The 102,353-nt window shown below is 39.7% G+C and overlaps 4 protein-coding genes and 2 non-coding genes across 7 annotated transcripts in view; 2 read left to right on the top strand and 4 right to left on the bottom strand.

Moving 5' to 3' along the window:
- Positions 1–5,923: 5,923 nt before the first annotated feature.
- LOC117996173 (uncharacterized) lies at positions 5,924–10,661 on the bottom strand. The gene is made up of 3 exons (XM_034984184.2): positions 10,646–10,661; positions 6,915–7,070; positions 5,924–6,537 (listed from the first exon to the last, which is right to left on the bottom strand). Exons 2-3 carry the CDS (start codon positions 7,053–7,055, stop codon positions 6,394–6,396), a joined length of 285 nt encoding a protein of 94 aa, XP_034840075.1. The 5' UTR covers positions 7,056–7,070; positions 10,646–10,661; the 3' UTR covers positions 5,924–6,393.
- A 4,328-nt stretch (positions 10,662–14,989) lies between these two features.
- LOC117996172 (uncharacterized) lies at positions 14,990–78,269 on the bottom strand. The gene is made up of 6 exons (XM_034984183.2): positions 78,113–78,269; positions 41,701–41,774; positions 21,287–21,334; positions 20,229–20,408; positions 19,558–19,749; positions 14,990–19,124 (listed from the first exon to the last, which is right to left on the bottom strand). The coding sequence occupies exons 1-6, from the start codon at positions 78,118–78,120 to the stop codon at positions 16,954–16,956; spliced, it is 2,673 nt and encodes an 890-aa protein (XP_034840074.1). The 5' UTR covers positions 78,121–78,269; the 3' UTR covers positions 14,990–16,953.
- Positions 55,870–55,951, top strand: TRNAS-UGA (transfer RNA serine (anticodon UGA)). The gene has a single exon. It is a non-coding gene; the product is annotated as a tRNA-Ser (tRNA).
- Positions 78,270–87,026: 8,757 nt separating the features above from the next.
- On the bottom strand, positions 87,027–87,108 carry TRNAS-UGA (transfer RNA serine (anticodon UGA)). Its single transcript has one exon. It is a non-coding gene; the product is annotated as a tRNA-Ser (tRNA).
- Positions 87,109–88,918: 1,810 nt separating this feature from the next.
- LOC117996736 (E3 ubiquitin-protein ligase rififylin) lies at positions 88,919–102,143 on the top strand. Its single transcript, XM_034984887.2, has 7 exons — positions 88,919–89,396; positions 90,166–90,357; positions 90,882–90,968; positions 95,175–95,351; positions 95,526–95,711; positions 96,385–96,570; positions 97,007–102,143. The coding sequence occupies exons 1-7, from the start codon at positions 89,132–89,134 to the stop codon at positions 97,180–97,182; spliced, it is 1,269 nt and encodes a 422-aa protein (XP_034840778.1). The 5' UTR covers positions 88,919–89,131; the 3' UTR covers positions 97,183–102,143.
- A 56-nt stretch (positions 102,144–102,199) lies between these two features.
- The window catches only part of LOC117996737 (ester hydrolase C11orf54 homolog), a 12,182-nt gene continuing 12,028 nt past the window's right edge, over positions 102,200–102,353 (bottom strand). For both annotated transcript variants that reach the window (XM_069509503.1, XM_034984888.2), the window contains exon 8: positions 102,200–102,353. This exon is cut by the window's right edge and continues 6,602 nt beyond it. The gene's annotated coding sequence lies outside the window, so the exon portion shown is untranslated.

Below are 102,353 nucleotides of genomic sequence, written 5' to 3'. Positions count from 1 at the left end.
TCTTGTACTACGGGTACTGCGAGGGCAATAAAGTTAACTACACACTTTACTTGTAATTTAGACAACAAAAATGTCGCATGCAACCACGCAACCATTCTCTTTTAGGGTTCCTTAGCGACAAAACAAAATATTAATAGATAGAAATCTTGTCATTAGCCTCAATTTCTTCTGTTCTTATCTATTTTTTTTAAATAAAAAAACAAATAATTTAAAGACTTAGGTATTTCGGTGCTAATAACTTTTTTATGCTTTGTAAATACTTAAGTAAATTGTAGGTAGGTAAATATAAATATAGTAACTTTAGTGATGTTCTACTACTTAGATACTTGAACCGACTCTAGCTTGGCCGAGTGGTGTTCTCCGAAGTTGACATAAGAAGTAGCGATTATATAAGCTATTAGCACTATTTGGCGGCGCGCGGCGCTGTGAACATTAATTACTACGTAATGGGCGTGTAAGGGTGATAAAAATATGTACGTAATTATAGCTAAGTATTCTTAGTTCTTACGTGGATACTGACAGTAGGCCTTGTCCATAAGTTCAAAGTCGCTCAGCGAGCTATGTTGGGTGTCTATCTGAGAGACGAAATCCGTAGGAGAACCAGGGTGTAGCCGACATACAGTGCGACAAGGCCCTCTTGGCACTTGAGTGACATTGACAGGGGGCGCTGTTGGAGAACAAAGGCTTAGAATATTCAAACAAGAACAAAGGGGACACTTGTCGGCAACGTTAGTTCCGATTTTCGCCACGCGCCCAGATAGCCTTGTAGCACTGTAGCTCCACGAATAGGGTCTTGGATAGTAGAAATAAAATGACGTGTTTTTTTGTACAACTGTAGTTTATGGGGCTAGAATTCATTATTAAAGAGTCTAATTTTAAAAAATTATATAATTTTCCTTTTACTTTTTTAGAAAGTCAAGTAACACCATCTCTGAAAATGCTTATGAACTACATTACCACAAATCAATAAAATTGTAGGCATGGTCAACTCACATCTACTTACATTATAATTGTAGATGTGGGTTGTATTTATTTATATGTATTACGTAGTTCTAGACGACGTTCACAGATGTCGCCTACACAGCATGTTTCTACCTCTCAATGCAGAATAAGCAAGCGACCAGACACATTTCGGAGAAGAGACAGTGCTCCATTCCAAGTTCATTTCATGCGAAGACTAACTAGCTCTTTATTTCATACCTATGTATACCTATGTATGTGTGTGTGGTTGCTCTCTCTACGTAATCTGCATATGAATTTCCAGCGATTAAAAAGATTGCAGTGAGAAAGTACCTACCTATCTACTGAAAATTACACTAAGAATGGTAATTTTTTAAAGAACGGTGACTGACTGACTGACTGATATGTCAACGCATTTCTCAAACCAGTGGCCGGATCGGGTTGAAATTCGGCACACCTAGAGAGAGTTGTATTTTGATAAAAATCACTTTGTTTGACCACTTTAATCACCTCTGAACTACCTTCTATGACGATCACTTACGAAATGAGAAAATTGCGTCTTGTTGCGTGACGGGCGCATCAAGCGCGCCTCAAACAGCTTGATCAAGCAAAACAAATCTTAGTACGGATTGACGAGAAGCACACTATACGCGGCCCACACCACCTTGTTCAGAAGGTCTGAAGAGTGAGGCAGATCACGTTTCTCCAAGAAAGCACCAGAGGAACCACTAATACGTTTATCTATACGGCAAAGCCGTGCCGCCAAGCGATTTAGCGTTCCGGTACGATGCCGTGTAGAAACCAAAGGGGTATGGGTTTAATAAAAACTGCCATACCCCTTCCAGGTTAGCCCGCTATCATCTTAGACTGCATCATCACTTACTACTAGGTGAGATTGCAGTCAAGGGCTAACTTGTATCTAAATTTTAAAAAAAAAAAAAATCTTTTAAGCAAACTAAGGAACAACGGACTATAGACGGCTTCCTCGAAAGTCGAACCACTGTGTGTAATATCCTCTGCGTTAGTAGCTCTGCCGCGTACTGCTAACAACTTTTACTCGGTTGCATCATTGAGAGACGTTAACTGATAGTGACTCGAACAAGTTTTGTTCCAGTACCCACTACTTCCTTTCATTGTTCACGATATCTTTGGTAAATCGATATATAGGTACTAAGACTCTAAATAAATTAGTTTTGATCTATTGTCCAGTCCCCAGTCCCCACTCAACTGTCTTCTTAAAAGTGTTAGGCGTAATACCTACCTTTGTTTGCATATTATGAAGAAGCGCATAAAAAGTGTAGCTAACTTTAATTAGGCTTGGGTTGAAGTTTTCATTTTCCTTTTTTTAATGTTTGTTTTTGACTTTTTTGAACTGTCCTCTTAAATTTTACGAGAGATGCCATAGTAGGTATGCGCTCACACATATACTTTCTCCTTATCGCCGCACGACGCAACGATATTATAGATTTATTATTATTCGATCGGCGCAAGATGTCGCAATTGAGGCAATAAATAGTACGTAATCCTCGACGTATGCGCACGCGCAGCCGAAAACGAGCTCATCGTGACAATGAAAAGTTCAACCTATTCTTAGAAAAAGCCAGCCAGGTTGGCTTTTCCTGGCCCCAGAGAAACTAACTAAGCACATGATGCCGACTTCGGTGAGGATTTAGGTTTTTTATTAATTCCCGTGGGAATGGGATAAAATCCGCGTTCATTAATTACTTAGTAAGCTCACTATGTTATTATTTTGAAGTTAGTATGTGTGCTTACTTAATAATAATATACCGTAGACACGTCTTACTATTTACACAATTAATGATGAAACCTTTTAAAATAATTGATAGCCTTCACATAACTATTTATTGACATCGTTTAGCATGTACTGTACGTATATCGAAGGTGAAAATATTTATTTCGTAACGATAGGTAGGTAGGTATAGTTCAACAATTCATCTTTTATAGTGCTAAGTAGAAGTCTAGCTGATGCCCACGCCTTCGTCCGCGTGGATTTAGGTTTTTTAAAAATCCCATGGAAACTCTTTGATTTTCCGGGATAAAAAGTAGCCTATGTCACTCTCCATTATCTATACCCATGCAAAAAATCACGTCAATCCGTTGCACCGTTGCGACTTGATTGAAAGACATACCAACAAACAAACACACTTTCGCATTTATAATAAAGGTACTGATTATTTTTTAAAGAATAGTTTATAGTGGTCATAGACCAGTTGTTAAATCGGCGGTTTTCTATATAGCTATACGTTTAAAGCATTTAAATATCACTTGCTGAAACGGTGAAGGAAAGCATAATTAGTGTTTTTTTTTTTTTTTTTTAATATTACAATAAAACTTAAAGCTAGCCTTATCTAATTACTATATAAATCATGACCGCGTGGAATGGTGCCAAGAATACTGGCTGCATTTCCGCGCTGGACAGCCAGGCTGATCCGTTGCGCAAAAAATGAGCCAGCCCTTCTGTCACCAGATGAGGCTATTAATCGCGGTGAAATGTCTCGTAAAAAATTTTTAGCACTAAGACTCCATGGCCCCAGGGTCTCCACGGCAAACGGCACAAAAATGTATCTCTCTATAAGTGTTTTTGTAGGTAAATAATTCGTAAGTTTATTTTGCATACTATGTATAAGTAGGTTTGTGATGTGATGTGCCAAGTTTACATGCTCGATACTTCTGAAGGTGGCACTTCACTAAAAAGCTGTAGGCATTGCTCAAGGTAGGCTCAAGGAGTCAAGGTTGTACATAATAGTGGCGTATTCTTTTGCAACTTTGTCATTTTATCTCAGACACAGAATATTAATAAAATCAATACCGCGTTGTCGGTGTGGAGTACATAAATTCCAAACCCCTATTTCGCCCCCATAGTGGTTGAATTTTCAAAAATCCTTTCTTAGTGGATGCCTACGACATGATAGCTATCTGCATACCAAATTTCAGCCTGATCCGTTCAGTAGTTTGAGAATATGTGCGTTGATAGATCAGTCAATCATTCACCTTTTCCTTTTATACATAAGTATATATTAGAGATTACTGCATTTTTTAATGTTACAGATTAAGACTAGTACAAACAAATTGCTCAAGCTTTTTTGTATAAATAAATAATATAATGTTTGTGTGATTTTATTGAGTTAATAATTTACCTAACTAGGTACCTAGCGTGTTACCCATCTATCTGCGGGGCGATTCTCTAACTCAGTGTCTAACACTAAATGATAGCCACCGAGCTTATTATAATCGGTGGATAAGTTACTTCTCGACGTTGTTAATTGTCAAAAAGGTTCTATTACAATTCTAAAAGTACTAAAACGTTTCGAAGTACCTAACCTATCGACAGATTACAGATAGGATTGATTATTATTAATTTCGGCTTTTACCAAAATAAAAATACTGTACCTTCAAGTCCACTCACTGCCTTGACTTACATAATGACATTACATAATTCCAAAAAACAAGCATTGATTTCGACCATTTATTATTAAACTCTTTATCTACAAACATATAAAAGATGTTACATTATCACATACTCTGCTTACTGCGACACCAATAAATTAAACATTAATCAACAGGTCGGGCCCACGGCACCACGGCCCTAACAATTCGATACCAGTAACAAAAATTTAAGTGCTTTCAGTTTCCTACGCATTAAGAAGACTCTCTCTTAAAATTGAGCTTTTTAATATAGGTATTACTAAATTATACTATCGGATATATATTTTATTTTTCCGATATACCTACCTACTTAGCGAAAAGCGCTGAGCGCAGCGTTGGAAGACCTCCCACTAGGCGGACAGAGGACATCAAACGATTCACAGGGAGCCGCTGGATGGCGGCGTGGCGAGTGGTAGTCCCTACAAGAGACAGCTATGTCCAGCAGTGGACGATGATGATGATGACTAAGTTATACATTCCAAACAAAAGCAAATGCAAAAAACTTAGTTCATTTCAAAGTTGCTGGTCAGCAATCCAGAGGAAGAAGCCAAGGAGATATGTCAAGGCCAATGGATTGAGGGAATGGGGAAGGATGAGGATATGAGGGTTGTGGGAGTTTGGAGCTGGAAGGAAGATGCTTTTGATTTACTTCTATAGAGAAGTGAGAAGGATAAGGATATGAGGGTTTCGGGAGTTCGGAGCAGGGGAAGTTTTGCTTGACCAAGTCTAGGGCCAAGGATGTAGGGCATTGATGATGATGATGACATTGTTAATAAAATCGTCGTAACAATATCGTTATTTCCATAGGTATTATTTAAGGTCCATCTTCATAAAAATGTTTTGTTTGAGTTCCAAGTGTACAACTTTTGCTAACAGTTTGAGGAGAGTCGAACCACACAAACATCAGTCAACCTTCTTTCCTTCGTGCTGTTGAACTATTTTTATAATTTATAGACTAGCCCTTGGCTGCAATCAGACCTGCTTGCAAGTGCTGATGCAGCATTAGATGGAGCGCGCTTGCCTAGAAGATGTCTAGGTATTCACTCTTGACTTGAAGGTACCCATATTAAAAGTTGACAAGAAAACTGATGCTGGAAGGGCGTTCCATATCCTAGCAGTTTGAATTAGAGCAATAGCAAATCGCTTCGTACGTGTTCATGGAATTTTGACTACGTACGGGTGCAGACCTTGATCTTCTTAGTTATTTAACTAGCTTATGCTCGCGACTTTGTCCGCGTGGGCTCCACAAATTTCAAACCCCTATTTCACCTTCTTAGGCGTTGAATTTTCAAAAATCCGTCCAGTAGTTTGAGCTGTGCGTTGATAGATCAGTCCCTTCCCTTTTATAAATTTAGATAACATTTTGATCTTCTTAGAATCTCCATAGATCTGGTGGTTCTTCTTCTCATGAGTTTTTATTTCCATCCTTGATTTTATCTTTAGTATATGAACACCTATAAGTTATATTGTCTCATGTTTCGGTTACTGGTATCCAACGATGAGTATCTTCTTTGATCTTCTTAGAATTTCCATAGATCTGGTAATTCTTCTTCTCATGAGTTTTTATTTCCATCCTTGATTTTATCTTTAGTATATGAACACCTATAAGTTATATTGTCTCATGTTTCGGTTACTGGTATCCAACGATGAGTATCTTCTTTGATCTTCTTAGAATTTCCATAGATCTGGTAGTTCCTCAATAGCTCAACGGGTAAAGGAGTGGACTGAAAACCGAAAGGTCGACGGTTCAAACTCCGCCCGTTGCACTATTGTCGTACCTACTCTTAGCACAAGCTGATGCTAGTTGGAGAGGAAAGGGGAATATTAGTCATTTAACATGGCTAATATATTTTTTTTAAAGTTGTTCTTCTCACGAGTTCTTCTTGATTTTGTCTTTAGCATATTAACACGTGTAGGTAAGTTATGTCTCATGTTTCGGTTACTGGTATCCAACTATGTGTTTCTACTCGTATCTCCTACAGCGTCCTAGTGCTGGCCAACGTTGTCGATCTGGAATTGGAGTTTGTTGATCACTTCCGACGGCAGCGTGTCGCCCAGGATCTCCTGGAGGCTGATCTTCTGGTTGCCGGGGATGGACTCGTATGCTGCAAGTTCTATGCCTTCTTGTACCTGGGCGATGACAAAAATATTCATTAGCACTTTAAGAGGAAAACATTCGTGAATGACGTTTAGCTAGCAATTTTTGTTTTGACATTTAATAAGTTACTAATAATGCGCAGACTTTTAGTATTTTTACGTACTAGGGTTTTTAAAGACTCCAGTAAATGAACGAATCAGGACTAGCCTGACTTAGGATACAAAGATGTTTTGCATTCAAGAGAAGGACATATGCTACTTTTTATAGCCCACTAGGTCAACGGACGACATCAAGCAAGTCGCAGGGAGCCGCTGGATAGCGGCGGCGCAAGACCGTATGGGGTGTGGAAGTCCCTACAAGAGACCTATGTGCAGCTGTGGACGTCTATCAGTCGATGATGATGATATACCTTGTGTATGACAGCATCCTTGGGGAGAAGGTCTGTGTTCCGGGCCTGCTGTATAGCCTCGTTGCTGTAGGCGGCGCCCTCGCGCTGCGGCGCCGCCGCCACCGCCGCCACCAGCACCAAGCACAGCACCACGGATCTCATTGTCTCACAAGATACCTGCATAAGTAGAAACCAGATGAAATGCCGATTACGGGGGCTCGATTTAGGTACAATAATAGCTATAATGTCACGATCGCAATCACCTCTGTTTGGTTGACGCTCGCTTACAATTGACTGCATGCATTGTTGCAACAAGATTGCCATGAATTCAGCCAATCAAAACAATTCGCCGGCTCACTACAGAGTACGGGTCTCCTCTCAGAGTGAGAAGGGTTTTGGCCATAGTCTACCAGCCTGGTCAATTGCGGATTGGCAGACTTTACAACACCTTTGAGAACATTATGAAGAACTCTCAGGCATGCAGGTTTTCTCACAATGTTTTCCTTCACCGTAAAAAGCAAGTTATATTTAATTATTAAAGGTCGAACCCCCGACCTCCGATTAGGAGGCAGAAGTCCTAGCCACTAAGCTATCACAGCTTGCTCCAGATCATCAATGACCCGGAAAAATATTGCATAAAAATAATAAATATATATGAAGTCATCTCGCGTAACATATTATGTTATAATGACGCGACTATAGTAACATCAAGTTAGAAAGATAGAACGCAACGAGAGCGCGACAGCGACTTGCGTAACTACGAGGAAACGTGAACACAAACTGATAAATTATTTAAATAAAGAAGCCCGAGAGAAAGCGCAGTCACGATCCTGGCGGTGCATTCAAAATGTTTCATTTGCCATTCTCTTATCAATATGTATCAGTACCCTTATTATAAATTCGAAAGTGTGTTGGTTTGTTGGTTTGTCCTTCAATCACTTCGCAACGGAGCAACGGATCAACGTGATTTTTTGCATGTGTACTAATAGTCTAAGACCTGGAGAGTGACATCTTACTTTGTATCCCGGAAAATCAAAGTTCCCACGGGTTTTTTAAAAAACCTAATTCCACGCGGATGCAGTCGCGGGAATCAGCTATCAGCTAGTAGACTATAAAGTGGGAAAGAAAGCTTCGAATGGGCTAAATATTCTAAATAATATATAAAAGGAAAAGGTGACTGACTGACTAACTGTATCAACGCACAGCTCAAACTACTGGACGGATCGGGCTGAAATTTGGCATGCAGATAGCTATTATGACGTAGGCTAAGAAAGGATTTTTGATACTTCAACCCCTTAAGGAGGTAAAATAGGGGTTGGAAATTTGTGTAGTCCACGCGGACGAAGTCGCGAGCATAAGCTAGTGGCAATATAAAGTGGAACCTTGTCTTCCAGATTTTTTTTCTTAAAAAATATTAGCCATGTTAATCATGTTTAATATTCCTCTTTCCCCTCCAACTAAGCGTAAATCTTGTGGTAGGAGTAGGTACGACAATACGTAGTGAATGGGTGGAGTTTGAACTTTGAACCGCTGACCTTTCGAAATTCAGTCAGCTCCTTTAATCGTTGAGCTATTGAGGCTTTTAGTCATAAACTTTTTTATTTGCTTTTAGTATCAAAAATGTTATATAACCGTTGACAGCATAGTGATTAAGGCCTTGACCTCCTATTTGGGATCTGGGATTCGATATCGTTGACCAATGATAGTCTATAGGCATAGAGACAGATGTTAAGTAATCTGTCTCTAGACACATCCTATCTATCTATCCTACAAGCCTATCCATCATGGCTATTTTTATAAAGAATATCAGCCATGTTAATCATGACTAATACTCTCCTTTCCCCTCCAACTAAGTGTTTAGCTTGTGCTAGGAGTAGGTACGACAATAGAGCAACGGGTGGGATTTGAACCGGCCACCTTTCAGAATTCAGTGCGCTCCTTAACCGCTGAGCTATTTAGGCTCGCTAAATTTGCTTATGCATAAGATAGCTGCATTAAATTCATCGGAATTCGGCATGCCGGAGAGTTCTCCATAATGTTCTCAAAGGTGTGTGAAATCTGGCAATCCGCATTGGGCCAGCGTGGTGGAATATGGCCTAGATATTATGTTGATAAAGTTCTACCTAAGCCGCTCTTATTTGAATGAACGCAAGAACACACACACTAGATAATTACTGCCTTATAAAGCCTTAAGCGGTTTAATCTATATTAAGAATCAGAACATCTGCATTTATGTAGTCTCTATAAAAAACCAGCCAAGTGCATGTCGGACTCGCGCACTAAGGGTTCCGTACCATCGTATAAGAAATAACACTGCTTATTTTTTTGGTAGTGTAACCACGAATTCACGGTTTTCGGATTTTTCCCGTTAAGTACTTGTGTAATAAGACATTGCTTCCTGCCAAATTTCTTGATTCTAGGGAAATATCCCATTTCAAAGGGAAATATCACATAGGTATAATTCCTTTGATGGTCTTGACAGACAGACAAAATATAACGTAGTGATCCTATAAGAGTTCCTTCTTTTCGCCGGAAATACGGAACCCTAAAAACTATTTAACTTAGATAGACTCTAGGCCGGTTTAGAGAAAAAAATCTATAGACCATAACCTCTCACTGAACCTGTCTTGACGTTTCGGAGGCCTAAATAAATTAATAAATGACTATTGAGTGAACGACATTCTAAACGTTACTTGCAAGTTGTAACTTATTGATTCAATCTTCAAATCCATTTCCATACTAGGATGTAACTTATTCAGAGCACATAAAAATTATTATAAACATCATTAAAGTTTATACATATATAAATTTTTATTTCCGTTTTGTTTTGTTAAAAAATATAAATTATTATTTCCGTTTTGTTTAGAAATTTACTCCAGGTTGTGTCAAACGATCAAAATCACGAATTTTGAAATTAATTTAGAACAGTGTTAGACCATTTTGCTTGAAAATGAATTCAGATTTGTACGCAGTGGGCCAAAAGGTCCAGATTAAAAGAAATAAAGTTTTTTGATCAGAAGTGTAATTATTGTAATCACTTTCATCGATATGTTTGCTAGCTCCTCAACAACACTCGATATTTTGCTCTACACTCACATGAGCTTAAAATGGTCCCTTTACGAGCATGTAAACACGCCTTTACTGTTACGTTAACTATAGGAACTAATTAAAACTGAGATGTTAATTATCAAGTTTAAATGAGTGTAGTCATAATTAAAGAACAAGTCTTGTTAAGAATCTTTAAAAAAGGAAACTTAAGGAAGTAATTTAATAAAAATAAAAAAGTTTAGATAAGTACTTTCAAAATTACTTCATGCAAATAAAATGGCAAATTGCCTGCAGATTTTATAATTTAGTTTGGAGACTATTATGTAAGTAATAATAGATAAAAGTCCAAGAATTCAGTTTCACAAAAAAAAAATCCAAATCTTTTCTTTCCTCTTTTCATTTCAGATGATTTTTTTTCATACAAATCTTTAAGTTCGTTCAACTTTATGGCTACTTAAGTACTTACATTATTTTGTGTAAATACGACAAAACTAAGATATGTAATTAATTTGTAGGACGTGTCTTTTTATTGACTTCGATGGGTTAATATTCAAATTGAAATCAAACTCCGATTCTATTTAATTTCTTATTTGAATCTGAATGTTTGAAAGATAATCTGTCTTAGAATTTCACTAAACTGGAAACTGAATAAATAATGGATAGGTGCTTATCAAGTATCATAGATCACAAAATAATATAATTACCTTCTCAATAACAAGAACTCACGATGAACCACAGTACCACACTTCACTGATTTCGGGTGCGTAAGGTGCCTAGTGTACCAAGTGCGGCCCGCGCGCCATAGCCCTGCTCATATAGACGCCCCTCTTGGGCGAAGCTCCCCACGGGGCACTTTCACCTTCCCCCGCCCGCCCCGCGCCGCCCGCCGCCAGTGCCACTCCTGCGCAACTCCTCCGTGGAGCGACGAACTATGACGTGTGGACACTCATCATAGGCTTCACTTTGTGATCAAAACATTTTTATGATCACACTAGCTTATGCTCGCGACTTCGTCCGCGTGGACTACAAAATTTCAAAACCCTATTTCACCCCCTTAGGAGTTGAATTTTCAAAAATCCTTTCTTAGCGGATGCCTACGTCATAATTGTTATCTGCATGCCAAATTTCAGCCCGATCCGTCCAGTAGTTTGAGCTGTGCGTTGATAGATCAGTCAGTCAGTCAGTCAGTCATTCAGTCAGTCAGTCAGTCAGTCAGTCACCTTTTCCTTTTATATATATAGATTAATTAATCATCTATTAGTAGGTATACCTTAGGTTCCCTAGGTAACCTAATAAATATAGACCAATTTGTCTGATCAATGTCCTATTTCTGGTCTGGTCTGGTGGGAGGCTTCGGCCGTGGCTAGTTACCACCCTACAGGCAAAGCCGTGCCGCCAAACGATTTAGTGTTCCGGTACGATGCCAATGTAGAAACCAAAGGGGCATGGGTGCATTAAAAACTGCCATACCCCATTCAGGTTAGCCTGTTTCCATCTTAGACAGCATCGTCACTTACCACCAGGTGAGATTGCAGTCAAGGGCTAACTTGTATCTGAATAAATAAATAAATACTCTTCATTACCATCAACCAATCGCCCAAGCACGGGTCTCCTCTCAGAAATCATTAAGGGTTTTGGAGAACTCTCCATAATGATTTCAAAGGTGTATGAAGGTTTTTTACATTCACACGTTCTATCCGTTCACATTTCATATTCCGCACGATGTTTTTCTTCAGTGTTAAAACAAGTGATATTTTTTAAACGCACATAACTTTAGGTGGTCGGGATCGAACCCCGCACCTCATAACACGAGGCCGACGGCTGTGCTGGCCGTTCAATATACCATTCCACCCAAGTTACAACAATCCATGTCACCAATGCTTTTCCCAGAACCGGATACATTCGAGTGGCGCCTCGAGACGAGTGTGACGTCACTACTCCCAAATACTTTCATATTGTGTCCGATAGCATTCTAATGCGCACAGCAAGCATTAGGAAACCTGCACGCTTACACACTATAACACTAACCATAAACATTAGTCAAGTACGAGTCGGAGTCATCATCATCATCATCATCAACCAATAGACGTCCACTGCTGGACATAGGTCTCTTGTAGGAACTTGCACACGCCACGGTCTTGTGCCTCCTGGATCCAGCGGCTCCCTGCGACTCGTCTGATGTCGTCCGTCCACCTAGTGGGGGGTCTTCCAACGCTGCGTCTTCCGGTGCGAGGTCGCCGTTCCAGCACCTTGGGACCCCAACGTCTATCGGTTGTACGAACTATGTGCCCTGCCCATTGCCACTTCAGCTTCGCAACCCGTTGAGCTATGTCGGTTACTCTAGTTCTCCTACTGATCTCCTCATTCCTGATTTGATCACGTAGAGAAACTCCGCACATAGCTCTCTCCATCGCCCGCTGAGTGACTCTGACCTTTCTTATGAGGCCCATAGTTAGCGACCATGTCTCGGATCCATATGTCACCACTGGCAACACGCACTGTTCGAAGACTTTGGTCTTCAAGCACTGAGGAATTTTGGACAAGAAATAAGTAAGACTTTTGAATTGATTTAATTTTCATAGCGGTCATTTTGAAATTCTTTTTATTTGTTATTGTTATAGCGGCAATAGAAACACAAATTGTGAAAATTTCAACTCTCTACCTATCACGAGATACAGCACGCTGACCACTGACAGACAGACCGACGGATGAACAGACGGATGGACAGCGGAGGCTTAGTAATTGAGCAACTCCGTTTGCAACCTTCGTATACGGAGCTCAAAAGAAGAACTTGTAGAATCTGGGAATCCTAACCATCGATCGGACTAAAAGATTAACCTACAGCCATTGACTTATATATAATGTTACTTCGTATGGACAGGGCCATTGAACAAACAAAATGGCACCGACTCAGTGGTGCTTTAGCACCAATGCAACCTCAGTGACGTCTGGATTTCAAACGGGTCGTTCATTAGTATCTAAGAGGTGGCGCTGATTTATTTGGTTCCGAAACCGTGAAAAATTTTGTTCGCTTGGGCATATCTTGTCATTTATATGGATGCCTACAGCAACAAAGTTAGAAAGGCAAAGTGCATAACTTGAGTGTATAATTGGTGATGTTCTCGGGTGAAGGTAGGTCTGCTGCCTGTTGCAACCGACCTGCCCGCAGCCGGCGCCAACTGCCGCCGATTGTTTCCGCAATCGCGGTTACTTCACAGCTATAGGTACCTACCGAGCTTTTACTGTAGCTATCTAGTACATCTTTATCATTAAAAGTTCATTATCCCTCCGAATCACTACCCATAATATCATAAAACGCGAAAGCGTGTTTGTTTGTTGGTTTGTCCTTCAATTACGTCGTAACGGAGCAACGGATCAACGTGATTTTTTTATATGACCTGGAAAGTGACATAGGCTCCTTTTTATCCCGCAAAATCAAAAAGTTGCCAAGGGATTTTTAAAAACCTAAATCCACGCGTATGAAGTCGAAGGCATCAGCTAGTATTATATATATATGCGAAAGTGAGTCTGTCTGTCTGCTAGATTTTCACGGCCCAACAGTTCAACCAATTTTGATGAAATTTGGTACAGAGTTAGCTTACATCCCGGTGAAGGATAGGCTACTTTTTATCCCAGAAAATCAAAGAGTTCCTATGGCATTTTTAAAGACCTAAATCCACGCGTATGAAGTCGTGGGCATCAGGGCCGGCTTAAGCATATTTGGCGCCAGAGTGCGAAAGTAAGCCTGCGTCCCCTACGGCACCCCTAAAATTAAATCTAGGCACTCAGAGGCACCCCCTGGGCCCCCGATTTCGGCCCCCGGCCCTCGAGGGCTGTGGGTACGTTGGGTCATTTCGCCCGGCTTGTCACTCTATTGTTACGCCGCTGGTTGTGCCCGCGGCTCCACTCGCGTGGTGTCAGTGTGGTAGATAGTAGATACTCATCGAAATTTCTGGCGATCGCCTTGCGCCCCCTAGGACTCTGCTCCTGGGTGCACCACACCCCTTGAATCCTCGGGTAAAGACGGCCCCGGTGGACATCGTCTAGAGTTATTGGTGTGTAGAAATGACCAGGCGCTTTTTGATCACAGTAAAAATTATGATAAACTAGAGTAACTCGTACCTACTTCGAAATACTTACCATCGTTTACAAATCTGTTTTTGTGTTTAGAAGCCACGATAGTGAGCGCGCGTGCACAGTTAATCATCCCATACTAGGTCAACGTTCTAGAACCTAATGGCTACATAAGAGGACAATGTTGCGAGGCGAGGTCAAAGGTCACCTGCGTCGACACTCACTTGTCAGTCACTCCGTCTGCGATTGGGTAACAGTTCCGTTATTAGACCATCATTTATTCTTTTTTAGGGTTCCTTACCTCAAAATATCCGGCTGAGTTTGTTGTGGGCTCTTCTCATTTGGCAGGTAGGTAGGTCTTACAACACACGTAAGGGAGAAAATCCGAAAACCCTGAATGTGTGGTTACATCACAAAAAAAATTAAAATGTGTTCATCTAATCCAAAATGTACTAAGTGGGGTATTATATGAAAGGTCTTCACTTGTGCATTCTAAAACAGATTTTTATACATCTTAGTTTTTGAATCATCGTGGAAAATGTCAAAAAAATACGACTGTAGTACAGAACCCTCGTTGCGCGAGCCTGACTCGCACTTTTTTTAAATTCCATTACAAATTAGTCCCTGACTACGATCTCACCTGGTGACAAGTGATGCTGCAGTGTAACATGGTAGCGGGCTAGCTTGAAAGGGGTGTGCCGTGTGGCAGTTTTTATTACACCCATACCTCTCTTTTTAGTTTCTACACGTCATCGTACCGGAACGCTCAACAACTACTACAGTCCTCCGCCAGATCTCTCTCTGCTCGTGTAGGATTTCCGTCCCATCGGGCTCTGAGAGTGAGGGAATAGAGTGCTCCTGTTTGCGCATGTACCTTGTTGTGTACTATAATATCTCCCGAGCAGTTATCTAATCTCTATGTAGATCGACAAGTAGACTTTAAGGATTTAGGTATAGGACTAAGAAACAAACAATTTTCAGTCTAATTTGTTTTATTTTGTAAAAAAAACAATACTTTTAAATAAAACATAAATGAGCGCATGCGCTTATTGCCCGGGAAAAGATAAGGTCTTCCGGAGCAAGAAGGAGCATCCAGGGTCTCAACTTAGTGAAGCGGACCGAACCGACCTGGCTGATCCGAACTGAACCCACAACGGAAACACATGGAACGCTAGCAAAAACGAAGACAGGTGATAGTACTGATGATTGCTGATAACTGATACCACAAAAACCCGAAAAAACTAACAAAACCTGTACTTTTTAAAAGTTCGCAATGTATAGCAAATAAAACATCTGACTGTCGCTAGAGGTCAACGAACACACGTAGTTGGGTGCCGCGGGGTAGGCGAGGCATTGACCCCGATTTTGCAGGCTACACGCTATACATTGCCGGTTTGAAAAATACTAAATCACTAAAACTAATCACTAATACTACCTATAAGGTTATTGGTATTGGATTGTCTTTAGATACTATAATAATAGCCATAAGTTTTTGCTAGAGTTCTGATTACAGTACGCGGCAGAAAGTAATGTACATCAGCTTTTAGAATGACATTTCGGCCATGTAGAGCGCTGTCTCTATCACTCATACTTATATGACATTTTGTCAGTCTCAACGACAGAGACAATGCTCTACAAATCTGCTATCTCCTTCTAAAGGTCGATGTACGCTACTTTCTGCCGCGTTCTGTACATTCTGTATAGCTAACACAGTATAGAAGAGTTAAGAAAATGTCCACAAAATATTTTCATGATTTTAAACACTCTTACAACATATTTGAGCCTGTCAGGAATAAAAAGCTTTCCTTCACAAATTTTCTTTCATCTCGGTATATCATCAAAAGTGCAGAAAATAAAGGCTATGTGCAATCACATGTGTACTAATTGAAGTAAGACTATTCATAGGGTTGAATATGTTATATCAAATTCGTTTTGTACCAATCGACTTAGTTAGATTCGTTCGAAGGGGCCGACCGCTCCCGTGTCGGAGTCGACAGGATATGATCTCACTTCATCCTAAAGGAACTAGTTCTCTGCGGAGTGATCGTCGCCATTAATAGTTGCTCCAAGATCCCAATGCCGCCAGACGTTCCTTATTTTCAGAGAAACAAAATGTGTATGTGGAGTAGTGTGTGTATTTTTTTATACTCATATTTTGCTACTTGTGTTAAATATGTTCGTTTTTGCGAGCTTTAAAGTGTTTGGCGGAAATTACCACCGAAGGGAAGTATCTGACAGTATTGAATATCAATTCTTAAACGTACGTAACAATAAACACTAGAGTTTAAGAAAAAGTATGTTTTTTTGAGTAATTTTCCTTTCAGATTTAATTTTCAGATACCTTTGAGTGCTTCGATTTTGATATTGGCTGTCGGCACATGTTAGCAGATATGCATTTGTTAATATTACACACTAACACTACACATTTCGTTTGTCAGAAAATAATTAAGTCTGGCGGTTCTAGGATCTTGCTCTTTTACGAGCGGCTAGTGGAAATGGCAACGTGGCGTCGAGAGGGCGGGCGCCGCCCGCCTTGTCTCAGGATGACTAGCTTAGTTGCTTACTTATCAATCGTTCTACTCACGTTACTGTCACTAAAATAAATAACTTATGCTAACACGGAAAGCTGTTACTTCTAATTTGACGTCGCATCGCGATCGACATCGACCTGCGGTACACTATCATCTAAAATGTTATAAATAATTTGTCCAGCTAATAAAATTAATAAATTCAACCGATCGTCTGGCGTCTACTTACATTATAAATATGAATCCGACTGCGCTACGCTGCAGGGATACCAATTGACAATTAAACTAACTGACAGGGTCTTCGTAATGATAAACCTAATAGTCTCTACGTAACTTATAGTTTCAAGAACGAAACTTTATAACTACAAATGCTGAAGCTGAGGTTCCGTCGACAGTATCTCCCGTGCGCCTCACTGAGTGGTGTTCGGCAACTCTGTTGTATCTTCTGTCATTTTATCCGCAGCGTCTGAATTGGTTGCACTGTCTGAAACGCTGGTGGCATCGCTGAAAGAGCCGGCATTGCTTTCAGGAGCTACCTCTGTTGAAGTAGCGATATCTTCACTGGAAGAATTCTCAGATATTGGTTTCTCATCGCTCTTTTTCATTACAACTTTAGTTGGCCGCCTGTTGATCGTTGGCACGTAAGATTTTGTTATTATTTCAAAGTCTTTTCTGTCGGTCGATACCGTCTTATTTTCCGATGAATCATCTGAAACGTTATCGATTATGGGAGATTTTGTCGTCGGTTCGACCTTGTCGTACGGTGGAGGAGCATCGGTGATGGTATCGGAGTCCTCCTCGATCTCTACCACTTTCTGTTTCATCATAGGAACCGCCACTTTATTCTTTACTGGCACTTCGGTGATAGAATTCAAGTTCCAGTTTTTGTTTTTACTCTTGTAGCCCACGTTGACTGGAATTAATTCCTCAGAGTCAGAGATAGTAGTCGGGCTCGCAGTTTGACGTTCGATATTAGGCCCTGTTGTATGATCGCTGATGGATGCGACATCACCTACCAAGTTTTTTAGGTCTATTAGAACATTATTGTTTCTTGCCCGAGGAGGTTCAACTATAGCTGAGCTTTTGTCAGTGTCTGATGAAACTTTAATCAACTCGACGTCTTCTGTCGTACTTTCTTGTGAATCAAAAGATGTCAATATGAATTCCGTGGTCTCATCGTTTTCAAACGATTGGTTATCTATTTCAGTTAGTATAACTTTAGATTCAGTATTATCTTCACCGCCGAATGGTGATACATTAGTTGATTCCTCCAGAGAATTAGGGGTAGAAACAGTAATTTTCTCCTTATTATCTTTGTCTGAAGTTTCACGTGGATTTTGATCACTAGTTTCAATAGGTATAGAGCTGAATTCAGTTCGTGATATTATTTCTGTAGATTTAGACAAAGTACTAGTCATCTGATCGGGTTCGTCTATCGATTGTATGTTTTCTGATGTTTTTTGTATAGGGTCCGAGGTTGTTGAAATATTAAAATTGGATTCAGAAATATTATCTTCAATATTAAACTGGCTTTCATTACTTAAATATTTCGGTGCTATGTCAGTATCAGTCATCTCTGTTGGCGACGATTCGTCACCAACAGTTCCTGTTGTAACTGAGCTTTCGGTAACGTCAAGCATGTCACCTGTGACGTCATCGGAGATAAGTGAAGGAGCATTTAAAATGTCTGTAGGGATCACTGATCTCATGTTCAACATAGAGTTTTCTCTTGAAGTGGCTGATGGCTGTACGGTGCTGACAGAATCCTTGAAAGTACTGGACTCTGAGGACATCTCTTGTAAATTATTTTTTGTAAATAAGACCGCTTCTGAAATATAACCGACCGTTGATCCACTGGTTTCCTTAAAAATTGGCTCCTCCGTAGAAATTGGCACACTCGATACACTTATGACCTCATGGTCTATTGGCACATGTTCATTATCCAAATTTTGATCAGAAATCGTTTCCTCCTCATGATTGCCTAGAACTAAAAATAAATCATCAGGGATCGGCGGAAACGCTGGATTGTGATCCAAGTCCTCTTCTTCAAGTATTGGAGCTTTAGTGGTCGAGGGTTCTGGATGTACGACCACAGATGGACCTCCCATCATTGGAATAATGCTAGGAATTTTAGGTTCGAAAATATTTTTTGAATCTTGTTGAGTGGAAAGACTTATTTTTGACGGGGACGGATCATCATTGCTTTTAATTTCAGCAGATTTGTCGTTAGACGTTGTGGATAATTCTGGTGAAAGTGACGATGCGTCTTTAGTATCGGATTTCTCGACATTTTCGTTAGACTCAACACTCGAAGGACTCTTCTCAGATGTGGCCTCTCTCGGAATAGGTGGTGATTTCGATGACGAATATTCAGCGACTTCCATGCTAGGGGATGGCAATATTTCCTTTATCTTTACGTTTGTAATTACAGGGATTTCGGAGACGGGCGTGATCTCTTTGATGGTGATCTTTGATTCTGGCATCGCCGGTTCAGCAGGCTGCATCGGCGCATCGCTCGCTTCGACATCAGCCACTGATGGATTCGGCATCGATGGAGTCATGCTGGGCAATGATGTCACACCTGGAAACACATTACAATGTAAAACATAATGTATTCAAATTAGATTAATAAGGACGGGCCATTGCCATAATATGGCGCTCTTTGGGACAGGATTATATTCAGCAGTGGATGTCCGCAGGCCCTTACCTAAAGTAACAGTGATGAGTGATGACATTTTACGGATCCGAGACATTGGTATCGAAACCACCCCTTTTGTTCTGTGATCCGAGACATGGTCGCTCTGGGCCACATAAAAAAGCTCAGATACACTCAGCGAGTAATGGAGAACCCAACGGAGAGACTCCACTAAGTGGACAGACAACATCAAACGAGTCGCAAGGAGTCGCAAGACCATTACGTGTGGACGCCCCTACAACGGGCAATAGCACATGCGGCACGGATCCATAGGGTCCACCAGTTTCTCCCTATTGCAGTAGATGATGGTGACGTATACCTCTGACGGGACAGTTGTCGTACTCGGGGCAGCAGCGGCCCGGCACGAGGCGCGGGCGGCAGTCGTCGCGCACGAAGCACGCGATGCGGCGGCACACCACCTCGCCGCCCTGGCAGTAGCACACGCGGCACGGGTCCATGGGGTCCACCAGCTTCTCCCCGTTGCCGTAAATGCGACCTTCTTGCTCGCATTCTGGAACATGACAACAGAAAACATTAATGAAACATACGGCCGAGTAGACAGTCTAAGACGACTATTTTAATTCAGCGAAAGTGCGTGATTGTTCATCATCCATGTCTTCATGATTACGAGATGCTAATATGGTCACTAACATGGCCTCATAAAAAGCTCAGAGTCAGTCAGCAAGCGATGGGAAGAGCTACACTTGGAGCTACGTGATCAAATCAGAAATGAGGAGATCCGTAGGAGAATCAGAGTAACCGACATAGCCATCGGTTTGCGAAGCTGTAGTGGCAACGGGTAGGGCACATAGCTTGAAAAACCGATACACGTTGCGGTCCCAAGGTGCTAGAATGGCACTGGGAAGCGCAGCGTTGAGTCGCAGGGAGCCACTGGACGGCGGCGGCACACGACCGTGGCGAGCGGCAGTTCCGTCAAGAAACCTATGTCCAGCCGTGAACGTTTATCGGTTGATGATGTTGATGACTCACCACACTGGTACGTGGGGCAGCAGTGGTCGGGCCGGTGCACCGCCTTGCAGCCCGGCCGCGGCTCGCAGCGCTGCTTCGCGCACTGCACGTCGCCGTGGGCGCAGCTGCACTTCTCGCACGGGCTGCTCCCCGGGAACTCGTCCCCTGGCATGTACACCACGTCGCCTAGAGCGCAGCTTCCTGGAAAAATGTACAAAAATATTGGTGAAACTGGCCGACATCTTCTAAAACGGCTTTGGGTCAGATCTGACCCAAATTTTTCATGCAGATGCGGTCGCATTTTGGGCGATTTTAAGCTTTATCCCTATAGAAATAGAGTTTAATATTCTTTGCGTATGAATCTGAATGAACCAATTAACCACAAACAACATTCACTCAAACCTAAGTTCATACTAAAAAAATCATTCAAACTCATAGCGTGCGGTTCTGTGACAAGACGGGTGGTACCTTGGTGGTACGTACGACGCGTCCGATCGTAAATTTATTGGGCATACAATCGGCTATTTTTGCCGTCCTAAAATATAGCTCAACGAATTAGCAAGCTGAAGTGGCAGTGGGCAGGCCATGTCTGCCGCAAAAGCTATGGCCGCTAGGGCAGATGTTTCCCAACCCGCCGGACTGACGTCTTTAATGAGGTAGCGGGAAGTGAGTGGATGAGGCAAGTGGAGGACCGTGTGTGATTCTCAGCAGTTACGTCAACAGGTGATTGATTTCAGGGCAGACAAGACCAAAAGTCAACAAAAAGTCAACACCTGAAACAATCTTTGGATACGTTCAAACTCGCAATATATAGCGTGCAAAACTTGGGGTCAACGCCCCGCCTACAACGTGACATTGACCCCCCGGCACATATCTATGCAATGTTCGTTGGCTTTTAGCGCCAGTCAGATGTTTTATTTGCAATACATTGCGAACTTTTATAAATACGGGATTATTTTATTTTCGCGTTTTTTGTGGTAACTTATCAGTAATCATGTAGGTATTATGACCTGTCTTCGTTTTAGCTGGCGTTCTCATAGCACCCTGTATAAGTACTTATTGTAAAAATGTATATTTACCTTCTTTTAACCCCAAGTCGACACTCGTGATATTCGCCGGCAAGGGACCTGAAATAATTAAAAAAACACAATTAGATATTAATGATTGTAGCGGCAATTTTAAATTTTTTAATATGTGTAGTGTAGTCTGGCACGCACTGGCTCTTAGTCCATTAGTATATCCATCAGTACCTATTAGTATACATAGAAATAGCTGATCAGTAACACGGATGCGGACGGGCGGTCAAGCGTGAGCGGTGTGCAATAATATGAACTCTGCTGTCCGTCTGTTACGCAGGCGAGTCACGTAACTGGCCGTTATTGTATTTTGGAATTATCAACTATTTTAGATTGTTTCTTCTAGGACGTGTCTACACAATTTCATTGATTTTGATTATTTAATATACTATAAGGCCCTAAGGGGTACCAACGCGCGGTAGCGTTATCCGAGAATACCTGGAGAATACCTATGCCAACAATAAAACAAAAAAATAATCCGCTATTCGTTCAGTGTGGAAATTCTAAAAATTGTTTCAAAAAGAAATAAAAGGCGGAAAAATAAGGAGAAACGAGCAACGTCGGCGTCTGGGATGAAAATTAAGCGCGGGAAAATAACATTACCGAGGCAACGGCGCTCTAGATTATCACGAGATGAGAAAAATATCTGTGAGCTCTAAAGCTACGGTCACACCTGGGATGCGATGCGGGAGCGATGCGAAATCATTTCCCTTATTATAAATGCGAAAGTGTGTTTGTTTGTTGGTTTGTTGGTTTGTCCTTCAATCACGTCGCAACGGTGCAAAGGCTTGACGTGATTTTTTGCACGAGATAAAGACCTGGAGAATGACATAGGCTACTTTTATCCTGGAAAATGAAAGAGTCTCACGGGATTTTTAAATAATCTAATTCCACGCGGACGAAGTCGCGGGCAACAGCTAGTGCGAATATATACGTTTGCACACCTATGTGATGCAGAATTTGCACGACGCCATTAAATACTCGTGGGAGGCGCTCCTGATGTTCCCCGCGGGGTCATTTCGTATCTCGCGACAGGCTTGTGACAGGCGTCAATGTCGCGATCATAGCTGTCAAACGTTACACGTAACAGCGGCTAGAGAGAGACAGCAATAGCCACCAAGCAAAATAAGAAGAAGAGAGACAGCAAATGAAACTGTCGTATTCCTAATGCTGTCGTTTTAGGTAATCTTCCCGCCGCCGGTTTGCAGTCGCTTAGTTGCGCAGGTTGGATGACGCTTGCCTGCGGGCAGTGTCCGTGAATTAGGCATCCATGCAGGCCAAATGGCGAGGGAAAACATCGAGAGGAAACCGTGGTGTGTGTCCATAAAGGTATCAAGGTGTGTAAAGTCTGCAATCTGGCACTGCTACTGCTGCACTACCACCGTGGCGGACTCGGCCTAACGCCCCTTCTTATTCCAACACAAGACCTGTGTCAGTATCTGGGCTGGCGATGTGTTGATCATGATGAGTAGGTACTAACACCTGTCTTCGTTTTAGTAGCGTTCGTAATCAATCCTGTATATCTTTATAATAACAATCAAAGTCCTGACTGAATGACTGACTGGACTGACTTACATATCAACGCACAGCCTAAACGTACCCCTGTGGGTTAAATGGGGGATGGAAATAGTCTGTATGAAAGTCCGTCATTTTTGAAGTTACATGATGAAAATTGGTATTTAGATTTCGGTTAGAAATAAAATAAAAATATTAAAAAACGGCCAAGTGCGAGTCAGACTCGCGCACTGAGGGTTCCGTAGTACAATCGTATTTTATCGTCATTTTGCAGGATAAATCACAAACTACTTACTAGATCTCGTTCAAACCAATTTCGGTATAAGTTTGCATGGTACATGTACATCATTATATTTTTTAGTTTTATCATTCTGTTATTTTAGAAGTTACAGGGGGGGGTGGGCGCAACACACACTTTACAACTTTGGAAGTGTCTCTCGAGCAAACTATTCAGTTAGAAAAAAAATGATATTAGAAACCTCAATATCATTTTTGAAGACCTATCCATAGATACCCCCACACGTATGGCTTTGATGGAAATACAATTTTTGAGTTTCAGTTCTAAGTAATAATATAAAATATACCAACTTGGTTGTTGGAACTTACCAAGTTTCAACAGTATAGCTTTTATTTGTTGCCGGAAAAAAAGTGGCTGTGACATACGGACAGACAGACATGACGAATCTATAAGGGTTTCCGTTCCGTAAAAACCGACTTTTAAAAGAAACGAGCCCCATAAACTACCGCTCAACAAAAAATCACGTTATTTTATTTCTACAGTCCAAGACCATATTATTATGACAACTTCGATTAAAAAACCTGAGCCTCAGATACATAGGTAGTTAGGTACTACGAAGCGGGTTATATAAATTTCAATATATTTGAGAATTTTCATATGATGCCCACCTTTTATTAGATGTAGGTACATTGCGTGAAGAGCAATAGAGGTCCATTATTACGTTATAGTAGGCTGTGTAGAGGTATATGTGGGACCTTTGTTACGAGGGCCTCTTCGCAAGTTATTGAAGAGGTCGGTACTCGCCCGCCGACCTCCCTCGAGGGCTAGGACTCGCAGAGGTCGAGTCAATGTCGACACTCGATCCTCGGTAGTAACGCTTCGGGAAGCGCAGCATTGACCACAGCTGTGCGATTGCGGTAGAATGACAGCTACAATGTCACGATCGCAATCACCTCTGATTGGTTAACGCTCGCTCACTATTGGCTACAATGCATTGTTGCAACAAGAATCGCACAAAATTCAGCCAATCACAACAATTGAGATTGTTATAATGATTGATGCAGGTTTTAGACAATCGCCCTACAGATTGTGTTCGAGTTGTAAGGGATCTTTCACATGCCTGTAGTACACTGACTAGCTGACCCGCCCCGGCTTCGCTCGAATGGAATTTAGAAAATCGAGGTGGGGGTCGAATTTCCAAAAACCCTGAAACACGTATTTATTTATATGTGACCGAAAACCCAAATACCAATTTTCATGCAAATAACTTGAAAAATGACGGACTTTCATACAAAATTTCATCCCTTATTTAATCCCCATTGGTAGTAGAATTTTCAAAAAACCGGCCAAGTGCGAGTCAAGCTCGCGCACCGGAGGTTCCGTAGTACAGTCGTATTTTTCGACATTTTGCACGATAATTTTAAATACACATCAAAAATTGCGAACCGGCAGGAATCGAACCCGCGTCTCCTGGGATCGCGCCCGACGCTCTAACCACTAAGCTACAGCCCGCTTACTGCCAGTGACGAAATTTGTAATGTGTATGCTCACTCAGTACTGAAGCAAGTAGAAAATTAAAAAATAGAAAAGTGTAGGTGAAACACTATAAAAAATTATAAAAATATTTTGCACGATAATTCAAAAACTATGATGCATAAAATCTGTTTTAGAATGCACAAGTGAAGACCTTTCATATGATACCCCACTTGATACAATTAGAAATCTAAGTGACCTAGCCTAAACCTAATAGACTGGCTAAGTGACTATCCACAAGACGCTATCACTGGAGGAGGCAATCATTTAGCAGAATTAGATCACTCCCATCCTCCCCCTCTCTCTCCCTCCTCATCACTCCCGGTGAAATGGGAGTAGGTGAGTGAACGCTCTTCCATAATTGATCAGTTTTGAGGTTAATGGATCCAGAACGAAGGTTTTAACAATAGTTCAATTACTGTATTCTTGTATTATATTCATATGACATGTAGCCGTATACTGCCTTGCGTGATTGAATGCCGTTTGATTTCCCCTGATCATCGATCATTATTGTAAACTAAAAACTATACCAAAGTAGCAGGTACTAGACAACATGCGGTAAAAATCTAAATATATAAACTTGCTGATGCTTCGTCCGTGAGGAATTAAGTTTTTTTTAAATCCCATGGGAACTCTTTGATTTTCCGGGATTAAAAATTAGCCTGTGTCACTCTCTAGGTCTTTATCAATACCCATGCAAAAAATCACGAAAATACGTTGCACCGTTGCAACGCGATTGAAGGACAAACCAACAAACCAACACACTTTCGCACTTATAATAAGGGTACTGATGAAAAGCTGACTGACTCACTGACTGATCTATCAACGTACAGCTCAAACTACTGGACGGATCGTGCTGAAATTTGGGATGCAGATAGCTATTAATATCTGTGATGAATCCTAAGAAAGATTTTTTTAGGGTTCCGTACCTCAAAAGGAAAAACGGAACCCTTATAGGATCTGTCTGTCAGTCAAGAAACCGACAGGGAACTTCCCGTTCACCTAGAATCATAAAATTTGGCAGGTAGGTAGATCTTATAGCTGACATTTGGGGAAAAATCTGAAAACCGTGAATTTAGGGTTAGATCACACAAAAAAAATTAAATTGTGGTCATGAACTAATAATTATTCTATTAATAGCAGGCGGGTCACCTGATATTAAGTGATTACCGCCGCCCATGAACATTTGCAGTACCAGAGGAATCACCAATGCGTTTTCAGGAATTGTTGGTCCGCCCATTGAATAACCCCATGTTGTAATCTAAAGGGAACACCGCCGAAGGGAGTTATCCTTTAGGGGTTGATTTTTTTTAAATTCAACCCCTAAAGGGTAAAATATAGATTTCTTATGTGGTCTATGCGGACGAAGTTAGTTCAAGATATAATATGAAAGAATGACGCTGGCATAAGCTAATTCAAGGTATATGAAATACTATCGCGTCTTGTATCGATGCTTCGTATCACATCGAGGAATGAAAACATCGAGTGATTCACTCTAAGTACCTTATTGTCTCTGGTATGACGCCAGCAAAGCGCAGGCGATGCAGAGGGCATGTTTACTTGCACCGAAAGGTCACGTATGCGGTCCTGTCATCTCGATTCTCGACCTTTGCTTATCGATATGGTAATATTATCTCATGGAAATAATGAAATTTAAGTTAATAATTAAAATTAAGTTAATCCTACGGAGGGAGGGGCAGTGGGTTATTCATCGGCTGAAGGAGCTTCAAGGAATGAAGTTTTTAGACATTCGAAAACGTTATTACTTGGCATAGATAAAAGAAACTCCCTGACGCATTAGAGAAAGTGATAGTGATTAAAAATCTAGCGTCATAACCCTTATCCCTCCTATCTAATGCATTATTTGTAACTTATCAATATTATCTTCTATAACAAAGTCAGATTTATCCGCTTTCTGAAAAAAAGAAGATAGGTAAAGTGCTCTATTTCTTAGTATTTTTAGATTTACTTCTGCAACTTTTTTCATATTGCAAGATAATATTATCACTACCCATATTATAAATACGAAAGTGTGTTTGTTTGTTGGTTTATTGATTTGTTGGTTTGTCCTTCAAACACGTCGCAGTGGAGCAACGGATTGACGTGATTTTTTCCATGAATGTAGTTTAAGCAGGTCTTAAACTACATGAGAGTCGAATACGCTACTTTTTCGGGGATTTTTAAAAACCTAAATCCACGCGAACGAAATCGCGTGCATCAGCTAGTGCTCAATAGCGCGCTTGCCTGAAAGATACGTGGTAAGATCTGTGGTAGAACGGTGAAGCAGTACTACGAATAAATAGTTATACGGTCTATTTATGCTTAGGTTCTTAGTATAGATACTAGGTTGAATAATACAACAAAGTCATGTTTTCTGAAACATTCAATATTTCACAGAACCATCCTCGAATGCACAAAGACCAGTCATGCAAAAGTTCGCAAATGTAGGCGTAGTGGAACAAAAAGCTACCGAAACAAAACAAGTATAAATTCGACGACACGAGGGGCGGGCGGTATCGATCGCGCCCGTGACACCCTGTATCAGACCTGCACCCTCAGGGACCCTGGATGTATCGGCCTATATCACGTACATTGCTGATCAGGCACAAGGCTTGATCAAAGTTTTATATTGGGGTGATGACCATGCATGCGTAAAAAGTTTTTCAGTACGAATAGCGGTTCTACGCGGTTACTATCTATGTCTACGGGAACACTTGACTGACAAACGGTAGGACGGAAATTATTGAACATTGATTTGTATTTCGAAGTGCATAACTAGAAAGTTGTCGGATCAAAAAATTGAGAAAACTTTTTGAAGCTAAATATTAAATCTATTAATTATGGAGATACTATTAATGCTAAAAATCACGTCGATACATTATACGAAATTCCTAGATTTTTATTGAGTTCACTGATATTTGATTTATGGGAGCATTTTTTCTCGTAAGTATTATCCCAATCAACCTTCTTCCTTGGTTTCAACTTTCAACCCTCAGCAATAGGGCAACTTTTCGACTGCCAAATTTATATAGATATTAGAAATATCCGCTAAGAAAGGATTTTTGAAAATTCAACCCCTAAGGGGGTAAAATAGGGGGGTTGAAAGTCATATTTGTGCACAATAAGAAAAGTCACATTAGCATCTCAGAATCACACTACAAGCTCTTCACGTCGATACACCCTCCAATATGTCAAAGCTTCCCACAATTTCCCAACACTCTCAACATACAAGAATCCTACATATACCTACCTACTCTGTGACCGGGTAAAGACCGCATCGCTTTGTGAACGCGCAAGAAAAACGACTAAACGATTCCTCCGATGAGATTTCCCCTCTAGAGCGTATTTTCCTCTCGTCTGTGAAGTGTGTCAAGAGGGCCGAGTGGGTCTAATGGGCGGGACGTGCCGCCGTTCTGTCCGTCTTATCGTCCTGCCCTACACAGTGGTCGAGAATGGCATCTTGGCGCGTTCCCTGCGGTTAATAACACCATGATGTGTGAAAACCTTCTTGCAGTTTTCTCTCTGGATAGGATTCCTGATTACTGGGGGTCATGTATTTCCTATTACTTATTCATAACTCGGTGATGCTTGTAACTTCGTCCGCGTGAGTTTCTATTCTTAAAATTCCCGTGGGAACTCTTTGATTTTCCTGAATAAAAAGTTAGCTAGCTTAACTCCATCCCCGGGATGCAAGCTGTCTCTGTACCAAATTTGGTCAAAATCGGTTAAACGGATCAGCCGAAAGCTAGCAGACAGATAGACACACTTCGTATTTATAATATTAGTATTGATGTGATGAGTTTTACTTAAATTTTTACGTACTTCGGTTTTTCGGTAACTTTAGTTTTTAAACGACGACTTCCGCATTACTGGACGTTGTCTAGTAATTGTATCTTCCGACCACGAATTGTGTGCTTTCCGACCACTCTGTTTAATTTGGCCGAATTAGGTTAATGACTCGCCGAGGAAATACGGCGACGTAGACTAATTCATCTAAGTACGGCTATCAGGCATCAGCGGCCGAAATAGTTTGCCTAATTTTGTAAAATCTACTAAATTATTACAGTAGATAAGAATTGAATGTAGGTATTTTGAACTACTTTTTGAACGTAGGAGCACCACCATACACGATCTCCTCCGCCTTCCTTATCCACCCACTTCCCACCACCTTAAAGTTGACATTACAGAGGGCTGCGACAGAACGAGATGCAATCGGGGTGGGGACGCCCCGCATTGTCTCTGTCGTTGAGACCGACAAAACGTCATATAGGTATGAGTGACAGAGACAACGCTCTACAAAGCCGAAATGTCATTCTAAAGCTCGAGGTACATTACTTTCTGTCGCGTACTGTATTTCTATTGCTGCTATAACAACTAATAACATACAAATACTTAACAACAAACAAAATAAAGTATTTCAAAATGGCCACGGTGAACAAAAATTGTCATTTCTTGTAGGATGGAATGGATCAGGGAAGGAACCCTTCATGTGCGAGTCCGATTCGCACTTAACCAATGTTTACGTAATATTATGTACAGACCTATAAAGTAACAGCTTTGTTGCGGATTTTTATTGTATATAGGCCATCGATATAAATGCCAAGATATGCTCAAGCGAACAAAATTTTTCACGGTGTTGGAACCAAATAAATCAGCGCCACCTCTAAATACTAATGAACGACCCGTTTGAAATTCAGACGTCACTGAGGTTGCATTGGTGCTAAAGCACCACTGAATCGGTGCCATTTTATTTGTTCAATAGCCCTGTCCATACGAAGTAATATATAAGTCAATGATAGTAGGTACCTATTATAGGTACTTAAGTAAAGTAAACACCATCGTAGATAAATAAATCGGTTTCTTACGTGGTTGTATAAATAGTAGTGATAAATGATTTCATGTTTTTACAATTTTCACAACTATTGTAAAGAGTAACTTCCCAGTATGATCAAATAATAATAAATTCTACTGTTTATGTATGTATCATTGTAACTCGTACTATATTACATAGATTATTGATATACATTCCAATTTATGTACATTTACCTACTCGTTTACATGATACACGTTTATCACTGGAATTTTTTAATTTCGGTCAAGATATTTTGTTCATAGCAGTGTTTTAAATCATATCCAATCTAATAATATTTTAAATGCTCCACGGACTCTCTTGCCAAGGAGCTCCGGTAGGCTGTTTAGGCATGACTCTCTTAACGATACAATTAAAAGAGCTTTTGCCACCATAAATATTCCTGCGCTCATTGAGCCGGCAGGGATTAGTCGGGATGATGGCAAGAGACCTGATGGATTGACGCTGGTTCCCTGGGAACGGGGACGGGGCGCTAATGTGGGACGCAACTTGCGTTGACACATTGGCCCGTGTCATACAGGAAGACAGCATCAAGCCGGGAGCCGCAGCAGAAACAGCTGAAAACGGCAAGCGGCGCAAGTATGCCTCTCTTATAGAGAGTTACCATTTTTGTGCCGTTTGGCCGTGGAGGACCCTTGGGGCCATGGACGTCTTAGTGCTAAAATTTTTTTACGAGACAATTTCACCGCGATTATAGCCCTCAACTGGTGACCGAAGGGCTGGCTCATTTTTGCGCAGCGAATCAGCCTGGCTGTCCAGCGCCCGGAAATGCAGCAGATTCTTGGCACCATTCCACGCGGTCATGATTTCATATGTAATTAGATAAGGATAGCTTTAAGTTTTCTTGTATTTAAAAAAAAAAAAAAACCAATAAATTTAAAAAAAAAAAAAAAATTAAATGCGAATGTCCGCCTACCTATCTGTCAGTCCTGTCTGCTAGATTTTTCAAGCCCATCCCCGTTTAGCCGATTTCATTTTGACCGTAGCTGACGTCCCGGGGCAGGACATAGGCTACTTTTGATCCAGGCAATATTCCAAAGAGTTTCTGTTAAACACTATTATAACCTCCATATACTATCTACATTAATATTAACTATGTAGTTAAGCTGCTCCTAGACGTAACAATGTAATACAGACGGTCATGTTGTAGTAAGTACCCTAGTTACCCGCTAAGTGCCCCTAGGTCCATAAATAAGTTATTTCTTGACCCCACTCAATCTTAATGAAAATAGAGTCGCAAGTGCCTCTCTATGTACAATGTATGTACCTACCTACTAACTTATTTGTCCTTGGTATTTATTAATAGCCGTAATAGCACTAGTGGTTCAGACGTCCGCCTTCTATTCGGGAGGGCGGGGATTCGATCCCGACCACGTACCCTACCTCTAAATTTTCCATGATTTATCTCTAAATTTAAATATCGCGATGCTTGAGTGCCATAATAATGTTCTTCATAATGTTCTCAAAGGTGTTTGAAGTCTGCCATCCGCACTTGGAAAGCGTGGTGGACCGTGGACTATTTCCAAACCCTTCCAAAACTGATGTTGATAATGAGCTATTTATTTGCTGGTGTCTTCATTGATACCAACACGTCCCGGGTTCGATTCCCGGTTCTCTATATGGAACACTCACTGTTTTTATTTTGCTTCAACTATGGTTCTATAATTTCCATTATATTGGCAAACCCGGAAAAGCTGCAATAACTGCTATTATAAGTATAACCGAACAAGACAGCCTGATGGTGAGGTTAATTAAATGTATGGTTTTCCCCAGCGCGAATTTCTGGGGAGGATAACTTATTTTTCGAAACAAAATAAGGAATTATGTGATGGACAAAATGGACTCAGCTTTAGTTGCCCACAGGGGTTATTGATTGTTACATAGGACTATACTTTTTATGATGGGTTCCCAAAGAGTCACACCCAATCGTGTACAGTGTGATACGTTGGGAATCCATCAGAAAAAAATCCCATCGAGTCACACCCAAGTTACAGTGTGACTCTTTGGAATAAAAACGTTGCAACTAGGAAGTAACAGTGTGAGTCGATGCGAAAAGATTAGATATCTATAATATAAAAAGAATCACTAAATGTGTTGCTCATCGCAAATCTCGAGAACCGCTGAACCGATTTCACTAAATCTTTTTTTTAATAATATTTCTTGAAGTACGAGGATGACTCTTACGGAGAGAAAAATTTAAAAGATTTGAATCGACTGTTAGGCGGAACGAAGTTCGCCAGGGCAGCTGTTTGAAATGAAAAAAGCAACTGCTAGAGTTTCTTGCCGGTCCTCTCAGCACAATCTTCAGTTTGAACCGGTCGTTGGTAGAGTCACAGACATCAGAGCAGTAAATATTAATTTTTTAACTAGATAATGCCCCGCGACTTTGTCCACGTGGATTTAGGTTTTTAAGATCCTGTGGGGAACTCTTTGATTTTCCGGGATCAAAAGTAGCCTATGTCTTTTTCCCGGGACGCCAGCTACGTCAAAATCAGCTAAACGGATGGGCCGTGAAAAGCTAGCAGCAGACAGACGGAGAGACAACCAAGCAGAGTGCACTTTCGCATATCTAGTTATACGATATTAGTATGAATTTTAATGAGGATTACGAGTCTGAGAGACTGGTGCGATTCTCTTGTACACAATCTCTAAACTAAACTAAAATGTCACGTCTAGTATCTTGCTATCCCTGTCATAATGTTGCTTGGTGAAAAGGATAGCACTAGATTTAGACCTGTTAATTCAGTTTCGTTTTAGAGATTGTGTACAAGAGATTCGGCCCCAATTGTGTATTTTGGAGATATTGTGTAGGTACAATCAAAGTACCACCATTGATTGTATTCGAACTGGTGAGCTCTAAACTAGGCTTCCACTTAACCACGGGGCCACCACGACCCATGAGTCATCTAATGTAGCGTCGTTGGCACATATTATTTGATCGCAACACATTCTTCGAGACAGCGAGATGTGCGCGGTCATTACGAACCCGAGACCCACCCGTGGTATGTAATGTCTAAACGTAAATGACTGCTTCTATACTCTATCTACAGAAAGAAGTTTGGGGCTCTCTCTGTTACGTAATCCACACAACAACGTGATTTATCTGCCGTTTTTATAGATAATGGTACGGAACCTTTCGTGCACGAGTCCGGCTCGCACTTGGGCAGTTTTTTATAATAAGATCTCGGAAGACAAGTTTTTATAAAACGTAAGCTTACTGAAAAATCGTAATAAATACAATGTAAATAACGATTCAAAATATCTAGTATCTTTGTTTATGCATGTGTGTATGTGTGGACTATAAAGTATTCAAACAAACAAACAAACGAACGACCATTAAATCGATATCGTTATTATGTAACTTATTTAACTATTCACAAACTCAAGTCTCATAACTGACAAACTTATGCACACAAATAATAGTAAGTAATGATAATTACCGAGGATATTAAAGCATATTGAATGCAACACGTGCAACGCAATTAGTTTGCCTAAATTACCCGATAAATCTCGCATTAGTAGACAATGAACCAATTATTTACATCAGTTCTACACTATTATCGTTTATCACGTGTAAGTATACGATTTAAGAGTATGTTATAGTAATGCATGCCTGATTTTATGACGTAATATATATGACACACTAGCGGGTTAATTTAACTAAAGTTTTAAATGTTTTTACTACCTATGACCCAGCTGTATTCACAATGTTAACATGATTTAGGTGTAGGCTGCAAACATGATTTTAAATCCTTACTATAATACTATAACTGCGAAACTGTGTCTGTCTGCCTGTCTGCTAGCTTTCACGGCCCATCCGATTTTGATGAAATTTGGTACAGAGATATCTTGCATCCGGGGAAGGACATAAACTACTTTTTTATCCCCGGAAAATCAAAGAGTCCTACGGGATTTTTAAAAACCTAAGTCCACGCGGACGAAGTCGCGGGCTATCTAGTAAATAAATAATAAATCATCTATTGCAAGAACATTGGTACAAAAAATGAAAGTACAAATGAAGTACAATTGGTGCAAATGAAGTTATTAAACATTTGTAAAAAAATGGAATTATTAGCCTTATACAGCTTACATTCGTATGGATATGGCCAAGTAACATACCACAGCGCTTGTCCGGCTGGATCGGAATGCACCCGGGCCGGCCCGCGTCCCGCGCTCTACCAACGATCCCCATCACCATAACCATAACCTAACCATAACCATAACCATGGAATCGCATACCTCCACACGAGCCACCATATCATATCGACTATCCGATTACAATGAGCAGACTATGTTAGACTATACAGGATGCTAGGCAAAAACGGTGACAGGTGATAGAACTATTTAATGATTACTGATATGATATCATTTAATTTATTTCATTTATTATCATGCAATCCAATATTGATTAATTAATTAATTAAACAATTATTTTTATAATTACAATCAGTCAGTCAGCTTTTCCCTTTATATATTTAGTGTTGTCGCACTTGTGCTTGCCGCTTTTTAAAGCGAAGCTACGTGACAACTATCGGAAAAGTTTTATGAACGCCACAGAAGTGACATCTCGGCAAAGGAATGACATTCGAGAGTTCTACACTTCGTTCCCTCCCTGCGAGCTGTCAACTGTCAAGGGACCGTCACAGTTTTGGTTCGTGGGACCTTAACGTGTATTTAAGGTTATATTCAGAATATATTCTCAAATTAGTATTGTAAATGTAAAAGATCGTTCCAGGGTAAGGTGTTGCAATAATGTATATACTTATGTGATTATAATATCCTGGTTTGCTTTTATCAGAAGTGTTCGAACTACGCCTACGAAATGCCACGGGAACGCAAACGAAGATCGAGAAAGTCTCCCACGAGCTCGAGTTCATCGGATTCCAGCTCTAGTAGCAGTGAAAGTGAGCGGAAACGACGCAAAAAACAAGCGAAGGCGTAAAGGATCGCAACCGTGAGTCAGAGTGTTGTGTTGTCATCAGTGATTCCCGAATTTGACCCACTCGTAGATAGTATAGATATGTGGATTAACGTTGTTGAGTCCAACGCCAACTCGTTTGGCTGGTCTGATAATATGATAAAGTATCAGGCCCTCCAGAAATTGCGTAATACCGCCAAAATGTGGCTAGATTCGTTGCAAAAAAATGAAACCAGGTGGACCAAGTGGAAGTGGAGGCAATGGCGTGATACACTGTCTGACACGTTTCAAGTTAGAAGGAATATGTTTAGCTCCCTTAAAGAATTGATAGATACAAAGCCTTCACCAAATCAGTCATTATATGAATTCTATTTTGAACAAAAAGCGAAAATAGATCGGTTACAATTAGGGTTCCATGAGCGTGATATTATTTCAATAATTAATAATAGGATCTATTGGCGATGTAAATATTAGTGTAGCAGCCGAAGCAGGCAATTTCCGATTCTGTGATGACCTAGCATCCTTTTTACACGGCAAAACCCACACTCCTAGTGGAAAAGAAGCCCCTCAAAGGAATTTAGTAACACATAGGCTTCCTTTTCGACTTCTTCAACCAGGGGGCCCGATTAAATCTGAAACTTTTGCAAGTACTAGCAATGCCCTTAATACTCCAAATATGGGTCTAATTTGTTACTGTTGCGGGGTAACTGGGCACAAGAAGATTACCTGCCCAGTTAAGGACAATGCTAGGTGTGTCTTATGTAACAGAATAGGACATTTAGAGGTAGCCTGCAAATCGACACTAAAACGGAAGGCTGAAAAGGACGTTGAGGTGAAAATGATTCTAATATAAAAACAAAAGAAAATTTTTCAAGAAAGTGTTGGTAAATGATGTCGATAGTGAAGCCTTCTTTGATATGGGCAGCGATTGTTCTTTAATTACAACTGCCTTAGCGATTCAACTAAACTTACAACCTTTTCCCTTGAGTAGTCCAATAAATTTGGTAGGGTTTACGAATGATTCATCGGTTCAAGTGACAGAGGCTGTAGCTGCTACACTTCATGTAGATTCCGTAGAGTTAATCATTACACTTTATGTAATTAACGCGCTTTCTGGTTGTGACATTCTAATCGGAAGAAACTTTACTGAAGATAGAAGTTTAATGTATGTGCGTGTGGGAGATACATTAACCTTTCAATCAGTGCAAGCTTTAAACATTTGTAGGGTTAACACCACTAGTAATGTACCCAGTGAACACGAAACGATTTTAAGCAATATTTTATCGAAGTACACCCAATCTTTTTCGGAAGATCTCTCATGCCTGGGTAAAACTTCCTGTGTCGAATTAGAAATACAGTTGACTACGAATAAACCCATTTGTCAACGACCGTATAGAATGTCAGAATCAGAAAGAGCAATTACGCGAGAAATAACTGACGATCTCTTGAAAAACGGAATCATTCGTAACAGTAACTCAGCGTATGCAAGTCCAGGCCTCTTAGTGAACAAAGCGTCTGGAGCTAAAAGGTTATGTGTCGACTATAGACAACTGAATAAAATAACCGTCAAAGAAAAATACCCTATGCCTCGAATAGAAGACCTCATTGACAGACTGCAGGGATGTAAATTTTATACTTCTTTAGACTTGAAAAGTGGGTACCACCAAATTTGTATAAAAGATGAGGATGTGCACAAAACTGCGTTCATTACAAACGATGGGCATTATGAGTATTTGCGAATGCCTTTTGGCTTTTGCAACGGGCCAGCGGTTTTTCAAAGGCTTATGAATACCGTTTTAGGTAACCTACGTTTTGGGAGAGTGATATGCTACATGGATGATTTACTAATCGCCACTAACAGTTTCGAAGAAAATGTAGTTTGTTTAGAAATGGTCCTAAAATTACTCATTAAGAACGGACTGACAATTAATTTAGATAAATGTTCATTTTTCAAAGAGCAAGTGACCTTTTTAGGTTATGATATTTCAGAAAAAGGTATTCGTCCAACTGCTCATAAACTCGATGCTATTGAAAGGTACCCCACTCCAAAGAACATCCATCAACTAAGACAGTTTTTAGGACTGATAAATTATTTTCGAAAATTTATTCGAAACTGTGCGCTTCTCTGCAATCCCTTAACTAATTTGCTAAAGAAAGAGGCTGTCTGGCAATGGGGCCCTTACCAAGATCAGGCTTTAAAAAACATAAAAGACGCATTAATTAATAATGCAGTGTTAAATGTATTCGATCCAAACTTACCCATTACACTGTATACTGATGCTAGTCGTGATGGAATAGGATGTATACTAATGCAGTCTACTGAAAATGGAGAAAAACCAGTGCATTTTTATAGCCGGCAAACTACTAATGACGAAAAGAAATTTCATTCGTTTGAACTAGAGCTTTTAGCTATTGTAGCAGGGTTACAAAAATTTCGCCACTACCTGTTAGGAACTAATTTCAAAATTACCACCGATTGCAACGCTGTGCGCCACGCGTTAAGTAAAAAAGAAATAATACCGCGAATAAGTAGGTGGGTATTGTATACTCAAGAATTTACGTTCGAAATTGTTCATAGAGCCGGGTCGCAAATGCAGCACGTGGACGCGCTAAGCAGAAACCCTGTTAGCGACGTCGATAACGTGTCGGCAGTAGTTGAAAACGTGAACACTATAACCGAAGGTGACTGGTTGTTGTCAGTTCAATTACAGGACCCCAGTATCTGTAGCATTCGTGACATTATATTGTCAGGTGAGGCCGAATCAAATAAACAAATATTTAATCAATATGAAGTATTAGGTAACAAAGTTTATCGTAAAACAGAATTTGGGCGACGTTGGTTAGTACCAAAGTCATGTGTATGGTATGTCATTCGAGCTAATCACGATGATGTGGGACACTTTGCGGTAGACAAAACTGTAGAAAGAATTAAATCAAAATATTGGTTTCCGCGCTTGAAGAAAACTGTTACAAAATATATTAAAAACTGTTTAAACTGCATATATTACAAAAATATTCATGGAAAAAAACCAGGTAAATTATATCCAATTCCGAAACACGCTAGGCCCTTCCACACGCTTCACATTGATCACCTTGGTCCATTTGTCAAAACCACACAGGGTAACTGTTATCTACTGGTACTGGTCGATTCATTCACCAAATTTGTTTTTATCTCCGCCGTCAAAACCACCAAAAGTAAGGCTGTTGTTAATGAGTTAAATAAGATATTTAAAGTATTTGGTAATCCAAAGCGGTTGGTATGTGACGCCGGTACGGCATTCACATCAAGATTATTTAATAAATATTGCAAAGAGCGAAACATTAGGGCTCATATTATCGCTACAGCTGTACCGCGCTCGAATGGTCAGGTAGAACGGTATAATCAGACCATTTTAGAAGCATTACGTAGTATGGGTGCTGATACTGAGAATAATAAATGGGATCAACATATAACTAACATACAGCAAGGCATAAATAGTACAATTAATAAAACCACATCTGCTGTACTGAGTGAAGTATTTTTTGGGTATAGAATTCGGATGAATAATGATATGATCACTGATGATAATAACGTGGAACATTCTGTTGACGTCACTGCTCTGAGAAATACGGTCGATGCTAACATTAGGAGAGAGGCTGAAAAACAAAAAGCTTTTTTTGACGCCAAAAGAAAAGACGCACCTAACTATTCTGTTGGAGATTTGGTGGTGCTGAAAATTCCTAGTCACTCCAGTGACGGTCAAAGCCGCAAACTGCTACCTCTCTATAAAGGCCCATTTCAAGTGGTGAAGGTTCTAGGTAACGACAGATACCAAGTAGCGGATATGAGGGGAGCTGAAAGATCATCAAAGCATTACGATGGTACTGCATGTGTAGAAAATATGAAACCGTGGGTCCACGTGGCTGATTTAAACCCGGATGTTGTCAAGCATAAAAGTCATTTTTAAACAAAATATTTCGGTAACTATAAGAGTATTTACTATTTACATTAAAATAAAGTTTTAATTTGCAAAAGTTTAAAGTTGAATGTCTGAAATGAATGAGTATATCTCTTGTTAGTTCTTTTTTCTTGGTCTAATGTAATCGCTTCAACATGGCAGATAGCATTAGAGGAGTTGGTTACCGATGACCAAATTGCAACAGGTATCCATGCTGTTAGTGAACGCTGTTGTAGTGTTGGGATCGATTCTGCAGACTGCCGCAGGCATTCATTGTGAATGCTGTCGTAGTGTGAGAATTGGTTATGCAAACTGCAACAGGTATCCATGCTGTTAGTGAACGCTGTTTGTAGTGGGTGGTGATACACGGCTAGGATGATCCTGAACATCATCTAGCTCAAACCACAGGTGATACAAGCCAACCCCTCCTTTGCAATCCAATGAAGAAGTAAAACTGTAACAGGCATCCATGCTGTAAGTGAACGCTGTTGTAGTGTTGGGATTGATTCTGCAAACTGCCGCAGGCATTCATTGTGAATGCTGTCGTAGTATGAGAATTGGTTACGCAAACTGCAACAGGTATCCATGCTATGAATTCTGTTGTAGTGAGTGCTGATCCACGGGTAGATGATCCTGTATGAACATCATCTAGAACTCGTGTATCAACGTCATGTTGTGTCACTTGATTCCTTGAATCTGATTCGTGTTAATGTTTTCAGCTCTTCATTAGACCAGTACGCTGTCCGAGGGCGAACGCGTCACCAGGACGGCCGGATGTTGTCGCACTTGTGCTTGCCGCTTTTTTAAAGCGGAAGCTACGTGACAACTATCGGAAAAGTTTTATGAACGCCACAGAAGTGACATCTCGGCAAAGGAATGACATTCGAGAGTTCTACACTTCGTTCCCTCCCTGCGAGCTGTCAACTGTCAAGGGACCGTCACAGTTTGGTTCGTGGGACTTAACGTGTATTTTAAGGTTATATTCAGGATATATTCTCAAATAGTATTGTAAATGTAAAAGATCGTTCCAGGGTAAGGTGTTGCAATAAATGTATATACTTATGTGATTATAATATCCTGGTTTGCTTTTATTAGATTAGTAGGTTTTTTTTTTTAATAGATATAGCGAGCAAACGAGCAGGCGGGTCACCTGATGTTAAGTGATTACCGCCGCCCATGAACATTTGCAGCACCAGAGGAGCCGCCGATGCGTTGCCGGCCTTTTAGGCCCCTTGAATGACCCCATGTTATAATCTAGTGGGAACACCGCCGATGGGAGTTGGTTCCACAGTTTGCACGTGCGTGGAAAGAAGGATCTGGCGCAGCGGACGGTCGAAGTGCACCAGACACCCAGGTGGTGAGGGTGAAATTCCTTACGGTGGCGCGCGGTGCGGTTGTAGAAAAAAGAGCGTGGAATGAGGTCAAAAAGCTCTTCAGAGCACTCCCCATTATACAGGCGATAGAACACGCATAGAGAGCTAACGTCTCTGCGGTGCTCCAGGCTTTCCAACGAGCCGGTTAGTTTGGTATTAAACAATACTTTAATCTGATGAAGGAAAAGATAAAAACCACCTTCTCGAACCTACCATAAAGTTGTGCACAACTCACGCATTCGCGGAAATGATTCCGTGTTCGACACTATTTGTGAAATGTCAAACAAACACGAGACAGAACGTCTCAATGGAACCAGTCGGCCTTGACCCCCGACCCCCCGACAGCGACGGACACGTCCGGTGTGGACTCACCACTAACTAAACCGTCAAATATTTTGTCGAAGAGATAGCCGTGAAATAACCGATGGCCCGAATACGTAATATAAAAATAAATATAAAACAATAAAAAAATATCATTCAATAGTGCTTTGATAGCCTAGTGGTTAGGACGTCCGCCTTCTAATCGGAGGTCGGGGGTTCGATCCCGGGCACACACCTCTAACTTTTCGGAGTTATGTGCGTTTTAAGTAATATTAAATATCACTTGCTTTAACGGTGAAGGTAAACATCGTGAGGAAACCTGCATACCTGAGAGTTCTCCATAATGTTCTCAAAGGCGTGTGAAGTCTACAAGTCCGCACATGGATGGCCAGCGTGGTAGACTATGGCCAAAATCCTTCTCACTCTGAGAAAAGACCTGTGCTCTGTAGAGAGCCGGAATTCTAAAGTAAATTCTATTCTAAATTCTAAGTAAATTCTTTGCTATATTAGATTACTCTAAGATAAGTTTGTTAAAGTGAAGCTTCCTCAGTAGATAGTAAACGATTCCAAGCGAAATCTTCCACCTGTCTCTTCGTCTATTACGTTGTATAATACCACTCCCACACCCAATTCCGCGCAAGTCACGTCGTTAAGATAAAGACGTTATGTGTCACTGTGTCGCGAATTCTTATGCAAAGCGTTCATAAATATGGATCATCACATTATATGCCTATATTACGTGCGAATTCCTCAATCGTCTCACGATAGATACCTATCCGTTTAATCATTCATTTCATTTCAGCATCAAAATTATTTTATTTTAAAACAAAAATCTCTGGTTCATTCTATTTTTTCTCATATCCTATAGATTATGCTGACTCCTCCTTGTCAAAATCGCCAAAGCGTGCGTCGAGTGTGTTTTGGAGGATCTGTGTTCCGTGATAGTGGTGTGTATGTGTAAAGCTTGCTAGGTGGCTGGCTTTTCCTGCATGTTTAGCAGTGGGAGGGCGGGTGGCGCATATAGCATGCTGTTGCAAATGCACCATACAGATTTGTCCTTTTCAGCGGATTATAGCAAATTAAGCTTTTGGTTCTTTGTATGTCATGGATGTCCACAAAATACGCCTATTTCTATACTTTTTAGATCCGTTCGTTGAACCCACCCTTTAGCATTTTTTCTTCCTATCGAGTCACACCCAGAGTAACAGTGTGACACGTTGGGAATTCTGATAGATAAAACGGTGCAACTAGTAAGTGTGACTCGATGGGATAAAAAATTCGATAAAGTCCCAACGAGTCACACTGTAGCACAATTGAGTGTGACTCGTTGGGCACCCACCATTTAAACTTTAATTTTTTTAATTGTTTTTTTTCAAAATACGAATATTAGCTAAATGTTAAATGACTAATATTCTCCTTTCCTCTCCAACTAAGCGTCAAACTTGTGCTAGGAGCAGGTACGACAATAGTGCAACGGGCTTGGTTTGAACCGTCGACTTATCGATTTTCAGTCCACTCCTTTACCCGTTGAGCTATAGAGGCTCAAAATAGTGTCTTGGCCAGTGGGGGAAACAGATATATTTTCTCGTAAGTAAAAGAAGGTATAGGATAGGTTATTAGTCATAAGTCTAACTTGTAATGCGCTTTGGCACTAGCTGTAAGCATATCAAGCATCTATAATAAAAAAAATAATAAAAAATAGGAAACTCACTTGAATTGCAGATGACGATGCTGAAGGTAAGCAGCAGTAAGCTACATGTAGGCGAAGCCATGGCGCCTTTTGACCTGCAAGAGACAAATGATAAACTTATTAAAAATATAACGTTAATATAAAGTTACATACCATACAAATAAAAAATAAATTTAAAAAAAACTACTTCAACAACCACAAACACTAAAATGTAAAAAATAATATAATTTATTACCCAATATATTATGCATACAAGAGTTATTGTAGTTCTATAGTAATATTTTTTGGAGCCGGTGCCAATTAGCCGCACGAACCTTCTGTCTACTCTTCAATTGTTTTGTGACTCCACAAAATATGCGGAGACAATATTTAGCGGAGAAATCGCGTCACAAAATATACAAAAAAACATACAGTCAAATTGAGAACCTCCTCCTTTTTTTGGGTAGTAAAAGTTGGGTAATAAAACTATAGTAAGTAAGCTACAAGTTCATTGGATAGTATCTAATTACTCGATCACATAAGTCAGTTCGCTCGCTTATAGCACTGTGTTATAATAAAATGCGAATTGCGTTTCCAGACGTAATCACAAGATAAACTGGATTAAAAAGGATGCTATGCGAAAAAAAGCAAACGAGATGCGCGGGCGCATCTAGCGACCAGCAAGGGCAGGGTCAGTGACCCCGACGTGGCTAGATCAGGCAATCTTGACGTAATGCGATCCTGCGCCAGCCTGCCAGCACAACCTGGCTATAATACCATAATACTATGTAATAAGTTTTTGCTCGATGCTATAAATGACTGAGTGAAGGCATAAGAGTTTATTTATAAATCCTGTACCTGCCACAGAATATACAGGATGTAACCAAGACGCTTGCAAAAACTTAGCGCTATTGTTATACTACCTAAACACAATCCAATACCAATAATCTCATTTTGTAGTTTTAGTTATTTAGTGTTTTTCAAACCCGTAATGTATAGCGTGCAAAATTCGGGCCAATGCCCCGTCTACGACGTGTCATTGACTCTGCGTGGCCTACTTATGGAATGTCCGTTGACCTCTAGCGTCAGTCAGGTGTTTTATTTGCAATATATCGTAAACTTTTACAAAATTATAGGATTTTTTAATAATTGTTTTCGCGTTTTTTGTGGTAGGTATCATATCAATTATTATCAGTACATTTTCGCCTGTCTTCGTTTTTGCCAGCGTTCTAGTTACACCCTGTATAATACAAGGTATGTACGTACTATGTGCTAACTAGTGTATATTTTGTGGCTAGACGATTATTTTAATTACGCAAGTAAACTTTATGGACGCATTTATTACATAACATTTAGAAAGTTGGGGGGTTGGTGGGAAGCTTCGGCCGTGGCTGGTTACCCCCCTACCGGCAAAGCCGTGCCGCCAAGCGATATAGTGTTCCGGTACGATGTCGTGTAGAAACCAAAGCGATATGGGTTTAACCTCATCTGTCGGTTTAATAAAAACTGCCATACCCCCTTCCAGGTTACCCCATTACCATCTTAGACGCATCGTCACTTACCACCAGGTGAGATTGCAGTCAAGGGCTAACTTTTACCTATCTTAATAAAAAAATAAAATAAAAAAAATCTCACTTACGTACTGGGTATTTTATTTTGTAAAAGCTCATGAAAGTATTTAGATAAGGATAACTCAAAGCAGCGATAACCTAGTGACTTATTTTTTGGGTTCCGTACTTCAAAAGGAAAAAGGAGCTTTGGAAAAAAGGAACTTGGCTGAGTTTGTTGGAGGCTCTTCTCAGACCTGGGTGCGTTTGGGACCCTAGTAGCTTTCGTTTTAAGTTCGCGTAAAAATTATCACCACTATCATTTTACAAATTCAACAACAGACCATCAAAAAATGTAACTTATTACTTACTAGCTCACGCCCGCGACTTCGCCCGCGTGGATTTAGGTTTCTTAAAAATCCCGGGGGAACCCTTTGCTTTTCCGAGATAAAAACTTGTCTATGCCACTTTCCGGGACCTAAGATACCTCTGTACCAAATTTCATACAAATCGGTTAAGCGGATGGGCATTTAAGAATCCCGTGGTAACTCTTTGATTTTCCGGGATAAAATGTAGCCGACCCCAGGATGTAAGCGAATTTCATCAAAATCGGTTTAACTGTTGGGTCGTGAAAAGCTAGCAGACAGACAGGCGGACAGACACACTTTCGCATTTACAATATTAAGTAAGTATGGAAGTATGGATTTGAATAAAACATTTGAATTTTGACTTGTTCCTTTAAGTTCCTTCGATTGGTAATGTTCAAACAAACTACGTTTGTCTGGAGAGCACTACGCATGAACTCCTCTACTGAGATGACATTATGTCTTGTTACTTGTTGATGTTGCAAGATATTATTGAATAACTTTGCTCGCAAAAAATCAAGCCACCTTATATTCCACATCCGGTCACCGCGTTACCCAGAATATGACAAATGTCATACGTTAACACTTTAGAAAGTTCCAATTGGCGGCGAGTGACATCTAAATGACATTTAAACTGACAGCTGTATCCGCCATTGTTTCACTTTCTAACTAGTCCAATGAAGAGTGACACACTTGCCCCCAATCGATTCCGTCGCGCACCACTGAACCCTGCCCCATATTGTATCAGATAAAAAAAACCGGCCAAGTATGAGTCAGGCTCATGCACTGAGGGTTCCGTACCACAGTCGTATTTTTTCGACATTTTGCACGATAATTCAAAAACTATGATGCATAAAAATAAATAAAAATCTGTTTTAGAATCCACAGGTGAAGCCCTATCATATGATACCCCACTCGATATAGTTATCTTACTTTGATAATAATTGAAAATACTAATTATTAGTTCATGACCACAATTTTTTTTTTTTTGTGTGATTTAACCACAAATTTACGGTTTTCAGATTTTTCCCCTAATGTCTGCTATAAGACCTACTTACCTACCAAATTTCATGATTCTAGGTCAGACCCTATTTGATAATTGAAAAATCAGCCATAAGTCAACTTAGGAAAACTAAAGTATAGCAGTGTGCATTTTTATCGCTGGCGTTCAGACTGCAAGTGTACTGTGTAGACGCAGGAGTTGACCACGGGTGTCCAGGCGACGTCATTATCCAATCGGTGTCTGCTCCCAATTGGATAATCACTCCTCGCTCCTCTCGGCCTTCCGTGTGAAAGTTCATGCCGTGACTCAACACTCTACTGGCAATCGCTTTGCATTTATGTGACCCTGGTAACTTCGCGATTTAGGTCTCTTCGTAAGATGAAATGAGGTATTTAGGACACATCATACACAATCCGTTTCATCCAGATCAATAACCATGCGTGCTGGATATGCACAAAGATTTTTCGTATCGCGAAAGAACTGAAAAGTGCCTAGGATAGATAGGCGGTTCACCCGCTGTTCCCGACAAGTAAAGGTCACCCTGTTCAAAGCCTACTGCCAGGCGCTCTACACCTCTCAGCTCTGGTACGACTATACTAAAGCCACTTTTGACGCTCTCAGAAGTCAGAGTGCAGTACAACAATGCGTTTCGAGCTCTGCTAGGGCTGCCGTGGAGGTGCAGCGCGTCGGGTATGTTTGCGATGCACAGGGTTGACGACTTTTATGCGGTAATGCGTAGGTCTAGGGCAGGATTCATGTCAAGACTGCATACTACTAATCTAATAATAATAGAAATGGTAAATATTGTTTATACATATTGTAATTTTTAATTATTATCAACAGGTTTTTCTTTTATATGGGTCCCCCCAGACCTGAAATAAAATATTTTTATTTATTTATTTTTTATAGATACATTTTGTACGCGGTAAACTGGTGGAAAGGATCTAATAACTTTTTTAAATAGATATAACGAGCAAACGAGCAGGCAGGTCACCGCCGGTCATGAACATTTGCAGCACCGAGGAACTGCCGAGGAACTGCCGGCCGATTGTTGGTGCGCCCCTTGAATCCTTGTTGTAGTCTAGTGGAAACTTGCTTGCTTGATTTTTGCTCGTAATAAATGACCATTATTACAAAATAATCACGATTTCGTAATACAGGACCTGGTATTTTAATAGGATTTCAGAGAATCGAAGCCTTCTATTCATTGACAGCAAGCTTGCGTGTAGACAACAATCTGATAAACGTTTGAGAAGAAAGTATTTTGCTCCGAGTTAAATGGACAGAAATTCTCTTAAATAGATGCCTAGAGATAGTAACCGGACCAGGGCTTTATTGATCTGAATTGAATGGAAGAGAAATCTGAAGATTCATTGAAAGGAAAGGCCCTCCAGTGAGTGATTTTATGAATAGTTTAAATCATTTACTCCCAAAGCTTATATAAATAAGTTTGCCTGCAATAGCGATGATAGTAGGTAAATTTATTGCGACTTGAATATATCTACACTAGCTTCTGCCCGCGGCTTCGCCCGCGTGGCCTACAGGAAACAAATGGCATTTTTTTATTTTATTTTATTCAGAAACAAACATTATAACAGCAGGACGCGCACCTACTTTTCAAATTTCAAGTAATTAATATCAATAATTAAAACTGCCCCATACAAACGTTAATCCCCTTTTTTTGGAAAATCCTGAAATATGTATTTCTTCATTTGTGACAGAAAACCCAAATACAAATTTTCATGCAAATAACTTGAAAAATGACAGACTTTCATACAAACTTCCATCCTCCATTTAACCCCCTTAGAGGTGGAATTTCGAAAAATTCTTTCTTAGTGGATACCTACTCTTTAAAAAGAATAGACGCTCCAAATTTCATGTCTTTAGGACCAGCGGTTTAGGCTGTGCGTTGATATATATGTCAGTCAGTCAGTCAGTCAGTCAGGACTTTGAATTTTATATATATAGATTAAGATTTTTTTTAAAATTGGTTTTTAAAACGACTTCAAAGGATGGATTTAAGTTTTAAAAAACTTGATGCTACAGAAAGCTGCATTTGAAGCATTGAAGGCTTCGGCTGGTGGTACTCGAGTATTAATGTTATGTAGGTTGTATATGACCGGCGACTTGAGTGATTTTCTTGATAGATAGTTTGCTTAATTTTGCAAGTATGTAATGTATCTAACCCGTACCTACTGGGTAGTGGGTAGGTAGTTAGGTACTCGCAATCAGCTTAGCGATTCAGCACGGAAATGCAGCAAGCATTCTTGGAACGATTCCACGCAGTGCATGATTCGTATATCAATTATTGCTACTACTTACTACTTACCTAGTCAATTTGCTTCACGTTATTTGGACGACCCAGGGCCAGGGCGCACAACAACCAATCACCCGCATTTATACAATCGACTCAAGATGGCTTCCCCGCAACAGATCACGTGACTTCCGTTCCAAAGGTCCTAACCTAACCTAACCTAACTGCAATATTAACTTGATTAGGGCACAATAATTGCTATTGCAACCGCCAACCACTCAATAAAAATGGCGACCTAAACACAAAAAGCATTTAATAGTCGGTCAAGTTTCGAGTCGGAACAAGACTAGCTTAAAAACCATCAACCACCCGCATTTACACAATCGACTCGAGATGGCTTCCCGCAACAGATCACGTGACTTTCGTTTCGTTCCAAAAGGCGGCAACAACAAGTGCGATAACACCTATTGGTATTTTTAATATGTTCAAACTCAAAACATTTGCTACACAGCGCGGCGTGGGGTTTTCTAATATTTGTATGCAAACTGCAAAGGCTGTAAAGCTACGACAAACACTGGCCAACAAATATTTGCTGAAACTTGGCGAAACGCACGTGGCCTGTTTACCGCGATCATTGCGTCCACAATACTTTGAGTTGAAGAATAATCATGTTGCCTATCATCATGATCATCCTATCGCCATCGGCCCACTAATGAGAACGGGTCTCCTCTCAGATGATAAAGGCTTTTAGGTCATAGTTTGCTACGCTGGCTCAGTGCGGATTACTAGACTTCACATACCTTTGAGAACATTATGGAGAACTCTCAGGCATGCAGATTTCCTCGCGATGTTTTACTTCACCGTTAAAGCAAAGTTAGAGGAGCGTGCCCGAACGCGACTTACAAGATCGAACTCCCGACCTACCAAAAAAAAAAGTGCGACGTTTTAACCACTAAGCTATCGCTGTTTTTTTCATACAAACATACATACATACATAGACTGTTTAATACACAACCCTTCTTTTTGGATTTGCCATAGTCAGGTAAAAATGTAAAAATTACCAGAAACGGTTATTTTCAATATGGAGGACAGTTAAATGTAAAGAAAATATTCTCAAACGATTTTATTTATAAAATTCGTCCCGTCAACATAATATTACGAGGGGTATCTCCGCCACTCCTTCCATACAAATATAGTTTGGCTCTAATTTGAATACTAACCAATAAACTTCAATTGAATTTTGTAGATACTTTTTAGGAACTAATATCTATGTCTTGTGTTTTCCAGCTTTCCGTTAAAATAATCAGTTTCAAAGTTACACACAAATAAACCAATTCAAGTCAAGTCAAATAATCAAGAAAGAGTTTACATACAAATCTTTAAATCTGTGCAATACAGACATTTACATACATATACTACTTTCTAGAACATGTATATAAAATTACATCGAGTTTGATCGATTAATATCCAAATGCAAACCAAACTACGTCAAAAACATCGCACAGTGCACCTCCTCGTATAGCCTATAACGTAATATAGTAAGTATAGAGAGTAAACTCTCCATCGACTCGTCCACAAAAACATCTACCGCAATTCCAATCAAAAAGTGTTGCAGTGAAAAAGCTCAGCAAAAAATTAAACTCAAATTGGATACGCGCACAATAATTGCTTCAATTTCACGGTGGCGCCAAAACCGCTACTTGTAGATGATTTTTTTTTTAATTTTACGTACCTATTAGGTCAATGTTCTCTCGCCAGTCTACCTACCTACTTATCGCAAAGCTAAATAAATATAAAACGATGCTGAACGGTTTCTTACAAACTGGTATGAGATAATAATATGCGGTACTTTGTATCTAATGACACAAAGCTAGCTATTTAGTTGCTAAGGAATGTTGAATAAAAACGGAAAACGACAGTAAAAGTGCTTGCGACCGTTGTAGTAGGATAGCGACATAATATACAAGTTTACATGGAAGTTACTCATATCACGTATTTTATGTTTTTTCGGTAAACGATTTTTGAAAATAAATCACGTAACATCTCGTGATTTTTTATCTATATTAATTGCCAGACATACCTACATAAACTTTAACATAATTTATGACGTATGATTTTTTACACCAATTGTTATTTATTAGGCATAGTCGCTGATCGATCCTCCCTGTGTTGGGCTCTCTCTCTCTTCGTGTGACTCGCTTCCTCGTTTCTAATTCCTAATACGCACAGCGAGTCGATTTCGTAAAATCTGCATCAATCATTATTACAATCTCAATTGTTCTGATTGGCTGAATTTGTGCGATTCTTGTTGCAACAATGCACTGTAGCCAATAGAGAGCGAGCATCAACCAATGACTGGTGATAGCGATCGTGACATTGTAGCTGTCATACTACCGCAATCGCGCAGCTACATAGAATATGTAATACCCTTCTGCTTCCTCCGCTAGCTACGGTATCAAGATTAAGCTACATCATCACCTACTATTTGGTGTGATTACAGTATAAGACACAGTTAAAAAAAGTTCAAACAATCTGAGTGATGACGTGATGCAACACAACATCACTAGCATAGCCTCTACCAATGTGGCCGATCATTAGGGCCCTCGCCCACGGCGACTTTTTGTAGCGATACAGTAGCGATGCTGTCGCGCGTCCGTATCGATACAGTCGCGAAGCGGTCGCTAGCTGTGTGCCCTTGCCCACGGTCTCAGATTCAGTCGCGATGCAAACGCGATATTGTCGCGCTTCTGTGTCGATGCAAACGAGAAAAAATGTTGCACTGATGCTCGGTTCTCTATTCACGCGCCACCCTCCCTCCGTTCTTCCCCCGATGTCATCCGACAAAATCGCACGTTTGCATCGATACAGTCGCGATGCAGTAGCACGTTGCAAATGCGACTAACACGCGTTAGTAGTGATGCTGGCGTACGTTTAGTAAACGCGCGACAGCATCGCTACAAAAAGTCGCCGTGGGCGAGGGCTCTTAGTAATGGCATTTTTTGCTGTCAGCTTGAAAGCTTAGATCTGCACTAGGCAAGACTTCTAAAGTTAAGTTCTAGGTTCTAAAAAGTTAGTTTTTAAGTTAGTAAGTTCTAAATGCGCGCACGTACGAGTGATGGATTTCAGTTACAAAGAAAAGAACACGGAAGTTGTGCTCATAATAATATTGCTATTCACAACTGTTTTAATTTTTTTTGTTGCATTAAAACTTCACTGCGATCTCACTTGATGGTAAGTGATGATGCAGTCTATGATGGAAGCGGGCTTAAACTCATACTCGTTTATCGGTTGCTAGTTTCTACACGGCATCGTATCGGATCGCTACATTGCTTGGCGGTACGGCTTTGCCAGTAGGGTGGTGGACAATTTAGAAATCATGAAAATTGCCCCTACTGGGAATCAATTATCGAACCCGGGACCTCCCACTGGAAGCAGAGGTGATTGTAATTTTCACATAATACTGCAACTATTCATGTAGATTGTAGAATGTCACAGTATAGAGCGCGATTATTCATAATATTGTATTTCAAATTATCAACTTGTCAGAGCCGCGTAACCGTTGCCGTCGCGCACCGTGTGCCCAAGCCCTTATTTATATTGCAGACGAGACTCGTCTAGCGAGTTCCGACTTGATAGAGTCCTTAGAACTACACCTATATGGTAATGTGAGCAAAAAGATAATGTAACATAGAAGACGGGTAAAAAACAAACGCGCTATAACGACCCACTACAGCTATTGCCGCAGAAGATATAATAGTACTACTAGCTTTATACATGAACATTATCATTAGAAGTATAAAAATAGACATTTCTAATACAGAAGCAGCTGCAAACGTTTCAAGAATAATAATACAAAAGCAAATAGGTATTATGAAGAAGTTTCAAGAATAATGCCGTACTAACTAGGCACCTATTGAGATTGCTATAGAAAAGTTATCTATTGAATTGAACCCATTGAACCCCTATATAAAAGGTCTTTCGGAAAGGGTCACTGTACACATTGTCAAAAATAACTTCTATATGGAATTTACCCTTAAATCGTGACAAATTTGGCAGTTAGTAAAGAACTGCCGACAGAAGTGAAAACTTTAAAACTATTAATAACAGTGTGTTTTTTTGGTTCATCATCATCATCATCACACGATAGACATCCACTGCTGGACTTCTTGCGCCGCCTAAACGGAGCGGCTCCCTGCAACTCGTCTGATGTCGTCCGTCCAACTAGTGGGGGGGTCTTCCAGTGCGAGGTCGCCATTCCAGCACCTTGGGACCCCAACGTCTATCGGTTGTACGAACTATGTATGTGCCCGGCCCAATGCCGCTTCAGCTTCGCAACCCGTTAAGCTTTGTCGGTTACTCTAGTTCTTCTACGGATCTCCTCATTTCTGATTTGATCACGTAGAGAAACTCCAAGCATAGCTCTCTCCATCGCCCGCTGAGTGACTCTGAGCTTTCTTATGAGGCCCATAATTTTGGTTGCTAAATGAATAATTGTAGACCGTAGAATCAAATACGTAATCGTCAGTAAAAACAAAAGCTTAGCTGAGCTTTGTTTGAAAAGCTGAGCTCCGCAGGGATGAGTGGTGTTATGTAGAGATAAGCCGGGGATTATCACAACACGTTCGTTGAGTGATTCGCCACAGAACGTTGCTTTTGTCGCATGAATAATTAATTATGTTCTTCATACAAAGTTTCTAATGTATCTACATGAAATCTATAAATATATAAAACGAAATGGTTACCGACTGCCTGATTGATCTATATCAACGCACAGCTCAAACTACTGGACGCATCGGGCTGAAATTTGGCATGCAGATAGCTATTATGACGTAGCTTAGGCATCCGCTAAGGATTTTTGAAAATTTAACCGCTAAATAGAGGTACGAATTTGCGGGCATGAGCTAGTACATGAGTTTTCATGCGGCAAGAAAAGTGAGCAGTACAGTTTTCAAGCTTTGATTTTTATGTACAACTTTTTATAGACTGTGATCTCAAATTTTTCAAAATGAATTTTTTGGAGTTATTTGCGTTTTAAGATGAAGATCTTAAGAAAACCTGCCTGAGAATTCTTCTTAATATTCTCAATGTGTGTGAAGTCTGCCAATCCGCACTTGGTTAGCATGGTAAACTATGACCTCATCAACCGATAGACGTCCACTGCTGGACATAGGTCTCTTGTAGGGACTTCCACACGCCACGGTCTTGCGCCGCCTGGATCCAGCGGCTCCCTGCGACTCGTCTGATATCGTCCGTCCACCTAGTGGAGGGTCGTCCAACGCTGCGTCTTCCGGTGCGAGGTCGCCATATTCCAACTCTTTGGGACCCCAACGTCTATCGGTTGTACGAACTATGTGCCCATTGCCACTTCAGCTTCGCAACGCGTTGAGCTATGTCGGTTACTCTAGTTCTCCTACGGATCTCCTCATTTCTGGTTTGGACTCTGACCTAAACTTCTCTAATTCTGAGAGGAAGCCTGTGCTCGAGTAAACCGGCGATGGGTTGAGATGATGATGATGATGATCTTCGAACAGGAGTACGTAGACAACAAGTAGGCAAACCCTTAGACCAATGTTAGATCGAAACAGGTCCATATCTCGATGATTGCGATCTGCGCATAGTCCGGCCTGACTCATCCCGCGTGATCGCGCGTTTTTGCGCGTTTTTGCGCTTTTTTACGTTTAGCAACAGGTCAGACTAGATCCGCCGTTTGCTTACATTGCGTACATTGCAACATTGAGATAATGAGGACGTTGCTATGAGAAGGATTTGCACATTCGATGTCGTGTATAGAGTCTCTACCTACTGCGATTTTCGTGAGTATTACGAGTGCCTTAATTATATTAGTATCACGAGATGATACCCATGACGTTCGTCAGTTGTTAGGATTCCGTACCTCAAAAGGAAAAACGGAACCTTTGTAGGATCACTTTGTTGTCTGTCTGTCTGTCGATCTGTCAAGTAACCTACAGGGTACTTCCCGTTGACCTAGAATCATGAAATTTGGCAGGTAGGTACATCTTATAGCTGACATTCGGGGAAAAATCTGAAAACCGTGAATTTAGGGTAAGATCACACAAAAATAATTAAATTGTGGTCATGAACTAATAATTAGTATTTTCAATTTTCGAAGTAAGATAACTGTATCAAGCGGGGTATCATGTGAAAGGTCTTCACCTGTAAATTCTAAAACAGATTTTTATTTATTTTTATGCATCATAGTTTTTGAATTATCGTGCAAAATGTCGAAAAAATACGACTGTAGTACGGAACCCTCTTTGCGCGAGCCTGACTCGCACTTGGGCGGTTTTTTTTTCAGGCTGCGCCACAGGGCTGCGCATATTTAACAAACAGACAACAGCATAACAAATAGTAAGAATTAGCATGACGCGAGTGCAGCGAGGCACAATGTCAGATTCGCCACAGACACACAAACACACAAACACAACAATGCGCATTGTCTTCGTGTGTACTGTAACGTCCGTCACACTCCGCTCACAAGTTGACAAACATTGCTGTTAATATGTAACTAAGTATATTGTTAAACTTTATCTGTACTTAAATCCATACAAATATACCTACCTAAACTATAAATGCGGAAGTGTGTCTGTCAAATTCAAATCAGTTTTTAGGGTTCCGTTCCTTAAAAGGAAAACGGAACCCTTATAGGATCACTTTGTTGTCTATCTGTCTGTCTGTCTGTCCGTCTGTCTATCTGTCTGTCAAGAAACCTACAGGGCACTTCCCGTTGACCTAGAATCATGAAAAGCAGGTAGGTAGGTCTTATAGCAGACATTAGGGGAAAATATTTTCAATTATCAAAGTAAGATAACTATATCAAATTGGGTATTATATGAAAGAGCATCACCTGTGGATTCAAAAACAGATTTTTATTTATTTTTATGAATCATAGTTTTTGATTTTTCGTGCAAAATGTTGAAAAATGGACTGTACTGCGGAACCCTCGGTGCGCGAGCCTGACTCGCACTTGGTCGGATTTTATTGAACTAAGGTAGTTAGATAAATTAATAATTTCTTATAATGATAATCAGAAATGTCTGACAATTCAAATCAGTTTTTAAAAATAACCTTACAATACATTTCGATAGATTAACGCAATAGGCAGTGATGAGTTTACAAAAACTTACACGAGGCTGAGTTGCAAATTTCAGTAGGTACTAGGTAGGTAGGTATATTGTCAATTTAGCAAGACGTGCAGGCGCAGGTTTAACGTCCTCTGCGTTGTCAATGACCCACTTAGCTTATTGCTGGCCTAGCCTCACCAGTCAACCCTCACACTTAACAATCAAACTTCCATGCCATTCTCATCCTTTCCCAAAATGTACTAAGGCCTAAATCCCTATGAACAATTTTGAAAATCGTTCCATGTTGTCAACTGTAAAATTAATTTGAAGTTTGAACAATTGAAACTGCAAGCCATTGTCGTCTTTCCCACGTGGACCGATGGATCGGTTTTGCATGAAGATGGTCAGTGACCGGTAAACTTATGGCAACTAATTACAAAGCATTATTATCGCAATTAGATGCGAAATGATTCGCGGATTACCAATGATGTGGTTATCTCTATCATAACTCTATGCGGATTACTGAATATTACCTAAGTATAACGGTAGGTATTTTTATTAGAGTTCCGTACCTCAAAAGGAAAAACGGAACCCTTATAGGATCACTTTGTTGTCTGTCTGTCTGTCCGCCTGTCTATCAAGAAACCTACAGGGTACTTCCCGTTGACCTAGAATCATGAAAATCTGAAAACCGTGAATTTAGGGTTGCAACACACAAAAAAAATTAAATTGTAGTCATATCAAGTGTAGGGTATCATATGAAAGGTCTTCACCTGTGCATTCTAAAACAGATTTTTATAATTATTTTTATGTATCATAGTTTTTGAATTATCCTGCAAAATGTTGAAAAAATACGACTGTAGTACGGGACCCTCATTGCGCGAGCCTGACTTGCACTTGGCCGGTTATTTTAGTCTAAGTTCAATAGTTGTCTCTAGGGGTCTAGAGAGACAACTAAAACTTAAAACAAGACTAACATTTTTGAGAAAACTCAATAGATTGAGTTTCCTCAAAAATGTTAGTCTTATAGTGTCTCATTAGTCATAAGTTACTGTAATTAGTCAGTATTGACGTAATAGTACTAGGCCTTGAAGATTCCTCTTCCTAGTTAGATTGTGATTTGCTTTAATTAGTTTTATCCAAATGCGTTAGCGTGAATTAAAATAAAATATATCTAAGTGTCGTGTCTAGACAGACAGACAGATAAGGTAGCTATTTTCCTAATTTTCCTTCTAGAGGAGCGAACAGAATTCGATTTCTGGTGCTAACAAATCTGCTTCTCCTTTCAATACAGAGTTTTTTTAAACACTAGCACAGTACACGGCAGAAAGTAATGTACATCGGCCTTTAGAATGACATTTCGTCTTTGCAGAGCATTGTTTCTGTCACTCATACCTACCTATATGACGTTTTATCGGTCTCAACGACAGAGACAACGCTCTACAAATCTGTTATCTGTATCTAAAGGTTGATCTACATTACCTAGCTTTAGATCTAGAGACTATCAGCATCACTTCACTCTCTCATAAATGACTCAATAGAACAAATAGGTAGTTAGGTACTTTTCTTTGTGGACAACATCGGGAAACCATTCCGTGGTCATTTACTCCAGACTCTTATCTTACGAATATCTCATGTTGTTATGGAATCAAGGTCCGATTTTCGTATCGAATCGGATACTTTAATGAATCGAGTGTCAGTTAAAATAAATTGCAACTGAATGACATCATAATTCATAATATTGAAACATCGAAAAACGGACAAAAAATCAACTAAATACATATAAGAACAACTTCTTAAAATAAATCATCATGATATTATAAATAATTCGCTGGAACCAGTTAGACATTTTAATAAAATAATATGTAATAGGCATTCAATAACGTCACTCTTAAATTCTTATTGTACGTAATAAAGTGTATCGTATGGAACATAGCAGTATTTCGAGTCAATTGATGTAGCTGAGGTGTCCGAGTGGTTAAGGAGTTGGACTTGAAATCCAATGGGTTCTACCCGCGCAGGTTCGAATCCTGTCCTCAGCGAAGATGTTGTTTTTAATTTTTTTTTGATATTTTTTTAGAGTATAATGAAATTTTATAATCTATAGCATGTGAAAGAAAGTTAAAAATAAAAAAATGTAAGAATACATGTTTGTGACGTGTTTAATAATAATTTTATAATTGACTGCAATTAAAGTACCATGTCTGCGTACTGTATACTTATCGATGACATTGTTCACGTGATTTCATGATTAAACACCATAACAATGCCATTAATAACGTTATTTTTACCTTCATTGTCTACAAGTTCTTAGAATGTGAAATGTGAGCCCACGTAAAAAATGCCTGTTTCAGGTTTGCGTCATGAAAAATACCATAATATGCAAGATGTATGTATAATACTATACGTGACAGGAACTGAATATGGGTAATAATACCTACAACCTATCCAGAATTAAATCCATAATGATAGTTTTTGATTTATCGTGCAAAATGTCGAAAAACTTAAAATCCCGTAGGCAAGCTTTGATTTCACGAGCATAAGTAAGCCAGTGATTCAATGAAGTAGACAAAGTATCTACTTGGTACTGCTAGGTCATGCCTCATCCTCGTCTGCAGCGAGTGACCTTCGGAGGAACGAACGAGGAATTTGTAATTGACCGAAATTACGCGTTAGGTTTTCCCTGTTGTGTTGTTGCACACACTACATAAATAAACAAAATGTCATCGTTAAACTAACATGTGAGTCAATTGTTGCTTCGATCTAATGCAAAACAATATTATCATCGTCATCACCACCAACCGATAGACGTCCACTGCTGGACATAGGTCTCTTGTAGGGACTTCCGGTCTTGACGCAACGGTCTTGCGCCGCTGCCATCCAGCGGCTCCCTGCGACTCGTCTGATGTCGTCTGTCTACCTAGTGGGGGGTCTTCCAACCTGCCCATTGCCACTTCAGCTTCGCAACCCGTTGAGCTATGTCGGTTACTCTAGTTCTCCTACGGATCTCCTCATATCTGATTTGATCACGTAGAGAAACTCCAAGCATATGCGTGGTTAAAATGTTATTATTTATAATTTATTTATTTTGTTATATAACATTTTATTTATTTTGTTATGTAACAATAATATGAAACTGTCGAAATTGGGTATTTGCCTACTTTTGAATTTGATAAATATTATTACTTTAACTTACGGGGTAAACTTACGGGGCTTATCTACCTGAAATATTCGCAATAGAACCTTTATAAGAACCTTTTTCTAACGCTTATAAGAACCTTTGTGTATTTGTTCGAATAGTATAGTATTATTAGTCATAAGTCTAACTTGTAATGCGCTTTGGCACTAGCTGTAAGCATATCAAGCGTCTATAATAAAATAAAATAGAGTCGATCACACCGACCATATTCGTAAAGATACAGTGACTGACAGCAAGTTACATAAACATAGGTTAGTGAATGTAATTTAGTGGGATTAGCAGCAATGCGACAAGCTAATCTGTCAGGTGCAGCTTCCGCATAGCCGCTGCCGCCGGCGTCTGCCGCGTGCGTGCCGTCGACAATTGCTTCATTTACAAACGTAATGGAACGGACGGACGTCTGCCGAGGTCCTCCGTTACAATAAACTAATGCCTTCAGACAGTTTTAATAGGGTCATTAATTTCATGGCTATGACAAATCGTCTCCTAGATTAAAACCTCGTGCTAAGAGTTAATTCTGGTTCACTAATCTACACTAATATTATAAAGAGGAAAACTTTGTTTGTTTGTTTGTTTGTTTGTTTGTTTGTTTGTTTGTTTGTTTGTTTGTTTGTTTGTACTGAATAGGCTCAAAAACTACTGGACCGATTTTAAAAATTCTTTCACCATTCGAAAGCTACATTATCCACGAGTAACATAGGCTATATTTTATTTTGGAAAAAAATAGGGTTCCGTAAGATATTTGGGTTTTTCGGACACAAGGTGTAAAAAATCAACCAGAAAAGTTACTTATTTTGCGTACGCTGCCTAAACTATAAAAGATAGAACCATAAAATGTTCTAATTAATTGTAGATCTTATAAATATCTACAAAAAAGTCCGCGACACACTATACCCATCTATGTCGAGTGAGGCACAGCAACCATTTTTTTATTTAAAAATCTTGAATTTTTTTTGGACTACATTTAAACGCGTTTATTTTACTCATGCTATTATGCTCATGCCTTATCAAAATAAATGATTTCATCACTAAGAACAGTTTATGGAGATAATATTTGGTCTTTGAATGATTAAAATTGGACGTTTGGTTTTGAAGTTATGGCGAAATTAAAATATTACGATTTCTGCTGCACGGCCCGTTGCGAAGTGGGCGTCACCAAGGCGGGGGTGCGCGTGCGGGAGGGGAGTTTAGATCTATGAGTAAGGTACCCGCGCGGCTCCCGTAAATGACGCGGTTCGAAAATTCCACCCGAGCGAAGCCGGGGCGGGTCAGCTAGTATTATATAAAGAGGTAATGTCGTTAAGTTTGTTTGTAGGGGGTAATCTTTAGAACTACTGAACCGATTTTAAAAATTCTTTCACCAGTAGAAAGCTACATTATTCCTGAGTGACATAGGCTATACGGGATCTTTAAAAACCTAAATCTACGCGGGCGAAGCCGCGGGGATCAGCTAGTAAGATAATAAAAGGAAAAGGTGACTGACTGACTGACTGATCTATCAACGCACAGCTCAAACTACTGGACGGATCGGGCTGAAATTTGGCATGCAGATAGCTATTATGACGTAGGCATCCGCTAAGAAAGGATTTTTGAAAATTGAACTCCTAAGGGGGTGAAATAGGGTTTTGAAATTTTGTAGTCCACGCGGACGAAGTCGCGAGCATAAGCTAGTTTCTATATATAAAAATAAATCGCTGAATGTGTTGCTGATCGCAAATCTCGAGAACAGCTGAACCGATTTCGCTAATTCTTTTTTTATAATATTCCTTGAAGTACGAGGATGGTTCTTACGGAGAGAAAAATCTAAAAACACTTCTGGTGTGTTTATACAAGAACAAGACCCGCATTGAAGTCAATGGCGGTGTATTTGTGCTAACAAGGCGGCAAACAGCCTCAGAGTCAAGAGCGCACAATTAGTATGTTTAGAAGCACTCCATATGTGGGTCACGTCTTCAGGAAGCAGGGTTTTCCTCCCTATTACCGCTCAACCTCACTCCAACACTCAATGTCGGCTGAATTTAGAATGGTCTAGTCAATTGATGGTGAACTACCACCTCATACTAAATCACTACCCCCATTATAAATGTGAAAGTGTGTTTGTTTGTTGGTTTGTCCTTCGATCACGGCGAAACGGAGCAACGGATTGACGTCATTTTTTGCATGGGTATAGATAAAGACCTGGAGTGTCACAGAGGCTACATTTTATCCCGGAAAATAAAAAGTTCCCGCGGGATTAAAAAAAAAACCCTAATTCCACGAGGACAAAGTCGCGGACATCAGCTAGAAAATAATAAATCATAAGAATGTTAATGTATGTCGTCATAATCATAAGAAATATTATGACGTACTTTACCCTCAGCTAACAGGTCTGTAATAAGGCATTCTAGAGCAAGTGTTGTGAAAAAATATAACATCCAAAGAATATAATATGACGAGTATTTTCCAGTCAATCTAAAAGTTTTATGAATAACCACGCCTAGAGCTTAAAAATCACAACAAAAACCGTTATCGAAAATTATTTCCTACTCCATTATTCTAATATTCTAATTTAATGTTAATTAATGCTAATACTGGGAAGGTTGTAAGTTGTAACGTAACATATACACCTACATATCTACTTGTTATGCATATTGCCTGATATAAATAGGCAAAACGCTTCTTTACATTTTTTTTGTAAGAGCCTTGTAAAAGGATTTCACCTTCGAGGAATAAGTAAGTAACTTTACGGTATTTAACAAAGAACTTAGGTATTCCTGGTCAAATACTGGGCACCTGCAAGTTCCCAAATTCCAAGTCTGTAACTAGGATCTAGCACCTGTTAATTTTTTTTTTATTAGGAGAACCAACAGCTTATATTAATAAATTATAATCTTAAACTTAAACAGGCAAAAGCTTTCAAAAACCGATAAACATCGAGCAAGACAGAAAATGGATCAAACCAAAGCACACGCCATTGTACAGCTACCTACTAGGTACATCGATGTATATTTTACGAAGTACTAGATATTTAAAGGAAGAATTTGTCGATGTATATTGCAAAAACTGCTATTTTCAAAAATGTTGACAGCATTAACGGAAAAATTGAAGAAAAGTAAGTAATAGATCGTAAAAGGAGACATAAAACTACATACAATTATTGTACTTCAATTCAATGAAACAAAATATAACCCAAAGAAGAACGTACTTGCGAGTAGTTCAGCTAGGCTGATGTCAGACGAAAATGTAGAGTAAGGAATAACTGTTTCAATTCTAAACTATTATTATTTAGATCCAGTCCATTTCTGTTCATAAATAGCCATAACCCATAACCTACAAACCCACCTAAAAAGACAAAGAAGTGGTCCAAGTAGGTAGGTACACAGTTTTTACAGTTACATATTTCGGTTATTGGTCCGCCGAATATTGGACACATCTCCGCAGACAAGGTCACTTGTCCAGCACGCTGCGCGCCGCGCGGTCCACCAGACACGAAAGTGGCGCACTTTCACACGCAAATACTTATTAACAGACAGACGACCCGAATTGATTACGGTGATAAGATTTTATACCAACGAAAGACGAAGATGATTATGATGATGGATAAATTCCTCGGTTCCTCTTGTACAGTAGGTACTCTAAATCTTCATGGGCGGCGGTAATCACTTAACGTCAGGTGACCCGCCTACTCGTTTGCTCGCTATTTTTATTTAAAAAAAAATAAGAGAACTATAAGAGTACCTAGGTATGCAAAGACGTTATCAAATCAATACATACTGGCTGTTTGTTGTGGGCTCTTCTCAGACCTGTGCGCGTTTGGAACCCTCGTAGCTTTAGTTTTTAAGTTCGCGTAAAAATTATCACCACTAGGTATATTATCATCTTACAAATGCAACAACGGACTTTCAAAATGTGTAATTTATTACTTATTATGAATAAACCATTTGATTTGATTTGATTTAAAACTAACATAATACAGAGACAGCATAATGCAGTAAAAGGTAAGACAATAGGTATAGTAGGTACATATTATATTTGTTGAGCACAGTGCACACGCAACGTAAGGTATTCAGTTATTTGATGCGCACGCAACGTAAGGTATTCAGTTATTTGATGCGCACGCAACGTAAGGTATTCAGTTATTTGATGCGCACGCAACGTAAGGTATTCAGTTATTTGATGCGCACGCAACGTAAGGTATTCAGTTATTTGATGCGCACGCAACGTAAGGTATTCAGTTATTTGATGCGCACGCAACGTAAGGTATTCAGTTATTTGATGCGCACGCAACGTAAGGTATTCAGTTATTTGATGCGCACGCATAACGCTTGCACTGCAGTCTGCATGTAACATAACACCAGTAACGCCTCATTTAAATATTAACTAGAACATCCCAGTTTTATTCATGCTTCGAGAATCATGAAATTCACCTTTTCTAAATATTTTTAAATACATACAGGTAAAGCCCTTTCATATAATTCCCCACTCAGTATAGTTATCTTACTTTCAAAATTGAAAATACTAATTATTTGTTCATGAACACATTTTAATTTTTTTGTGTTGTAACCACAAATTCACGGTTTTCGGATTTAAAACGCCCTTCCTACCTACGAAATTTCATGATTCTAGGTCAACGGGAAGTACCCTATAGGTTTTCTTGACGGACACGATGGACAGACGAACAGACAGGCAAAAAAGTGATCCTATAAGGGTTCTTTTTTTCCTTTTGAGGTACGGAACCCTCGAAATACTCTTTCTTAAACAAGGTACAGTACGCGGCCAAAAGTGATGAACATCGATCTTTAAGGAGACAGCAGATTTGTAGACCACTGTCTAGGTCGTTGAGACCGACAAAGCGTCATATGGGTTTGAGTGACAGAGACAACGCTCTACAAAGATGAAATGTCATTCTAAAGGCCGACGTTCATCAGTTCCGGCCGAGCACTGTAAAGACTTGCAAATGAAAAGCATATACAAGTGATGCTCATTTCAGTGTATGATGAGGCGCGGGAGGCGCGGGAGGCGCCGGGAAGTGGGTCACGGGGCACAGGTGTGCCGAGACACAGAGGCATACAATGTTACTGTGCTACTTAACATGGCTAATATTCTTTAAAAAAAAAAAAAAAAACTGTGTCACACCTTGCAAATGACAAACAATACCGATCACATAGGAGTAGAAATGCCCGCTATTTCGTGTGGATTTAGGTTTTTTGAAAAAACTGAGGTAACTGAAAAGTGAAAAAGGTATAAAATATGGTTGGTTTTCAAATATCACCACGTAGTTAAAGAAGGAAGAAAAAAACCAATTAGATATACCTAAGCTCGAAAGATACGCTTGTGTCTGCAAGCGTATCTTTAGAGCTTATATCAATTTTTTGTATCTCTAGAATGATCAAATCTTGAGTTGAAAACCTACTATCTTTTGTGGTACATTTTGGATTATCTATATTTCAGCTAAAATTTTTAGGATAATACTCAGTCATTGACAAATATTACCAATTTGTTGCTAAAGATAAGATCAGAAACGAGCATGTTTTATAGAGTTTTTCTTTTTTTCATCTTTTTTTTGTATTGGGTTTTGGATTAACTGAGTCTAATTACTTCAGCCACAGAAGATATAATAGTTGCTTCAGCTAAAATTTCTAGATCGTTACTCAACGAAGTGTGATCTTTCATTTATCTGGTAAAAGGAGTGTGCGCTTAGAACCAAATCTTACGACATCGCGTGACCTAACAATTTCTATATCGATATGTTTTACTTAAAAAAGCTGCGGTATCCTAGTGGTTAGGACGTCCGCCTTCTAATCGGAGGTCGGGGGTTCGAACCTCTAACTTTTAGGTTTTATAGGAGTTATGTGCGTTTTAAGTAATTAAATATCACTTGCTTTAACGGTGAAGGAAAACATCGTGAGGAAACCTGCATGCCTCAGAGTTCTCCATAATGTTCTCAAATGTGTGTGAAGTCTACCAATCCGCACATGGCCAGCGTGGTAGACTCTTTTTTTTTTTTTTAAGAACATTAGCCCTGTTAAATGACTAATATTCCCCTTTCCTCTCCAACTAAGCGTCAGGCTTGTGCTAGGAGTAGGTACGACAATAGTGCAACGGGCGGGGTTTGAACCGTCGACCTTTCGGTTCCTTTACCGATTGAGCTATTGAGGCTATAGACTGTAGCCAAAACCCTTCTCAGTGTAAGAGGAGACCCGTGCTCTGTAGTGAGTCTCTGATGATGATATTTTATTTCCGCTGAATATTTCAAAGTTCATTATGATTTATTATAATGGAACGTGTATCTAAAACCTGGCATCGAATGAGAAATAATAAGCAATTAAGTGAAACATTGTGCCGGTGATCGATTGGTCACAGAGTACAGACCACAGTCGTCATAGGCGATTGCTGGCTGAAGGAAGGACGCGCCACGCTCCGCCGATCGAACCACAAGAACATAGTACATGCACAATATGCACCATCTTCTAAATATATAAAAGGAAAATGTGACTGACTGACTGATGCCCGGTTTCTGAGGTACTTTTAACGACGGTTTATCTATTCAATAGCTCTATTGGTCCGCTCACTCGAGACAGTGCGTTTCTGAACAACGCAATGTAAAATAAACTCCGTTTAAACTTAACTGACCAATGTGCGCCGTTTATCGATTCTATAAAGTTATTTGACGTTTCATCTCTCAGTAGGTAGTTCATGGTTTGCGTATTTTTAGATTAAAAAGTATTTTAATAGTAAGTTTTTCATTAATTTGAAAAAAACAGTGTTTATCCACTTATTTGGCCGAGAAAAAATACAATTATTAATAAAACTAGTATTGATGGCGAAATAAAAGGGTAATATGCATTTCAAACTCGTTCCCTGTAACAGACACATCCAGTGACAGAATAATGAACTGGTTATCGGTTTCATAGTTATATACATAACTTTATTGAATCAATAGCTAATGAGAACATGACTGGCGAGTTCAGAAACCGGGCATGACTGACTGACTGATCTATCAACGCACAGCTCAAACTACTGGATGGATCGGGCTGAAATTTGGCATGCAGATAGCTATTATGACGTAGGCATCCGCTTAGAAAGGATTTTTGAAAATTCAACCCTTAAGGGGGTGAAATCGGGGTTCAAAATTTATGTAGTCCACGCGGACGGAGTTGCGAGCATAAGCTAGTTAAATATATACGATGGTATATCTTACACACAAGTTGAGGATAATGGTTTTAAGTGTGATGACGCAAAAACAAACAATCTAATGTACTCCAATAAATCTTGTGAGTCAATATTGTTGCAGCATCGAAACGACTCTCAGATTTTGAACTAATATTTGAAAAAATTAGTTTTTGGTTTTTATACAGATTTCTCGAATTGCTCAGAAATTGTTAAGGCTCTAGTGGCTTATCAAGCACTACTTAATTCCGAATACTTTTCCTATCGAGAGGAACCTCTGGTTTTATCAAATTTTTTGAAGCACTAGGCAGATGAAATGCCTTTTCTTCAAACTCATTATTAATCATTTTTTAATGAAAACATTACAATAAAACTTAAAGCTAGCCTTATCTAATTACTATACAAATCATGCCCGCGTGGAATGGTGCTAAGAATACTGGCTGCATTTCAGCGCTGGACAGCCAGGCTGATCCTTTGCGCAAAAAATGAGCCAGCCCTGTCACCAGATGAGGCTATTAAACGGAACAAAAATGTAACTCTCGGTGATTGACTCATTAATCATTGGCTTTTTACTAAAAATAAAATAAATATATGAAACCCCGATACCCGGATACCACATTGTGATTGCAAAACCTTTATTGTGTAGATGAGTTCTAGATAAACATAACAGTTAGCCACATTTTTAGCACAGTTTCGCGCTGCGCTAAAAACATCTTCGGCTGCACTTCTTTGTATTACCAAAACCTCAATCACCCGAATTGAGTCCAAAATAAACAAGAACGTCAAAAACCGGCCAAGTGCAAATCAGGCTCGCGCACTGAGGGTTCCGTACTACAATCATATTTTATCGACATTTTGCATGATAAATCAAAAATTATTATGCCCAAAAATAAATAAATAAATCTGTTTTAGAATGTACCTACAGGTGAAGCCCTTTCATATTATGATACCCCACTTGGTATAGTAATCTTACTTTGAAAGTTGAAAATAACAATAATTGTTCATGACAACATTTTAAATTTTTTCTTGTGATGTAACCACAAATTCACGATCTTCAGATTTTTCCCCTCATGTCTGCTATAAGACCTACCTCCCTGCCAAATTTCATGATTCTAGGTCAACGGGAAGTACCCTATAGGTTTCTTGACAGACAGACAACAAAGTGATCCTCTAAGGGTTCCTTTTTAGGGTTCCGTAGCCAAATGGCAAAAAACGGAACCCTTATAGATTCGTCATGTCTGTCTGTCTGTCCGTCCGTATGTCACAGCCACTTTTTTCCGAAACTATAAGAACTATTACTGTTAAAAAGAAAAAAAACAATAAATTTTGGGGGTCCCCATAATGATGAAAAAAAAAATTTTTGAACCGTCAAAATACGTACGGAACCCTAACAAGAACGTTAAATATGAAAGGCGTGAAATTATCCGAGGGCCACAAAAACATTGGTGCGCTCTCGTCCGCAGGAGTGACAGGTAAATGTGTGTCATAATGATTCATAAGCGGTATTGTGAGTAGAGGAGGTTTGTGACTCAGGCCTCAGGCTAGCGGACGTAAAACTATACACATAATAATCCAGGGTGTGCGCAGACACACAGACACTATTAGACTTTTTTACGATGGGCATTAGAGCTTAAAAGTATCAGGATAAAATTCGAATATGTCTAGATAAAGAGAAAGGAAGAAGCAACGATAGCATATACGAGGTGATATTTTTGACTTTATAAATTAGAAAATAGAAAGATGAAAATCTCTAGATAAATTAAATTTTGTAGAACTTTTATCGTCTATTAATCTAGACCTAGATAGTCAGTAATGACTCATCTATCAACGCACACTATGAACGCAAAGCTCAAACTACTGGACGAATCGGGTTGAAATTTGGCATGCAGATAGCTATTATGCCGTAGGCATCCGCTAAGAAAGGATTTTTGAAAATTCAACCCCTCGGGGGTGACATAAGGTTAGGAATAGATAGAAGTAAATGAAGTGAAAATATTTTTTTGGCCGCCGCTAACATAGACTTGACTCAATCGCGGTCAGTCAATGTTCGTCCAGCATTATGTAAACAAAGAGCACAAGACGTCGTCAAACAATACGGTAATATTCCTCCATGAGTTCTGGTAACTCTACAACATTTATTTTCTAGAACAGATTATCGTGGATTTTATTATCGTGGATATTTGGCAATATTTAAACAAATAAAGCTTATAACTACTTTGTCAGCTAAATACCTCAAAAACTGTTCGAATCAATTCGTAAAATAATGCTAAAAAAAAATTTTTATTTTTTTATTTTTTTTATTCAGATACAAGTTAGCCCTTGACTGCAATCTCACCTGGTGGTAAGTGATGATGCAGTCTAAGATGATAGCGGGCTAACCTGGAAGGGGTATGGGAGTTTTTATTAAACCCATACCCCTTTGGTTTCTACACGGCATCGTACCGGAACGCTAAATCGCTTGGCGGCACGGCTTTGCCGGTAGGGTATTTAGCTGAATTCCACACTGAAGAGCCACTGGCTTGGCTGCAATCACACCTGGTGGCAAGTGATGATGCAGCCTAAGATGGAGCGCGCTTGCCTAGCAGATGCCTATTCACTATTGACTTGAAGGTACCCATATTATAATTGGAGGGGAAACCTGATCTACTGGTACTGTAACTCTACTTTGCGTAAGAAATTACTTTCGATCAGTCTTTTTACCATAGCCAACTTTCGGCGAACATGGCAAGTGAAAAATTTTACAAATCAATTTGCATTAGCCTTGAGGCGATATTTATTTTAGCACTAGTTAAATAACTGTTCCTTAAGTTGCTTAGTTCAGTAGGTAATAACCTCACGACCTATAACCCCGGATGTGATCTAGACAGATTGTCTCGATTCGTTTGATTGATTCAAGTGAAGAAATTATCCTTTAAATTTGCTCATGGTTATGCTGAGAGAAGGCTTTGGCAGCTTTACAAAGCTGTAGTAATTCAAGATTCCAGTAGGTACCTATGGAAAAAGTGACTGACTGACTGATCTTACAATGCACAGCTCAAATTAATAGCGGTTAGGACGTCGGCCTTCTAATCGGAAGTCGGAGGTTCGATCCCGGGCACGCACCTCTAACTTTTTGGAGTTATGTGCATTTTAAGTAATTAAATATCACTTGCTTTAACGATGAAGGAAAACATCGTGAGGAAACCTGCATGCCTGAGAGTTCTACATAATGTTCTCAAAGGCGTGTGAAGTCTACCAATCTGCACATGGCCAGCGTTTTTTTTTTTAATAGATATAGCGAGCAAACGAACAGGCGGGTCACCTGATGTTAAGTAAATACCGCCGCCCATGAACATTTGCAGCACCAGAGGGAGGAGTGGTAGACTTTGGCCAAAACCCTTCTCACTCTAAGAGGAGACCCGTTCTCTGTAGTGAGCCGGCGATGAGTTGATCATGATAATGATTTGATTGGAGGTCCCAAACAAAGTAAAGATGAGCATTAACCGCGTAGGAGGAGCCGGCAGAGCCGAAAGTTTCACGGTCCAGCGTAAGGTCGACCGGTCAGCGGGAAGATGTAGCTGTCCTCCTCGCGTCGTCCGTCGTCCGTCGTCCGTCGCGCGTCGGTCGAAAAATAAACAAAACTTCGTAGGTATAATAATATGCAAATTTTATTTTTAAAAATCGAAGCAAACATTTCGATCTTTTTATTGGAATGGCCGATCTTTTGCATAATATTTATTGACACTTGAAACACAAATAGCTTGTTTCTTATTTTGTGGCTTGGAGGCTGCATTTTAGTTAGTTTATATAATATTTTAAGAAGTTCTGTACGAGAATCTTCTGGTAGGTACCTACTTAGTACAATAATGTCACAACTTTATGCAGCTTGGATAAAAATCCCTGTAATTTTTTTTTAATGCAATGATATGAATTATTTACCTAATTCACCACTTGCATTTGAGTAGTTTTTGGTCATGGATACTTATCACTATCCATAATAAGTATGCATATTAGTATTTTTAATTTTTGTGTTTATTAAGTGTGTTTGTTTGTTGACTTATTGGTTTGTTGGTTTATTGGTTTACCCTTCAATCACGTCGCAACAGAGTACCGGATCAATGTGATTTTTTGGATGGTTATAGTTAAAGAGCGTGGAACGTGACATAGGCTACTTTTTAACCCGGAAAATCAATCTCCCACGGGACTTAAAAAGCTAAATCCACGCGAAAGAAACTGTTCACTTTCCTACTATAAGATTATTTCACTTCTATAGTAGGTATAATTCTCAAGGTGCTGGAATGGCGACCTCGCCAAAGCGCAGAGTTGGAAGATCGCCTATAGGTGGACGGACGACAACGGTATAGTAACATTGTAAATTGAAAAATTAAAAAGAGCAACCGCCGAGTTTCTTGCTTGGTCTTCTCGATAGGAACGGCATTCCGAACCAGTGGTAATTTAAAACTACCTGACTATTCATAAGCACTTTTAAAAAGTTTACATGAATAAAAAACATTCTATTCTATTCTATAGCTGAGTTGCAGGGAGCCGCTGGATGGCGGCGGCGCAGGACCGTGGCGTGTGGAAGTTCCTACAAGAGACCTATGTCCAATCGGTTGTTGATGATGATGATGATGTTACTAATATAATTCCACAGCATTACTATTTCCGATACTTACACAATTAGAAAGGTTTAGCGAAGAATAAAATGATAACTTGTACTTTTAAACTATTATTCTATATATATAAAAGGAAAAGGTGACTGACTGACTGACTGACTGAATGACTGACTGACTGACTGACTGATCTATCAACGCACAGCTCAAACTACTGGACGGATCAGGCTGAAATTTGGGATGCAGATAGCTATTATGACGTAGGCATCCGCTAAGAAAGGATTTTTGAAAATTCAACTCCTAAGGGGGTGAAATAGGGTTTTGAAATTTTGTAGTCCACGCGGACGAAGTCGCGAGCATAAGCTAGTTTATGTATAATTGTTAACATTTGTATGTATGTATGGGTCGTCCACTCACGCAGGCGCATACCAACACACACTTAGCTTATTCTAATCGTGTATGCAAGGAAAGTGGAGAACCTCCACCTCCACACACCTCAAAATGGGTCTTATACCATTCATCTTAAGAGCTATAATAGCATACGTGAACAGTTGTAAGCAATTATAATGCATAAGCTATATATAGCAACAGTGGAGTGAATAAGCATTGTAGGTAACCAGCTGATTGTTAATGTTACATCTTACATATAATAACTTTACTATAATCATTATCATCATCATCAACCCATCGCCGGCTCACTACAGAGCACAGGTCTCCTCTCAGAGTGAGAAGGGGTTTTGCCATAGTATACCACGCTGGCTACGCGTATTGGTAGACTTCACACACCTTTTAGAACATTATGGAGAATTCTCAGGCATGCAGGTTTCCTCACGACGTTTTCTTTCACCGTTAAAGCAAGTGATATTTAATTACTTAAAACGCACAAAATCTCCGGACTGAACCCCCGACCTCCGATTAAAAGGCGGACGTCCTAACGAGAAGTAGGCCACTCGGAATCAATGCCGCGTCGTAGGCGGGGCATTGACCCGAGTTTTGCACAACAAGTTGAGTTCGAAAAACTACAAAATGAGGCAAATGGTTATTGGTATTGAATTGTGCTTAGGACCTTAGGTAGTAGGTATATTTGTATCGCTGCGATCGCGATTCAAAATTGCATTCAAAATATCTGTATCGATACGAAAAGTTACCATCGGCGATGTCCCTTAGTTTTAATTAAAGATTTTATGTAAAAAGTTACAACTGCAAAAAATGCCTGGGTGTTCTACGTGAAGCAATTTTTGGATCCTTTTCAAAAAAACTAAACCTATAAAAAGTAGATAAAAGTAGATGGATGCAAAGAATTTGGTGAAAAAAATACATTTCGAAAGCAAAAAGGACTGTTTTAAATACCTTAAGTTCAAACAAGGATACAGATAACATCTCCAGCCATAGAAACGTATAATATGGCGGAAAGATCGAAAGATAATCATGTAATTGTCGCATTGCCAAACAACTGCAGAGTGAACTAGGCATCAGATAGTTTCGCAACCCCGTACGACATACTTTCACTTCTAAACTATATAATATTATCCAGGTTTCTAGTGTTATATTACTAAAACCTCTTTTTTCTACAACCGCACCGCGCGCCACCGTAAGGAATTTCACCCTCACCATCTGGGTGTCTGGTGCACTTCGACCGTCCGCTGCGCCAGATCCTTCTTTCCACGCACGTGCAAACTGTGGAACCAACTCCCATCGGCGGTGTTTCCACTAGATTATAACATGGGGTTATTCAAGGGGCGAACCAACAAATTCCTAAAACGCATCGGCGGCTCCTCTGGTGCTGCAAATGTTCATGGGCGGCGGTAATCACTTAACATCAGGTGACCCGCCTGCTCGTTTGCTCGCTATATCTATTAAAAAAAAAAAAAAAAAAAACTACAAAATCGAGAACATCACAAATTATTATCAAAGAAAATATGAGGCCCTAGTCACTGTGTAAGGAAAAGAAAGACTTGAAAGCGAGGTGGCATAACTGGCATAATGTCCCTTAATGATGTATTTTTTTTAACCAAACCGGCCAAGTACGAGTCAGGCTCGCGCAACGAGGGTTCCGTACTACAGGCGTATTTTTTCGACATTTTGCACGATAATTCAAAAACTATGTTGCTTAAAAATAAATAAAAATCTGTTTTAGAATGCACAGGTGAAGACATGTGATACCCCACTTGAAATAGTTATCTTGCTTCGAAAATTGAAAATACCAATTATTAGTGTATGACCACAATTTAATTTTGTGTGTGTGATGTAACCAAAATTCACGGTTTTCAGATTTTTCCCCGAATGTCAGCTATAAGACCTACCAAATTTCATGATTCTAGGTTCAACGGGAAGTACCCTGTAGGTTTCTTGACAGATAGATAGACAACAAAGTGATCCTATAAGGGTTCCGTTTTTCCTTTTGAGGTACAGAACGGAACCCTAAAAATCTACCTTAACAATTCACCTACTTAAAACCGTAATTTCCTTGAAATTATCTGCTCACATCGCTACGATATTGCCGTACCATTTTTTTTTTTCGCTGGTAAAAATGCAATTAGGCATACCGCACAAGGGCGGGTACAGGCGGGTACAGGCGGGTATGTGGGACTCAATCGCGGTTTTGAATAATGATATACCTACTTTTGACGTACTTTTTTAGTTTAATCGATAATGCGGCTAATTCCATTGTACACAATCTCTAAACTAAATTAAAATTACATGTCTAAATCTAATACCTACTATCCCTTTCATAATTTTGCTTGCAGAAAAGGATGGCACTAGATTTAGACCTGTTAATTTAGTTTAGTTTAGATATTGTGTACAAGAGAATCGGCCCCATTATTACACTTAAAACCACAGATTAGTGCTTAAAACTAACAAAGGACGTGGATTTTACGTATTTTGGAAGACCCTCTATTTAATAATGAAACTGAGAAATAATTTGTCACATCACACTAATTCACATTCACACTTTTCACACTAATATTATAAAGGCGAAAGTTTGTATGTGTGTATGTGTGTGTATGTTTGTTACTCCTTCACGCAAAAACTACTGAACGGATTTGGCTGAAATTTGGAATGAGCATAGATTATACTCTGGATTAACACATAGGCTACTTTTTATCCCGGAAAATCAAAGAGTTCCCACGGGATTTTGAAAACCTAAATCCACGCGGACAAAGTCGCGGGCATCAGCTAGTTTTTGATATAATCAAATACCCAATTATGCAAAAATGTAAGTAGGTAGTAGGTACGTACTACCTTGCTGCGAACCAACGACAGTTTTATCTCTCTATATATATATATCTCCTCCTATACTCATTAGCTACTAAATATGTGGTGCTACAAGATTCCCCATGCTACGAGCAACATGCAGGGCAGGTGCATCCGCCCACAGGCCACAGCTGGTGGGCGGGGAATGGAATGCTGATGCAGGACTGGTATCTACGGAAACCTAGTATAATGACAACCAAAGCGAACGGAATAAGATCAACTACATGGTGCCCGCGACTTCATCTGCGTAAATTTAGTTTTTTTAATCCTTTGATTTTTTTTGGAATTCTTTGATTATTTTCCGGGATTAAAAGTAGCAAATGAATAAAGAGATGAATCAATAAAATTGGGTTGGTTTTATATCTAGAAGCAAAATTAATTGAATCTAGAACATCAAATAATAGAAATTCAAAATTCAAATAAATTATTCAAAATAGATAGATAATAAATTAATCTTTTTGATGGTCGGTTGTTGGATTTGTAAGATATACCTAGTGGTGATAATGGTACTTTAAACTTAAGCTACGAGGGTTCAAAACGTAGAAGGTCTGAGAAGAGCTTGTGAAGGGTTTGTGCGGAGCGTTCCCTCCCCGATTGCCATAAGTTTTTAATAATTTTATTCAAATCCCGATGTCCCCGTTAACGGGGATACGGCTAACGGGGACAACGGGACTACATGGACCTGTCGAGCTGCTGGAGTGCACGGCGCACACACAAGCACGCCGCACGAGTAGCCACGAGATGCTCGCGATTCAGTGAGCGCACAATCAATTACATCACTTACGCAACTGCAGCGTTTTGTACAATTACCTTGTACTTACCGGCTCCCGCCTGCCCGCGCCGGCGCTTGGCTTGGCATTCGAGGCGCGGACGCGGCGGTTACCAAAGCGAGTACAAATGAGAGCCAAACTACGTTTGTATGAAGCACGCCACGAACAAAACCCCTTTTAAAGACACGACTCTACAACTTGCACTCTAGCATCTAGAGCAGTACCTATAGATTTTTGTGACTTTACTTTTCTTACAGCGCATATACAGGGTGTAACCCGAACGCTAGCAAAAACTTAGTTATACTACCTAAACACAATCCAATACGAATAATCATTTGCCTCATTTTGTAGTGATTTAGTAGGTATTTTACAACCGCGCGCATTGACTCCGAATGGCCTACTTACGCAACGTTCGTCGACCTCTAGCGTCAGTCAGATGTTTTATTTGCAATATATCGTCAACTTTTACAAAATATAGGTTTTTTTGGTTTTTTTTCGCGTTTTTAGGGTTCCGTACCTCAAAAGAAAAAACGGAACCCTTATAGGATCACTTTGTTGTCTGTCTGCCTGTCTATCTGTCTGTCTGTCAAGAAACCTACAGGGTACTTCCCGTTGACCTAGAATCATGAAATTTGGCAGGTAGGTAGATCTTATAGCTGAGATAACTATATTAAGTGGGGTATCATATGAAAGGTCTTCACCTGTACATTCTAAAACAGATTTTTATTTATGTTTATGCATCATAGTTTTTGAATTATCGTGCAAAATGTCGAAAAAATACGACTGTAGTACGGAACTCGCACTTGGCCGGTTTTTTGGTGTTATCAATTATCATATCAGTAATCATCTGTCTTCATCGTTATCGTAATCGTCAACAAATTCTACCCTTTGATTGGCTGTGAAAAAATGTAAACAGCGAATCAACCAATGAAAGGGCAGAATTTTTTGACGATTACGATAACGATGAATACGTTTTTCTTACACAATCGGGGGGCTGGTTACACCCTGTATAATGAGCAAACTTCTTGCAAGCTCTATAAATATAGCAATTTGCATACAATGATGGTTGGCGCGGATGCCTGCGCATCCTTCCTGACGTCACACAAGATGAGCGTGACTGCCAACTGTCAACTTGACGTGACGGCGAGGGGATGTCACGATGTGGCGCACTCTAGCTAGAGATGCCGTACTCAAATGTGCGCACACTTTATAATAGAGCAAAGTAAAATAAAATATTGATTTTGATTTCTATTTCTAGAACAGTACGCGGCCGAAGGTAATGTACTTCGGCCTTTAGAATGACATTTCGGCTTTGTAGAGCGTTGTCTCTGTCACTCATACTACAGAATATATAATTGCTCATACCTATATGACGTTTTGTCGGTCTCAACGACCGTGACAGCGCTCTACAAATCTGCTATCTCCTTCTAAAGGTGGATGTACATTACTTTCGGCCAGTGGCGTGTAGGTCATAGAGGCATAAATGCACTGCTTACCTCAGTTGTAATAGCTCAATGCATATTTTTCATTATGACCTGCCAGTGAACAGGTTCCTACTTAACTAGTGCCTACCCTGGCTTGAAACCCTGTGCACGCCACTGCTTTCGGCCGCGTACTGTAGGTGTACATAATGTGTGAGAAAGTACCCGCCACCAGCTTGGAATATACATTCGTGCCCTCCATAATATTTGCTCTATGTGTCAACTGGGGTTATAACATGGGGTTATTCAAGGGGCGGACCAACAAATTCCTAAAAGGCCGGCAACGCATCGGCGGCTCCTCTGGTGCTGCAAATGTTCATGGGCGGCGGTAATCACTTAACATCAGGTGACCCGCCTGCTCGCTTGCTCGCTATATCTATTAAAAAAAAAAAAACTGTCACGTCAAACGTACAGAGTTTTCCGCAAAGAATTTGGATGTACCTACTACCGTAGTAGTAGTACACCTACTGAATCGTATTTTTGACATGACAGTTGGCACAGAACAAGTATGATGAATCTAAATATATAAGAGAAAGAGGTGACTGACTGACTGACTGACCAACTGACTGATCTATCAACGCACAGCCCAAACTACTGGACGGATCGGGCTGAAATTTGGCATGCAGGTAGCTATTATGACGTAGGCATCCGCTAGGAAAGGATTTTTGAAAATTCAACCCATAAAAATTGTTTTCGTGTTGATGCGTTGGTTTTTATAAGTTGTGCCATTATTCTGCCTACAAATTATTAAAAAAAAACAAAATACCTAGTCACTCGACCGTACCAAGGCCTTAAAAGATTTTAAACAAAAACAAAAGTAGGTCAGCGAAAGTAGAGCTCTTCAAAACAAAAAGCAGACAAAAGCAAAACAAAAAAAGCATTTTTGAAAGTCGTCTGCAGTATTTACAGTTTAGCTAGGCTTTATAATTATTATTCTGTGACCTTACTATTCACCTATTCCCATTAGATAAAATTGTAGTCTAGCTACAGTACGCGGCAGAAAGTAATGTACATCGACCTTTAGAAGGAGATAGCAGTTTTGTAGAGCAGTGTCTCTGTCGTTGAGACCGACAAAACGTCATACAGGTACGAGTGACAGAGACAACGCTCTAAAAAGCCGAAATGTCATTCTATTGGCCGATGTACATTACTTTCTGCCATGTACTGTATTTTGAGTAAAATCCGATTTTTTTCTAGTCGTCAAATAGGTAGCTTTTATCTGAGGAATAAAGAGATTTTTACAGTTTTTGTACAGGAAATATATTTAAAAAAAAATCGTCAGGCATAAACAAATTGCAGATAACTTCCAATAAAACGTAGATAGAGATACCCACTATAGAAATAAGAATACGACTTTTTTCACCCTTGTCCTAAAGTTGGGATTTTCATTTTTGTCGGGATTTCACTGTCAGTTTGCGATAAGACCTATGCGCCATGCACACTGCACAGTAATCAGTATTTCGCTTACGTGTTTCTGCGAGAAGCGGCTTGTGTAACTTTTAAATCAATTAGAAAAAAGATATGAGGTTTGTTTAAAATTAGAGTGAAAACTTCAACTTTTACATTTGGTGAGCTCAATAATGGTAAGCTTCGAAAAATTTAGCTAATTTAGTCATTTGTATTATGCGATGTGCTGAATGCCGATCCATTATCCCAATCAGTCCCATTGTGTTTTACTACAAGCCAAGGTGTCAGAGGCGATGACGTCATCCATTAAAATTCGCCATTGCAGTCTGCGCCGGCGCAACCTTCGCGGCTCCGAGGAGATCTGCCGTCTACGTCAGAGTAGGGTAGGATTATCGGGGTAGAATTTTTAATTACTAAACCCCCCTTGTTAGTCACCCTCAGCGCATATTGGGAAGCTTCGAGATCTGGTACGAACACATTGGTAAATACCGCCCCTTGCGAAACGCTCACTGGGGCCTTTCTGGAGAAAATAACTCCCTATATGTATGCACCTCGCTATAAGGTATAGCAGCTTATGACACAGCAAGCTCCCATCTTCCCAAGATAGTAAAGTTTACGACTGGACGCTTTATCGCAGATTTTCCTGTCAGAGACACGAGGGGTTGTGACAGCACCAATTACAGAAATCTGAGATTAATCTGAGACAGAAATGTTCACAATAACGCGAAGCAAACGTGTGATCGCGCAATGCATTATTAAACTAAAAGAATTTACTCGTTTCTTAATCCATTCAAAAAATTGCATGACAATTGCAAATAATAAGTAGTAAGGTTAGCAGCCAATTAGCATCTAATTTTATTTGAAGTAAATAGTGAAGAAATGAGAGTATATCCTAATATCAAGTTATTCCGGCTTATATTTTTGTCGGCTTTTGATTAATTTATTTATACGTGCCTTGAACAACCTTAAATCAAAGCTTTGAAGGGGCTCTGTGAAAACACCATAGAATGCGAGTTCCACATTTTGCAGGTATGTGGAGGAACGAGCTTGCTGAATTTTGAAAGAATCATCATCATCATCATCGACGTAACTCCGACCGGCCACTACTGAGCGTGCAACACACTGGCGAAATGCGGCTTCAGAAACTCTCAGACATGCTGGTTTCCTCGCGAAGTTTTAATTTACCGTTACAGCAAATGATTTTAATTGATTGCTTAAAAAAAGATTCCGACGAATTGAGAACCTTCTCCTTTTTGAAGTCGGTTAAAAGGAGAAGGCAACGTGTTTTGAAGGAGCATTAGTAGCGAATGATCTGCTCGCACAGACCACCACCTAATTAATTCTCTGTGTCTGCTTGACTACATTATGAATCTGGAACTAAACTAGGAATGGCTCTAGCTCTAGGGGTTTTGTATAATTTTTCAAGAAGTTTTCAAGTTTACGTTTATGGAAAAATCCCTTTCAAAATAAATAAATCATTTCATTTCTTAATTTCATTGGGGTAGTTATACTTAATTACCCATGTCAAACACAACGTGTTGTGCAAGTTTCCTGTCCTTACTAAATGATAGACGCGCAGATAGCGTTAACTTAAAAATTCACACCAGTGCCTCTGGTAAAAAGAACAGACTGAAGTACTCAGATAGACCGTAGTCGTATCACGGTTCAAAGTAAACAATAACAAGGAGGAAATATAAGAACAGGGATGTATGGACACCGAACCTTTATAGAGTGCCTTTATAGAGAGTAAAGAAAAAGCAGAAGCATCAACAAAGCCGTATAGGAAGGGGTGTTGAAACTCGAAACGATCCCAGAATCGCTCAATATGAGCAGAGGATAGCCATCGAAGGATTTAGATTTGGTCTTAGAATAACAACTCGAGATTTGGTATAAAAATTCTTCGTAATCCGATCTCTACCCTGAAAATTCGAAAAATGTCGAAGAAAACAGATGAAGTTTTAACAGGCAATGTCCTGTTTATGTAGAATAAGATAATTATGTAAAGACTAGTATCATTCAAATTGTTTAGGGATTGAAATGCGCGAGTGATATTCGGAAAATCCAGCAGATCTATATTCCATATTATCTACTGTCAACTCCAATAATCGGCAAGGGATGAAGCGGTTAAATTAATACGAAAATAAAATCATTTTTGGAACAAATACATGTACGCAGAGTTATTGTTTATGTAGATATAGCACATGTATGTATAGCACAGGAATAGGTCTCGAATTGCGCGTGCGAAATTTCGGGAAGTAGCGAGTAGGTCCCGGCCCTTAATCAGTAGGGACTAGGGGGAGACGAATAAAACGGATTAATTTCTAAAGACGGATAAAAATCTGGTACTCACCGAATCATGTTCTTGTATGTGTATGTAGTTCGGGAAATAAGTCACAGCACACACGTTTGTCGGGGTGGTCGCGAACTTGCGAAGTCACGTCAGGGCGCGGTAGCCATCGCGTGCGGGCTCGGCGGCGGCGGAGGCACGAATGCCGGGCGGAGGGCCAGGGGCCGAAGCCCGAGGCGCGCGCGCGGAAGCGGCCTCCGAGTGCCATGCATCGCGACCTGCATTCTGCGGATTTTGCGATCAACTCATCAGTTCGGCGCTGAGGTCGACGACTCCTATCTAATTTCTAACTTTGCTAAATATCATTTCAATAAATAACTTGTTTTATGTTCCCGTGTAGGGTTTACATTTATTAACAAACTAAACAGGGATATTTAAAAAAACCTGAAATCAGAGCTTAAATAGTTATTTGTTATGCAAGGTTGCAAATTTGTTATTTTGTCGCGGGAGTTTGTATTGAATTCCGAGCCAGCAAAGGATTCTAAGGTTCTATCTTTGAACCACTCGCTTCGCTCGTGGTTCAAAGATAGAATCCTGAGCGTAGCGAGGACACATAACTTTTCATCTCACTACAGCGAGGAAAACACTAGATGATTGATACAAAAGGCGCCAGTACCGTGAAGGTTTCAATAAGAAGTTTCTATATTAATAGGCCACAAGTCAGGCAGTGAAGGAGGTTCTCACAGGAGGTTCTAATTAAGAAGATTCTGTAAATGAATAAAGTTTTTTTCAGGTGCGTTCAGAATTCAAATTTAAAATTCTTACAACAAAAAAAACATTTTCATAAGTTAATGTAGTAATGTTAATGTTAAGTAAAAACTTCATTATATTGTTTATTGTTTACTCAATAAAGCTGAAACAGGTTATGTTTAATTTAATTATCTAAATAAAAATAGTAGGTAATGAATTATATTTTAATTTAATTAAAAAAAGTTCCTACGGGTCACTTAACAAGTTAGTGTACAATAATGACAGTAAAGACTGTAAGGATGAACCGCGTTTCTGAACGTTTCATTAAGTGGTATTTTTAATAGAAAGCAAAATTTAAGTAGGTAAGCAACCATAGACCACAGTTCGTCACGTTCGAATTTCAACTCGTACTTTGCGCCCCAACGAGCAAAATTACCACTTTCCACTCAGATTTCAAAGGGCAAACGGATTCTTTCCGAGCGAGTGAGATGATAAGTATATTATACCCACTTCCTTCGGTGCGACAACCCTGTTTTTTTCGGGTTGTTGTACTATTTTCCTCCATTGATTTGATTTTGATTCTACTCTTCCCTTCCTTGTTTCACAACGTGAGTCTTTCAATTTTCCCAATCCAATCGCTTCCTTCACGCAATCCATAATCTTTTTTAGTAGGTAGGTCTTTAGGTCTTTTTTGTTGTGGTGTCCATTTTGTCATCACTTTAATTCTACTATTTTCTAAGTAGGTACCTACCTACCTACTTCTTTATTGCAGAATACACAAGTAAGAATTAATAAATGCGAAAGTTGGTTTGTTTGTTGGTTTTTTGGTTTGTCCTTCAATGACGTCGCAACGAAGCAACGGACTGGCGTGATTTTTTGCATGGGTGTAGTTTAAGGAGAGTGACATAGGCTACTTTTTATTTCGGAGAATCAAAGAGTTCCCACGGGATTTATAATCCTGGTTTCTTATGAGATTAGAAATTTTTCTTATACGGTTCACGAGATACAGGCCGCTGACAGACAGACAAATGGATGGACGGACGGGCAGAGTCCTGTTGGCACCCGAACAGTGCTAGGAAACTCGACGGACTTTTACACAAACTTTCATCCTCTACTTAACCTTCTTAAGTGTAGACTGTCTTCGTAGACTGTAGAATCCCGAAACTCCGTAATGATACCGTATATCGGTATAATAAAGATTATGATAAAGCTACTAATAGATGGCGCTGGAGAAACTTTACATCGCACTCAATCAGCATGTAGCATCTGCGCTATAAGTATAGCGCGGACCGTCGACCGATTGCATACCGATTGAATTATAAAAGAATTAACTAATAAAGAAAATTTTTGGAATTGATGCCCTTTCTGGTATCAATCGATTATACTTACTAGCGGTATGTAGCCGTCCCGACTCCCGACTCCCGACTCCCGACTCCCGACTCCCGACTCCCGACTCCCGGCCGCAGCAGAGTGGAAACGAATAAGTATAAAATGACCACCAAAAAATTATTTACAGTACGCGGCCTATATGTATATAGTGATGAACATCGATCTGCCAATCCGCAGAGCGTGGTGGACTATGGCCGAAACCCTTCTCACTCTGAGAGGAGACCCGTGCTCTGTAGTGAGCCGGCGATGGGTTAGTCATCATGATGATGATGACTGTAGGTGTATATTCACTCTTTCTTGCAAGGTGAAACAAAGACAAGTGGGGCTTATTAATTCTTACAGATTTCAGTCCGCCCTATGACCATCGAGCTGGTGAGGCGCAGCAACCGATATTCGTAAGGGTTTCAACCCTTGACTTATATATTACTTCGTATGGACAGGGCTATTGAGCAAGCAAAATGGCACCGGCTCAGTGCTTTAGCACCAATGCAACCTCAGTGACGTCTGGATTTCAAACGGGTCGTATCTAAGAGCTGGCGCTGATTTATTTGGTTCCAAAAGCGTGATAAATTTCGTTCGTTTGACCATATCTTGTCATTTATATCGATGGTTTCAAGTAATTTCTAGCCTCTATACTCGTAATATTACATGTGTAATGTGTTGCGTGCGCGCGCCGGAGCGTGCAGAAGGCCGCCGGTAACGTAACGATGACGAAACGATGCCGCATCGCTGCAGGCTGCAGGGAAGGGTTTATTGGCGCCGAGAGCTATAGGTAGACCAGAATCTCATGCCACTCTCTCTGTGCCACTCTCCAGGTCTTCAACTATATCCATGTAAAAATTCACGTCAATCCTTTGCTCTGCTGCGGCGTGATTAAAAGACAAACCAACAAATAAACACTTTCGCATTTATAAAATGGACTAGCTGATGCCCGCGACTTCGTACGCGTAGATTTAAAAATCCCGTGGGAACTCATAGATTTCCCGGGATAATTATTTCCATCACCACTATAATTCTATACTATCATATCATCTTACAAATAAAAAAATTTAACAATGAAGCGTAAAATTTTACCAATTCTGAATAAATAATTTGAGTTTGAGTTTGAATTTAAAAAGTAGCCTATGTCCCTTTCCAGGTCTTAAACTATACCCATGCAAAAAATCACGTCGACCCGTTGCTCCGTTGCGACGTGATTGAAGGACAAACCAACAAACCAACAATCACATTTATAATAGTAGTATGGCTATGGACAATCTTAGAATAAAAGAACTTATTTTGATGACTGCTTAGTGCTTGCTCAGCAGCGCAGTGAGCTATGCACACCTATGCACACCTATGCACACCTATGCACACCTATGCACACCTATGCAGTACGCAACACGTGCCAAACTGATGACGGTGCGGTGCTCAGCATAGAATGTCGCGCCACCAGCCACCTGGTGACACAATTGATCATCATCATCATCATCAGCCTGTGGATGTCCACTGTAGGACATAGGCCGTCCCTAAAGAGGGCCACCACACCCGGTCCTTAGCCTTCTTCATGCAGCCACTCATCGTCAATTCCTCAGTGCCTGAAGACGAAAGTCTTTAACCAGTTTATTCTTCCCGTTCTCACCTATGGCACTATGGTGCTGAAACGTGGACACTGACAAACGGCCTTGTTCACAAATTCAAAGTCGCTCAGCGAGCTATGCAGAGGGATGGAAAGAGATGTTAGGAGTTTACCTGAGGGATAAGATCTGAAATAAGGAGATCCGCAGGAGAATCAAGGTCACTGACATAGCTCAAACTATTAGCAAGCTGAAGTGGCAGTGGGCAGGTCATGCCTGTCGTAGAGGCGATGGCCGTTGGAGCCGAAAAGTCTTTGAGTGGAGACTGCGAGCGTAGTGTGTCCCGCCTTCCAGCACGATGGATTGACGATAAAAAGAGGCTGGCGGGAAGTGGCTGGACAATTTTATTGATTATACCTACCTATTATTATTGATAATGAGTGAGGAGGTTTTGTTCTTTGAGGTACGGAGGTTATAAACTCAAGAGAGTTTCTGGATGTCAAGCGGAAACTTGTATAATTTTTGTTTGGCTGAAATAAAGAATTTAAAAAATGATTATGTCCATGTTAATTCATAACCCTAAAAATGATATAGATTTTAAAATAATAACTTTAAACCTACTGCGTATGTAATATTTGCATACCTAGTATAAAAAGAGGGTCAACTTGTGATTGCTTTGCGAGCTATAGCTATGTGCCAGAGAGTTATTTTGAAAAAAGTTGCATCAGCGCAACGCGTCAATGACCTGCTGAGACTGCTGACTCAGACCCTCATCGGACCACCTTCACAAATATCTATAACTAGCTCGTGCCATATCCGTGGAGACTGGAGTTCACAAATTGCTTTACACGTTTTTATTTCATTTGAACCGAGAGACACAGAGAATTGATTGATTGAAGAGATTGATTGAGAAAAGATTATACCGTGCTCACCTACTAAATATTCAAAAGTCGGTAAGCTAGTTTGTGGCAGTCCAAACAACAACATCACCCCTAAATTAACCCCTAGTTTAATCTATAATAGCAGTAACATAAAAATAAAGAACACAATTTTGACCTATTTTTATTATTTTATTTTATTTTAAGTACAAATAAATAATGATGCTACTAACCAGGACTTCCCTCGTTTGGGCTCGAACAGAAAACCAGCGTTGTGGTTACATCGTGTAACCACAACATTCAGCTGAGTTCGGGCCTTTTCGTTGGCACGACACATTTTAGATAATAGGTACCTATTAGATTTTAAGGAATGTTTTTTTGTAAATATTTGTGTTTGTGTTTATCATGTGTCGGATCAACCAATAAATGTACTTCTATTCTAGAATTCAACCTCAAATCATATACAAGGTTTTGCATGAAAACAAAATCGTAAAATGTTGGCGGGGGACAGGGGAGATGCTTTGTTGTGATTGGTGGATTCAAAAGTCACGTAATCAAGACAATTTGTGGAATGAATGTTTTCTACATTCAGAGTTCGCTACCCCAACTACATTGACTTAAAATTACGATGTCCAATGAGTTGGAATGCAAACAAACTCAAAACTGTTTATACAGAGGCAAACTTCTGCAACAGCTGCACGGCTGTCCGCTTGCCGAACTCAACTCATTTATATTCTAACAACTTTAGTTGTACACCAACTTTACCAAGCACCAACTCTACAGTCCTAACTTTACACAAAAAACACCGGCCAAGTGCGAGTCAGACTCGCGCGCCGAGGGTACTACACGACATTTTGCACGATAAATCAAAAACTATCACACATAAAAATTAATAGAACTCTGTTTTTTTAGAATGTAAAGCCTTTTCATGTGATACCCCACTTGGTAATTAATCTTACTTTAAAAGTTGAAAATATCAATTATTTGTTCATGAACACGTCATTTTAAATTTTTTGTGATGTAACTACTTTTCGGTTTTCGGAATTTTTCCTTTATTTGTGCTATAAGACCTACCTACTTGCCAAATTTCATGATTCTAGGTCAACGGGAAGTACCCTGTAGGTTTTCTTGACAGACACGACAGACAGACGCACAGACGGGCAGACGGACAGACAGATAGTCAGACAGACAACGAAGTGATCCTATAAGGGTTCATTTTTCCTTTTGCGGTACGGGAGGGAACCCTAAAAACTACCAAAGTTTAACTTTGAAGTTTGAACATTTATAAGATCTTATAACCTACGGTCTACCTACATTTTAAAACAAACATAAAATGAGGCGTACCTAGTTAGTAGGTACCTACCTAGTGGGCCGTGGACGTGTTCTGTAAGAATTCGTTGAAAATCCTACGTCTATCGAATTTGACCTACCTATCAATTATTGCAAAATCGATTATTGCTTATCTTCGAAATATAAAATAAGTACTACAATTTTGCTTACATTATATAAAGAAGCGGCCAAGTGCGAGTCGGGCCTCGCTCTTTAGGGTTCCATACATAATTAATTATGAACAATTTTTTTTTAAACATCTTCATAAAGTTGCAACTTTTCATTGAGTTAAACTAGATACTTGAATGTTATACAACAACGAGAGGCTATTGATCTTAGCATTTTTGCCGTCAACCGATAGACGTCCATTTGTCCATTGCTGGACATAAGTCCCTAGCATGTCCATTGTCCATTGCTAGACTTAAGTCCCTAGTAAGGGCTTCCACATGCCGCACCACCTGCAGATCCAGCAACTGTAGTAACTCTATGCGATTTGTTTTATGGGGTCTGCCAACGCTACGCTTTCCGGTGCGAGGTCGCCATTCCAGCACCTTGAAAGCCCCATGTATATATATATGTCTATTATCCTTAGTATTTAGCAGTTCAACTAAATACCTCAAGCCGTTTGAAAAAAAACAACAAAGTGATCCTATAAGAGACGCTCCGTTTTTCCATTACGGTGTATATTTATACGGAACCCTAAAAATAAATAAGCTAAGAAAATGTTTACCTTCGTGTCAAATTACAAATTAACATCAACTTTTTAGCAAATTCTGACCAAGCAATAATGGTACAAAGTACAGTCGACTACAATAATGTATTTAAAAAATTAAAAAAAACCTTTGATAAATTATTTGTTTATCGATAAGGTGAGATATAAAACGTAAGATATATCTCACCTTATACATTAAGATAATATAATCTTATATTATTAAACGCTAAGATATAAATCAGTTTTAATTTTTATGAATTTTATTCTTTTCAATATATTTACATACAAGATATTATTTTTGTTATGATAATTGTATAGTTAGGTATATAATTAAATTAAGCTTTGCATATTCGCACGCGGCAGATAAATGAGTACCTAGGTATAGGTAGCTACTTATGTAAAAAACAGCTAAATTTTCATCACAGCAGCATTTTTAAAAAATATTGATTGTCATACTAATATCAGCAATAGAAATACAGAAATTCTGTGACAATTTCAACTCTGTACCAATTACGGTTCTCGAGATACAGCGCTCTGACAGACAGATGGATGGACGGACAGCGGAGGCTTAGTAATAGGGTCCCGTTGGCACCCTTTAATAAGGATCTCTAAAAAACGTGTCATTGTGTTAAAAAATAAGATATTAAGCTACGACTACATTTGACCTAATTTAGTGATGTGAATTAACCACGTCCTCTCCACAGCATCCCAAGGACCGCTGCTTCTAGGAATTTCATGAGTGAATCATCTCGGACCATTCACAGAAACACTTGCCTCAACTGCCCACTTCCCACTTCCGAAGGCAAAAATATCATATTTTTTCCTTGTATATATAATTAATATTCATGTCGGTTATCTTTAAATCCCATATGTAAAAAACTAGCTTATGCTCGCGACTTAGTTCGTGTAGATTACACCAATTTCAAACCCTTATATTATCACCCCTTTAGGGATTGAATATTCAAAAATCCTTTCTTAGCGGATGCCTACAAATCATAATAGCTATCTGCGTGCCGAACATCCCGATCCGTCCAGTAGTTTGAGCTGTGCGTTGATAGATCAGTTAGTCAATCAGTCAGCATTTCCTTTTATATATTTAGAACTAGCTGATGCCCGCGACTTCGTCCGCGTGGAATTACATTTTCCTAAATCCTGCGGGAACTCTTTGATTTTCCGGGATAAAAAGTAGCCTATGTCCTTCCCCGGGATGCAAGCTATCGCTGTACCAAATTTCGTCAAAATCGGTTGAACGGATGGGCCGTGAAAGGCTAGCAGACAGACAGACAGACAGACACACTTTCGCATTTATAATATTAGTATGGATATAACTAAATTATAAATGCAAGTGTTTCTATTTACATAAGTATTTATAAAAGTAAGAAGCTAAGTAGGAATTTGAGACTTGATTCAATTGATCATTGATCTTATCAAATCCGTATCCTACTAACTAACGTAATTATTTTCTTTTGCAATTTTTTATTAAATCTTTGATGATTTGAAGGTTCAATGAATCGAGCACGCACTGGCCCGGAACATTGCTATTTGCTTCCTACCTAGAAAAACGTCCAACATGGAGATTCCCAACAACCTTAGGTAATTGAGGCAAACAAATGGTTTTAGAGTTTCGTATTGTGAAAGGAAATACGGAAGCCTTGTAAGATCACTCTCTCATAGCCGTCTGTCTGTCGCAGAAGCTTTTCTCGAAAATGTAACGTAGGAAATCGGACCCAAATCCCAATCGTCATCAATTGCCCAATCAACTATTTATTAGAAAACAGGTACCTATATTTAAAGATTTACATGGAGCGTCAGTTTGGTAAAACAATCTAAATAAATAAAATGAAAACTTGACCGACTAGGTACCTACCTACCTATTAAGATGACCAATGATAATAAGTAATAAGTAATTATGTAATTACTGCCTGAATAAGGGTGCCTGTCCACTGAAGCGGAGCGGAGTGGAGATGTGTGTAGTTGACCAATCAGAGTTTTATCAGATGACGGAATAAAATCACGTTATATACCGATCTGATTGGTCTGCTCAACACATCTCCGCTCCACTCCACTTCAATGGACAGGCACCCTAATATTTATCTATTTATTAATGTTATTACATTAATGGTAGGTATTTGAGAAGCCACGGTTTAAATCTCTCACTAGAAGTAACTCGAGCCAATTTAGTAAGATAAGAAAGATTAATTTATGCATATTGTTATGCTGCTATCACTGCGCCAGAGATATCGTCAACGCTAGTTTTTTCAGTCCAACGCAAATATTTTTTGTCTAAACAATTTTCTGTAAAAAACATGCTTGTTATAATTTTCTAAAAGTAAAGAAATAATAAATCTTGCTAAAAAAAAATCCGCTGAGGACAGGATTCGAACCTGCGCGGGTAGAACCCATTGGATTTCAAGTCCAACTCCTTAACCACTCGGACACCTCAGCTGTGTCGATGGTGGCGAAATTTAATGCTACTTTCTCAACCTCATACAAGTATAGCTACAACTTGTCTGTTCTCTATAGGTATCGACTACGTAATCACCTATGTAAAGTAGCCTCAATAGCTCAACGGTTGAGGAGCGGATTGAATTCCGAAAGATTGGCGGTTCAAACCCCACCCGTTGCGCTATTGTCGTACCTACTCCTAGTACAAGCTTGACGCTTAGTTGGATGGGAAAGGGTTAGCATGGCTAATATTCTTTAAAAAAAGTCTGTGCCAGACTGTTGTAAACAAGCCCTCCATCGGCGCGGCGGATCACAACAGTGTAAACATGGTGTAAACACTTGTTTGCAACAAAAATTCGTTGTAAACACTGTTGTAAACCGCCGCGCCGGTGGAAGCCGATGTGGTTTGGGAGGCCTTGTTTACGACAGTCTGGCCGGGGTTTAAAGAAAATACATAATAATAATTATACCTAAGTATTTGCTTAGTCTGGTTTTACGAAATATGTTTTTGAAACTCGTGCCTGAAGTCAAAGTCAAAGGCAAATGATTTATTCAAAATAGGTAATAAATTACTCTTTTCGAAAGTCAGTTGTTGGATTTATAAGATATAGTGGTGATAATTATTACGCAAACTTAAAACTAAAGCTACGAGGGTTCCAAACGCACCCAGGCCTGAGAAGTAAGCAATTTATTTTTTTGATTGTGCATTATAATCCGGTGACCTGTATTCACCTACGAAATACAATAAGTTGTCGAATAAAAATAAAGGCAAGCACTCGAAATCGAGCAGCTCTTTCCTACCTACTACATCAAAGTCTATACCTACCTACTTACTACAAACATTGATCTTTATGAGAAGATGGTAACATACAACTTAACAAGCCCTACTGGCTAGTAACCTCATTTTAAAACGACCTCCCCATTTCAGTTGCAATAATGTAACTTTGCAAGCACATAATGAGGCTAATTCCGTTGTACGCAATCTCTAAACTAAACTTAAATGGCACGTCTAAATCTATTGCTATCCCTTTCATAATGTTGCTTGCGGGAAAGGATGGCACTAGATTTAGACCTGTTAATTTAGTTTAGTTTAGAGATTGTGTACAAGAGAATCGGCCCCATATTTACCTAGTAGTAAACGCCTTATTTTAATTAATAGCAATAATTTAACTAAAAACATTGCTTGTGTAAGTTTTGTTTGATTTCAGATTTCGCATTGGTAAAATAAATAATAATTCACGCCTGGTTTCTCAAATCTCAATTTCAGTAATTGGGATTTCCCTCTTCCTAAAAGTGATGACTGGTTATCGATAGAAGGTATTCGAAATTCAATGAACCAACTCGGTGCGAGTTGAAAGTGAGACTGTCTGCGCCTGCGGGAAAAACCGTTATCGGCTTGGAGATGATGAACAGTTGAATGTTGATGGCTCGCTGTACGATTTCTGTTTTATATACCTACGTGTTTTTATAACAAGAAATATATAGGTACCTACTTTTTTAAGCCTACAGCTAAACTGGCACTTTATAATTTATTATTATTCATTTTTCATTTTCTTAGCACTATTGTAGTAAAAATCTAAAATCCGTGCTATGTTTGGGACTTCGAAGATATCGTTGTGGCTTAAATCTATTTGTAATGCTCTTCGTGCTAGAATAAGTTTGTAAATTGTACGAGCTCTACTTCTCTGGTTTATTTTTAGGCCCAAAAAGACTAGAGGTCAAAACTGCAAAGATAGTTCAGAAAAAGGTTTTTTTAAATTGGCTGTTATCTGTGGTGAAAGTTTTTAGTTGGTTGTCAATTGTCATTTTCTGTCATTTTACTTCGGTACCGTCAACCGTGATGGCTGTTTTGCGATGTTTTGGTTTCTAGTTTAAATTTAATTTTGTTTCCCCATCAAACCCGACAAAATTAAACACTAGAACAAAAGATTTCTGTACTAATACAATTGATACGATATTAGCGATGCGTTGCGTGTCGGGGAAACTGTTATCGTGAAACTGAAGTGGTAGTGGAGTATGCCCGATGCAAGTGCGAGGACGCGGGTGCTGTAAGATGCCGTGCGAGAGCTGCGCGGTACAGTTCAGCGTGTTCAAGAGGAAGCGGGCTTGTTCTGAATGCGAGCGCTACTACTGCAGCGGCTGCCTGCGGCGCGGCGGCGGCACGATGTGCGCGGCATGTCGCGTCCTCACCACCCGGCCCCTGGCTCGCCAAACCATCGCTCATCTGAAGGTCCGCGACTTACAGTGCTTCCTCCACCGACAGAACGTGTCCACAAGAGGATGCGTGGGTAAGTCCAACCCTATTTGAAACTATTCTGTAGTATTTAAGTAGTAAGATAAAGCACTCTAGAACACTCTATGAATGAGTGTGCAAAATGCTAATAGTTGATCTGGCATGTATATGAATGGTTTTATTTGGAATATGTTATCATTGTGACCTTTCACTACTTGTTTGAAACAAAATATAGATTAGAAAGATATAAAGAGTAGTTAAGTAAGTACTTATAAGTTCCAAAATATGTCTTCTACAATAATTTTTAATAACTTTGAAGATTGTGATGAAATTTTTTCAAGGCAATAGCAAAGCGCAACATGACAACATCAAATCCATAATGTGCTTTTGTCTATAACAATTATTGCAGAGCTCTATTGTATGGACAAACTATCAGCTGAAGTTGAAAAAGTCGTAAAGTTTAAAGTTGATAAGGGATGATAATAAATAAAGGTAGCATATAATATGAATCCAACAACATACAAATTATTGTGTCAATCCTGTTTAATTTGATTCCTGTTTAACTATTCGCATTAAAATTGTTGTGTATGTACTTGATGAAAGAATGCCAATATGGATGCAATAATTGAACGACGTTGTGAATGCTGTTGATAAAATTATCGCGATGATCGTGGCTACACCTATGCTTAACGGGAAATGCCGATGAACAAACGCGTTTTTGGCCCTTAATATAGCCGGGATATAAGGGAAGTGACCCAAAATGATAGGGTACATCAAGGCACTGCATACACTGCCTAATTTAATCCAAAGTATATGTATTGCAGAGAAGGAGGAGCTGGTGAGCCTGTGCGTGTCGCACGTGAACAGCGCGGCGTACCGGCGTCGCGGGCCGCGCGCCGCCGGCCCCTTCATGGCGCTCAAGGGGCTCACCACCAACTTCAACGAGTTCCTCTCCTCCGCCTTCGACTTGCGCAACCCGCCTCCCGAGCCACAGCCACCCAACACTGCCTTCCGCAGTAAGTGCCACTCTATAATGCAGATTTCACCACACCAATGCATGTTCCCAAAGTCTCTTTCTGTTCTTTTTAGGGTTTCGTACCTCAAAAGGAAAACGAAACCCTTATAGGATCACTTTGTTGTCTGTCTGTCAAGAAACCTACAGGGTACTTCCCGTTGACCTAGAATCAGGAAATATATACAGGGTTACAGGAAAATGGGACACTGCCAATGCGTTGCTGGCCTTTTAGGAATTTGTTGGTACACCCCTTGAATAATATGAAATGTTGAAATCTACACACCAGATTTCCCACTAGAACAGCACCAAAGGCAGTTAGTTCCACAGCTTGCACGTGCTGTTCCTGCTTCTCTTTATTTCCCACTAGTGATTATTATACTATGTATTGTTATTGTAACTAATTCTATTGTACACATTCTCTCATCATTTATTCTAATTTTTTCCTAAATTTTTAGCTTAGCTTTAGCTAGTCAAACTGCCTTTCTGATAATATGCGGCTGGCCTAAAAGCTAATATTGTTTGTAGGTAGTTGCCGGAACGCGGCGCACGCTCACTCGCCCGGCAATGGGACGCCTCGCGACATTCCCGACCGACGCTTCACTCCGACACCAGGTGAGAGACCAGCCTACAGAGTAGTACAGCCGAATATGTAAACTTCTCTTAAGGGTCCTTGAAAATCTGGTGAGGCGCAGGGCAGAGCATTTTTCACTGCCAAACCATTATTGACTTTGCTGATGTTGAAATAATATCAAAAATCAATTGACACAATAGGGTATTTGACAGGTTTTTAAAACTATTCTACATTAATTACCAATGTCAAAAGACTCTATAGAAAATGTATATTTTACATCCCTACCTACCTACCTACTTATAATATAATACCTAGTGCAAGAAAAAACATAAAGAAAAACATACATATTATCACAAATTTCGTCACTGGCAGCAAGCCAACCACCTAGGTCATTTAAATGTCCCGCGAAAACGCTTTCCTGACAATATGGCGCCTCATACGTCATCGTGACGTCACCTATGGCCCTACCGCGGTTGTTTGACAGCTACAATGTCACGATCGCAATCATCTCTGATTGGTTAATGCTCGCTCACTATTGGCCACAATGCATTGTTGCAACAAGAATCGCACAAATTCAGCCAATCAGAACAATTGAGATTGTAATAATGATTGATGCAGGTTTTAGACAATCGCCCTACTGCTCGTAAACTTTGACTACTGTTGAGACTACGAGTTTACAAGCAGTTGACGTCATCAACCATTCAGCCAATCACAGTCGTTCACGATCTACTACGACGTTTACGAACGACTAAAGTAGACAAAAAGTAATTTTCTTTGTCCATTTTCTCTTAAAATATATCGTATTTTTTAACTGACTATAGTTGGTTTCCAAAGCTCATACGAATACCATCCATACATCCTATATTTTACGTGCTGTCAAATACCCTATTAATTAGTAATTGTACTTTCCCTTTTATTCTCTGCAACTAGTAGTTTTCATAAAACATAAACTTATTGAAAAATCCTATTACAATGTACAGGATTATTTAAATTATAAGAAAGCTTGGGAATGAGTTGCTTAACAGCTTTGAGATAGTTCTAATATGTTTAAGTGATTTTGTAAATTGGTGATAGTGAAAAGAATACCCAGCTGTGTTCGTTGTGCGCTCTTTTCAGACTAGGGCGCGTTTGGAACCCTCGTAGCTTTAGTTTTAAATTCGCGTAATAGTTATCGCCACTATATCTTACAAATCCATCAACCGACCATCAAAAAGAGTAATTTACGACCTATTTTGAATAAATTATTTGAATTTTCGGCGACTAGTAGTTGTCATTTGATTTTCGATTTTATTTGCCATCTGAATTCCGAGCCATTCAAGGGCTCCACTATAGAAAGGTTCACCACTATTTATTCACGAATATTATACTATATAGGTATAGCGGTAATATTCAGTATAAAGAGGTTCATTTGCACTTTACATATCTGTAATTTCAAGTTTCGGAGACACGCATTTATAGACATTTATACAATTTTAAAATGATTAACATTAGGTATAAATAGAAAACACGATTACTACATAGATTTCGTTAATATTCACTGGAAAGATTTGCACTGATCTTTACGTAATTTCTTAATTTCAAGACACGTAATCGCGTATTTTATACAGATTTATGTAAATAAAATTAAATTAATTAGGTCCCTAGCATTTTTAGAAACACAAAACCGCAAAGTATGAACTACGAACACATATAAAGATTACCATAACATAAACCTATAATACTTTTTTTTTTAACTGGTTTTACGGCTCTGGGTTCTAATCTATAATAATCTTGCTGGGAACCAAAGACCAATAAAGTAAACTTAGCAAGATACTTTTTTTTTACTGGTTTTACGGCTCTGGGTTCTAATCTATAATAATCTTGCTGGGAACCAAAGACCAATAACCAATTGACAAAAAACAAATGACAAAGTTTCAATTCCTAAACAAATTTTGGCAAAATTATGAATCGTTTTATGATCGTTATAAAACTTATGTTTCTACAAATAATTCACTTGATAAAACAAATTACCAGACAAATTGTCATTTCATAAAATATCATTTGACAAACAATTGATTTCTTTAATCGTGTTAATTAGTAAAACAACATATAGCACTTTTTTGATAAAATGAATTGTTTGATAAAATGAACTATTTGATAAATACTTTAAGAATTCACTAAATCTTTTATATGTCGACCGGGCCGACGGAAGAGACCGCTTACTATGGTGGGGGGTCTCTTTCCTCCCCCCCGCTCCCACCATCAAGAGCGAGCGAAGCTAGCTCGGGACTTGGGGCACTCCGACTCGGAAGGGGATAAACCCCCCCCCCCCCCCCCCTAACCTACCCAATCCTTAAGTTTTTTAAAACAGGCTACGCCAGAAGACTCGCTTTAAAGCCGTTTAGAAAAAAAAAGTTTACTTTACTGGTCTGTACAGCAGCAGCAAGAGTATTATAGATTAGAACCCAGAGCCGTAAAACCAGTTAAAAATAAAGTATTACAGGTGTTAACGGTGGTAACCTATGACAGTATCTATTGTATTTTGCGATTTTGTATTGTGTTTGTTTAGTTTATTCTAAAAATGCTAATTGTGATTAAAGTGATTAATTTTATTTAAAAAAATGATTTTCGAGCTCTGAAATTTTAACTTAGAGTTTCAGGAGCACCCCCTTTACTGCCCCCTATCCCAATGGATGGTATTGTACTCTATAGCAACCCCCATTCAAGTTTAAGTTGTTCACTTGATTATTTATTGTAATCAATTCAAGAAATACATTGAAACAAAATAATCCCTTTATGTGATTCATAAATGTTTATAGTTACATATTTCAAGAATGGATGGTATCATATAACACTTGACTAATGACTTAGCTGAACAGACGCGGGGCCGTCCCCTTTCGTAACGTAGTTATAATGGGTTAATGTTGTTTAAGGCTGACCGCACATTCACTGCTGTCGCTTTTTCAACCTAAAAAGTTTTTTCGCTATGTATTGCCTCAGCATAATATTATGGACGCTATGTCGCTCGATTGCGCTCGTTGTTTTCGTGGCAAATAACTAAGCTAGGCTTCTGTGATCCACTTTAGGGCCGACACATACAACTGTGTTGCGACGCGACGCGAATTCGCAACGGATTCGTTATTATAGTTGACTATGCAAAATAAACAATAGTCAATGTATGGCCAGCCTAAGTATAGAGCTTCTGATAAGCAGGAATAGTAGAAATAACTCTATTGGCAAGTGGTGTCAGGCGCGAATGGCCACCTCGCAAGTGAGAGGTCCTGGGTGCAGCTGTTTGGGGCGCTTCAGGAAACTGTTTGTTATAAATGCGCGCATATCTAAGAAAAAATATCGCGGTTAGTTACAATTACAACTCTTTTAGCAAATAACTTGTATCACTAAAGTTCAATATCCTTGAAATTAACTTGTACCATATCCACCTGTCTAAAATCTGTTGATAAGCTTTTTTTAAAATGTTAAATGCCATGTTAAATGACTAATATTCCCCTTTCCTCTCCAACTAAGCGTCAGACTTGTGCTAGGAGTAGGTACGACAATAGTGCAACGGGCGGGGTTTGAACCGTCGAGCTTTCGGTTTTCAGTCCACTCCTTTACCGGTTGAGCTATTGAGGCTCTTTGCTAAGTAAGTCTCTTGTTTTTAGTTTAGTTTTTTTATTTTTTCTGCATTGTAAAATCTTCAGTTGGTGTGACCACCGGATAAGGGCTTCCTCGTAGTATCCTGCCTTCCACAATTCCAACCATGATCAGCTTCTCGATTAAAACAGATCTTTTCAGACGTTTTGTAATCTGTAGTTACAGAATAATCGATGCGTTTGTGCGTTTGGTAGTTCACATTTGATCCCAGCACACCATTTCGAATGCATCATTTTTGTGTGTGTGTGTTTTTCTTTTGCGCGTAAAGTTTCGACACCATATAGGAGCTGTTTTTACTTAAGGCGACTCACCAAGGCTAAGCGGAAATAACTGATTTGCTAGATCAAATGTTTTAGGTATTTACTATTAAATAACGGATTTGCTAAAAATATACAATATACATAAAGACATTGTCTAAGGAATGTGCTAATTTGATACACAATAGGAAGTACTTCACTCGATAAAATAAAATCTTGAAATCAGTTAAAATAAATAAAAGTCTAAAATAAATTATTTAATACTAAAATTTCTGACTTGGCACATAATTTTTATATGCCCGCTCCGGTGACTCGCCTTAACGGTAATAGTATGTTGAGGTTAAGGTTTTTGTTGAGGTGGTGAGCGAGATATCCGGGTGCCGGTGCCGGAGGTGGGCGGGGAGGGGGAGGCGGGTGCGAGCGAGAGGGAGGAGGAGGGCGCGCGCGTCGACACCACGGACTGCTTCGAAATAGAGGACCTCGCCGACACCGGCTGGGAGTTCGTCACGCGCCCCGCAGACCCGCTGCCCAATGGTGAGTAGTTAGAGCTCCTCACGCGCCCCGCAGACCCGCTGCCCAACGGTCAGGGGTTACTATTTCTGTATACAGTAGCGATCCTTTAACCGTTGAGTTACTGAGACTATGGATGTACAGGGACAACCCTCCACCTGGATGTACAGTATGGATCATTATCATTTCCTCCGGCAGACTCCGAGGTGCTCCTGCTGGCAGCAGAGCGCACCTCCCGCGGCGCCTCGACGCCGCAGCGCGCCGCCTCCGAGCTGGAGCTGCACCGCAGCGAGTCGGTGCTCACCGCCGCCAGCCAGGACTCCATAGGCACCGTCAGCCTGCACGAAGAGATCATGCCCACAGACCTCGGGGACTCATCTGAAGGTATCCTTGATTTTTCACAGTTTTCTGATGTTTCCAGCCATTGCCAGCTTGCGAGAAAGCTGCTCCTTAAATGCGAGGTTTACTTAGCTAATGTGAAGTTGTCTTTGTCTTCCGGCGCGTGTCAGATTTGTCTGACAGACAAAATCAGAAGATAAAAATTGGTCAAGTGCAATTCGGACTTGCACCGAAGGGTACTGAGTGTGTAGTGCATACCCGTCGAGCTGTGTTGGTTACTCTGGTTCTCCTATGGATGATTTGATCATATAGAGAAACTCCAAGCATAGCTCTCTCCGTCGCCTGTTGAGTGACTGAGCTTTCTTATGAGGCTTATAGTTAGCAACCATGTATCGGATTCATATTTCATTATCATCATAATAGTATTGTTTAAACTTGGATATTTGGCCCATTAATGGGGAAAGGGAGACTGGCGGGGTGATTACGTATCTCGCGACAGGCTTGCGACAAGCGTAAATCTGGCTATCATTGCTGTCAAACGTCACACGTAACAGCAGCTAGAGAGAGAAAGCAATAGCCACAAAGGAAAAAAAAAGAGAGCAAATGAGCTGTCGCATTGCTACAGCCGGCGCGTTGCTGTCGCTACTGCAACGTTTTACGTAATCACCCCGCGGGAACCCCTATTCTAATTTCTAATGTCATAAAGTGTCAATTGCAGATAGTCCCCAGGAGCCAATCAACCTGGAACAGTTCAAGAAAGTGTCCGACCTGGAGCTGCTGAGCGGCAAGCAGCTCAAGGAGCTGCTGTCGCGCAACCGCGTGGAGTACCGCGGCTGTCTGGAGCGGCGGGACCTGCTGGAGCGGGCCAAGTTGCTGTGGCGGGACCACGCCAAGTACAAAGATCGTGAGTCCTCCCTGATCATTCTTCTTTTTAGGATGCCGTACCTCAAAAGGAAAAAGGGACCCTGATAGGATCACTTCGTTGTCTGTCTGTCCGTCTGTGCGTCTGTCGTGTCGTGTCTGTCAAGAAAACCTATAGGGTACTTCCCGTTAACCTACAATCATGAAATTTGGTAGGTACCACACACGGTCCTCCGCCTTCCTCGTCCACCCACTTCCCGCTACATTCTTAAGGTCATCAGTCCAGCGTGTTGGAGATCGTTCTACACCGCGCTTGCCGGTATGCGGTTTCCACTCAAATTGAATGTACTCGTATCGGTTTGATCGAAATTATGAACTTTGGGCATGGTTTAAATTTTTGATTGGGTTTTGTTTGGAAATAAGTTCAAGTTTGTATCCAGTATTCAGCGATTGCCCTCAATGTATGTATTATCCTGCAGAAATCGACAGCCTGCCGATAGAAGACAGCTGCAAGATCTGCATGGCGGCGCCGCTCGAGTGTGTGCTGCTGGAGTGTGGCCACATCGCCGCCTGCACCGCCTGCTCCAAGCAGCTCGCCGAGTGCCCCATCTGCCGCCAGTACGTGGTGCGAGCCGTGCGCTTCTTCCGCTCATAACTGTGCCCCTCTCTTTCCCACTGGCCTTAGCACGCAGCTGCGGGAACAGGACGGCACTAGTGCGGCCACACCGCCAGCTCCAAGAAGCTGCCCGAATGCCTCATCTGCCGCCAGTAAGTGGTGCGAGCCGTGCGCTTTACCGCTCATAACAACCCTCTTCTCTTTCCTAAAAGCCGCAGCACGCAGGTGCCAGAACAGGACAGCACTAAGCATCTTATCATCTCCCATATTTCCTTGAAATCCCTTTTGCCCGCTTTTTATACAAGGTTTTTGGACTGACAGATTGGATAGGACCAGACGGATCCGGTTCAATCCAGCTGATCCGGTTCAGCCAGTCGGTCAATATGAAATCTAGTAAAATAAGGTGCTGTCTAGTGGGTGTCTTGGGGAAGTTAACAGCACGGTGAAGTTTGTCGCATTTTATTCCGTGACAGCGAAGCGCCAGCATTACGGAATAATTACCTAGTTTCTCTTATCTCTTTCTCCTTTCCTCATCCCGCCCTATCCATCTCTGCTTCTCACACTCTAACTCTATACTTTATTGTTAATAATAAAATACGTAGTTAGATATTATACAAAAATGGGAATGAATAAAGTCAAATGGATCGACTCCATGTTACTCAAAACAGAAAATGACTTGCCGATTAATCAAAAGTTTTTTGTTAAGAGCATCTTAAATATTAAGGGACTGTTTGTTGTTAATGCAGTTAAACTATATAATAGCAAAATTGAAGGGACCGGGTCTTTTATTGCGTTATAAAGAGTTTTCGTTAAACGGAGAGTAAAAGAGTAACAATGGCGTCGATTATGTTGTTTTTCTCAGTATCTGCATCTCTTCCTTTTTAACATTGCTAAAAAAGGACGGAACATGAATTTTAAATACACAAAATTTTAGTGCACGCTACAAATTTAAACAATAGGCTCGCGAGTGGCAACTAAAGTCACGAGGATTGATAGTTCTAAATTAAAATTAAAACTGTCAAACTGTGCATGTCCTTTGCACATTACATTGGTAGGAAGGAGATGCGAATACTCTAAAATTTAGTTGTAACCAGAATCAGTACCATTGTAAACCAAACGAATCTTAGCAATTTCGACGTTTTAAGGAACTTTTCGTTAAATAGAAGTTCGCAATATAAAATTTACACTGTATTACGAAACAGTCAAACGAAACTTGAGATCCTCTTAACTTATAAAGTGTTTTCAGTAATTGCTGCAGTTAGTAAACTAGGGCCATCCGCAAGATGCACTTCTAAACAACGTTGATAGAATTCGAACGTCAAAGCATAATGGACCTTAACTGCTTCGTTTTAAGGCTTAAGTTCATCCATAAATCTACAGCCAGCGCTCAAGCAGAAACCTATAGTCAACGCATTTTAAACTGAGTCGTCGAGTTATCTGTCTGTTTCGCTCGCACTTACAGGTCGTAGGTAAGTGCGAGCGAAACAGATAACTCGACGACTCAGTTTAAAATGCGTCGACTATAGTGAAGTAAAAATCAGTGGTACCTACTGAATTTTTTACTTTAAATCAAGGCTGTTTAGGTCCATTTTGCTCTGACGTTAGTGCGATTCGACGCTCGAATTCTAACAACGTTGCTTTTATAGGCTGTTCTACGAACTACTATAGCAATAGGAGTGTCAAAGTGTAGCATTGTAGGAGCGGGAAAGGTTGTATTGACTGGAAATAATGAAATAACCATGATTCAAAATGTTTTTGTCGATGTTTATTATTTTTGACGAATTGAACCGGGAATTGTTAATGTAAATATTATTTTTATTCAGTATAATTATTGTTTTATGTAATAGATAAAAATCATGTAATTTTTGTATTGTTTAAACTATTTATACTGTTGTAGTGTAATCAAATTTAACCGTCTGAAGGAGTTAATTATTATTGAAAGTGACATTTAAACATCTAATTTATTTCCAACCAAAAGCTGACCATTGCTTTTTTAAGCATGATTATCGTCAAGCGCAAGCCTATCACGTAGTAAAAAAAACCAGTCCAGCCTCAGTACGGGTTTTTATGAACTATTATAGCGAGTTAGGAGTTCTTTCATAAATCTGAAAATCTGATTTTACTAGATTATGTGCATAGTACCTGGTTAAGCGTTCTTTAATCACGTGAACAATTTGTGTTCCGATTTTTAAAATCATATTCCCTAACAATCTTGTATGAATTCTTGTCATTCACTTTACAATGTTTAACACTCCTAATAAAAAAATGCAATGATTCTATATTTACCGGAAATCATCAATCTATTTTACATGCAATTGTTTTTTGTCTATTTGCATATTTAATTCCTATGTACATTAGCATAAATTATATGTTAATAGTAATAATGTATGTACTCTCAAAATATGCGTAAATGATTTCACGCTCACTGATGTCTCACGGCCGAATACTGAATTGTTAAGTGCGCCTTGTGCCAAGTGATGATTTATGAATTTTTGCTGTTTGGCCAAAATAAAACAATAATTAATTAAAATGCGCCTTAATTTTTATTAGCGTTTCGGTATTCGGGTTTCATTTTTTATGATCTTCGTGTAATGTCATCCATTATTTTTCCTCGCTACTATTCTATTATACACATAATATATTTTTATACACCTACGGACTTTTATGACACAATGAAATTCTTCCCTATTTTTAAACGACTTCAAAGAAAGGAGGAGATTCTCAATTCAATGTACTATTTTTTATTTAAGTTCTACATAAATACTGAATTTATTTATTTTATATTCAGTCCAGTATAATCAAACAATAAATGAATTAAACATTAAAAAAAAATGTAAATTCATAAAATATTAATTGAAAAAGCAGTGATTCGCCAATGAAATCGCGGGGCAACTTCACGAGCTAAACGTGTCTCGGGGTGCGCGGGCGCAGGCCGCCTCGCCCGAGCAGCCGCGAGGCGCACACCGAACGAGCACTCGTCTCGTGCCTTGCGCTCGGTGTGGACATGTAAATGTTAGGCTAACTAGATATGTTTAGTATGGTATGGATATAATTGGTAGTTAGCGATTCGTTTACAAATTTATGCATATTTCACATGGGGTGCGAGCTAAAAAAAACTTCTTCTCGCTAGCGTAATACATACATTTAGTATAAGATATTGAAGTTAGGTTAGTATGAGATTTTACATTACATTAACGTTTATAGAATTCGAACGACGCGACGAAACACTTTAAACTCAAAGTAAAAGGGACCTTAAGTGCCTTGTTTTAAAGCTCAAGTCTGCCCATATATTTGCAAGTTGTAAAATAAAAGTCTTTGGCCAATCACAGTGCTTGAAATCCCCAATCCGCTTCAAAACTTTGTGATTGGCCAATTGCACGGTCCACTCCGCCCAGCTCCGCGTCAGTGGAAACGCATCATTATTGTTCTAGTTTCGATACTCGAAATCCATCGATGTTTTCGAGACGTGTAAACTTGTACTAAGGTTACTGTAGGATACAAAATACTGGTTATAAATAAATGTTTACAAATACTCTCCTGCTCCGTGTGAAATTTGCATTCCGGCTGATTTTTGAATCTTCAAATAAACTTGAACTGACGATTTGATGAATAAATTTGACATTTTGTCAGATTTCCAACACAAAACTGTCAAAACGTCCAATTTATTTCACAGTGAAACATTATTTGGCGATTGAAAGTTCGGCAATCAATAAAATAATAATGGGCTGTGTGAAATTTAGAATTAAAAAATTCGATACACTTTCGATAAGATAAAAAACCGTTATTGATAAAATTCCGCATTGGCGAAGAATTGATCTCAATTTGTTGTTATGGCCCTGCGCAGACGAGGGACTTTTGTCCGCGGGGGACGGGAATCCCAGAAGCGTGGATAAAGTGTCCGCCGAGAACTTGCCACAGACTCAAGGCAACACTGTGTGCACCGGAAGCGAGCAAAGGCACCGATTCTGTTGTCTTTCTCTAAACTAAAAGAGTGTCTGCATCTTTTTCTTTCTAATATTGCTAAAACGGAACGGAACATGAATTTTACATTTAAAGATTCTAAATTTTAGTGCACGCTAATAGGCTCGCGACTGGCAGCTAAAATCACGCAATTTGACAGCATTAAATTAAATTTAAAACTGTCAAACTGTGTCTGTCCTTTTCATATTACATTAGTAAGAAGAGGATGCGAATACTCTAAATTGTTGTTGTGCTCAGAATTAGTACCAAACTCGCGTCAACGTGGACTAAAATCCGCTGTGTGCGTTGACGCCTTGGAATCGCCCCTTAGTTATTTTTTTGAGGACTCACTCGTACTTTTGTACGGTCCGCGGGGTGATTACGTAAAATGTTGCAGTAGCGACAGCAGTAGCAATGCGACAGTTCATTTGCTGTCTATCTTCTTCTTATTTTGCTTTGTGGCTATTGCTGTCTCTCTCTAGCCGGACGTTTGACAGCAATGTTCGCGAGATTTACGCCTGTCGCAAGCCTGTCGCGAGATACGTAATCACCCCGAAGATCTGTCGGTGTCTTCAGCTATTCTGGGAACTTTTAGTCCCCCGTATGCGTTATTCGATGCAGTTGTAAGCGATTTGTATGGGGGTCAAAAAAGTACCCCGAAGACTGTCCCTCATCTGTGTACGCCTTATGACGTGTTTACCTGGTTGTCGACTAATCTCTAAATTGACAGGTGGAATAGTACTATCCCGTTCAGTACGAGACATTGTGAAAAGGACAGAGAGATTAATTGTATACTAACCGAGTGGGCACTACCATACCTTTAGGTCAAAGTGGTGTTTCGATTTAGATCTATTTTTGTATGAATATAGTTAATTCATTTCATCGAATTGTTGGAATAATACGTAATAATTAATTATAGCCCGATTCACATGATTCAATAATTTTGTAATTGCTTATAATATGTTAAATGTGATTTAAAGATGTATGAAATATGAATGTTTGCGAAGGAGGTAGTGTAAATATATATGATGCAACAATAATACGATACTTTTATTTATGTTTCTTTTGTGTAATGTACGTGATAATAACACAGCGGTCGATTGCTAACTGGTTTATTTATTTCATATCTACCTTACATATACTACACATCTCTTTCCTATAAAAAGTCTTGTTGCTTGATTTTAACATAGGAAATACATAGGTAATTTATCTTAGCTTATTACTTACATCCTACTAATTAATTATTATGT

The sequence above is a fragment of the Maniola hyperantus genome, chromosome 3, assembly GCF_902806685.2.
Source record: "Maniola hyperantus chromosome 3, iAphHyp1.2, whole genome shotgun sequence".
NCBI classification, from domain to species: domain Eukaryota; kingdom Metazoa; phylum Arthropoda; class Insecta; order Lepidoptera; family Nymphalidae; genus Maniola; species Maniola hyperantus.
This window is presented reverse-complemented; position numbering and strand designations above follow the sequence as displayed.

What these genes read in the sequence shown, in the direction of transcription:
- LOC117996172 (XM_034984183.2), bottom strand. An exon ending in CGACTTGGGGTTAAAAGAAG is followed by an intron (nt 20,409 to 21,286) that starts GTAAATATACAT and finishes ACATTTTTCCAG; the next exon opens with GAAGCTGCGCTCTAGGCGAC. An exon ending in CGACAACTGTCCCGTCAGAG is followed by an intron (nt 19,125 to 19,557) that starts GTATACGTCACC and finishes ATGTGTTTCCAG; the next exon opens with GTGTGACATCATTGCCCAGC.
- LOC117996173 (XM_034984184.2), bottom strand. Translation starts at nt 7,055, where the DNA reads ATGAGATCCGTGGTGCTGTGCTTGGTGCTGGTGGCGGCGGTGGCGGCG. An exon ending in AGGATGCTGTCATACACAAG is followed by an intron (nt 6,538 to 6,914) that starts GTATATCATCAT and finishes GTCATCGCCCAG; the next exon opens with GTACAAGAAGGCATAGAACT.
- LOC117996736 (XM_034984887.2), top strand. Translation starts at nt 89,132, where the DNA reads ATGCAAGTGCGAGGACGCGGGTGCTGTAAGATGCCGTGCGAGAGCTGC. An exon ending in CCTCGGGGACTCATCTGAAG is followed by an intron (nt 95,712 to 96,384) that starts GTATCCTTGATT and finishes TGTCAATTGCAG; the next exon opens with ATAGTCCCCAGGAGCCAATC. An exon ending in CCACGCCAAGTACAAAGATC is followed by an intron (nt 96,571 to 97,006) that starts GTGAGTCCTCCC and finishes ATTATCCTGCAG; the next exon opens with AAATCGACAGCCTGCCGATA.